Genomic DNA, 144,179 nt, shown 5'->3' on the forward strand with positions numbered 1-144,179 from the left:
TCTGCCAATTTTGACATTGGTGCACTATTAACTTAGCTTTCTGTATAAATTACTAACAGGAAATGCTCCTAAGTACCTTTTCCTATGCACACATTGCAGGGGCATGATGGAGCCAATCTTTGATTGCGCTTTCAGCCACGAAAATGCAAAGTTTATGAGCAACCTTTACTACATCTGTAATTAGAAAGCATGGACAAAAATATATACGATGCCTCACGTAACTTGAGCCAAACTTTAAAAATATGCAAATGCTACGTAGCTGGACAGAACCAATGTAATGTTTGCCGTCGCTTGGAGATACTCTGATTATTTTTTGCATTCCGTATAATTACATAATTAGTCTTAATTAATAAATCAACTTCTCAAATATCATAATTTAATTAAAAGTGTCAATGAGAAATATATAGAGCAACATGAAAAACTCCCGATACAGCTTTCTGTTGCTCAATACGTACTACATAAAAGTGTTTTTCTGAGCGTGAGAGAAGCCTGCGAATACACGCAAGAGTGCCGCGAGACTGGCCGCTCGAGGCACTACAATGTTGCTCTACAATTTTCTCACTGACACTTCTCACCTTCAAGACGAGCTCTTCGAGATGAGCTCTGTTACGAACTTAGTGCTTTGTCCAACTCAACTTTGGCATGCTGTAGAAAACAACAATACGCAAACGCAAAACTAAACGAAGCTAATGAAACCTACCAACAAGAGAAGGAAATCACAAGTTCAGGTGCCGAGCTTTTTGAAGTTACTGCACCAAGACAATGCCGTTATGAAATCATGATGGCAGGAACCTCAACCTCCAACTCAGTCATACGAAAAGTGTAAACTCAATTTAGCCTTACCTTGTGACGCACATGGCTGAAGCCTTTCGAAGCCTTTGTTTCTAGGTCCATAAGAAACTTGAAAAAAAAAAAAAAAGCTCGGAGCATGGTGACTCGGACGGCTCAGAATGCTGCAACACCAACAGCTGTCAAAGAAAGCCGGTGGACGAGCAGCAGCTTCGAGCGGCAATTGTGCTGGCGATGATGATGAGGGCGTCACAACTTGTACAAGCTTGAAGTTAATTCAAATGTATTAACGTAGTCACAACGTTTATTATTCCTTCATTTATTTTTAAGATGTATCTGTACATGTATATTTAATTTGTTAATACAATCACTTTAGGGAGCAGGCTCCTCTTTTTGTTTCTGATAGTGACGATGTGGTGACAACAAAACCAAAACTAGGCAGACCTGATGCCGCAATCACATTCTGTTAACTTCCACTAAAGCCTTAGTGCCATCACTTACTGGGGAGCTCTCATACGACGCTGCTATTCCAAGATGGGCCTTAAAATCAAAAATTAAAAAGGTACAGCGGGTACCAGGGCAAAGGGCGAGCTGAGATAGCTGCCCAGGCTTCATGCGCGCTGTATTCCCACATGCCTATTATTGGAGGCCGCGTAATCCGAATTTTGGAGACTTGGCACAGTTGAAATGGTGAAGCGAGAGGCAGCACGAAGCCAAAGCATTCTCTCCGTGCTGCCGACGACCATGCCAGCGTTGCGACGTGTGAAAGATCCAACTAAAGTCTTGATTTTGTATCAATGCCTTCTGCTCCATTCTGCGCCGCTCTCATCATCCACCGTTCACGGCCGGCTGATCCCATTGATAACGGGGCGCCGCTCTGACCACTGACGAAGTGCAAAAAAGAAGTGGCATTGCCATATAATCGTTACATTATCGCAGCCCTGTTCTTATTTACCTGTGCACACGTGACACCACGCTTATTTAATTATTTACTTTTTTACATAATATTGCTAGCCACCTATTGGCATCCAAAATGGCAAGGGTGGACCTCAAAAACAATAGTACATTTGTTTACAAAAAAAGAAGACGTAAAAGAAATCAAGTCGCAATGTGCGAGAAACCCGTGAATGTTTACAATTTATACAGCCTATAAAACTAATCATCAAATCTGTAATCGTCTAATGCTTTATTATCACAATCTATGCTACACATTTCGGGCAAAACGGCAACTTTCTTGGTAATTAGCTTTTTCAAGCTTCCGCTAATAGCAGCAAAGTTTGTCCGTTTCGCCTGGCAACTCCTATTGCAAAAATGCCATATTCGCCATGCTACAGCCTTTTTATAAAAAGTCTGTGTTGTCTTAAAAAAAATGCATCAGAACGCATCTCACAACGACTGTCGATGGTAATGCGTGTTAGCATTGAATCAATATAGTGACACAATGTATTTCCACTGTCGAAACAAGATATGAGGCATGTACTGCAGCGGGGCTGCTCTTTTATGCTTACCTCAGAACACACGGCACTATCAAGTGCTGCCGCCGCGAAGCGTGTGCATGGCCTCCGAAATGCATGGCACACTGGTGCATGCGAACGCTGAGAAATGCGCCATGCGGCAACCAAGCTCCTCTCTCGCGCTTCTTTCTAGACATGCTACGCTATCTAGTGGCACTGTCGAAAAGTCTGCGCATGGCCTCCGAGACAAGAAGCATGGTGCGCTGGTGCCGGCGAACACCGAGAATCGTTCCCTCACTTCCCCCACACTCAGTGGCACATAATCAGTGACCCAAATTGGCAAAAGGTTCATTGAATAGTGCCAGATACCCAGTGCATTCATGGCACAGCTTGATAAAGCATTGGCGTGAAAGGCGTTCATTGATAGCAGCACACCACCTCCTGGTATTTTACCTACAATTTCAGTGCCTGGTAATGCATCGGGGTGCTGTCCTTGAGGAACCCTTGTGATGGGGGTTCGATTCCGCTTAGCATCAGGGAAATTAAAGGGATCTTTTTCGTCATTGTAGAATGGCACATTCCCAGTGACACACACCTAGTTAACCATATTGGCGTCAAATATGTTCATTGAAGACCAGCACAGACCAAGTGGCACATGCCCCCACTTCCCCAGTGCTCCAAGTCGGCGTTTCTTCAAACAGCGGTGCCAACGCAGTCTTGCATCTACAGCGACCCATGTCGGTGAGAAAGAGGTTTGTTGAAGAGCAGCACATATGTGCACCATGGCACATACTCAGTGACCCATGTTCGTCCAATGGCTGGTTTTGAAGCCTATTACCTCAGCACAGCAGCCCAATGTGGTAACCATTCGACCATAGACTACCCAGTGACCCAAATTGACAGGAAAATGGTTAGATACGAACATACAGATAGAGAGACAGCTACCAGAAAGTGCATGGAGTACCCAAAGAATGCCAACAAATTTTTTAAAAACGTCTTGGCGCTCTATGGCCACATCTGGCCCTTGCACAAATAAACCGCAATAATCATCATAATTTAAAAAAGCACCTAGTATGAATATGTTCTTCACACCGCACGGCGTCAGTCAGATCACGCAGTTTATGTTGAGATTCTGTAGTAGGAGAAGATGCTGCAGCTAATATTAGCTGGAGCATCTCCTTCCACCACGAAATCTCAGCGTGAACTACTGTCATCCACAGGATTTATAAATAAATTAATGTGCCATTTTGAAGTCACACTTTATACAATAATTGCCAAGTTCACAGGTTCGTCTGCATTCAATAGTAAGCATGACATCATATGAGGTGGCCCGCAAGCCGGGAAGCAGCTCAGGATACACCCAGAATAATTCCAAAAACTGCAATCCACTCAATGCAAAGTAAAGGTTACTTAGAAACAATAGTGCAGTAGGAATGCGATAGCAGCACTTTCCTAGTTTTCTTCAGTTAATAATTCAGTATCGCTTTAAAGTCTTTTGCCCTCCTGGTATTTTACCTATGATTTCAATGCCTGCACATGCAAAAGTAAAGGTTATCAGCAGTGAGTCGACAAACAGCAAATACTATGCAATATAAAAAATTTATGTACACAGCATACACTTGGCAATTACAGAGGGGCACCCAAGAATGAAAAATTGAGGTAGAATGGCATACAGCGGTTGCAGAAAAAGTTTAGTAAGACTAAAACAGTAAAGTGGAAAAAAATTTTTTTATTTGTTAAGCCTAGTAAACTCTTTGTCCAGTGACTCTAAAATAGAACAGTCATTCAACCTCGTTCACAGATAACTTCTACAACCTGTGGAGGGAACAGAAAAGACAAAATGCCATTAGCTTACAGCATTCTTGTCTGGTCAAAGCTGAAGAAGTGCTACTCACACTGGGTTCCATCAGCATTGGGTCAAAGCAACGATGTATCGCACTGCCCATCAGTTCATCTAGCAGAACATGCACCAGGCTGTAGGGGAACACAGTTCATAAAGTCACTTCACCACTTTGCTAATAACCATCACAAATGAACTACTGTTTCTTTTTTTTTTCTAGAACAGTAAATAAAAACATTTCTTTGCAGTTCCTACCTTCAGTTCTACACAGTCTAACCTTGATATAATGAACATGGATATAAGTAAATCTTGAATGTTTCTCGCCGATATCAGGATGTAATGAATTTATGGTTACAACGAATATCGAATATGATTAAGGTATTTTGTGTCGGATAGGACTTCATTATAAAGAGGTACAACTGCACTACAGAATGTACCAAACATCAGGCTTACTTTTCATCATTGACAAACCGCCACAAATAGAGCTGGAGGTAGTGCGTGTCCACTTGAACTTGTTGCAACCCGTATCGACTAAAAGTCTTCAAGCGCACGCATTCCAGAAATGTCTGCACATAAGAGACAAGAATGAAGTAGAAAATCAATGAATCAATGAAGTAAAAAAGTGTTAAAATTTGACAACTAGTTCCTTGACAATGCAAAGCAAGGTAACAATTACTGTAGCACATTCTACCTATATCTTTTTTTCTTTTGACACTCAAGTGATGTTATGCCTTGTTCACGTGCTTCCAAAATTTGATTGCAGACTCCTTACACCACATTTCATGAATCTAATGCACATTTAAGCACAGGTTTATCAAAGAATTAGGGTTAAAAATTCCGCCTTTGTACTTCCGATTCTATTGATAACAGTTTAAAATAAAGCAATCATTATTGAACTGCTGCTAATATTCATTACAGTGCCGAACCAGAACCGTACAGTGCCTTCAGCTTGTCTGGGTTTTATTCTGTTGCCTCAGCAAGCTAGCAACACACAAAATAGGAGATGCCTGGACATGGAGCACTCATCAAGGGGTTTTTTTTCTTGAACAAAGTCTCTCATGAGTCCACGCAGGAGGCCAGCATCTGAGATGGAGTGACATTTCTGCAATCTAAGCAAACACCAGCTCACAAACTATTTTGTTATAGTGTGTATGAATGCAGGTTTTTTTGCGCATCCCTCCATGCCGGGGCATGGTTTTGAATTCATTCCCCAGAAATAAGTCGAGGTGCCATCCAGGCTCTGAAATGTACTCCGCAGGAGACTGAACTGAAAGGAGCTGATGCAAAGCTTTGCATGAACCTGTTGATAAGTGTGCTACTTGTGAAGATTGGTACCACAGTTTGTTTATTTTTGTGTTTTGTTTTTTAAAGCTACAGAGGTACAAACAAGGTATAAGTGCACTTCCTGTGAAAATGGAATGAAGCACAATTGCACTGAATTTCAGCGCTGTCAATAAAAATATAATGGTATCAACCAACCTCATTTGTGTAGTGTTACTTGACTTAAAGCTCACAACACCGATGAAATTGCCACCAATCTCCTCTCTTCGTGCATTTTACAAATAAACTAGAGCTATGTATCCTGGATATAGGCGCATTAGTGACGTTTACAACATATATATCCAAAATTAAAATTCACTTCAGTGTCCCTTAACAAGATGGGAAGGAGTATAATTTCAAGCTGCTATAAATAAAAAAATTAAATTAGCTGATCAAGAGACAAGCTTTTGACTTAATAAAGAGAAATTTAAGTGATATTTTAGTTCATCAATAACAGTTTCTTTTTTTTCTGCTAAAACAGTAATGTGAACACAATTTATGCGCCTGAAAAAAAAAAAAATGCCCCTAACTTGCACTGCACAAACGCGGCTTCAACAGTCAGAAATATGCAAGCAATGACAATGACAGGAAAAAAATGATGCTAGATATAACAAGTTTTGTCAACAGATTATGGATGTCACTGGTGATTTCAGTAAGGTGTAACAGGGGATGAAACAGGGCAAACAAGAGGAGACACACTGTGCCCTGTATGTCTTCTTAAAAGTTAGCAATGCTCCATCTTCAACAGCACCATTTATGACAGAGTCAAGCAAAAGAACACAGCACATGTGCCACAAGTGATCTTTTGCTTCTCCCTGTTGTATGGTGTTGAAGATGAATCATTACGAACTTGCCCAATTTGCAATCATTGGCCATGGTAGCTTAATGCTATGGTGTTGTGCTAGTGAGCTCGAGGTCATGAGTTCAATGCCGGCCACAGCGGCCGCATTTTGATGAGGGAAAAATGCAAAAACGCTTGTGTGCTTAGGTCTAGGTGCCCGTTCAAGAACCGAAGGTGGTCAAAATTATTCTTGAGTCTCACTATGGTGGGCCTCATAATCAGATCGTAGTGCCGGCACATAAAACCCCAGAATCCGCCTTTTGCATGTCCCGAGTACGCATGCGCTGTACCCTAGCGGCAAGTGCCGAAAACGTTTTGTATGGCGTCGTCGTTCGTGCAGCTGACGACGCACGCGTATGCAGCGTAGCCATCGAGCACGCAAACTATTTATTGTCGGCGCTGTGCTGGTCGACGACGCGGTATTTGCGCCGTATTTCGGTAGAAACTTCAGCTGTTCACAGCGATGTTCGGTTAACGTCCGGTACATCACAATATTGCCAACACGACACCGATGTCGGTCAGAAGTCGACCTCACGCCGGCGCCAACGCTCGGCCGGCTGTAGTTGTGATACTGTACCAGTGGGACATCTATATTGTCGTACAAGTATATGACGAAGAATGGACCGACGACGCGACCGACGACAGCGAGTGATCGTAGTGTGATAAGCTTTCGTGCCGACGACGCCGACAAAACCAGTGTGCTGATCGCCGTGCGAGCGGCCGCCGACTGACAACGTCGCACCGACAACGTGAATATCGCCGCAAATGCGCTCGTGTATGTATTTATTGACGCTCAAATTGAGTCGGAACGCGCTTCCGACGCTGATATGCACGATTTCCAGCCCTTTACAGCCCTACACATCAAGTTTGAGGTGGTGTCGATCTCGTTCAGGCAGCTTCATTAGGCCTAACACAGCCTACGAGTTCGTCCGCTACTGGCGGACCTGAAATATAGGATAAGCAAGTACGGCGAAGGAAACTGCTTATGTAGTTCGGTACTGACCTTACCGACTTGAAGTGAACCACTCTTAGCATAGTACGATGCGCACACAGAGAGTGGGAAGCGGCGACACGGCGCAGTGCTAATACCGCGGTACAGGCACCGTTCTTGAACGAAGGCTGTCGGTCGCAGTCGCCGGCGCTTCCATGAAAGGAGTGAAACTACGGAGAGTGTATTTTTATGCTGCCAGATTTAGTAGTTACCGAAAATACAGTTTGCCTCTTATGCTAAACAGGCAACAAGTGATGGCCCTTTCGATACTGCATCGTAAGCAACAACACCGCTCGTTGCCACGCGAGTACGGCGGGAATCGGCATTTTCGCGTGCCAGTGCGGCTATAGGTGGTCGTTGTCGCCGTTTTCGATGTGCCCGGGACGTTCATGCCTTCTCGTCTCCATGTGATCACTTCTGATAAGTGCAAGATAAGTGTTCATATATGCTTCGAACATTTCCTCATTATTTCGTGTGAGCGGTGCACGGTTTCTACTGTACTTGAAGCAAACAGCGAGCGGTGGCCGTACGCGTGCCGATGTAAACAAATACGCCGTTCTTGCGTTGCATAAATACTCTGGGCGCAGTGTCGCCCCTTCAAAGAGCTTTTGCCACTGTGGTCAAGACTCGGCTATAAAAGCACTTTTTATCAACCTATTAGCGTATGTTCAGTGCAGGTCTAACAGTGGCAAATGCGTGAACTCGGCTGCTATATACGATACGGCTAACCTCCGCTGAGCGGAATCGACTCCAGCTTAAACTTGACGTGGGCGGCTGGCGAGTGCTCACATTCGTACATTTCAACTTCCGAAGCAGGTGTGGACTCATATTCGGCACGAATAAATATGAATAATAGGAATACAAGCGTAGGCGCTGTGTCAATCGCGTTATGGTGCGATATATTCGTTCAGAGGCACATCGCACGGTGACTGGTTTTGTCGGCCTAGCTGCACGAAATCCCGTCATCATATTTCGACGACTTGCGGTTGTAAGTCACACCACAGTCATTGCCGACCTAGACATCCTGTCCAACAAGCGGTCACTCACACAAAACGAAAATTACAACGACTGACAAATGCACAAACCCATTTCAGCTCGCTTCTTGCCGCGTGCCACTGCGTCCCGCGGGGCCCCGACGCCGTACATATTGTTTCTCGCGGAGCCCGCTAAGGTGGCGCCACAGCGCAATGCAAAAGGCGGATTTCATTTAATTGTTCATTTGCAATCCTAATAATTTAGCAATGCTGTTTCTCTCCGTCTCAACCAGTACTGACACCAAGAAGCCAACGTAACAATCTCTAAATCAAACACTTTTGTTTCAGTTTCTTCCAAGCTGTTGGTTGGTTTTATATTTACGAGGAATAAAAAATAAAAAAAAGGAGGAAATGACAGCCCAAAGACTTTTACCAACTTTATCCAGTTTACTGTGCTTTAACCGTTTGACTGCTAAGTTTTTATGTGTTTTTTTTTTTGTTTGTTTTTTTCTTTTTTCCGACTGCGACACAGCCCCTGCTGTTTTTTTTTTTTTTTTTTTTGGTTCAGTTGGATATTTCATGCTAAATGGAAGCGGATTTTTCGCCGCCGTTCTTTCCCATTTCAGCACTTGTGAACAGTTCATAAATTTATTATTATACTGCAGCGTACACACAACAGAGGACAGAAGGAAAAGGTAACACACAAGTGCTGCAGTATCATAATGAATAACTACCAACTTGCCCAACTTTCAGTACTTTTACAGTTCATAAATTCCTTCATCTATCATAGTCCGGACAGACGGACATGCCACGTTAGAGATGGCCACGACTCCCCTTCCAATACTCAGTCCACGTTAGAGATGGCCAAGACTCCCCTTCCAATACTCAGTCCACGTTAGAGATGGCCAAGACTCCCCTTCTAATACTCAGTCCCGGCCGGGTTTCTCCTCTTGTTGGCTCATTGAACACTTAATGCTACATGGATACCGGTTCTGATAGACACTGAGCACTAAAACACTTGCTCCACCTGCAGTCAGAAATTTAACTTACAAGGTTTTTGTGTGTTTAGATGACTTCTCTATAGATGGCACAACAGGTACACAATGTTATTTTTTGCATGAGTGTCTTCTGGAGAGGCAGGGAAAGCGCTGAAAACATAAAACAGGTATACTCTGCAATGGCAGGGGCTGCACTGGGGTGGGTGCCCAAGTTATGTAAAGAGGGGCAGTCAAAGGGTTAAACATCTTTCGTTCCCCTCCAACTGCTAGGTGCAGCAATACACAACTACTAGAGCAACTTGAGTCTCAGATTACCAGCCTACAGAATCTGGAGGAAATGTAGCAACATAACAAAAATGGGACAAGATATGACTAAAGAAGTTCCGACACTCAGCAAAGTATGTTGTTAAAGCACAAAACAAGATGTGAGGATAGTCAATGAGCTTCAAAATATCATGAAGGAGCTTAATCTCTAAACAATACCTTGAGGCCAATCTTGATGATGCCTGTCATGACAGATACACGAGAGAACTCCACTGTGGTGAAGATGTCTATCTTTTCAGAAAAGAGCTTCTGAATATTGCTCAACAAGCTATGATCAACACTTGATGGCCATCGGGCACTCCAGTGGGCACGACCTGAGGCACTGTAGGGGTAGGTCCGACGGCTTGAGTCACTGCTCCGCTCATTGCGAGCCCCTTCCTCATACAGTTGGCCCACACGTACGTCCACAGCTGTCACATCTTCCACCACACGCTTCATCACAGCCCGCACATTACGAGGTTCAAGAGCATTCATCCAGTCCCTTGCTTCCACACTTTTCCGCAGCATCTGCATGAACAACCATCCAGATGTGAAACTGCCACTGCACAAAGTGCTGATGTGTTAGTCCACATTGCAGTTGGATAGCCAAACAAAAGATTGTTTGATAATGCACAACAAAGGTGCACTAAGTCAACATGCAGTGCTTAAATAAATAAGTCAGTTTGCACATGTAACATTCATATTTAATATATCTGCAAATATATCTGGTGAGATATTGACCAACCGACAGACTAACCGATAGAGGGACGGACGTGAAACTGTGATGGGCTAGGCAAAGAAAGCTTCACTTTAAAAGCAATGGTTCTGACTGATTTACGCTTGATGCTTAATTTCCTGCACATTATTGGAGACAGTTTAAAGAGTATATTTTTATTCAAAGGATGACTGGCTTTATGCTAACCAGTGTAGCTGGCACGCACCCTAAGGATGATTTGAGGCAGTTTTCCCAGCACTCTTTCCTTTCCTACAACAACCACTAGGCATTGGGAATATGCAAATATTCAATTTTCAAACAGCAAACTGAATACCTTACTATTTGCATTGGTCCTGACATCAGACAGTCACTATTTGTAATTTAAAATATCTTTTAAACAGTTATTGAATAATCAACACTAATATAGAAAATGACTGAAAAGTGAATTTTAACATGTTCGCTGCAATGAGAGTCACCAAATGGCTGTGGCAGTTATTCACCCTAAAGGGGTGTGAAGGCGCAGGCATTTCCTCTGGTGCAGAAGTGGTATCTTGGTGAAAAATCAACACAGGTGAAAAATGTTTCTTGCTTCTAAACGCAAGTACAGTAGAACCTCCCTATAGAGGTAGAGAAAGATGCAAAGGTGCATGACTCACTGACGGGTCACAGCACACCTGAGGAAAGCTCTGTGTGACCCAATAGTTGTGACACACGGGTACAGGGAACAAATTACAGTTAAACCTTGGTATAACGAATTACCACATACAACAAAGTAAAATCAAAATTTTTTTCACACTGATATTACCATGTAATGAATATATGCTTATAATGAATATCAGATACAATGAAGGTACTTTCATGTCAAATGCAACTTCTTTATACAGTATAGACCACTTATAACATAACCGCTTATAGTGCAGGACCGGATATAGTGCGGTCTTTTCAGACTCCCGTTAATTTTCCCATAGCACTCCATGTATACATGTATCGCTTATAGTGCAGTTCCGGGAAACGAAATACCGGTTACAGTGCGGCTGCCTGGGAGTATGGAAGTCAGCGGAGATGGCGAACGCTCCCCTCAAACGGTCGCCCCAAGGAGTGCTCGAGGAAGAAAGAGAGACGAAGTGGAGGAGAAGGGTACGTGGTGCGAACGAACAGCCTGCGAGGCTCAAACCAGAATCTAGAGTGCGAGTCGTGAAATATACGGCGCGCATTACGAGCGAGGGCCACGAAACTGCCAACGCCATCCAATGCTCGCTTCACGATAACAGCAGTAAACGAAACTTCGGGGAGCGGGCGGTGCCGGCACAGCACAGCGAAGGGCGCACGCGGAGACTGTGGAATGTGAGGGAGGAGGGCAGCAGGGAAGCGGATTTCGCCTCGGCAACTCCGCCGCTTCGGTGGCTCCCCTAGCCCTCCCTCGTAGCTCCCTCACTTTCGACTAGAGCACTGCACGGGCCCGGGCCGACCCGAAAGCCCGGGCCTGGCCCGGCCCGCGGGCCGGGTCGTCTGAAGCGTTTGTCAGCGGGCTCGGGCCGGGCCCGGGCTTAAAGCTGCGGGCCCGGGCCGGACTCGGCCGGGCCCAGGCCAGACTCGGGCCCGCTCATTAAAGGGCCTAAGTAGGCCTTAGAGCACACGCGACCGTTATGCATTGCATGGTTCAATGCATTCTGTGCCAAGCTGAAGTGACACGTGCTCGATGACTGTATATCTTATCAAAGAAAATAGTAAAACAGATGAAGTTCTCATTTTTAACATCGGAGCTGTTTCAGCCGGGCGTAATGTGTCTGCTGAATCCAAAAATGTGGGCCAATCCTGGCAGCAGCGCAGGAAGGGTCCAAGCGCAATGGCACATACACCTGTTAACTAGCGAAGCTGAGCCTGGATAAGTCTAGATAAGAATGGTGAGGACTACTTAAACTTAGGCATCGATAGGCAATTGATAGCCTATCAATAGCTAATCAATAATCAATAAATTCCAGAAAATGCTGGGGATGACTTGGTAGTGCTTAGCCTAGCCAAATAGGTGGCCAATATCTTGCGATAGACAATCGATAGCCAATCAATAGCTAATCAATAATTGATCAATAATAAATAAGTCATAAATAAATTCCGGGAAATGCTGGGGATGCCTTGGTAGTGCTTTGCCTAACCCAAAAGCCAGGACTAGTTAGGTGCCCATCAGCTCCGCTGTCTCTTTAGCATTGTGCTTAGCCTAACCCAAAAGCCAGGACTAGTTAGGTGCCCATCAGCTCCGCTGTCTCTTTAACATTGTGCCGCAGCTACGCTAATTTTTTCTTTTCCACAAAAACGAACATTGTTTCCGCGTAAGTAAAAATAAATTATACAAAGAACCGCTCCTCACACCATTTCCATGTTACCGCTTTTGCGATTGCACTATTACCAGTGTCGATACTATTGCATTATTTTAGCGCTAAGGCCAGTTACTTTGGTGCTTCAATGCATAAAACAGCGTTTTCCTCAAAAAGAAAACTGGAACGCCCATGCATTTCGCCGGACACTTGGAAAATTAATATCTTGAAACTGGTTCAGTTCTGAGAATTCGTTTCAAGTGCCTTGCGAACTGAGGGGCTATAATTTGTAGATTGAAAGCTGTGCCGTAAACTAATTAATTTAAAAGTTAATTAGCGTAATTACGTTAATTATTCAATTAGGCATTTTGACTATCCATTAAGCCATCCATGTCAGAATTAGCTTGGAACTACATAAAACAATTAGCCTCCTTAGAGCGTCGTCGCATTAATGCGAACACAAGAAATCCTGATATATGGTCAATTCCATACTTCAGAACACTCTATAAGCATCAGTTGTTAATACATAACCTACCATTCACTTTGAAGAAATACAAAAATGTCGATAATTTTAGAAAGAAAGAACTCAGCTTATACTTAGTTCGCTTGTAATGTATTTGATGATTATTATACTGCTTTTGTGTATAGTTCTGAGTATATAATGTACAACCTGTTTCGTTTTCTTAGCAAATGTTTATCTTGTAAAATTCAGTCTCATGCTATGTTGTATAGCTGGTGTTACGTTGTTTTGTTTAGCTAGTATTGCTAGTGTAGTGTTGTTTAAAACGAATTCTGTTAAACCTTTTTTCCAATTCTGTTAACTCGCCGTGACGGAAATATTCTTTGTTTTTCCGTTCATAGCTATTTCGTCCATGAGCAATTGCTGCGATAGCTGGAAATATATCTGAATTATTGTACATGTGCGCACACTGTTTGCTTTACTATTGCCTTGCCTGGTCGTTTGGGTCGTGCCAAGCTATGTATGTAGCTTTTAGTCCAAGATTACCGTCCAGCATGTAAACTGGAGAATAAATTAATTTGATTTGGTTAATTTCGTCAGACACATTGAAAATTAATATCTCTAAACTGGTTTAGTCCTGAGAATTCGTTCCAAGTAGATATGCCTTGCGAACTCAGCGGCTATAATTCATAGATTGAAAGATGTGCTGTAAAATAATTAATTTAAAAGTTAATTAGCATACTTAGGTTAATTCTTCAATTAGGCGTTTTGATTTCTCGTGGAAGTAATGGCTACCTCATCGAGTAGTTTAGATCAAGTATTATAATTGTGCATTCTGCTGCAGGCAATTTTTAAAATTTGGTTCAGCTAAAATGAAACACCTTGTATATTTGCATGCTAAATGTCATCATAGAACCATATCGTACAAATCAAGGTTAGTGCATGTGCACCAGCGGAAAAATAGCAGCACAGGCAATGGGCCGGATTACTGATGTTCCCGTGGAAGAAACAAAGATTTCGGTCTTTTATTGCTAATATACTGCAGCTGATTAAACCTCGAGAAGGTGAGGCTGACAGATACGGTACAATGTGTAAGTAAAAAAAAGATTTTTTTTTCTTACAGGCCGGGCCAGATCATGCACACGCGGGCCCTAGCTAAGCTTAGTAATGAACGCCCGGGTCCGGGCCGGGCCTGGGCTCAGTAACACGGGCTCGGGTCGGGCCCGGGCATAGAACCACAGGCCCGGGCCGGGCCCGGGCTGGTCTCGGTCATGTACGCCCGGGCCCGGGCCGGGCTCGGGCTTTGTATGACGGGTCCGGGCTGGGCTCGGGTCTCGTAAAGCGGGTCCGGGCTCGGCTCGAGCCTAAAACTCAGGCCCATGCAGTGCTCTACTTTCGACTGTCACCGTGCGCGCCCGCCGCCGTGCAGGCGCCGCCCCTCAAGCCGGCCCGGCTCCAGCTCCCCGAAGTTTCGTTTTCTGCCGTTATCGGGAAGCGGGCGTTTGCCGACGTGGGCAGTTTCGTTGGCCAGCCTGGGACAGCGCCGCTGCTTCCCTCTGCGCTGTAGCCCCAGCGCAAGGTAGAGTGTACTAGACAATTCTAGTACACTCTAGTGCAAGGTCAACACGTGACTAGAAAGTAGAGGAAGCATAAAGGAGAAAGAAGGGTTCATTGCCATTTTCTACGCATGGCTATGGTAGCGTGGTTCAGACGTCCGCACGTACACGCATGTTCCGGCGCAACGCAGAATCGGCGACCTTGCCATTTGAGAGAGGGTGAAATTTCCGCCGTGTTTTTTTTCTTTCCTTTTTTCCTTTTTTTTGTTTTGTTCGCGCCAAAACAATTGAGGCCATTGAGCCAATTGAGGCAAGCCACTGAGGGGTCTCTCCTAAGCTTTTGCGGTGCTGGAGCAATGGCGGTCGGAGGCGCCGCCGCGTAATTTGGTTCGAATTAACGAGATTCGACTATAAATTGAATGCAAATGTTCTAGCCGCATTCCTCGACTGTCACATACGCGTGGCGGCTCGGTGCACATGTTTTGCTTATGTGCGTGCCTTGAAAATTGTTGCTTTGGTTATAGTGCGGTACCGCTTCTAGTGCGGATATTCGAGACTCCGGCGACTTACGTTATAAGCAGTCTACACTGTACAGTCAAACCCGGATAAATCGAATCTAAAGGGGATCACAAAAAAGTTAAATACATACAGGTATTTCAATATATAAAATAAAAATCGTATACAAAAGTTTTCAAGGAGATCTTACTGCTGTTCGATATATCCGGGTTCGACTGTATTGAGGTTCGATTGTACGGCATCCCAAATAGAGCTGCAGTCAATCATAAACAGATTACCAGTGTGCTCGTCAGCTTGTGTGATGAGCATGCACACATTACACACTGTTCCACCTCTCAAAACATTTCTTTTTTTCATTTACAGCTCCTGTACCTTGAGGCTTGGGTCGGCTGCAATCTTAGAAACTTATCCAAGAGAAAAAAAAAAAAAAGATGTCAAATGGAAATAAATTGGCATATACTGTTCATATATCAGACTATCGCTACAGTATTTAACTAGTATTTATCAATCTCCTCTGAATCAGTACATCTAGGACAGTACACCTGTACTTTAATGAAAAGCTGATAGAAAAGTGGAGATTGAACCTGATGTTGTTGCCATCCACAGACTCCTATAAAAATGTACCACAGGGTGGCCACAACAATGCTCCTTCTTGGCTATGGAGTAGCTTCATGACCACCATCATGCCTCTTTCTTTCTATTGCTACACAGTTTTTCATTGCTCACTTTGAACAAAAAGGTGAGCTTTGCCATTGCTCTGAAATTTGCATGAGTCACTGCGAGTCATAAAGAAGAAATCATACATTATCTTAGAATATACAGCAAGAAAAGTATGGTTATACATACTTTACTACAGGTACAAGGTTTTCATACTTTTTTCGCTATATATGCTAAATTTAACAATGAATGGTTCATGGTTTATGGCTCACAGTGATTCATAACACAAATTTCAGAGCTATAGCAATATGCAAAGCTCACATTATGTTTAAAATGTGCAATGAGAAACTATGCAGCAAAAAAACTAAGGAGCATGTTAGAGCCCATGAACCTACTCCACAGACAGAAAAAGTGCTTGTGTGGCTACTTGCTGCATGGAAGTACCAACAGTAAATTCAGGGACAAGAGATATCATACTCACTTGAGAAATAAGTAGCCCCTGAACACGAACAAACTGGTCGATGAGGGTCTACAACAGTGGAAAAAATATATGTACGTAAAGAACCTGAATTTGGTCACAATGTTGCACTGAATTATATATTCACATCCCAAAAATGACCACTAAATTTTTTTCTCTGCTACCAGGAAGCACACAGAAAAAATTTTTAAAGCTGTCATGTTAGTTCAACTTCGAGGCCTCGAGGCACATGTCACTCTTCTTTGCAAAGACCCCAGAGTTCCTATAAAGTTACACAACTACGTTTAGGCCAAATATGCCAGAAGATGCAAATCTGCATCCCTCGACAGGCCTTATAGTACACAGTGACAAAGGTAAGCTATAGCGGTAAGTGCAAAAAAAAAAAAATTGTGACATATTCAAACCTATTTACAAGTCATAAGACAGGGGAAAAACAAAAACAGTAGGGAAAAGAGAGCAACACAAAGAGTAACTAAAATAATTCATTCAATCAAAATGTTAATAAATCTTGAGTGACCATTATGAGTTCCAGGGAAAATCTGTGGCATCAGCACAGAATCATGACCATGTGAATTACACCTGTGACTCACACTGTATTCTGGACTTCAGTTTACTGGACTTTAGTTAGACAGCATCTATGACCTAGCTGAAACATGGTGCCAAGAAACTCGCAACATATGCAGTGTAGTACTGAAATGTATCTTTGCACAGAGGCAAGTTATCAAAATAAAATTTTTGGCATCATCGTTATGAAGGTCACTTACATATGTTCATTGAAATAGTCACTGTACCTGGTGAGCCTTTTGTGATTAAATGCTATTTTTGGGCTCTACGTTGCGCAGCACTGCCACCACTATAGTAGGAAGCCTATTGTACTGGTGCGCATACCATAACAAAATCAATTAATTCACACCAGACATACCTCTACCACAGCAGCAAGGAAACATACAAGTACATAATGTGGGACAAAAGGAAGCATAGCCTACAAAACAAGAGACATAAAAGAAAGGAAGTAATGTTAACCCAAACTCAGCCTGCTTGGCTAACCCTACACTTGGGGAAACAGCAAGTGGAGAAAAATAAAAAAAAGATGAGATAGGACAGAGTTCAAGCACTCTATAGACACAGAACTGGAATGTTCAGCACTGCCTCATAAGCAGTCACTAAGTCTGGACTTAAGAAACTGCATCAGCATTCTTGTGGCTTTCTGCATCTGTGATGAGAGGCCATGCCACAAGACCTTGCTCTCAGAGAAAGTACTTTTGTTTAGCTGGCTAAGGACGGTGTACAGGAAAGCAAGTCTGATTTGCAAAGGAATGGCAGTCGCATAAGAGGTGTTAAATGGTCCTTTTGCAATCACAGGCGCAGCAAATCAGTGCTGTCTGCCATTCCAATCAAGGATGAATAAGTATTAATGAAGGCAATGCCCACACACATGACCAGTCATAAGTATTACTGAATAACCTGCCATGTTTTGCGCTGAGCAACAGCTGGTTAGAGTACCTCAGGGACGCAAGCGCTGAGAAACTCCTACGGAGAAACACCATGAACATGATAGTGTTCCAAACAGACATTGCAAACAGCCTGATCACTTGCAACAGAAATGCTCCAAAAAAATTGGCTGTAGCTTAGCTCAGTTATGCCTGGGAGTGCGTAGCGAGAGGTACGGTTAATCTTATTGTTTAGCTTGGTTCTCTCTATGGTTACATCTTTATCATTTAGCTTCGTACGTCTGAGTGTTTAGGTTTGGTTGTTACCTCTCATTAAGTTATGGTTACATTAAAGACCAAGAGGAAGGGGGAAGACAACAGCAGGACCCTCTGAAGCAGGGTGCCTCGCCGAGAGATGGGAAGCCGCCCTTCCTCAGCGAGGCACCCGAGGATCAGGAGTGGGCCGTCCAGTGGGCCAGGGCCATTGCCAAGGATCTCGGAAGATTTTTCTCTGGCGATGGACCCCTGGCAGCCTAGCCCCGGGCACCAACAGCCATAACCGCTGGACAAATAAAGTTTATTCCTATCCTATCCTACATTAAAGACTAGACATTTTTAAAGTGTAGCACATTTATTTTGAAAGACTTCATCCTGTTGTTTCTCAATTGCCACAAAGACAGCCCGATGGTCGGTGAGGCGGGAGGATAAGGGGCTGTCGTCCAGTCCAAAACACATTTCGGGTGCTATCCTCATCTGAATCCACTCGCCTGGCCGCTTCGTACTTACAACGCTTCTCGAGGCATGCAGCTCGTTCTTCCTCCGTCTCCTCAGCTCACTGCCTCCTCTTGGTTTCGTTTCCGACGACGAAGCCTGGCTTCTTTCAGTCTCCCTGACTCACTTTCCATATCTGCCGACGAATCCCACCGAGCCGCCCCTTCTATATATACGATGCAACGCCGGCTCCTCCTCTGTTGTTGCAACGCGGTTTCACCGGCTCCTTCTATGACGTCATGCCAAATGACGCAGAAAGCGACGCTACCAGCTCCGGCGGTTGCTAGGCAACAGCTTAGCTCGCGGTGCAGCCACTGGCCACAGCGGAACGGCGAGAATACGGCCAATGTAGCTCTCGCTACAAAAAGCGCGGTAGGCGAAGCAATGACAGCTCTAAGCCAGTTGTCAAGAAGGCCACACTGCAGTCACTTCTGACCACTGCCATTAGGTATGAGAGGTACAATCACTGGCCAGAGCATGTACACAAACCAAATGCACAGCAATGCCACCGTGAGGGATGCCCAGCGACGAGCCGAATTCACTGCTGAAAATGCCACGTGTTTTTGTGCCTGTCGGATCAGAATGATTGCTTTCATCTTTACCAGACAAAGTAGATTGCCAATGTTTAGATAATTTCGGAAGAATCCCAGGAAAAATGTTTTGCCCCACTTACCTAGCTAAGCGAACTAGAAAGTACAGTGCAACATTTTTTTCCGGGTTAAGGCGCCCGTCCACAAATGTGGACACCACGGAAAACTATGAAAAAAATAAAATTTATGTTTTCATCTTTTAATGACTCTTATTGAAGCATGGAGAGATGAAAATGATGTTAGGATAACTTTTTCCATTGCCAGATTTAGTTCGCGCCTGAAAGGAATATGGTACCATCACCACGTAACTAACAACATTGAATCCCTGCAACACCATGCTGCTTTATCTATCTTTTCCAACTACAGATGTTATTCATGCATAACAGCACTAAAAGTGTATCAAACTGGAGGACCTGTAATCAATCATCCTATTGCTACTTCATAAATTTTATTATTATTCATCACTTTATCAAGGTGACTTTCCAAAAACCATCAGTAATCTTATCTCGATGTGATCACACACGAAATAAAAATTTTAATGTGTCACTCACGCTACTCAGCTCAGTTTTTCATTTCACATAGCCACACTGGAATAACCTGCCATGTGTGCTATGTGCTTGTAAATAATAATGATTTTGTTCTTCACTATATGGCTATTTTCAGGGCACATGCCATTTGTATTGTTTGACGAAACTGCAGCTGTTTTAATTGTGCCTACCAACTGTTACTTTTCCTTGACCTGTAAATAACTACAGCCTGTATTCGATAGTGTTACCATGTATTTTTGTTTGCACTGATACTATCTAACTGCCCACGCATGCCTGTGTTGTTTCTTTGTTGTTTTAACCTTTTGAGGGTCACCGCCATACGTGTATGGTGGTGGAAACAAATCCCAAGTGGTCAAAGCCACACGTGTATGGCGGAGACCAAATATTTGGAAAAATACACCTTTTCAGAGTGAAATAGTGCCTAGCTTCGCTCTGCAGATGCCGTATCCTTCCGCGACTTAGAGAAAAATTTTTTTATTGTGCTGCCACCCCTCAACTTTCGCCAAAACTAATTTTTCGCCTCGCTCTATGGTGGTTGCCACCACGGTAATTTGGGAGTATTCCTGTCAAGCCTAGTCTACTGCCGTTTGCTAAAGCCCGCGCTCATGCACAATATAATTGGCATTCTCGCACGTGTCGTTTCAAGTTGCAGCCATCTGGAAAACTGATCTCTATCTCGTTTCCTATGGCTCAAGGCATTAACACGTGATGCTCGCCTGCACAGCTCTCCCATAGACCTGCAATTACTTTGTTTATAGGCAGGCGCTTGCAAACCGTTGTTACTGCCGCACAGACATCTTTTTTTGCGAGACTTGCGAAAAATGATCGAATCTCTTCTAGCAATCTAACAATTGATGACTGCAAGTTTCTCAGTCGCCTAGTTTTTCTGGTGGTGCGCACCACTGCGTTTGCTTGTGGGCATTCATGTGGCATGCCTCGCTTTCACTATGGCCGTGTGCCCTGGGGCCATATTCTCCAACAATTCACTTCTATTACCCTTCTTATGATCCACTGCTGTTGGTTTGGACATGGTTTGGAGGCCACCGCACTGCCATGTAAGACTCGCTGGGATCACACGCTCGGTGCAACATATGATAAATGTGGAAAATGAACTGGTATGTTTCAAAATAAGAGTCGTAGCTGCGTCAAACCTATTTAAGGGGAGAGGAGGGTCAAAAAACGGCGATTTTCATTAAAAAAACAGGTTTTGTGTTTTTAGTTGTTTCAGCAACATTGATCTCTCCTATTTCACATATGAAGAAATCAGAGCCAGAAATGATCGGGAAAAGTATAATAAACTCGATTAAAGCCCTCGAGGTGGCAAGAAAAGGCACAGATAAGACACATTTCTAAGCGCGCGATGCGTCAAACCGCGGTTTCACACGCCATTGGGCTCGTGCAAGGTGGTAGGCCAAAGCTTTTGCTCTCCAAGGTTAGCTTTGCCACATCACAATCTCCCTGAGAAGTAATAATGATAATTAACAGAAGTAAACAACCTTTAAAACTTTCAATCGCATTTTTCTCAACTTCATATTTTGGGCAAAAGAAGGCGTTTGTGCACAACATTTTATGTACTTATTGTGGTCCAATCAAGACCACACTTGATGGGCGTAATTTTTAGGATATGTAGAATGCACTTATCTAGGATTTAATGCAATCAAGTAATTTTTTTAAGGGTGAAAATTTTTAATGTACTCGGGCACCAGCCACTGAATATGAAGCACCAGATACGAAATTCTCTTAAAATGTTGCCTGTAAAGGGAATCACATTATCTTGCTTATTAGCACTCAGTGGAGTGTTAGGGACAAGAAAAATAATTTTGCACTGCTCTATCATGCTAACTGCTAAGTCCAGCAGCTGCACAAACATGCACTGTTTCTCACTTATGCATGTTACTTAGGACATGAAAGCATCGAGATATCCTAAAACTAAAAGTAGATTTCGAATGAAGAGATCAAGCTCTATAAGTGGTAAAATTTTCATTCGCCCAGCATTATTATTTAAAAAGAAATGTTTCTGAGCAGCATCTCCCCTTAAAACATAAAAATAGATTGTGAGAATATTACATTCGTAAAATATCAATTATGCTAGTTTAGTTAGGTATTCAACAATAAATCATGTATAAAACTGCAGATACATAAAAAACATTTATCAATTTATTGTCGGGTAAAAAATTATTTGTCTGTTTTGTCTCGGAATAAGTCACTCTAAAGAATTTAAATCTGCAATAAAAAAATGTGACCCTTACAGGGTTAATTTACTGTATGTATATGTGGAACTTAATTTTACTATGTCACCCCCCCCCCCTCCCCCTTCCCAACGTGCAATACCCTTGCAAGGGGGATTTTAGGGTTATTTTGAAACAAAATACACATAACAGTGCTTCTTTTAAAAGAAAAGGATTGCAGTGTTCACCTGCAATTAAACTAAGTTTTTTACTTAAAGAACTTATAGAAGATCTGGCTGTCCAGGTGCCCTGAACTTGATGTCAAGTGAGAAGCAGAAATGTCAATAACCTGGGCCACATCGCTGGTTTCTTGTATCAACTGTGATGCTGGTGTCAAACTTTTGGCATCCGGAATTCCAAACTGCTCATCAGCCATTCCAAGCTGCAACAAAAACAACAAAAAATGCAGATCAGTCGTGATACGTATGTCTAAGAAGCAACGTGGCTTGCTTACCAGCTGGCTTACAAGTGTGTTCTTCATCTCAACGCTGAATCGAGACAGCAGTAGCAACAAACTTGGAGGAGTACCACCACTCTTCTCTCCAGCAGTCTCACAGAACTCCTGCAATTGGTTTTCGTGTGCAAAAGTAGATGTAACTGTCAAATGACCTAAAATATTTGGAAGACATTGAGAAATATGAGTATAGTACTACTAGTTGAAGCACACTTATTTTCTTCCCTCTGTAGCGATCACAATATTACAATGAGTCAGTACATATCAAACAATTATGCTAGCTATTTAGTCCCTACAGTCTTACATAAGATTAAATACATAAATTTGCACAGTAAAGCAAACACAGCATCACTTCAAAGCATCAAATAATAGAAAGCCAAATGGACTCACAATCAGAAAAAGCAGGCGTAAAAAACACAGACACAAGAGAAACGAAAACAGCATTTGTATTTCATCTTCATTTTTCTTGTATCCGTTTCTTAAACCTGCTTCTTCAGATCACTTCAAAGCATGCATACCTGTGTCTGAAATGATAAGAAAACCTTTGCAGATACTATCACTTTTTTGGTTTTGCTGAAAGATTAAGAGCGTCTCTGTCATAGGTATTATGATTCCAAGACCTTTTAGTTGCAGTTTGTATCCTTATGTATAGTACAAAGAAATACAAACCACATCTTCTGACACATTTATTACATTGTCACCTCTATCACTAGATTAACAAAATCTGCCTGCTCATCATCACTTTCGACATGCTCTACTAATCTCATAAAAAGTAAAAACAATCATGCTTCAAACAAAATTACCCACAGATTAGATACTACTTAAAAAACATGGCTAGCAAGAATAGCTGCACTTACCAAGGCCATATTGTTTATTGCATGTATGAAAGCCACAACAATGCCTTCATGCACTTCCATGCAAAACATATCTTGAAAGTTGGCCCGCTTTGCAAATTCAACCTCAGCTTGAACAAAAGCCTGGAAATGAATGTCATACAGCTTCCTTAGGCAAAAAGTTTCCCACGTACGTGCTAATTACTGAGTCAAATTACTAGGTCCCAGGGTAGCTACGTGGTGTCAAAGAACAACAGAGACCATTCGGGTTCAGGTGCACGATGCACAAGAATTTGAGTAGACAGACAACTTCAGTCAACATATAATGACATTAAGTCACAAAATCTGATCATTATAACTAGAGACCAAAACTTTATGCAAATGCCTATTTTTTCTTTCCATCTTTATCATGCCCATTTTACATATAAGCATGAACTATGGGTCTAGAAACATTCTAGCGGCACCCTTATCGTGCCTACAAATGCCTATTTCGATGTTTGTGCCTATATTGGGTTTTCAGAACCTAAAAATGCCTTTTCCCTTGTTCTGTCCTAGCCTTACTTTGTTTATAATGTTATCATAACACCATCTTGGACCAGGAATAATTTTTCTTCAACTGCAAAGCTTTCTATCTGAGAAACCCGTATGGGTTTCCTTTGTAGCTTTATGCTACAGTCGGGTAGATGACAATTTTTCCCTTTCGCTACTGTTATCACCCACTGGTAATTTGGCCTAAGGCAGCTGATTAATACAATAAACACTTTGCCATAGTAAAGGCTGTTATTAATAGCATTGCAGCAGATGAGAGCATCGCTGTGAGAAGGGCTCAAACTGTGCAACGTGACGATGCACTTGAAGGTGAATTACCCCCCATATTCTAGCACACTTCTCCACACAACACTCTGCCTCAACTCAAGGAAGTAGACGGTAGTGCCACCCCTTGGCAGAAGTAGTTAGGGCAGTTCATTGACAGTGCCTCGCAGCTGTTGAGGAGCGTAGCGTCCTCGTTAGTTGAGGGGCGGTGCTTTGCTCAACTTGGGGGAGTGGAGGAAGAGCTTTGAGTCAAGGATGGTTTGAGAATAAGGGGGGTTAGCGTACTTGAGCATTCAAGTTTATCGATAAACTTGAATGCTCGAGGGCAACTCTGACCTGAAATATGGGGCTCATTTTGGACGTTCAAGAAAGGTTCTCCACCATCCCCAATAGACCTGCTGCTGATAGAGTTAGTTCGAAACTTCAATCTGTCTAAGACCAAAATCCCATGTCAGAATCTCATCAAAGGTTCTGACCAGTGAACATTCTGTATTTCCAGAGGCCATTGGATCATCTAATGTTCTGAAGTAAAAATATGTGCCACTATCATCAGTGGATGTTGAGTGTTCTATTTCTGCACACAAACCAATACTAAGCAAAAAAAAAGGCTCAACATGAAACCCGAAAAACTTTAGGCAAATGCCTATTTTTTCTTTACGTCCTTATCAAGATGGTGCTTGTTTGTCACTGCTCTCAGAATTTTTCTTGTGGTGTCTAGTCACACTAAATTTCAGATAAATCTTGTAACGTACGCAACTTGCCTAACTTCACTTTATAAAGAAAATAAAACTAATTTCACAAAAGAGGGGTTTAATGGGCAGTGTTCCTTACAAAATCATAATTTATTCTCAGATTCACAGAGGAAGCTGTTATTGAGACTATACATGCCTAAAGACAATATGCCTTAAATGACAGCTTTGCAATAACTTTTAATCAAGTTTCCTGCACCTAAATCAGCATTTTGAGGCGTCAAACTTAGTGTAGCATATATGATACATTGGGCATCACAGAGATAAAGTCTATCACAAGTTCAGAACAAAAACTAATTTTGATGGTTTGCTGTCCTTACAAAAATTTATTGCCAATAAAGAGTTTCCATAATTATGTATGCTCTTCCACAGGCAGCAAACATCGCCAGAGAACCTAAGGGACAAGCAAGGAGACCGAGACGATTGTAAGGATTGTCTTGGTCCCAACTGCTTGTCTCCCGTGTTCTCTGGTGCCATTTGTTGCCTTAATAAACCAACTAGACAGACAATATGTTTCGACCTCTTCCACATAACTTTTTTAAGGCTGATCCAAGCTATTGCCACATTGAATATGAGACACTGTTGTAGCGTTTTGCCAACAGCGGCTCAATGCCTGCAGAAATCGGCAACAAGTCTGTTGGCTGTAGTATTTATTTTCATTATCACACTTTTTCTTGTTATGAAAAAATAGTCTAATGAATCAACAATATTTCATGAATGTCTTGCTTTCAATGTTACTTAGTGGAATTAACAGCACTGCATTCATAAAGACCTTCATAAATTTCACAGGCCTTTTTAACCTATATGTTTGTTGGCTCAACTGATTATTTGATAGGCTGAAACTGGATTAACTTGTGTCAGTGGCGCACCGACGGGGGGGGGGGGGGGGATTCGGGGGTTGTAACCCCCCCCCCCTGAGGCCGACTTAAGCCCCCCTTTTGTTTAACCCCTTTTGTTTAACCCCTTTTCTTTCCTTACGCATTTGAGTGCTGCAACTAAGATGTAAGACGCGCAATCGTCTGCACACTTGCAAAAAGCGCATTTTTTTGACAATTTCCCGTTGAAAAAATCGAAATTAGTGCTGTTTAGATGGTATTGGCAAACTGTCAACCCCCCCCTGGCAGAGATCCTGGGTGCGCTACTGACTTGTGTAGTAGAGAGGCAGTAGCTACGACCAACAACCAGCTCAAATACTGTGTTACAATGCATATCCATGTTCAATGACAATTCGAATGCTAGGTCTAGGGCTACACTATTATAATATACCACAAGAAGTGCTGGTGCTCTGCATCAAATTAGATTAGCTTTGTTTCTAAATATCTACAAAGCAAATATTCAAATCTTGTCATTTTTGCAGTTTGCATCCAGTGCCACGACTCTAGCATCCCCACAAATGAAACACAAATCTGATAGCAATAGCTACTATAATCTGAATACAGAATGAGTTCACATACCTAATACATTTCTTTCCTTAAGGAGTTACAGAGATACCCAAAAAATAAGTGATGTGCTACTGTGTATACTTTCCCCACACCATCTTACCTTGTACAAGGATGCTTAAGCGGGTTGGTTCAGATATTATAAACGGTAATAGAGCATGAAAAACATTGACAAAAAGGGAAATGTACAGACACATACAAATGTCTCAGCGTCCATACGTCTACCTTCCTGTACATTTTCTTACTGACTCTGCATGTGCATTTGTCCATACATTTCCCCTTCAATACATTTTGCTCACAGTGCTTCGCTATTCTTTGTCCATGTCCCTACCAAACTATGCAAGAAATCTGAACAAATGGCTCTTTCACTAACGTTATATTAGGTGTAAGAGCCGATACTCGAATCATCCTTGTGTTGCAATCGTTCTTGCGTTTAAAGTTGGATCACATGAGATTTCTTTGCCTCAGCGAGAGCACGGCTGGTGATATTATACTGCGATTTAGAAAGTTTATTTTACTTTGATTTTTCATAAATGTTGCCTCTTGTTGTTGAATTGTACTGACTGCCATATTAGAACAGAAAAAGGTTTCTCAGGGCCTTCTGGGTACTGACTAATATGCTCATCATGGAATATGTGTCCAGCCAAAGCCGGGAGTTGTTTTGGTCAGATTGTTCACTTTGAATGCAGTGTCATGACATGGTCTATGCAAAAGTAAAATGGTCAGAGATTTTTTTCGACAGCCTGAATTTGCTAGATTCCTCCTTGAAATTTTGCTATCAGCAAGTTAACTTGTTGTAAAATATTGTGAGCGTTCAAGACACAGCCACATTAGAGTTGGTGTTGGCGTTTGCCGTAGTGAGGGGAAAAAAAAAAAGCATTTGACAAGTTTTTTTCATCAGCAGTGCAAATAAATATCTCCTTTATATATAAAGGAGATAAAATTACGTAAATTTTACAGTACAAAATAAAAATATTGACACCCTCCTAATCACTTCAAATTTTCACGCTCTTTTTTTTTAAGTGAATAGCTTTCCTCGGCTATTTCGTTTCTTTTTGCGGTCGGCGGTTGGAAGTTGTGAGTCAGAGGTAGTAACAATGGTGTCAATACAAAGGGCACAGGTGCTCGTGTAGAGGAGCACGTTCATTGCCGAACGCCAACTGTCATAGCTCTTTGAGACGCACGTGTTGTACACCTACACTACCGCTAGAAATGTACTGGTTAACGGTTCCCTTAACACTCTATGAAATTACTCAATAAAACAACAAACACTACCTAAATCCTGACTGCAACAAATATATGTCGTCAAGCTCACCATTCCTTTAAAAAGGCAAATAGCTTCCTTGAAGCATTCAGTTATTCACTTACTTTAACAATCATCATTGATGGTTCCTGCACAAATTTTTTTGTTCAGGTTTTACACAAACAACAGAAAATTACAGCAAGTTTTATAGTCTGTGTTATTGTGCACTGGGGCTCATGTGAACAAGACATGACTATGCGGCACGATAAGCTTATGCAGAAAATCAATAAAGGCGCATGCTGAACCCGGCGCCTTGAATTGTACAGGTGATAAAGTTTGAGAAAGCAGCTACAGAGATTTATCCACCAAATATATTGCTGGTAAGTTAAGTGAGGAAGATATCTACAGCATAAAGTTATGTAGATAATGGTGCCACATTTCATGATACGTAGACTGCCAGAGATAAGTCTGATTGAACCAAACGATGCGATACAGGCATGTACACACGGTGTGAAAGTGATAAAAGTAAAAAGAAGAGATGATAAAACATACCAACAAATCCTGAACATCTACAAAAAGATCCCTTCTCATGTTCAAACTAACTAAAGGCTGTACGTTTGTGAGATATGTCACTGTGTCACATGCATGACTGGCTGCATTAGTCGTGTATATCTCGCATCGCATATTCAAATGCTTCACACTTGTGAATAAAATTTGTTATTTCTTACATGTATATACGTGCTTTAAAATGTGCCACCAGAATTTAACGACCGTTGAGCATCTGTAGAAGCTACTGTGCTTTCTATTTCTGTGATAGTACGTAGAGAAAACCTGGGACATATTGGCACATAGAAACACACCGGATATTCTGATACAGCATATAAAACTTTAAAATCATAACAAAAGGAAGCGCTGTTGCATAAAACTACAATTAACTGAAATTCCATGGCAGTACAACGAAAAACAATGCACACAGTGCTGAAGCAGCCACTCCAGCACGTGATCCAACTTTACACGTCATTCAGGTGCTGGCAACAGGCGGTGACACAGTTGTGTCCTCGCGCCCAATATGCTAACTAAAGTAAAATTATTGCTTTGCTCTGAGAATCACTATTTCCAATGAGAACCAAAATTGTTTTACACTCCCATTTCCTAATACATTGTTACTACTTCATGATTAAGGCTAACTAGTAAAAGTTCTCAAGAGCACATTCAAGACTTGTCCTATGCCTTTTCTTGTACCCATGAATATGTGCTCGTCTGTTTTAGTTCAATCTAAATGCTTCATTTCAAGAAGACTCACCCTCAGACCCCTGAGCAATGACTGCACTTGGTCAAGGATCAGGTTATGCAAGCCAGCATGCAAGTCAGCCAGGCTGAGACTGTCCTGTCCCACGGTTCTCGGTAGGGCCAGGTTGTGCCTCACATCTGTCAGTCGCTCTGCAAAAAACTGCCTCAGTGTGTGCAGTGAAAATGCACACTGGTCTCGTGCTGCCCGCTCCACGATATGAACTGACTGCTGGCTGTAATCGGCAGCAGGCATCATTTTCGTCAATGCCTGCAGCTTCTGGCAGAACCGGTCTAGAGCCTTCACCAGCACACTGTTGTCGACACGCCGGCTCTGCACAACCCCACTAAGTAATTAGCAATAATAATCAGGCTTCTCAATTTGCACAAAAGTTCACATAATAGGAAATTTTAGAAATAGGGTAACCTAAGTGTCTTTGCGTACCTACAACCTGGCGCTCTGCTGGCATACTTTTGTATGCCCAGCAGTTTGCATCCCCTAGCTTTAGGTGTGCAAAATCTAAAACACCCTTATATAACCAATGGCTGACTGAAAATCATGCAACTTTCTCTAGAAGCTTTGATTTACAGATATATGGCCAGAATACACTAAAATTCCTTTCTTTTCTTTTTCTGATGGAACGCTACAAACTAGACAAGGATATTGTGGACCCACAAGTAGATGCATTATCATAAAATAGTACAATAGTGAAAGAACATTTACATAAAAGACATGAGGAAAAAGAACAGAAATAGTGTGTTTTATGCACACCTGGATGAAAAGTAAGCAACTCAAAATCTTAAATGCTGTTCTTCTTTTATCAGTGTCCAATGAGGAGCTACTTGCAGTCTATATACATGACATGAAATGTGTAGGTAGAGAAAGAAGTTATCCAAGCTTGGGAGCATCTACTGAACTTCACCAGTGCAATACCAAACAGCCCAGCAACCAGTATGTTGTTAACACTACACTTGGTACATCATTCCGTGCTTGCAGGGTGCCCGTACAACAGCTTTCACATGACATTTATTCATTCCTTAGAGTTGGTTATGATGACTGACAGTGCAGCAGCCATCACAACACACTTTATTAGTCATCATTTCAATGAGTCATGAAGTTTTGTTTGCTTCATGACAGACTAATCATCTGACAATTTTTCACTCAGCTCTGCAATGACTTAAACTCTTCTATCTCCTTCTATCTTCTGTTATTGCTGCTATAATAAGTAGACAATAATATTGTGCACCAGGGGCGGATCCAGGTTTTTTCTGAGGGGGGGGGGGGGGGGGGTCAGCTCCTGTCAATGATGATGATGATGACAGTAGTAGTCTTTCTTATTTACCGAAATTCGCCGTTTCTGCTCACAATAAACCCGCCTCTTATACGGCTAGTGCAACACCTGCAGCGAAGCCAGGTATCGGTTTCTCCGAACTCATAGGAAAAGGACATTGCCCAACACAGCCATGTGCTTGGAGGTTGTGCCTGATAATTTATCTAGAGAGAGAGAGAAGTTTAATGATACGAAATGCAGAGAGGTCGGCCTGAATTTATCTAAGTCTCTGAGTTTAGTTGGTTCATGTTCCTGAGTCTAAGACCTAGGAACAACATGGAACGTTTGCTTGATTTTCCATAGACTCAATGCAAAAAAAAAAAAGTCCGCTTAAGACGAACCACCTCAGACATACTCTTCGGTTAAGACAAACATTCGGAGTGACCGCCACCGCTACCGATCCTGGAGGCTAGCCTACTGGAGGCCTGCGGCGCACATCGTCGGTGGACGGAGGCGAAAACAAGAGAAAACAAAAAGGAAAAAAAAAAAAGAAAAAGCGGAGAAACTCTCCTGGCCAGTGCCGTTTCTCAGCAGGAGAATGTGACCTCGCGTCATCATACGGGTCCTACAGGCTATGACCTGTGAGGCAGCAGATGCCTATTTGAACTCCCTAGTGAACTTTTTCCAGCAGCACGAAAGCACAGAAGGATTTTTAAGGTCATTAGGTGAGATGACGTCGTTTGTGGCTGCTCGCCGATTTGCACAGAAGCGACAAACATCCATCACGGACTGAATAAAACCAAGCAAGAGTACCACTTGAAAACAGTTTTCAGCTAAAAAAATGCTCTTTATGTCATTTTCCTCCCGTTGTAAGTCTACTTCATTTACAGTTTTTAAGTAAGATATTTGGATGCACCTGGTCATGTTGCTAATTATTTTTTGGAGTGCGCTTCTGAACTTCCGATAAGACGAACAAATTTTCATGGTCCCTTCAAGTTCGTCTTAAGGGAGTCTACTGTACTTTATAAAGAGCTATCACCCGAACTATTGTTGAATCATTGGAATCGACGAGCACAGTAAAACATTTTTGAAGCAGGCAAACCTTTATGAACCGAGAAGGCAAACAAAAGACAGCAGTGTCAAATGCTGCAGACGTTTAGGGCATTTATCTGATTATAAATAAATCCAGTCACTTTCCTTCCAGCTGGACGGAAAGTGGTTGCTTTTAAATACGAATTATGCGAGCTGCTTGCTTCGCGACGACCCGAAGCGCGGAAGCAGACGATAGCAGACGACGAAAAAGCACCGCTCACAGCACTCACTGTGCCTGCGTGACACTTGTTGCTGCCGCCGGCCGGCGGTGGCGCCGAGCAAACGCCATGTGCACCGGTGTTCCCTTTAACAGTGCACCGCTCTGTACGTCACCAAGATGCTTTACTCCGAGGTGAAAGACCTGGATATTCCCTCTCCTTTTGCTCCTAACTCCTCTCCAACTAGATTTTTCTTTTTTGCGCATACACACTGGTTCCTGCGGAGGGCTCTCCTGGCCACGGACGGACGTTTTGCCTAGGCATATACAGCGTCACTGTAAAACATGTACAGCATGTGCGATTAAATCAAGCAGGCTAGGTGACTATTTTTGTCCCCGCCCCGTTTCAAAGGGTATGCCATTAAATCATCATCATCATCACCTGAAGTTTCTCTGGCGTGAGCAACTGCAGACGGTGACGTTCTTCCTTGGACTCATGGTCCTGCGACGCATTCTCCGCTTTTTCACGGTCCCGCTTTCGCTGTCTGTGTTCACATTGTCTGTATTCATGTTGCTGCTGTCGACGCCTCTCCGCTTTGTTAGCTTTTTCCTCCGGCGTGAACACGCTACGCCGCACCCCTGGCTTTTGCAAGTAACGGTAAGAGGCAACCGATGACCCCCCGAGGGAGATCTAAGTTAATCAGGCGCGAAGGCACTCGCGCAGAAGATGGGCATGCTTGACAAAAGAGACGTTCCCTCAATTAGCTCGACGCCACCGACGGGACGAGTAAGGCACGGCCGGCGCCAGGAGGTTCAAGGTGTTCATGAGAAAAGATAACTATGGCAACTTCGCGACACCACACCCCTACAGAAAACAGCTAAGCTTGTGAGCGAGCTAGCTTTACTTCTACATGGCTGCTACCAATGGTACTTGCGAAAAATACTTTTGAAGAATTCTGGTGGTCACATTTTTTGTGACAGGGCCAGCACCCTGTCAGCGAGGAGTGATGCAGAAATCTGAGGGGGGGGGGGGGGTCTGGACATCTGGACATCCCCTCTGGATCCGCGCCTGATTGTGCATGTCTTGATTACTGCTGACCTATTTTTCTGGTGTTCATAAAATTAATTTGTCTACTTTGTCCGTTCTAGCAGAGTTCCCAAATACGTCATTGTCAGCCATGCAATTTAATGCTTGTTTTCACCTCAAGCTTGTAACAGAAAGTAGCACTGTCATTATATCCTAATTACGCCACTGCAACATTTGCAGCCAATCCTAAATGTACATGATGCTGCTCTCGACCACCAGTAAGAAATGACAAGTTGAATGCCAGAAAGTAGCACTGTCATTAGCATTGTCATTGAGCAGAAAGTAGCCCTGTCATTATATCGTAATTACACCACTGCAAAATCTGCAGCCAATCCTAAATGCACATGATGCTACTCTCGACCACCAGTAACAAATGATAAGTAGAGTGCCAGCCATGCCAAATCACAGAAAACTTTGCCAGAAATGTGGCATGAAATAAAAATAAAAACGAGCTCATGACTCATTACAATGAAGTGAAGCAGGAGCACACCATGGCAGCTCTCAAGCATCACTTCATGCAAATCACCCAAAATACAAAATAGCTTCACCTAAAAGCCTCTGAGCAAGCTCCCAGCAGCCACTATATGAAAGCCAAGCATAGGCTTGACAGTGGAACCACTGGGTGTCGCAGTGCTGCAAATCAGTGAGTGCTTCATGTTCCACAAACTTTTATTTGTTTTATTAGACAAACCAAGTCACCGCGTGCAAAAAATGGGATTTGTCTTGTGGCTCCACACCAAGATTTACAACACCAGGAAGCACACAAAATCAGTCTAGCTGCACCCATTTTTGCCCAATTACTCTAGCCCTGGGGTATTACAGAACCTGCTGCAGCCACAACACATTTGCTACAGCCACAAAAGGCAAGAATATGTCCAACGCATGCATGCATAAATAATATAGAACATGCTGCTCAATACCTACCTTTACCCTAAACTAGGTGTAAAAAGGAGAGACAAGAATAAAATGAGTGCATGCATTATTAACACATGCAGGTGTAAGAGCAACGTAAACATCCAACGTACAGTTCCAAGACGTGCTCACCTCCGCAGCCACTCTCTGTTCCATCACATCCAGCAGCTGCAGCATGATCTCATCCAAGAATGCTTTCAACTTCTGCACAACAGCAGCATCTGTCTCACCACTGTAAATAGAGAAAGTGCAGTTCCCTACAAAGCAGCATACAGAATTAAGGGCTCACAACTACTCTCATGTTGCTGCTGCTAGTAGTTTTCTATAAAATTTCAAATTTCGCTTTATTTCAGGTCTTGCCTGAAGAGACAAAGGCTATAGGAGCCTTGTAGGGCTTCTTTTCTTTTTTTTTTTTTCAGTTCCCATCAATTGCAGAAATTCACACAAATATTAGAATATACAGAATTGGATATGTTGTACAATACAAAAAGTGTTGTTCCAAATTCATCTTCAAAAAAAGATGAAAACAAAAATTCTTAAAATGAGACATTCTACGCTCAGGTGCAAGTGTAATGCAACAGCCTCAATACTGTAGAAAATAGATGACTTCATCTATTGAATTCCTTACACAAAACATGTCAAAATCAAAAGGCAAGTTTGCAAGCAAATATATACATAACTAAACGTAGCAGCAAATTATAAAGCCATTTGCCCCGCTGTGTTGATCACGATGAAAATCTTCATTTTCACTATGACCCACAACAATACATAAAAAAAAAGGTAACCAGACTTTGCTTTTTTTTTTCTTTTTTTTTTTGTCAAGGGGAACACCTAACCAGTAATAAAACCAATTTACCTGGAACATTCCTTCACCTTTATTGCAAAGAAGTGACTGATATAATCAATGGGGCGCACATTCGACATAAAACATTCGTGCCTTTACTGCAGCGATAATCGATAGCAGAACACAAACTGATTGTTCCCTTTAACAGTAGATTATAGTGTACATGTAATTACTAAACATGGTGCTAGGCATTGTCAGCAGTCTTATGTGTCCCCCAGTCCAGTAAATGCCCTCTCCCCCCCCCCCTTCCACCCCCTTTCCCCTTCCCATGGTAAGTTGCATGCAACAAGCATAGTACACTGGATCCCCGCAGCTCAACGTCACGTCATTCAGAAAGAAGCAGACAAGATGCTTGCAAAGGACATCATTGAGCCCGCTTGCAGTTCTTAGGCTTTCCCTGGTGTCCTTGTAAAAAAAAGGAAAACACACGGCGCTTCTGCGTCAACTACCGCCACCTGAACAAGGTCTCTAAAAAAGAAATATATATCCTTTACGATGGATTGATGACCTGCTTGATCTTCTCCACGGCATGAAGTATTTATTCTCCATCGACCTCTGTTTGGGATATTAGAAAACTGCCGTGGGAGACAATGAGTGGGAGAAGACCACTTTCATAACACCAGATGATCTTTCTCAACTCGAAGTCATGCTGCTTGGTCTGTGCAATGCCCCAGCGACGTTCAAACGAATGACGAACTCCATTCTCCACAACATAAAATGGTCAACTTGCCTCTGTTACCTCAACGACATTGTTGTGTTCTCATCTACCTTTCCAAGTCAGTTGCAATGTCTTTTAGTGGTTCTCAATGTGTTCCAAAGAGCTGAGCTTCAGCTGAACCTGCCGCAAAATTACTGTCCTTGGCCACCTTGCTGAAGCTCTGTGTCAGACTTGATCCCAAGAAAGTTCGGGATGTTGTGGATTTCCGGATGCCGCAGTCTGTCCATGATGTTTGCAGTTTCATTTGCCTCTGCTTGAATTTTCGCCGATTTGTTAAGAACTTTGCTACTACCACCCAACCCCTTACCAACCTCCTTAAGAAGGATGTCTTTTTCTCCTGGGGTCCACCACAAGCTTCAGCTTTTACCAAGCTGATCACCCTGCTTATGACCCCACATAATCTGGCTCACTTGGATGACTACGCTCCCACGGAGGTCTGCACCAACGCCAGTGCCCATGGCATAGATGCTATTTTGCACAACATGAGCATGGACACAACAGAAAGGGACATTCTAAGAGAGCTTTGAGAGTTCAGGAGTACTTTTATTTTGTCGTCTGCAAGTATGGCCATGGACATAAGGATGCGGACTGTTTATCCCGTCACCTAGTGGTTCCACGTAAGTGTGAATCCAGTGACACTATACAGCCTGTAGTATTATGCAGATCTTGCATCTCAGTCATATCAGAAATGATCATAGGTGTGATGTCACCTTGTGCCAACTCATTGCCCGGCTAAACTCCTCGTCTCCTGATGCCAACCTTCGCATGTTTTTACTCCGGGATGGCATCTTGTACTGCCACAGTATGTTCCCTTACAGCTCAGAGCTCCTCCTTGCAATTCCAAAACATCTGCGACTGTAACTGCCCAACTTCCCAACACACCAACAGCGGTCCCCTCAGAGTTTCTCACATTTATGACCATATGTGCTGCAGCTTTTACCAGCCTACCATGTACCAGCCTGTGCACCAGTACGTCGATTCGTGGGACCTCTGTCAATGCCGGAACAAACCCTCTCTGCTTTCTAGTCATCCCCTTCAACTCCGGGACATGTCGCATGTGCCCTTCTTTCGCGTTGGCCTCGACTTGCTTGGCCTGTCCCCCTGTCTCATTCTGCCAACGAATGGGTCAATGCCACAACAGATTATGCCACATGCTACGTGATCACACGCTATCACACACAGACCTGCTGTGCTTCTGATGTCCCCCACTTTTTGTTACACAACGTCATTCTGCATCATCGTGCTCCTAAACAACGCCTTACAGTCAGGGGCCTGCAAATCCTCTCTAGAGTGGTCGCCAAGATGCTTGAATCGCGCGTGACCCGGCACAAGCTCACCATAGCTTACCACTCCAGTCTAACTGGCTAACAGAATGCTTGAATCACATGCTCACAGACATGTTGTCGATGCATGTTTCTTCCAACCACCGCTGTTCGGACATGAGCCTGCAATTCGTGACGTCCGTTTACAATTCATCATGCCATGATGTGGCCGGTTTTTCTGCGTTCTATTTGTTGTCTGGCCGTGATCTTGCCTTACCCATGAATACCCTGCTGCCTTCTGCTACACCTCCCAGCAGTGACTATGCCCATGGCACCACTGCCTGAGCTGATCATACTCGTCAGGTTGCCCATGAGGAATTAGCTACAATGCAAATACACCAGAAGACACTTCACGAGAGGCAGCACCGGCTTACTCGTTTTTTGCCAGGTTCCCTCGTAATCCTCTGGACTCCAACGCACCGAATCAGACTCTTGGAAAAGCTACTGTCACCTTACACTGCCCCTTACCATAACCTTTGCCAAGTCACCGACCTCGCCTACAAAATCGCAACTCTCTCACTGTTGTTGCTGTGGAATCCAATCTCCATAGCTTTCTTCAAGCTTTAGCCTCCAAGTACCACTGCCCTATGCAAGCAGTGGTTCCCTATTTTTTTTCTTTTCCAACATGGCCGCAAGTTCAAAATGTTAACAGCTGGAGCATTTTTACCTTCCAAAACCACCAAACATGACCACAATGGGAGTGGGCCATCTTTTGAATTTTTGAAAGTGACACTGTGTACAGGAGCTTGAGCGAACAATCTTTCGAAAGTAAGCATGCTTCCAAAACTTCATGCCTACATTTCTAAATTTCTCGTTACTTAGGATGAGATTTGAATATATCCTAGTTAAATTTATGATAATTTTCAAAAAATTTTCATGTGGGCCATCTTCAAAAGTTCACCATGCCTTAGCAACTTCAGTCAAGCAGAAAAATAATCTAGTGATTTAATTTTAAAATCAGGTAATGCAGTAATAAAAATACAGCAGCAAGGAAACTAAAAGCTCTCTCACCAGCAAACATTTCTCAAAGGGGTCCTGAACTACCCCTCAAGCTTGGCGAAAAAACAGCCTGCGGATAGCGTACGCTGCTGTGAACATCTCAGCCAAAGTATACAGTCATGTGCAGCACATGGAGCTTACAAGTGGAGCGCAAAGTCACCTTTTTCTCATACACACTCTTTTCAAACAAAGCCTTCTCTTCACTCTTTTTTGAAGCTGCCGGCGGCTACCATATTTCATCATTTAGCAGGTTCCCATAGACGGTTGCTATTGGCCAATAGCAGACATCAATCAAGAAGGGCATTTGGATCAGTGCGCTTCTTCTTTCTTTCCTTAAAGACCCCCCACAGGGGTATTACATAAGGGGTGGGATTACAACAATAGTTAAAACAATATTAGTTAAGGTGAGAGAATCGCTGACACTTCTTCCGTGAATGCAGATGAACTGGTGATGGCAGCGATGTCGTAAGGAAGGCCGTTCCAGTCTACAACTATGCGAGGGAAAAAAGAAGACAAAAAAGTGACAGTGCGCACTTTGGGGCAAGCGACACTTAATGAATGACCGGTGCGAAGTGATATTCGTACTGGTGGTGAAATGTATGGCAGAAGAGCGAGATGACTGTAAAAAAATTTCTGAAATAAAGATAGGCTGGCGATGCGACGGCGATACGAAAGAGATGCTTTTAACCAGTCTGCTTTTAAGGATGATACGCTGATGTCGTAAGAATATGCTGAGTGAATTAACCTAGTAGCGCGATTCTGTACGGCTTCAAGGGCGTTAGTGAGGTAAATTTCATGTGGGTACCAAATGGCAGAAGCGTATTCAAGTTTAGGCCTGATGAACGATTTGTATGCTAGTAGTTTTACGTGGGGAGGAGCATTTTGTAAGTGGCGTTTAAAAAAAACGAGCTTTTTTTGTTGGCAGATGATATAACGTTATTCACATGCGAACACCAGTCAAGGTCGTAAGAAAAAGTGATGCCTAGGTATTTGAAGGATTTAACTGGTTCAATAGGCTTGTTATATATTACATAAGAGAATTTGAGGGTATTTCGACAGCGGGTCATTGACATTACTTTGCATTTAGAAGGATTTAGTAGGATTAGCCAGTCATCACACCCATTTTGGATATTGTTTAGGTCGTTCTGAAGCAATATTTGAATTGAATTATGGGGTTTTACGTGCCAAAACCAGTTCTGATTATGAGGCACGCCGTAGTGGGGGACTCCGGAAATTTAGACCACCTGGGGTTCTTTAACGTGCACCTAAATCTAAGTACACGGGTGTTTTCGCATTTCGCCCCCATCAAAATGCAGCCGCCGTGGCCGGGATTCGATCCCGCGACCTCGTGCTCAGCAGCCCAACACCATAGCCACTGAGCAACCATGGCGGGTTGAAGCAATATTTGCTTACTGATGTTAAAGTACTGTAGAGAACACAATCGTCAGCAAATACGCGGATATGACTAGAGACACTAAGTGGAAGATCATTAGTTTATATTATGAACAGAAGGTGTCCTAGCACAGAACCCTGTGCAACGCCTGATGCTACGAGAAGCGGATAAGAGACATGGTTATTTATTTGCACTAACTGTGAACGATTAGTAAGAAATTCTTTTATCCATCTTAGTACCTTAGGGTGAATATGCAACTGTGAAAGTTTAAGAAGCAGGAGTTGATGAGCTACTTTGTCAAAGGCTTTTGCGAAATCAAGGAAAATTGCGTCGGTCTGTGTATTAGTATCGAGGTTTGAATGTAGATCATGAAGAAAGATGGCCAACTGGGTTTCACAAGACAGTCCCTTACGGAAACCGTGCTGTGATGAATGAAAGAAATCGTTTGAGTCAAGAAAGTCCATTGAGTGAGAGAAAATGACATGTTCCATGATTTTGCAAGGGACGCTTGTTACGAAAATTGGGCGGTAGTTTAGTGGTGAGTCTCTATTACCCGATTTGTAGACCGGAACGACCTTGCCCACTTTCCATTCAATCGGTAGGTTACCTGTGGTTAATGACTGGGAAAACAGCAAGATTAAATAAGAAGCAGAAATGATTTTGGTGTTTTTTAGCAGTTTTGAAGTAATTTTGTCATGGCGAGCAGATGATGACATCTTGAGGTTTTCTATTACGCTGCACATACCGTTTAATGAAAAAATGATGGCAGGCATTTCTGACATGGCAGGAGCAGAAATGCTTTGAATGGGCGTATTGGATTCTATAGTGAAAACAGACGAAAATGTTGTGTTAAAAACATTAGCGCAGTCAACGTCTGATAGAGGATTACCCATATTGTTCGGAATAGTGATAGTGCAAGTTGTCTGGGGATTAATGATGTGCCAAAATTTTTTGGGGTTATTAGCTATCATGCGATGAAGGTCATTATGATAAAACAAGTGTTTAGTTCTGCGGATAGCATCCAAGTAGGCATGCTCCGACTCGTACTATCTTTCCCAGGCGCCGCGGTTAGGTTTTATTTTAATGGATAGAAAAAGACGGGGTTTTTTTTTGTTTTTTTTACGAGAGAGAGTTCTAACTGCTGGCTGATGTCGGTTAGCGTGAACCGACATCGTTGGAATGTTGGAATGAACTTGTCTGCTAGTGTGTGTTAAGTTTATTCTGAAAGAGAGACCAGTTATTTTCCACAGATTGCAAACGAAAACTTCAGTCGAATATTTCATAAAAGTCGTGTAGTTCTTGATTTATTGCAGCGTAGTTGCCTTTGTCATAGAGGCGGATGACTTTTTTGTAAGAACGGCGTAAACTGGGAGTAAAGGTGAAGGTGGCATGGATTACTTTACGATCACTAATTATGATCCTGTTGTTACTGTGTATATCTATTGACACAGTTTACCAAACAGGGTGAAGTAAGCGAAAATCTGCATTTTGAATTTGAGTAAGAATTACGTACTTCCGGAAGAAGCCTACTATCATTTGCTCATGTTCAGCTGCGGCCGCGCGCGTAGGCATCAACCTTTGGCCACACTGCTTATCGGTGTTGTGGCCGTCGGGTCTTGCTAATTTCAATTTTGAAGACTAAACTAGCCTCAAACCACGCAAAACTTCAGGTCAGACCCCATGTACGCGTGCCAGTGAGAGCTCACTTCTGGCTGCTCCTGGCTAGACGCCTTGACAGACATCGCTTCGTATTGAGCCATTGAGAGTGCTTCAAAATGCATAATTTGGATGTGGCTACTATCCGTCAGTCACGCTGATGCAGGAAAAAGCCGGTCCGCACCACATAGCATGGCCAGACTGGAGCACATGAGCGTGAGTGTGCACTCCAGACCTTCCGTGGACATAGCAAACGTTGCTACTACAGCTTGCAAGTAGATGTGTCTGCTGCGCAGCGTAGATACCGCGGCTGCCGCGGGGTGGCGTGACAAGCCCACTCACTGCAGTTCTCTGAGGACAACCACGTGCTTTGATCAATCTCTGTGGGTGACTGGCTCCAGGTGCATTGCGAACCAGCCCGAGCACCAGCATCCGGCTGGAACAGTCTGCTTCCCAAGTTTCAGGCCTTCGAGCTGTGTCGCAACCATAGTGGAAGCTCATTACATTAGCAATCCTTTCAACACAAGTCCGCAGTGCGGCAACCACTGCTTACCCAATGTGGGCACTGCCGACGTACTCGCACGAGCGAATGTAAAGCTGATGTTTCGTCCAACCCTCGAAAATTGTGCGAATGCCATAGAGGTAAGTGCGAAAGGAAATGTGCCACTGGTCACTCAATGCAAGAAAACACAGCCACGCATAGCTATCTAGTACACTGTAGTACAGCAAAGGGATGAGACACCATGAACTTAACCGTAAGTTGAGGGATAGCCTTCAAGTTTGGTGCGTCGTAGCCTAATCCGTAGTGGCATCTTCATGAGCATTTAAAATAAAATGTGAACTGCGGGTCACAATGACGTTCAGTAGGCGGAGCGTTGTGGGCACGCCCTGGTGCGCCGCGAAGGGGTTCAAAGGCGATCTTTGATTGCCAATATCTCCACTTCTGCTGAACACACTGAAGTATCTTTTGCTGTAAAGTATTTCTGAAATAGTCTATTTTAATTTCAAATGCATTTCTCAACAGGTCAGGTAACCAATAAAAAATAACACACATAGGCAACGAAGTCTTTAACCCAGGAGATGCTTAAGTTTTATAGCGCATATAGAGCTTGCAGGTTTCATCTCGTCTTTAGTTCTGAAAATCTGGATTTGTGTGATGCAGCGTATTTGAATATATCATGCAAAGCAATAGCGTTTTCTTTTACCTACCTCACATCAACAGCAGCAAATGTATCTACAGCTACATCAAGTTAGGAGTGACATGGAATAAATGTTTGGACACTAAAATTTCCAACCCAGCTTGAAACCAAGACCCTGTACTGAACACTCTACTCTGAATGAAAAAATGTGCAAGCAAATGACCATGGTGCAACCCTTTTAACCCCACAGGATCTAATGCACCCTTTCTGATACACAGAGTTTGATACCTCAAAATGAAAGAGAAAGTTGTCATCCACCCGAATGTACCACAGCACTATAGCACATGGCCCATACGGGCTTCTCAGAAAGAAAGCTTCGCAGTTAAGGAAAAATTCGTCCTGGTCCGGGATTCGAACCTCTAACCAACACCTTTCAGGTAAAGTCCCTAGATATTCTGCTCTTTTTAATGTAGCGACATCTACCTCCGTCGGCCGCCATGTTCTTTCTAACCTCCAGAAGCGGCGTATCTGTGTAGATAGCATCCGACCATAAATGGCCGCTGCTGCACCACACAAGTGCAATATACGCTTCAGGCATGGGGCCAGACAACCAAATACGAACCCAAAAGCGGCTTAGTACTGCGCTGTTGAGGCCGAACATGAAATTTGTCTTTACGGTGACACCTGCCGCGTTTCGAGCTGCGGTCGCGCCGACCGCAGAAAGTCCTTCGCACAAGGAAAAGACAAAGAGATAAACACGCACAGATACATAATGCGTCCTTAGCCTGCCCTCAAGTTTGCTCGCAGCAGCATGCAAGTGACTGCGGGGAACAGCGTTAGGAAGAACATGGCCGCCGAAATGAGCGCCGACCAATGAGATTCGTCGGCGGTGCTTCAAAGCTTGTCGCTACTTAAAGAAAGCAAAAAAATATCTCGGGACTTTACTTTCAGGGGCGGTCACTCTACCATCTGAGCTAACCAGGAGGCTAGCAGATTGCAGCATGAGGGTGAATTAATTGACAACCCAAAGCACTTAGACAATGAATATGGCAAATCAGTGTTGTGGAATTCCGCCTTTCTGGAGCAACCGCCACAGAAAGGCGTTGGTTCAAGGTTCGAATTCCAGACCCAGGACGAATTTTTCCTCAACTGCAAAGCTTTCTTTCTGAGAAACCGGCATGGTTTCCCTTTGCATACTTCGTGCTAGATTAGAGTGGATGACAATTTTCCCTTTCATGAACCTTCTTCCACCTTGTAGGATTCCACAGAACTGATTTGCCATACCTCAAAATGTTGATTTAAGCGTGAGAAGTTTAACACAAAACACATAGGTAGCAGCATTTTTGACACGAAGTGAATTTGCAGCAGTAAATATCTCACCAAGCCTATTACTAATTAATTACTAATTCATTCAAATAACATTTCACTGTTCTTACGGTACGAATGAACTCTCCATAGCCATAATTGCAGGTGAATAAGTTGTTTTTATTTTATTTTGGGTGAAATAGTGTTTGGGCTTTGTGGGATTAATGTATGAATTGTAGAGCTCAACATACGTCAATAGATTCCCTCTTAATAAAACTTTCTTCCTTGGTACCAGTCACTCACTAAGCTGCTACTACAATAAGATTTTGAACTTTTACAACTCCTAGTGTGCAGTAATGTGATCATGTGCGTGCTAGGAGAGGGGAGACGTAGGTTAGTGGTAATGTGACCAAGCACATGGTAGGGGTCTCCTTCTTGCTCCTTTCAAGCCGGATGGGAAAGGAGGGTGCACACTGCTATGCTTGCTCTGGTTTGGTTTCGGCTCCCCGTGCGTCTTTCTTCATCATTTTTACGGCATGCGACATTACGGTTGGTAGCGTCGCATCGAACCTGAGCCAAAGATGGAGGTTTGTTTGAAAAGCAGTCAATGGGAGTGAGAAATTTTGTTCAAAATATCGTTGCACCGTTTTTGGAGTCCAAATTTGCAGTTTGTCTCTATTCAAATACATAGGACTTTGCCAGGACTAATAGAGCAGTTCAAGTCAACCATCAATTCGAATTAAGAGATTTTGAATTATGGGGATTTCCCAGTATTCATTCAAGTTTTTTTACATTGCTTCTTTTACCTACATTGCTTCTTTTACCACTGATTCCTAGGGCTCAATTACACCTTCAATTTGGCTTTGGTAGCGTCTGTATGCTCGGATCAGCTAGCGTACTTTGATGTTGGCCAGCACTTCCACAATAACTGGCATTAAGCAATTTTTTAGCATTGTGTGGTTGTTCATTAATCTCCCTCTCTTTGATGCCCAGCACACATAGCAGGTTAATATACTGGACTAGTATGCCACATTGAGGGTAGCGTGTTTGCAGAATTTCAAACCCACCCACTCATGGATCTCTCAGGCATTGAAGGGGGAAGCAAATTCATTACTTAGAAATAGCACCTAATAACCTCGTGCACAGACAGCCAGACTGTTGGCTCAGCACCCTGAAGCTGCGCTGCAATGGCCATCATTGGCTTTTCAGAGTTCACTCATCATGTCCTCTACCTGTTTGAAAAACTCAACTGCCTGAGTGATGTCTGACAACTGGAAGTGCTTGTTTTTCTTTGTCACAGATGGCAATTAGCCATAAGCTCCAGTTTCAACCAGAGAACAAAGGATTTAGTCATATTCAAGAAGGTGGTGGTCTCCAAGTCAATGCGGTTGGCAGGTAAGATGACTACAACAGAGTTTCATCTCCTGCGTGTCAGATTGGAAGTGGCTACCCTGAAATATCCCCTTCAGTCATGAATTCTGATCGACTGTCGATAAATGCATGAAATTGACATAACTTTATGCAAAGGTGCTGCAGACTCCATCAAGAGCAAGTCAAGGTGGTATAAATGAACCTTTCTGCATTTTATGATGAGTCACCATAATTACAGAGTGATTAGGTATCTAATAATTGTGCACTCCGTAATGATATGTTTCTTCATAAAAAGAATTGAATCCCTAGGGCAAATTACAACCAATTAATTATTGGTTGCAAGCATTACTAGAAAGAAAAAATATTCTTTCGCAATTGCTACAGAAATGTTCCATGACACACCTCCTGTCAGACACTGTAGTGTCTTCTCCAAAGCGATCTTTGGTAGTGATATATTTCCCTCAGAAGTAAAATGAAGGTAGTTGAGGTAAGCAGAATGTTCAATTTACCCTAAGCTTAATCTTTTGTCGTCTGCACAACTGCACAGAAATGGCAAAAATTAGTTGCGTCCACAAATGTGTACACCGTGACTGAAGGGGATAATGCCCTAGATAGGCGACAGAAGAGTTGGTGCAATTAAGCACCTAGAGAGACAGAATGACAATGTTAATGTCTATGGCAATTCGAAGCCTTGTCCTCAAATACCTCTTGCATCCTGTAGTTTGTAATTTCTTGTTCAGATTTCATTTGTCCATGGCTTTACAGTTGCCACATGTTAAAAAGAAAAACAAAGAGCTCTTTTCCTACATATCTTGGAAACCCCGTGGAGGATAGGCCCATGTGCCAAGGTGAATATTTTCATTGAGAAGAGGACACCGCTGTCCTTATAGACAAGTTTTATGGCTTGAAGCTCCTGCAATAGTGCACCCATATGAAAAATTCTAATTTGTGAATGCGCCTTCGTAGCAATTAGACTTGCTAGTACAACCCACTAAATGTGGTGCAGGGACCCCGAGAAAAGCAACAATACATGAAACAACAGAATGTTTTCTGCATTCGTAATTTACTAAACGGCTTTTGTACATACTTTTCATAGTATTCCAGAGGCAACCGGTTGATGAATAAGTCGGTGTAGGATTCAATAATGTTGCACAATCCAGTGATGATGCAGTTGCATGCCATATTTGTGAATTCCAGTATATGCTGAAAGGAAGAAAAAAAGGCTGTTATTTTATTACCTACACCAGTTCCAATTTTGACAACACACCTGCTGAGCTTCTCAGCTCCTTGCTGTTTATAAATGTCATAAAGAAATATGTACTTAGCTCTTAAATTTATTCCTTAAAAAGCTTAAGAAACTACTTAAAAATATGCTCTCCAAACAACTTCTCACCAGTGCTGTGTCCCACAATTTTTAAGTAAGCTGTAGAGCAATCTTCTAGGGAATGCTGTTATATTATTTTTGCATATAACTCTTACAAACATGCATCCATATTGACCCCTATAGCTTGTTTTCATGTCCCCTTCTTTCACAAACTATGGTGGATAGCTGGTAAACATGTTGTTGCATAAATTTATGCCAAATTGGTGCAGACTACTGAAAAAAAAAAAAAAAACATTTCGTTAGAATAATCGTTTACACTATTTCTAGTCTGTTCTTCTAATTACAGAATAATTAAATCTCAATTTAGTGTAAAGTCAGTCATGCCACCTTTTTTCATTAAAAGAGCTGAATCCTCATTTAAAAGCCTGTGCACAAATTAATTACTTGCTGCCAGGTATTGCGAGAATGAAAAAACAAATCCCTTCACCAAAGCTGATGGAATGTAGGTAGCATGTAAAATGTCCCATCAAACATGGCGGTGCATTCAGTAAAGCTTTCATGAGCAGCAATACTTTGCACACTGAAATGCAACATAGCCTCAGTAGTAAGCAGACAAGCAGAAGCCATGCTTTGACTGTCGCAAGGATCAGCCACTCCATCAATGGATGATGAAATGGAGGAACAGTATTGGAAGAAAGGAACCCTTACAAAAGACCCTGGTATTGCACTTGAAACAAGGCATCATGGCCTGCCAAAGTACAGTTCTGCAGAACTTATTGACCCTTTTCGCAGCGATACCGCGGGCGCTGCCATGTTTGATCATGTGGTGACGCGTCCATTGCTTGCCTCAACTGCCTCCAATGCCTCCTTGTTTACAATGGAAGTGTATGACGCCTGGCGCGGCTTAGAAAACCTCTGTTTTCGGAGATATCGTAGACGGTGACTAGGTGGACGACACGAAGCTTTGATCACAGCTTCAGAGAACATGCAAAAGCACTTTCGGAGCCGATTAAGCTATGTCCAAACAGCGCAAGCAGCGTATATGGTGCTTGTTCTAAAAGCGGGACAAAATATGTATTCCAAGCTATCCAAACATTCCGCTCATGAATTCAGTCAGGATTAGTGTGTTTTGCTCTTTGGTCTTTATTCGGCAAATATTTTGAAGCAGTGGCTTGTCAGTTTCTGACTCAGTGAAGTTCCTCTGTGCGGCCACTATCTGATTATTTTCTGCCTAATCGCTCGCGAGTGTGCTCAGTTCCGATAGCGTTGTTCTTGCTGCGCACAAGGCTTGAAACGTAGCTGTTTTGTACATTGTAATACCTTGTAGCAAATATATATTACAGCTCGTAAGTCGCTTACTCTTGTGGAGCGTCACGAACCATTCAGCTTCGGCCATTCGTGCGCCATCGGTGTAGTTTGTCATTTATTGTGCGTATACAGTGCGCATATATTCAAGTGTGCGCCCATTCACTTATTCTTGATATGTCGGCGATAGAGTGGGCGTAAGTTTTCCTGCCATTTGGGACATATGTGTATAGATAACGTGCACGAAACTTACTATGACAGGAAGCGGCGCTACTCCCTTTGCCATTGTTTAACGAGTGGTACTAACTCTTGCTGATGTTCTGGGGATCAAGCCCTTTTTTGAATGTTAGCGATACAAGGCTGGTGGATGAGCAAATTTCTGTATCCTCGAGGAAAGCCGTACATCTCGAATGCCGGTAAGAGGTTCGGACAGTTGCAGCAGCGGTCCGCGAACTTGGCCACACAGATTCATTCAACTATTTTTGCAGCCAACTACTGCACACGTCTTCAATCCACATGATTCAATCTAGCATGATTGGAGCACAATGTGTTAGCGAAAACTCAGTTGCATTTGCGACAGCTGATTGCACAGAAGCAAGGTAGAAGCGGTAATTGTTTCGTATTCATGTGCGGTCGCTGAGGAGACGTATGGCGCGCTGCCGTGAGCGCCATCTCGTTTCTCTAAAACAAACTGCTCCGCGAAAAGGGTCAATAGAACAACTTTGTACAAAGCACATTACTGATTGGTTGTCAACACACAAAAGCTATGACAGAAATGGCAGCAAGTGCAATATACTTCAAGCAGTCTGGAATCTTTTGAGACTACATTGTTAGCGCTTGCTCATCCAGAGAAACCTCAAAGGCTGCGGCTAAATTTACTGAATTTGCATCACACCTGCACGATACAGACCTTGCATGATGCAGTTCTTGCAAGATGTAGCCTCGTTACTTTGTGCATTTTATAAATGCAAGCTTTCAATGTAGTGAAGTGGGCAACATGGAAAACTTTCTTCTAATGGGTAAGCAAGAAATATGACTATCACAAATAATCCTTCAAGCCTTAGCAATCTGAGGCAGATTGCTGCAACAGAATGCCAAGCATCTGGAGTTAAACTACACAACAAACAATTTTTTTTTCTCATGTGATACCATGACTCACCATGGGGAGATCAAGCACTGCATCTTTTCCATTTCGTTCGACTGTTCCTTGGGTGGTAGGGTCTACCAGCATTTGCACCTGACGTTGCAATTCTTTCATGTCCCTGTCCAATGGGCGACGTGCACTGCAAATGTTGTTCTGTCAGAATGGACGATAATCTAGTGAATTGAACAAAAGCTTTGTGATGAGAAAGCATACTTCAGGAGGTAGTCAGTGCACAGAGAGTTTGTTGGCTCACGCAGCTGAAATAAAAGTTCCACAACACCAGCCAATTCTCTGCTGGTAACCTGCAAAGGAACCATTAGGTCAAAATTTTCCCTCAGCTATTCCACTGAATGTAGTTACCTCTGGTTGGTGGAACTTCTTTCGCAGACGCTCCCTGAGCACTTCTACAATAGCAGCACAGTCATCATGTATTCCAGAAAATGACGGCATGTGCTTGTACTGCTTAAGCACTTTCTGAGCTTTTGTGTAGTACCTGTAAAGAAAACAATTCATGCCTGCATGCATTGGCATACCGCTACAAGACCCTTTCCACAAGCATACGTTACTGCCTCCTCATAGGATTCATTTTCAATACAGGCTTTGAGTCGTGGTGGTAGTTCAAACAGCAGCTGAAGCTGAAATTGACACAAAAGTATATATAAAAGGACCGAATGCTTCATACTTTGAGGAAAACAAACTTCGTTAACTACCTTCTTCAGAAGAGAATGGGTGCTCGAGAGCTTGATCATTTGCTCTCTTCTTCCTTGCAATGTTCCAGCAATACTGCTGCTGAATTTTGAAATTGTTGCCATATTCGATGACAGGTGATCCATTTCTTCTTCCATCCTCTTAAAATCATTTTTCATCTGTTAAAACGAAATAAGTGGCTATCTAAGGCATGCAATTGGGTAAAGTTAAATTCAAATATTTTAGAAATTTTGTTGTTACCTTGCGAATGGTGTCTGTAGCGCTAATGAATTTGTTGTAGTTCTCGTACACGAGTGTCTGCATTTCCCCGTCCAGTGCTTGAATCTGCTTGTAAATCTCTTGCTCTTTATCCATCAAATCGGTCAGTGTACACTCTTTCAACAGCTACCGAGAGAAACAAACCTACGTACAGCTCATGCGCGGAAAGTGACGTCCATATATATAGTTCTATCATACTGCAGTAAAATTAGCAACGCATGTTGAAGGTGTTACCTTGTTAAGGTACAAGTCAGGGTTGAAATCTGATCCGTTGATGTCGTACGGATTAAATCCAGCATCTGCAGCTTCTGCTGAGCCCTGGTAAAACTGTTTTAACATTTTTCTCTGATTTTTCTTCCGCAGCATTTCTTTTTCGTCCCCTGAAATATTGACGACGTACGGAACTCGTACAAACAGTAGCCACACACAACAGATCAAAATCGCACTATCGATTACAAAGTTGTATTCGCTCAGTAGAGGTTTCCATGGAAAGAACTATCGTCTGCATTCGTGTTCAAGCTGACAATATATTTTGATTTGCAAAGAAACAAATAAACGACCGAATAATTGAAAAACATCGCACCGTAAGACAAGAAAGTTAGGCGCTCATTACAACTATGACAATGAGTCGGTAGGATCGTATAAATTGACATGTTAGCTCGAAAAATTAGCTCGAAACCACACCTGTCAACTCCTTCGCCATTGTTGTGATCACATGGTCATGGCATCGCGCGCGCGGCGCGCCACTCCGCCACCACTCAAATTACACGTCTACACTTCGAGTAACTCTCAAAAATATTACGAGTGCAGTGCACCTGAACCAGATAAAAGTCAGTTTCATGGTTTAAAATAAAAAGCATTTGACAGTTCTATGACTTGAGCCGAGATATGGCACGCGGATCCGTTCCCATACAGGCGACAGGGACGTGCATATTTGACTAAAATTCTTCGAAAAAAAGTTTTTGCCCTTACCGCTGCATTGTTCTTGCTCAAGTTTCGCAGAAAGATAGCACTCTGGAGTCTACGTCAGAAAAATGCAAAGTTGCCCACACTTTAGCCTCCACGCCGACTACCGATCCCAGAGGCAGTGTATTGAAAGGCGTGGTTCGGACGATCTTGATAACCCATGGAGGAAGGAAAAATGCTTCTTCCTCCCTCCATGTGCCCCCTCCCACCCCTGAAATCCCCGATCAAATGACCCCCCTCCCCCCACCCCGCAAAAAAAAAAAAAAAAAAAAAAAAAAAAAAAAAAAGTTGTAGCTACGGAACTGCGAGTGTCACATGGCCACTTTCGATCGCGATCGAGCCCTATCCGGATCGAAGTTCTCCACCGCAATTGGCTCCCTCCTGCAGCTTGCTAAAAGGAGTCAATTGCGACCCAGCATTTTAACCCCAATCAGGTTCAATCGCGATCGAAAAAGTGACCATGTGACACTGGCAGTGGGCGTAGTCAGAAATCTTTCTCGAGGGCTGGGTGCATTTGATCGAGGAGGGGAAGAAAAGGGGGGAGGGGGCTGGGCACAAATTTAATCCCGATCGGCTTAGGTGCTTCTAGGGTGATAACGAGACACAATATGCATCCTCGCCAGGGTTTTAATGTGATGGCTTAGGTTTTATACTGACAGATCAAAACGGCCTTCCACGTCGCTGAGAGTTACAGCGACTTTGAGAGGAGGTCCTGGGGCAAGAGCGACTATGCTATGGTAGCCGCAGCTGTGGCGGAGTGTGACATAGAGAAAGACGTGGTAGGTTCAGCGGCGGTTGTGTGGCCAGATGCGCGGCATTGCATAATGCTTTCCTTTACCCATTGTTGTTTGAAAGCGGTTGTAATAAAGCAATACCTGTGCTTAGCACATTATATGTGTTTACATGGCCATACAGTGTGTTTAAACTAATTTGTGCAAGGGCACTAAAGAGCGGCACAAAATAAGTTTACACTGGTTGAGTGTTCCTTTCAATTTTCCTTTTAAATAAGTTTTACAGAAAACAGGGGAATAAAATTAAGGAAGTACTTTACTTTAAAAATGTCATGCCAGGACCTTGGCACCAGCATATATCAGTGCAACGTCACAGGTTTCCAAGTATTTCCTCATTGTAGGGCCGTTCTAGCGGAGAAAGAAAGCCGTCAATGTGTGGTCACTGAAAGACTCAAAGATTGAGTCTTTTGTTTCTTCAGAATGCAATGTAGGCCTTATTTACTGGTCAACATTTAAATTGACCCAAGTAGACAAAGCTGTTTAAATTCATGTCGCAGTGACTTGGTGCAAGAACTGTTGTACCTCAAGTCTGTTTTTGCGTTGGTTTTGGCTTACGAAGCCTCTTTATGGAATTAGTGGTCATTATGCTATCGAAAAAACCTTAATCTAGCAGCGTACCTGAATGCTCTCATACATACACATAATGAGTCGCAAAATTTTTTTATTGTTCCAATATTCACCTGCACTCCGGAAAATAAAGTAAAACACTAATTGCTCTGCATTTTTAAAGGGCAAGTCACCAGGTCCCATTGTAAATTTTGGTGATACACTGGAAAGTGTAAAGCGCCATCTAATAAGCGTTTTACCAAAATAATTTTTCAGATCAGTTCATTATTGGAGGAGACAGAAGAAATTAACTGACCTGTTACCATTCCGCCAAGAGGCGAGTGTCACTGCCAATAGAAACAATCTCCCTGTGCCTCTAGTAGCGTTCCGAAATGGTGTTCGTTTGCTGTCTTGTCCCTTACCAGAGCTGATACCACAGCATCGAGCCTTGCCTCCTTCCTTGCTGCGTTGCACCTTCCACATTGGATGATTAATAATGGTGAATGATGAAACACGTTCTCGGAAAAGGCATGTGTGCGTGTGACCGTGACTCTGTGCCTGGGAGCGGGCTGCCCCGAAAGTGAAGGAACACGGTGTTTGGTTTCAAATTTTAGCTGTTTTAGCACCGCGCAAGCGCCGTTATACTTTGCAGACACAATCATCAACGCGTCACGTATACACTACGCTGTTTTCTTAAAGATGGCCAAACCTGAAGGGCCTTTTAAGACACAAATTGAAAGAACTAAATCACCAACTTTTAAAGTATTGATTTAAAGACTAAACCTTCCCACTTTGTGGATTGGCTGAAGCTGTCTTGCCGATTATACAACTTGGGCCACTGAGTATGTCTCCAAATAACTTTGGCCATTGGATATATGCAAATGAACATGAGCCACTGAACATGTCTGAATAGACAATTTGGGCCACTGGTTATATGCAACTGGGCATGCAGTATTACTGTATTGAATAGATTCTTGGCCAATCCTCAAGAATGGGGACATGCCACTGGTCAGGTGCCTGAGTAGACAAGCATAACAAGAGGAAAGTGAAGAAGTAGGCAAAAAAGAAATTTAAGTTGGCTACAGAGAAGTGAAGAAGGAGGATGGTGGTGCTGCAACGGGTGGACCTAGCCTTGTAAAGGCATGTCAGCAATTACTTCACCTGAGCATCTCCTTTTAACGTGCGGAGATACACAGGTATGGGGACAACAGATCACCGTAGCATACAGATGTAGAACGCTACCACTCGCCCAAGTTAACCCTGTATCCAATGAGACTATCAACTGCATTTACCGACTGGTGACGTTTATCATTACTTGCTAAACTTCACCATTCGTTAAATATGCCGGTACCTTAAGAAAAATCAGTGAGACGCCTCTCTCCAGAAAATGCAGTTTCCTTACGAAAGATGAATTCCTCCACGGCAGCACACAGAGCCACCTTTTGGTTTAGTCTGTCAATAAGAACCTTGCGCTCTTCCACTAATACTGAGGATTCTAGTAAGTAATGCTTTATATCATATGATATTGCTTAGTGGAATACCAGCAAACAAGAAGGAAACTAGAAAAAAAAAAAAAACATGGGCAAAACACAAACAATGGAGCAGGAAAGGTGCTATATATACAGGGTCTTCAAAGTTAAATTAACAGTAATTTTAATAAACACGCTATGCTAACTATGCAAAATCTGCTTGCACAGGTGGTTTATGTGCTTTGGCAGATGCAATTTTCACAAGAAATTAGTCACAAACACAATGACAAAAAAAAACTTCATTCATTTGCTATTACGATTATGGCATATGCAGTAGAACCTCGCTGATACATTCCCGCTTATTACGATTTCCCGGCTCCTACGTTCGCAATCGCGAAAAATAAACATAACCCCATAGAGGAATATGTTAATACATTCCGGTTAATACGTTCACGGAAAATACGATTATTCGGCAGCAACGTTCAGCATTGCGGCAAACTGCGGTCGTATGATACGTTCTGCAGCGAAAAATTATCATTCAGGTGTGCAAAAAGACCACTCTCATGTGCTTGTGAGGTGCTAAGCGACAGACAGCCAGCGGCCGCGCGGCTTCTCTGCAGTGCTCAATCCCCCCCCCCCTCCACAGCGACTTATCTGCGTTGCTCGTTCGCCCGAAGTGACGAAGCGCGGCAGCAGCGGCGAGCGAATTGACCTTTGCGCTGCCTCGCTTCAACGCGAACTACTAAGCGGCGAAAACAGGTGGACGCCGCACGCGCGCGGCGCTATGACTCGCCAAGATCGTAGCGGAGGTGGTGGTGGACGAGGCGCCTGAAGACAGCGGCGAGAACGAAGGCTTGCTGCGCCCACCGGCTACCTTCGCCGAAGCCCTTGCTGGCCTGGAAGCCTTACAAAGCATCTTTCGCACGAAAGACAACGAAAATGCGGACAAGGGTTTGCAATGTGTGCGAAAGGAGTTGTTCCTGTCGAAGGGTGTGACGCACCAGCAGAAAATACGGTAGAATCTCGATAATTCGAACTCGAAGGGGCCCGAAAATTCGCTCGAATTAAAAGGACTTATTTTTGACGTAATTGTGCACCACAGCGCTACGTACGAACGGTGCGAGTCGTGAAATATCGCGGCGCGCAAGCAAGGGCCACGAAACTGCCCACGCGGCCAACGCTCGCATCCCGATAGCGCCTCTTCCTCTTCACAACCACAATCTCTCTCTCTCGCATCCCGATAACGGCAGCGCCGGCACGGCGACGCGCGCGCGTGGAGACCGTGGAAGGTGAGGGAGGAGGGCGGCGGGGAAGCGCATTTGGCCTCGGCAACCCCATCGCTTCGGTGGCTCCTCTCGCCCCTCTCAACTCCCTCGTAGATCCCTCACCTTCGACTGTCTCCGTGCGCGCCCGCCGGCCCGGCGCCAGCTTAGCCCGCTCCCCGAAGTTTCGTTTTCTGCCGTTTAAGCAAGCGTTGGCCGGCGTGGGCAGTTTCGTCGGCCAGACTGGGCCTCTGCGTTGGGTCCCTCTGCGCCGTAGCCGCAGCGTTGGCTGAGACGTCGGCACGTATACACGTGTTTCAAGTTTCAAGTTTATTTGTTCAAGTTCAAGCGTGTTCCGGCGCCACGCTGAAACGGAGACCTTAATATTAGAGAGAGGAAATTTTTGCCGCGGGATTTTTTTTTCTTTTTTATTTCTCCACGCGGTGTTGAGGGGTCTCTCCTAAGCTTTTGCTTTATGGTGGTGTCGGAGCGTTGTCAGTCGGAGGCGCCGCCACGTGATTTGGCGTGCTGCTGAGAGCATTGTCGATGCGCGGTTATGTTCGAATTAACCGTCGCAAATGCTTTCGCGTTCGAATTACCGAGCGTTCTCGCCCATTGGAATACACATAACTTTGACGTGACCACAGCGTCAGTTCGAATTAATGAGATTCGACTAACTGTTTTGCAAGAAATAAATGTTTTCTGCCCTTTTACCTCAATATGGGCTTGTCAGCTTCAATTTTTACTGGATTCGGATCTTACGTTTTCCCGGATCGTACTTTTATTTTTCGCGTATTTTTTGAAAACGTATGAACGAGGTTCTACTGTGTTTAAATTTGAAACGTTAAGACAATATTGGAAGACAACTTCCTGGAGCGTTTCTGTTCCAAGATATTCATAATCAAATTTGACACTCAGTCGGCAAATTTCACATTCTGTTACAGACACATGAAGCTAAATCTCGTCAAGTGTATTTTCTCTAGTTTTATGACAATAAAAATCAAAGCTGAATTTAAACTTGAAACAAGTTAATACCACACTTAAGAGCACAAAGTGGCTGTTAAAGCCCGAAAGTGTGCTATTTTCTAGCACCCTGCGGCTAACACAGCGTGGCCGCTCGCTATTGTGGATCACGTGTGGAGTTCAGCCAAGCTGCATTCTCGAAATAACCATGGTTGCCAGGGCTACCACGGAGCAAGAAAAAATTTCAAAAGCATGTCTCTGCCGCATTTTCCAAGCACTGCATGTGGGTTTTAAACTGAAATTTGCATTTCTCAAAATGCAATTTTTGGCAACTTTTTTGAATTTGCCCATCTTGTTTTTGGTACTTCTGATACTCTGATATGGATGAAATTTTACCCGTATTTTATTTAAGATGCGAGGAGTGCTGTTATCTGCTTTGCAACTACTCAATATCACTTATATATTTTAGACTTACCAGGTTCTAATTTTTCACCTTTACTAACATATTTTGTATGCACTTCCTAAATAGTTTTCAGCATTCTAGAGTTGATGTGGAGGAATATGAGCCATCAATGGCCCGTAATTATGGAAGTTTAGTGATAGAAAAAGTGGAGGGAAAAAGGCCTACATTTTAGCACTGTCATGGACAGAACAAAAACTATGCTAATCACTATTCATCATCATCATCATTTATTTTCCCTTAAGGACCCCTGTCGGGGTATTACATAAGGGGGTGGGGGTTACAGGAGGTAAGAATAGGAATATAGACATGGTTACAATTTCCTACAGCCTGTGGATTTCGTTTGAAAACAACTAAAAAGAAAAGGAACACAAAAAAAAGGAGGAAAAACTTCGCGGCACACCGAATACAATGCAAAATCAAATCAGCAAAAAAAGTCCCAATCGGCAATTGCGAAGGAAGGAAAACACAGTACGGTCATTATAAAGTTAGAGTTTAAGGTAATCAGTAAGCAGCTGTTTAAAGATAATGTGGTTACGCTCGCTGAAAACTGTATCTGGTAATTTGTTCCACTCTGTGATAGCGCTAGGCAAAAACGATTGATTAAAGAAAGATGTTGAACCATGCAAGCACTGGATGCTGCAAGAGTTAAAAGGGCGACGAGATGTACGGGTTGGTGGAATAAGAAGCTTTCCATGCAGGTGTGGGAAATTATAATATAGTCGATGGAAAAGGCACAGCTTTGCAATTTTCCGACGCAACAACAATGGTTCGAGTCCTAAGGATGATTTAATCTTACTGACGCTTTCTTGGCGGCTGTACCTGGAAGAGATGAATCTAGCGGCACGATTCTGTATTGATTCTAAAGTGTTGATCAAGTAAGCTTTGTGCTCCAAATAGCTGAGGCGTATTCAAGTTTACTTCGAATGAAAGTTTCATAGGCTAGTTTTCGTGTCGATGGGGGGCACAGGGCAAGGTTGCGTCTGACGTAACCAAGTAATTTAGTAGTGTCGGTAGCCAATTTTGTGATGTGGTCTGTCCAGGTCAACTTGCTGTTAATGGTGATACCGAGATAACAATATGATTCAACGGTGGATAGGGTTGTCGAGTTTAAAGAATATTGGTATTCCTTGTTAGAGTGCTTACGGGAGATCCGCGTAACTTTACATTTGGAGATGTTAAGTTTCATAAGAGAATTGGAACACCAGGTTTCTATTAAATGTAAGTCTTGAAGTATTGCATGGTCGGTTTGGTCCTTGATGCGACGATAAAGTACGCAGTCGTCTGCGAAAAGTCTGATAGAGGATGAAAACAGATTACATTTGAAATCAGCATAAAAAACTACATAAGCAGCCAGAATTTCATTGCTTGCTCTAGGTTATATATTTAAAAAAAAAAAACAAATATCTTCGATTAGCATCTTTCCTCAAAAACTATTTATAAACCTCCCGATAGTTACACTGAATGAATTGGACTTTGGCAGCCAGGTCCTAACAAATGCCGCGCAGTAATTTTTAAGCATGCAGACAGAAGAGATTAGGTAAGAATGTTGAAAAATTGCAGCAACCTAAAAAGTAGCAACTATAGCATCTCTGAAGATTTCTCACTGCATGTGCAGGCGATCTGGAAGAAACTGGGTGAACAAAGGAGAATAGAGATATGGGTAACAAGGCTGGATTGACTTTTGACAGACTTAAACTCAATGGAAAAATATATGGGATGGTGCACATGGCACTAAGGTGCCATTAAATCTCTAATGATCTGTGTTTCCCAATAACTGCAATACAATGTCCCCATTGGTTGTCTCCACGTCCCAAAGCCCCACGTTACCCTAAAACCATTTTCTGTGATGAGCATTAATGCAGGAAGCCTTCTACACAAAGCCGATGATCTCGAGCATCTTTTTCGTGTGTATAACTCAAACATAACTGCTCTTTAAAAAACAAAATGCTTTGCGACAGCATTTCCAATGAAGCTGCGCCAATTAGCATAATTTGATTCATCACAACCGGAGTTTGAGGGGTGTTGCATTGCATTTGTACTGAAAAGGGCATTGAGCACACCGTGATACCCTACCATACTTAAGTGAAATGTGGTGAATCCATGTTCACCTATTATAATACAGACCCTCAAATGCTGGCCTTCTAGAAGCATTACACGACTTCTTGCACGAATACTGCAGAGTGCGATGCTTATACCACAATTCGCAGTGATTCTATCCTGCCCAAACTAAACTGGGACTTGCTTAGTGTTCAATCACCTTGTCAGCATTCTGAGGAGCTGCTCGGCATCGCTTTTTCCTTTCGTCTGATACAGCTGGTGATGAATAAACCCACGCCCGCTTGTATGCCTATTTGTAGTTCTTTACTACATCTTGTTTGTTTCCAATAACATTTGTGAGCTTGGCTACTCAATAACTACATTCCCCTGGATATAGGATCACGAAGTATTTTTCACGAACCATGTGGCGAAAAAAAAAAAAAAAAACTGAGAAGCTGTATAAACATTTCCTGACTGCAATTGCACCCAAGATGAGAATATTAGACATTCCAGAACAGGACTGATATTTTCATTCAAGAATATGCTGCGGGCACTTTGCCTGTAAATGACTTGTACATTCAGTTCGACACCACTGTTGGCGATTGCATTCGCAAATATGTATAAACAGACGAAAAAAGGAAACACTAAGAAGTCCTAGATCTCACGCAAGACACTGCATTTGAAATGTTGCGTAAAATGCTTGTCGCATTCTACTGCTCACAAGGGCCCTGTTTCACTGTAGTTGCTTCATGATGAATTGCACTTAAGAATAGTTGTCCAAGTCCACTTCCTACATCAGGATGTATAATTTTCCTATAAATGATCCCCAAAAGTTTCGGCTGCATTGAACATTAGAAAAAAGATCCTGTCAGCAAACTAAAGTTCGAGGATGCTATCGTTACTGACGGCAACCGTATGGCCAAAGCATTCACCGAGCACTTTTCATCTGCATTTCTTAGTTCCACCAGTCGGGTCACATTCGTTCAGCAAAGCTGTCTTGATATCCCAAATCTAGTCATAGATCAAAAAAGCATTTGTTTGGCTCTGCTTGAGTTAGACAATAAGAAATCAAGCAGCCCAGATGGCATACCGAACATGTTTCTTCACAGATACGTAGAACGGTGTAGAAAGTATCTGTTAATTAAAGGGAAAATGAGGCATCCACTGAATTGTAGCAATTGCCACAAAGGAAACCCATATGGGTTCCTCAAAAGACTAGCCCCGCATTTGAAAAAAAATTCGTCCTGGTCTGGGACTCGAACCCGGGACCACTGCCTTTCTCGGGCGGCCGCTCTACCATCTGAGCTAACCAGGAGGCTAGCAGATGGCATGGCGAAGTCGAATTTATTCACAACTCGAAACAAAGGCAAATGTTTTGACGTATAGTGTAGACTGCTTATAACGTAAGTCGCGGGAGTCGCAAATATCCACACTATACGCGGTACCGCACTATAACCAAAACAACTATTTTATTCCTATAATGGACACTCCAGGTGCATTTCTGCCGTTGCTGCCACCGTGCTCTAGGTTCCATATTCGCTTACTAAATAAACACGCACGGCGTCACGCACGCACAAGCAAACATGAACACATCTCGCTCATTGACCACGAAAACAAACTGTCAAAACGCTCGAGTGACGAAGCGTGGCGAGCGAATTGACCTTCGTGCTATCATGCCTCTCGCTTCAACGTGACCTATAAGCGGCGAAAACACGGCGCGCAGCGGACTTTCCCCATCGCAGACTGCTTTCAAGATAGGGCCAAGGTGATTGTATCGCCAAAATGGATCGTCGCAGATTACGTCCGGCTTCGGTCCACTGAAACCGTTCCGCATTGCATTGCAGGCGAAAATCCTCTCCTTCTGTTTGCGCCAGTCCTGAACGCAAGTTTCAGATTCTCCGAAGAACCGTGACGCGGCCCGATTTCCGTCCGTCTCCACACACTTTCCTTTTAAATGCAGCATCAAGATGAACTCAGTACTTCATGCTGATTGAGCAGACGCAGAGAACGTGAAGACAGACGGTAGACTATTGCCTAAACACGTGTACTGCAGCACATAGAGAGAGTAGCTAGGCTCAACGCGCGTGCGAGGCGGCCATTTTGAAATGCCGACAGCTACAGTATAGACCACTTATAACGTAACCGCTTATAGTGCAGGACCGGATATAGTGCGGTCTTTTCAGACTCCCATTAATTTTCCCATAGCACTCCATGTATACACGTATCGCTTATAGTGCAGTTGCGGGAAACAAAATACCGGTTACAGTGCGGCTGCCTGGGAGTACGGAAGTCAGCGGAGACGGCGAACGCTCCCCTCAAACGGGCGCCCCAAGGAGTGCTCGAGGAAGAAAGAGAGACGAAGTGGAGGAGAAGGGCACGTGGTGCGAACGAACAGCCAGTGAGGCTGAAACCAAAATCTTGAGTGTGAGTCGTGAAATATCACGGCGCGCATAGCGAGCGAGGGCCACGAAACTGCCAACGCCGGCCAAGGCTCGCTGCACGATAACGGCAGTAAACGAAACTTGAGGGAGGGAACGGGCGGCGCCGACACGGCACGGCGAAGGGCGCACGCGGAGACCGTGGAATGTAAGGGAGGAGGGCAGCAGGGAAGCGGTTTTCGCCTCGGCAACTCCGTTTCGGTGGCTCCCCTCGCCCTCCCTCGTAGCTCCCTCACTTTCGACTGTCACCGTGCGCGCCCGCAGGCACCGCCGCTCCAGCCGGCCCGGCGCCAGCTCTCCGAAGTTTTGTTTTCTGCCGTTATCGGGAAGCAGGCGTTTGCTGGCATGGGCAGCTTCATTGGCTGGCTTGGGACAGCGCCGCTGCTTCCCTCTGCGCCGTAGCCGCAGCGTGCAAGGTCAACACGTGACTAAAAAGTAGAGGAAGCATAAAGGAGAAAGAAGGGTTCACTGCCAATTTTTACGCGTGGCTACGGTAGCGTGACTGAGACGTCGGCACGTACACGCATGTTCCTGCGCAACCCAGAATCGGCGACCTTGCCATTTGAGAGAGGGTGAAATTTCCGCTGCATTTTTATTTATTTATTTTTGTTCGCACACGACATTGGGGGGTCTCTCCTAAGCTTTTACTCTATGGCGGTGCTGGTGCAATGCTGGTCGGAGGCGCCGCCGCGTGATTTGGTTCAAATTAACGAGATTCGACTAAATTGAATGCAAACGTTCTAGCCGCATTCCTCGACTGTCGCATACGCATGGCGGCTCGGTGCACGTTTTGTATATGTGCAGGCCTTGAAAATTGTTGCTTTGGTTATAGTGCGGATATTCGCGACTCCGGCGACTTACGTTATAAGCGGTCTACACTGTATATGATAACGCAGATTTAGGGTCGTACTCGATTCTGACGCGCACGCTATTTTCGGACCTGTTTTATCAGAAAACAAGTGCGCGTTAGATTCGAGTAAATACTGTATTTATGGCTTGAGGGGAGCGTTTGCCGTCTAGGTTGACTGCCGAACTTCCAGGCAGCCGCACCGTAACCGGTATTTCGTGTTCCACAACTGTACTATGAGCGATACGCGTATACATCGGGTGCTATGGGAAAATTAACGGGAGTCTGAAAAGACCGCATTATATCCGGTCCTGCACTATAAGCGGTTACATTATAAGTGGTCTATACTGTAATAATTCAGCAGAAAGCCGCTAGGTGGAGAAAAGTAATTGAAAGGAAAAATGAGGCATCCACCTAACCTTAGCAATTGCTACAAAGGAAACCTATACGGGTTCCTCGAAAGAAAAGCCTCGCAGAAAAACTGCAAGGCTTTTCAGTTTTATTTCCCCTTTCTTAATTATTTTCTACATTTCAATTTCAATTGCAGTTAATTTCCCCCATGCTTTCCTTGGCTTCATCGTCTGTTGGCTTTATATGGTTCTGATAAACAAAAAATCTAGCACTTTGGTTTCCTTTCTCTTGTTTGACGAAGGCTGTACATTTTTGCTGGAGTTGTTCCTGACTCGCGCAATTGACAGGCTCGAGAACTACAAATGTCACCATGTCACTGATGGCCAGAACTGCCACTTGGGACAAGTTTGCCTGCTTACAGGGGCACAAAGTGACAATAGTTACCGAGTTGTACACAGTGGTGTTCAATTGAAGACTAATCGTGAGCAGCAACTATATACATTCATTCAGTTGCATGACTCAGGTTGTTAGGTCATGTGAAGGGGTACATTGTAGTGGACTTGCTTAGCACAGTAATTGACTCAGGACTCTGGAGTCTGTCTTTTTATTGCGATAGGAATTACAGTGGCAAATTTTCACCGTCATCATCGCCATGATATTTCGCATAAAGTCCAAGTGCAATAAGATCCTATCGCGCCGCATGTGTTGTATGCTGTGGGTGGGAGGGAAAAACGTGTGACAACGATCCAAGAAGGAAGGTGGCTTGACGAGTGCCTTCTTTCGTGTGCACAATATTGGAGGTCACAGGATCAAGCGCACTTAAGTGCATGTCTCCTCCACTAGCCCTGCCGTGTCTATGCATGACTGTCCACACTGCCCACGCGCCCTGCCCTATCTTGGAGATATTATCTTGTGGGTGCAAAGGTTGCACGTTTCCCACGCCTAGTGCTGCAGATTGCGTAATCTCAAGTTTCAGTCATTGAAGAGAGAGGCAGCACAAAGTGTTTGCTCCTTTCTGTTTATGCTCTTCCTCACGCCAGCGTTGTTACAGCATGTGTTCGCTGTTATTGAGCGAGATCTGTTCACGGTTGCCTGTGCGCGCGTGACATCATGCTTATTAATTTGATTAGTAAACGAATGTTTACTGCTATTTATATGGCCGATAAAACTATGAACACTGCTTCATGCAGTCGTCTAATACTTTGCTAATGCTTCCCAGCAGGTTATTGTTTTTGCTGCCAGGTATACTGATGTAAACTTTCAATGAGATGGTGACATTAGCAATGTGGACATAGACAACCATTCAAATATGTACAATGCATAGCGTCCACATGCAGAAGTATGCCAGTTTTCATGATCTACATGGTGCACCTACTTGAAAATTATGAGAATTTCAAGTAACACTACAAAGTGTTATGTATGATACGTTTATGATGACAAAATTGTGCTGAAATTGCATTTTAGAATACATTTGGAGCCTTGACACACTTTCGGGAATGAAACAGGCCGTCATCTTATTTTTGCATGGCTCTAAATGACAAAGTTAAAAAACTCTCGAGCAACAAAGACAGCACATAGACATTTTTTAAACTATCTTAAGTCAGCTGTGTCATGCAATCAATGACAGCTGAGTTTCATGATCGAGATAGAGATAGCCAAAATTCAAGAACAACCGCATTTATTTCGCTGAGGAAACAAGCACGTAAGTGCGCGTTCCGAGACTACTGCACATATACACAAAAGAAAACAAACTTAAGGAAACCTAATTTCTTGTCGACACTCACTCATGCAACAGAGTTGGGTGTAAACAAAATATCAGGATCCCTATTGCCAACAGAAGTAAATAGCCTCTTACACAATGCATGCACTTGTCTTTTCTTTCTAAAAAGGAAAGGTTGTTCTAAAAATAATTTAAAATTCACACAAAATGAAAATAACCGTAAAGACACAAATCAGTGACAATGGGACAGCGCTCAGCAATTCATCAAAGGCTCTCCAGCCTACCAACAACAAAAGCACCTAGGTGCCTGAGGAAGCACAACAATACGCATGAGAGAAGTTGCACATCTCCCATGCCCAAAAACACTCTCCTCAGGTGGCAAAATTAAATGAGCACTATAACAGCAGCTTAAATCGTCCTGAAATATTTACAGTGCAGGTGAAGTACTGTACAGATGAGATAACAGAAACAAAATATGCCATTACATAAAAGGAGACGATGATCATTGTCACAAGGTGGTCAGTGCTGACAATGGATGGTGCACGAAGGTCCCAGGCAACAGGCATCACTTATCCACTCTGCTGCGCGCACTGGTGCGCTCACCCCCACGTGCCCCAACAGGTTCGGGTTCAAACGATGCACAGATTGCTGAAAAACACAAAGCAGAGATTGATCTGGGTTTAAACTCTACTATACTTCTGAAGATCCACGTTGCATAATGCTAACAGTTTCAGAGTTGCAGTGCACTTACACATGTATGCACAATTTATCAATACTGCAGAAAAGGAGAAAAGCCCTAACGCAACTCCATCAAATGCTCCCTGCTTTCAATTTTTTACAATATTATAATGGTAAGTACACATTTTGTACTTTTTTTTTTTTTTTTTGAGGCAGCTGAAAACAAATATTTACTGAGGCCTCACGGAAATGTGGAGACTGCAGCCGGCAATTTCACTATAGGCCCATTCGATGCACCTGTACTGTTTGAGCTAGTTCAGAAGGTGCTGCACCTGGCTATTTGTTTCACCAGTGCAACATGGCATTGTCCAGTGCTTAAAGTCAGGGAGAACTCAAGGGGAGAGGGCCTTTGGCAGCTTAACTATAGCACTGCGGCACCCATTCGACACGTGCTGGAAGTAATTTATTACCAGTAGTGCCTTGTGTAGGGCAATTCTTCCTAAATTTTGAACTAATGGTTTTTGGATATTAAACGCTTGATATACAGGGTGTTCCAGCAAACACTTTCAAAATTTATTTGAGGTTGCCTGCGGCAGATAGCTCAATTCTAGTTAATGAGCTAATCTACTCGAAGAGGCGAACATTACTTGCACAAAAAATTGAAATGCATAATCGACTAATTAACAAAAAATTAATAATTAAGTTTTTATCTAATTACCTGATGGCCTATATTGCAATTTACAAATTGTAGCCGTGGAGTTCGCAAGACTCCACGCAGGGACCAGGGAGCAGATTAATTCTCAGGATGACACCAGTTTTGAGATATTAATTCCCTAACTTTGCGGAGAAATGCATTGGCGTTCCAGTTAATTTTGTGCTTCAATGCAAAAAGCTACGTTTAGTTAAGAACCTAACTGGAACGCCAATGCATCGCAGAATCGTACCAACGAGGTTCCACTGTATACTGCATTTTTGAAGAATTCTGCAGAATACTAGTGAGCCACTCATTTTGAAAAATGATGCATCTTCGTGTGGTGGTGGTGCAGTACTTTAACACCACATTAATAGAGAAAAATGACCAGTAAGGTTCCAATCATGCACACTTTTGCATGAGAAGCAGAATTATTTGCAAACCAAATGGGAGGCACTAGCGTATCACACTCTGAGTTACCACTTCACCCATATTACTGACCATACGCTGTTGCTGCACCTTTGCAGTTTAGAAAAGCCACTGCTTAGTGTATGCTTGTACCATATCAAATTCAAGTCTGGAAAGCCCCAATTGCTAGGGGTGTTTTCAGTTGCCTTCAAGCACAACGGTCACATGATAAGTACTGATAACGATGAACACAAGTATGCGCTCTTCACTAGCCATCTCGACAGCTAGTGACATTGTCATTTAGCCATCATGTCTAGAAGTGATGATACATTAATACAAGTCACCAATTACAATCATGATAGCCTAGTATTGCAATATGTTCCCAGAGTGCAAACATGTTTACTAAAGACTGTTTTGGTTGCTGCCGCTAGTCACACTTCAGCAGGGTGTATGGTGTCACAAGATCGGACAATAGATTTCTAAGCATTTGCACTCGTATGCAATCCACAAGGTATACAACTGTGGTGCTGTGGTATGAAGTGCAATCTTCCCCAGAAGTTCACAATTAGTAGTCTCAGATGCCAGACTACTACCATCTCTGGCACATACAGTAAACCTCAATATACAGTTAAACTTGCTTATAACGAACCTCCATATAACGAATTCCTGGATATAACGAAGTTTTTCTATATTCCCCGCCATTACTCCATAGAAGAAGATGTATTTGAGACCTCCACGTAATGAAGTGGCAGCGGGAGACGCCCTCGATATAATGAACCTAGAGATTTCGCCCCAAATTTTGGCATTTTTGCGCGAGCAGCAACCGGAAGCACTTTCTCAGCTACGACGGAATGCAAAACGAGTGCACGTGTGCGTGTGTGCGAGCGTGTGCGAGGTGGACCTGCATCCCTCGACCCGGCGATCTTGCCGCCGCGGGCGTGACCTTTCCCCCTCCCTTCATTCAAACCTGATCCTGCTGCTTGCTGCAACTGGCCTAGCCTGCCAAGCCGGTACTCTTTTTTTCCAGTTGATGTTGCCGACGCGCTGGCAGACGCTGTGACACATCACACTCGATGAGCGCGGACACGCGCTGTCAAACGCTGGCGGCGTGTGGATGCGCTGCTGCAGAAGCGAGCGAAGTGACCTCCGTGCTTTTGTCTATCCGACTCTATCGCTTCAACGCAAACTGAGCGCCGAGAACACACAGCACGCACAAAGCTACGAGCCGCCGACGCATCCTACACTGCCTAGACTCGGCCCCAACGCAGATCGCTTTCAAGATATGGCCCATGCGACCGCGCGCCGCCGCGCAGTACACAGTTAATGCCAGAGTACAGTACAACGCCGCCCCGCTATCCCTCCCCCCTCGCTACAATGCCGCCCCGCTATCCCTCCCCCCTCGCTGGTGCCTTGAGCGCAACGGAAGAAGGCGCGCTTCCTCCTTGCTTTTCTTTCGCGCGCGTGCGAGATTTAAACGCGGTGGCCGGCTCCCCTCGCACGTTTTCACTTGCACATACAGCATACGGCGCGCGGCGACTGCGTTATCGCCCTTGGATTTTATACGGGACATCTATGAGCCAAAACCAATTTTAGGGCCACAACGTGTCATAGACACCATCTTTAAATAGCAAATACGGATCTCAAGGGCCATAGTTTTGCTGGCTGAAACCGAAAATACGTCATAGTTGTCGCCCCCGGCACTTTGGGCGGCCAATGCCATCGTCAAGCCACCAAGCCAAGCGACACGAAAAGTCAAAATGGCGGCTCGGGCCGGCGCGGAGTGGCAGTTCGCAACGTACGGTGCGGGAACGGTCCCACAGTTGTGACGCAACAGCGGGGTTACCAATGCATTGGGTTCTATGGGAGCTGTGCCGGGACCGGCCGAAAACGACGTAACAGTGGGGTTCTACTGTAACACTATACGACGCTACAACGCCATCGTGACGCTCGCCCTTGGTTTCCGATGCCTCGCGCTTGTGCAAAACGACACACGTCCACGCATCCAGTACCTGGTGTGACATTCCAAGCATGAGTGCTTCAACGAAAACGGAAAACGGGTGCGCGTTACAATCGAGGGTGCGTTAGAATCGAGTAAATACGGTAAGCGTTTCTTTTTCAAATTTTCGTGCCGAACCTGCATATAACGAAATCCTCTTTATAACGGAGTTTTTCGGGAATTTGTCAATTTTGTTATATCCAGGTTTAACTGTACCTAATACAGACATAACAAATCATTGGATAAAATAAAGTACAGTCAACATCCAATTTCTTGGACTCCCTAGTGGCAGCGAAAATGTCTGAAAAATGAATGCATGCTCTTTACAGCCCCCAAGGGCTCAAATCGCCACAGGCACATCCCAAATAGCTCTAAAGGCCTGCCAGTACACTTATTAGGTGTATTGGTGTTGATACTGTGATAGGAGAGCACAGTGTGATAGCTTGCTAGACTAGTCGGCAAGATCCCCACTGTCTCCCCCGCCATGGGGGGTTGTTTTGAACTGGCGCAGCAAAACGTCTTCCATCAACCAGCATTGCCTACGTCAGCATATTGGTCTCGAAAAGGCGTGACATTTTCATCACGTGATGCGTACCCTTCGCTGCAAAGTGAGGGATTTCTCCCCCATGTGAATACCACTTTAAATAATAGTCACAGACTGATTCTGCCAACACAGAAGGAACTGCAAAAATGTCCGAGTAATTAACAATACAAAACAAACATGCTTCCAGACAAAGTTACCTTCACAGTTTACAAGGCCCGCAATACAAAACACTTGTTTACCGACTGTTTCTCAGCACTGTTGCTTCACTGAATTATCCAATTAAAATTTTCTGTTAGTTGAGGTCGCATGTTTCGTGTTTGCCCATCATGCAGCCTGATGCGCGTCACACATCATCCCAACATTCTGAAGAGCAGATGCCTCGTGCTGCCTTGACTCATGACACAAAAATTTTGAGCTTGAATTATGTGTGGCATGTTAAAACGTACACATCCCACAGCAAGCTGTCAAAATTTGAGTGCATTCAGTGCAGTAGAAAACTTGTATTTGAATTTTTTTATGTCGCAGTTGAACTGTACGGCAATCTGGCAACACTGAATGGTGACAAAATGAATTGGCACCCCCAAAAACGGTGCCCTGGATAACAGAAGCCAACCTCGAAGGCCATCCTTTTGTGTACTACAAACACTAAAAATAGCTGGAAATATGTCATGGTCGCCAAGCGTCATTTTTTTTAAATGAACGTCTCAGCAGTAGCAGTTTGCTGCTGCTGAAGCCAAGGAATTGCGTGCACAATGCCACCTCTCTCACCATAATGTTGGAAAAATTATCGATGACGCGCCCTGGGCAGCCAATCGAATAGCTCGCACTACTGAGATCATATGGTCAAATCGCGTCACCTGGTCAGGGGCAGCTGAAAACTCAGCCGATTGGCGTGCTGCAATCGGTAGCAATGTGCCTTTTTAAAACATTATAATAAATTACAGCTTTATGCAGAGCACTCAGATGCGTCAATTAATGATCAGAAGGACCTAGCCTAACGACTCGGTACGTCTGTACAGAATCGTTTCAGGGTCCTTTTAAGCACCAAGCATGCTGCACTCAGCACACATTTGGAACTGGTTGATTAAGAATATATAACTAATTATTTTTTTCACACTGCATGAATTCAAGCTTCATACCATTATCACTTAAAGAAAGAAGAGTGAGAATATGTCAATGCCAATACTCCTTGTGTAGGTTTGAAGGAGGCTTAACCACGTCTTTTTTGCAATGTTGATACGAACGGCAATTTTGACAGCTTCTAAACTACTCTGACACAAAGGAACCAAGTCCTTCGACCAAAAGCTAAAAAAAAAAAAAAAAATAAAAGAAAGAAAGAAAAAGGAAAAAAGAAGTAGTCTCACCTGCACCATGCTTTTCAACATACTGCAGCGCCTTCAATAACCGAAGTGTCTCGTCCACTGATCTGTACAAGTTCACATCATTGATTGTAACCTGACGAATCATGCCCTTGGGGTCAATAATAAAAGATGCCCTGCAAGAAAAGCACATACTAAGTATGAACATAATTTTTCATAAGCTGTCAAATCTGTCAACACAGAAGCCCCAAAATAAGCTATATTTGGTAGGTATGTAAAATGACAAATACCTTCAACAGCACTTGAAATAAACAGCCTTCCTGGCAGGCTCACAAGGCAGTGAAATTTGTAAGGGTGAGAGACACACTTGAGGAAGGAACATCACCATTCTAGTTTGCCAGACATTAAGCGATGCTCCCAGGTAGATTCTCAAAAGTTTTTTCACAGCAGTTATTGGCACCCTCCCATGGCCACGTGGGTTGGACATCCATTTCACATTCTGCAGGCCAGCATCCAGTTCCCATTATCCCAGGACCTTCTTTATTCAAGAAGTTGCCGGAGATCACCCTCGTGGCTACATTTAAGTGGGGCACAGTTAATAGCCAAGAAAGTTTGTGACTGCAGGTCTTTACATAATAGAAATACAATCATCTTATTTCAACTTCTGTGTATGCAAGAGACCCACCTCAATGCAGTCCCGGAATCTTCAAGCAGTACATTGTAGTCCTTTGAGATCTTCTTTGTGAAGTCTGACATCAAGGGGACATTGACCTTGCCAAGCCCACCAAGCTGAAAAATTCCAAGCATCATTTTGATAAACAATTATTGCTTCACATCAAATGCCTTCCCACAGTCACTGCCCCACCTTAGCAAGAGTCAGGGATATGCAGAATGAAGCCAAGGTGGCTCAAAACCCACGATTCCACCTTCGTTTTTTTTCCAAAGGATCCCAAACAAGGCCCAAAAATTGCCCAGGTTTTGATGCCACATTTTCTGGCGTTTCTTCCTCCTGTACCTGGGGAAATTGCGCAGAGAAGTTACCAGCTAAAGAAGATGCATTCATGTTCATTACTATTGTTTCATGCCCACTAACAGTTTGTCACCTTCCTAGCGTCAAAGCTTAGAAGACTCATTTTATAAGTAAAACGCATAACAGCAAGCAGCAGTTTTGGAAAAGGTGGTTTCACTGCAGCTGTGTTGTTATTCTAAAACTCAAATAATACATGGTTTGACCCACACTGCATTATGCAATACACAAAAGATATAGGCGAGATATTTGAGTCGCATACAATGACGGCTACACAGAAATTGGAGGTAAAACTCAATTTTTTTTCCTTCAGAACAGGCAATCAGGGTATTTACTCTCACGGTTAGTAATGTTGACAAGCCCTTAAGCTTCGCTGAAAAGGAGTGAAAATTTGTTCCACGGTGAAGAGACTAGGGCTAAAATATGGCGCAGTAGACATACTATCACATGCACCTGCTTTGCAGTGGCTTGCGACAGCTACATTTAACTTATCATTAGAAGTGTGTTAGCAAGAACACAGAAGGTCGGTGCGAAAAGTTTATGCAGAGAGTCAGCAAAAAAATGGGACAGGGTGTAGTGGCGACACTCTCTCCAATTGCAAAGACCCAGCTGATCTCTGGTACGAACAGGACTGCTTTATGACAAGGCACAATTTTATGCATGCACATTTTGTGCAACCATTTCTAGTCTTCGTCGAAACGGAGATTGGCGAATAGGCGGAACAAAAGTTCAATACCAAATTTCTTGTGAAATTTGGCAAGAATGGTGCAGCAATTAATCAAATGGTGCAATAGACCTAAGCAGAGGATGCCCTAAAGCAGTGGTTCTTAATTAGGGTTCCGCGAAGCCCCCGCATCAAATTCAAAAGCAGAGTGTGCCGCGCGTCACACCTTTCGCAACACTATGCAAATTAAAGGAAGTCACTATTACCATCGCTACTGCTGCTACTACGAAGCCATACGAACCGGCCATAAAGCACTCGGCGCCTTCTAAAGTTTTTTTTTTTTTTTTTTTTTGTTCTGCATGGATTTAGTTGGGATATGTGTGTGGGAGTGTGCACTGATGGTGCCCGCAGAATGGTTGGCCAATCAGCAGATTTGCTAGGCCTTGTCAAGCAAGTGACTAGTTCAGTAGTATTTATACATTGTATGCTTCACAGGGAGGCATTGGCATCAAAGGAACTCAGCCAAGAGCTAGCGAGTAGTGATGCAGAATGTTCTCAAAATTGTGAACAGCATCAAAGCAAGGCTTAAGGCCAGTCGCCTTTTCAAAGTGCTACCCAGCGTTTTTGAGTTCCAGGAGGATGAGAGCATTTTGCCTTTCAAAGACACTTCATTACTCACTAAGCTTGCCTATCTATGTGTCACATGTTTGTGCAGCTAACTCCAGCATGCAAGGGGTTGGGAGTAATGTTGTATCGTGTGGTGACAAAGTGAAGGGCTTCTGTAGGAATCATCAAAGTTGGCCGTGTCATGTGAGAAGAGATGATCATTCTCCGTTTAAGTTGCTGAGTGACTTTGCAACAACTGAGACAGTATCCGCAGCTGACAAGGAGACAGTAGTGACACATGGCTTGTGGCCCTTTTTAGGCAAGTGTAACTTTCTTGCTTCACTCATGAAAGTGCTGATGCTGAAATGAGCTGATGGAGCTTAATTTGCAACCGTGGATGTCAAAACAGTTTGGCTTGAAACAGCTGAAATGCTTCCGCTATTCTAAGCAGCAGCAGCAGCACAACTGGCTTAACATCAGTGCAGACATGCAGCTATACTTAAGAACAACCATGCCACAAATTGACCAGCTAGCAAAAGCAAAGTAAAGAGGGTCTTTCGATGTATTACTTGTACACGCCAATAATTAGTGTCCAATTCATGTTTGTGAATACGTATTCACATTATTTGCTGCAATATCGTACACAATGTGTTGTTTGTGCAATCAATAATTTTATGTTGCAAAGGCTTCCATTTTTTGTCGCAACATCATACAGGAGCTAACCCCCCCCCCCCCCCCGCCCCCCGGTCCCCTACTACTCGGGTCAGCCCAAAAGGGGTTCCCCACACACGCATGGTTGAGCACCATTGCCCTAAAAGAAAAAAATGGGTTCAAGTGGGCCCAGCATTTTCAGGAAGGCCATGAAGAACCCAAGGACAAAGCAGAACCTGTAGCAGTATTCTCAGGCGACAACTTTCGGAGATAGTTTCATGTGTCAAAGTATATGGCCGACAGTCATTTGGCATTGTGCAAAGATAGCGAGCTTCGCACCGAGCCAGAAATGTCAGCCCCTTGTACATGGATGCGTCCGGTGCCGAGTCACACAAAATCTCATGAAAATAAAACTACCTCTGAAAGTGATTGCTCGAGAATACCGCCCCAAAACGTCCCACCACTTCATGTGAAAATGAAAACATAGATTGTGTGCATTCTTGAGTGCTCCATGCTTCCTGAGAAGCGCTTTGCTAAGGAAAGTCATCCGTTCATCGGATTTTGACCTAAAACTTGGATGTGAAAAAAGTTTGCGCCAAGATGAATCCGATAATGCCGACTCCCGAGCAAAAGTCACGATTAAAAGAATGTTGCATTGAATGGAAAACTTCAGGCAACAGTGATGAATCAGAACCTGCGGTCGTCATCGGTGACAAAACTTTACCAATACTACATCAAGCTAAAGTCACAGAGCAAGGAGTGGGAAAAAAAAAAAAAAAAAGCTGAGCAAAGGCCAAAACAAAGCGTGGAAGAATGAACCAAAATCAATGTCATGTTGAGTGTTTTTTGACTGCCATGTAATTGTGCACCACAAATTTGTACCTCAAGGAGACTTTCAGTGCAGCTTTCTACGCAGAGAACCTGAAGCATGATGATGATGATTTCTATTGGCATCCCCTTCGAAAGAAAGCGACGACTCGTCACCTCGCCTGATTGAGCTACTCGGGTGTTATATACATGCACAGCAATCTAGAATTTTGCATACAGTATCTCCTTGATCTTTTTTCTCTTCATTAAAACCTCTATCTCTATTATTGCACAGTAACTAATGCCTGTTATGACACCGGATCTGTCTATCTCCTTGCTGCATTTTTTCCACCTTCTAAACGTCTCTTGCTTATGTCAACTGCTGACCAGTCACGCTTCCACATGAGAGATAGTGTGTGCTGGATGGACAAAATTTGTCAAAAGAGGGGCACTGGATTCTGCACAACGATTATGCCTCTGTGCACTATGCATTTATAGCGTACAAGCTTTTGGCATGTAATTCCATCACTGAGCTACAACACCCTCCCTACTCCCCTTGCAACTTCTTTTTGTCCCCCAAATGTAAACTGGTGCTCCGGGGGCAGCATTTCGGGTATGTGATGAGAATTCAAAAGGAAAATGGCATCGCTGCTGAAGCACTTAACAGAAGAGGACTTTCAAGGGTGCTTCCAGCAATGGAAGAAGAGGTGGAACAAGTGTCTAGTGCCTAATCAAGAGTATTTTAAAGGTGACCATGTTGATGTATCTGAAAGTTTGTGAAATTAATTTTTTTAAACATATTGCACAAACATTTAGGGCAGAACATTTACACTACTTCAGGAGCAGCACAAGTGCCTGCATGGAGGGTACAAGACACCCCTCTATCTTTTAAAGCGCAGCTCTTATGTGCCCATTCCTGCGCTGAGCGTCGGCGTTGTCCCTTACCATAACTGAGCAAATAAGCACAGCAAAGAATGAAAGAGCGACCGCAGAGTGCAGCAGGAGATGGAAGACTGCAATAGCAAAGAGAGCGCGTGGAGAAAAGCGGAGGAGGAGGGTATGTCTCTCGCGATCTTCCGATAAGCGAGGCAGTCGCACGAGACTTTACTCCGTTTGCAATGTGCCGCACGAGATAGATTGTCTGGGGCAGCCAATATATCACAAAATAAAAACACCACGTATAGCACTGCGCTCAAATTTCGCATTAGGGAGTATCATAATCGCCGGTGAATTTTTTCCCCTTGAGAACAGCCTGCACTGCCATGGTGAGAGAGCTCATATTTATTAGTTCAACCACAACAATGCAATGGTCGACTGACATGCGCGCAGAATGGGAGGTGGTCTACAAGGTACAAGGTAGTTGCCCACAATTACTGGTGACCCAACATGGAACATAAGGGGGCTTTGGATCCATGGGACACTGTAGAGGCAACTACCTCCACCAACACTAATGCATACGCTCACTCTAGACCTCCCGCAAATGTTGTTGTTGCTACAGCTCACATCACACTACCATAGTGGTGGATCCGAGACCTGGCATTATGGTTTGTGCAGACTGATAACAAGTTCTAACTTCATCATACCCCGTCCGGATCACCAGTAACCGCACTTTTCTTTCAGAAATGCAACTTTTATATTCAGTCTTTCTTCTGACACTCCACCTCAAAGCAAAAAAAAAAACAAAATCTTATTTTTCATTGCATGTTGAATAAATACTTTATCCCATAAAAGACATGAGGGGCTGCTCATTTCAGCCTTTTATTATGAAAGACATCCTCTCACACTCATCATCCTACTTCCCTGAAGACTACCTTCCTGCTGAAGTGATGGAAGAGTTTAGTCTTTTATGTGCAGGAACGATAATCGTGTATCATAAGCACAACATAAGACGCCAGGCTTTCTTTCCTAACTGCCAAAACCACTGGGAAATGACAAAACTGTATTCCCGTTGTTGTGCCGTGCATACGTGCCTATCATTGAGGCGACAGGAACTCCGATCTATCCGCGTCGAGTGGATTCGTCACGAGTAATTGCAAGCAGCCCCGGCCTATCATCGCCACCCGTCCCTCTGGGTCCTGTCGACGAGTCGCCAAGGGGACGCGACGACACAATACGATGCGGTTGACATCAGCAACCGCCCCGTCTGGGTCCTGTGGACAAGGAGTCGCCGCCAAGGGGATTTAAGGCAGGACTGGCCTTTTGTGGCCAGAGAGAGTCGCCAGCGGCAGCCCCGTCGGTCTGGTGCGTTCTTACTGCTTTTTACCAGCTATTACCAGCTAATGGCAGCTATCACCAGTTATTACCTGCTATATCTGTATATATTTGTACATATTGTATAAAGATTTCGTCTCATCTTTGTCTGCTTCAAGACTCTGTCTCTCATTTCCGACCCTGAGTCACAATACCGTCCAGAGCAGGCTGAACCAGAAATGAGGGACACAAGGCAGCACTGTGTCACCCCCCCCCCCCCCCCCCCATTTTTTTTTCCTGATTCGCTGTGCCCTCCTTTTTCTGGTTCACAGTTTTTCTAGCTTACTCACATAAAATTGCAAAACAATTTGCCAATGTGCCTAGTCTGCTGGTGTGCTATACCCTGATAATGTGCTTGACTATTACAGCAGTATGTACATATCATGCGTCAATAATTGCATAAATAATTTAGCAACTTCTTTTGGCAACTTGACCTTGAATGTACCTATTTTAGAATTCATTTTACTCATTTTCATTTGGAAACACAGCTTTTAGGTAGAAGCCAATGCTTTGTTTGTTCATTAACACAGGGCCAAATTGAACTTGCATGCTACTATTAAAGGCACTGACTGAAGAATACAAGAGAGTGGACCTTATGGCCACTTGGCCATTTCTAAGAGCACAACAACAATAACAGTCCGATGCATCAGTATCGAAGTCCTATCTCAACACTTGCAATCCAGCACTGCTAGACAAAGTTGCTCATTTGCCTAGAGTGCACCAATGCACAGATAGCATAAAATGCAATAAAAGCTAATGCATTCTCAAACTAACAAATTACACACTTCAGTGTAATCACCAAAGCTTCAAGCCAGCACACATTTACCCTTACATTTAGCTCAGAAAACACATCATACTGCAGATCAGCCAGTGGAGCAAACCACAAGTGACTTTCAAGGCCTGTGGTTTTGATTTTTACACAAGCACACAAATGACCTGAAGTACCCAAAAAAACTGTCGGTGCCATCTGCTTTCAGTCGCATGAACTACTTGGTGTGAAGTGTCTATAGATGATCAAAACTATGAGATTAGTCCAGCACAGGTGCCCTCAGTGTCAATTTTCTTGGAACATAGTATAAATAGCCATCTACAAAATCCAGCTATAATCAAGTGGTTTACATTCTGGAAGTCGAATGTGAAGGCACATCTAAAATGATGTGTAAGGCAAGCCGTTTCTTGAGCCCCCCTTTGACTGTTGACACAGTATACCCCCCCCCTTATATATATATATATATATATATATATATATATATATATATATATGCACACAGACTCACACACACACACCCTGAATGCTTTATGGGCTACACTCGTCTACTCGTCTCTCCCTCTGAATACACTGCACTTAGTGCTGCTCTCTGCTTTCTCAAACAGGCCCAAACTCCTCATTCAGCAAGAAAAAATAAAGCTTTTAGGTACACCTTTGCACCCTGATTTCACAGAGATAAAAATCTGATTAGACATTCGATCAGCACCAGAAAACTTCTACGACTTGGAAAGTGACAAGAGCATGCCAGGCACATGGATTCTCAATTTTGTACTTGACTATACAAATAAAATGTGTACAGCTATTCTCTGGTCTCGAGCACAGCTCTAATGAGCAAGTTCAACAGACTGTCTTCTGTAGCGTTACTATATGAGATAAATTGCGAAGGGTGACTGAAAAGTTCGGAGTCTAACACAGAAAGAGAGCAGCAACATCCAAATTATATTAAAAAAATAATAATAATACGCCACCTTTTGCTAACATGTGTAGTGTGCACATTTGTGGGTCACTTAGTTTTACTTTTTTGAGGCCTTTTAAAATGCATAAACTGCAATATCCCAATTTCAACTTCATCTAAAACGTATATCACCATATGAAATGCACAAAGATGTACCACATGCATTACATGAAAATGCTCCATAAACGCTGGGTACAAGTTTCAGTTGTGGTAGAGTCATAATGAAGAAGAGTTGAGATCAGCAAGACCATCAACTGCTGAGACCAGAAAAAAAAAATGCCAGCTCTCCTAAATATGATCATGCATCATTGCCTAATGCCAATGCACCATGGCTTAAAAGAAAAACTGTGCACACAGAAACTGCTTTTGATTTATGCTGCACTAACTTTTGACCAAATGAAGTTCAATCAGGTGTGAAAATAGCGACCATCTTCTTTTCTTCATTTTTATGCCACATCCAAGAAAAAAGTCTCCAGGTAGTAAACGCCACTCTTTTTACAGGAAAGTTAACGAAACTGTAACCCACTTCCAATGCATTATTTCAGAACTGGACTGGTGACATGTCTTTAACCCTTAGCGGTCCGTTGTCGGGCAGGGCCCAACAACGCAACACGGCCGTAGCGGTCCGCTGTCGGGCACCGCCCGACACGGGTGTTCGTGGGTTAAATTTCGCGGTTTTTCTCACTGCGATTCGTGCGCATTCTTTGTATACATGATGTGCCATCTCTTGAGGGATAAATAAACTTTGTTTGTTGAAGTTTACTTCTCTTTGCACTAGGGTGCAGTACATTGTTCAGCACAGCTTCTGGATACCAGAGCGTTCTCACTTGCGAGCGGAACAGCACGTTCGCGCGGTTCGCGGAGAAGCAAGACCACTTTTTCATCGCGTGCGTTTTACGGTGGCGCATTTAGTGAAAGCTTCTAGAGGTTTCCATTGTCAATAGCTTTATTTTGAGGCGCACACAGCTGCAGAATCATGCTCAGAAAGAACAGCGACACCTGCAGTCCCATCGCAACCTCTTTCAATAGCTGGTGGGTGGCGTGAGGCCTAGAGCCAAAAAACGGGGCCCGTCTGCGCGGAAGGATTGCGAAGAAAGGCTAGATGGGAAGAGCCATTTCATCTACAAGCTCCCAGGCCAAAATAGCAAAGACCGTGCTGTTTGTAGCGATCGAAAAACAAACGCAGGCAGGAGGGAAACTGTGTTTTTCTGCAAAACCTATAGTAACAACCCTGGCCTACACCCAGAAAAATGCTTCGAGCGGTATCACACGCTGCTCAAATATCGGTAGAGGAGTTGCCAGCAGAATGCAAAAGAAAAAATAAATATCCGATGAGTTTTTCATGCACAGTTTGTGGTTTACATCGTGGCGCCATAAACTGTCAAAATAGTTTCGGACCGGGAAAGCCGGAAAGTGGGTAAAAGTGTCGGACTGCAAAGGGTTAATGAAGAGGAGCCCAGTCACTCTTATGATATTTTCGAAGAGAAATTGATTGAAAATAATATACTTCAGCATCTTATCTACGACTGTAAAAATAGGAAAATCTGAGAGAAAGAAGACAGAACTATTAATGAGATAATTGGGCTTGTCCCTTGGTGGGTACATGTAAAGGAGGCTGCTTATTTATTTATATTTTATGCCTACCTTGTGTTGCTATACCCTGTGTTTTTCAGCTACCTTGTGTTGTTATACCCTGTGTTTTTCTACCCAAAGTTTTAGCTAGTGCCTCTTAACCTCCGTTATGCAGTTGTTTTTTTTTTTTTTTTTTTTCTCTCCTATGTTGGGCGTCATTGTGCTCCCTCAGATACCTGCCATGAGAGTGGCTTTAAGCTTTGTTTTTCTTTATTACCATATATTGATTGTTGTTTTTGTTTTGTTATTATGCCAGCAAGTGTTGACACATATGCTACGTTGCTGATGTATTGATTTACTTTTTTTGTTTTTTTTGTAACCGCTCCGAGTGCAACATGCCTACCATGGGGATGAGGCCCTCGTCAGGCATTCTACCTTTTGGCCCCCTTCCAGGAGTGTATTCACTTCAAATAAAGAATAACAATTGTTATGTACCAATGTTGGGAATCTTGTTGGAAATTACGAACTGCCTCTGAGAAAAAAATCGAAAGCGCGGCCAGGAACGCTAGACAGGGCAGTTCTCTATCACCGCAACAAATAACATTATAGCCCAAACATCAGCACCTGCTGTTCAAACATGGTCCTTAACCATCCTATTTGTCAGATCATTCCATCTTTTACATTCACGAAGAAAGCCATTGCAAGGTGGTCTATGCATCACCAAAGGACGGTGACATCAATGCCACAGAGGTGTTCCTAAGGGAGGGCATTAAAATAACCTGCTTTTAAAAACTGAAGTAAGGGTGCTGCAATGCCCCTGGAATACGTGTAGACGCATAGAACTTTTCAGTCACCCATCATATTAGCATTCGAGCAAACCTGTCTACACAATATAAGATATTTATTTATAACAAAGTAAAGTCCTTTGGCTAAGTGTAGACACCAAATTTACCTTTCTAGGGGTGTTAGTCCAGGCGAGGTGTGTGCAGTAGGAGTCAGTAGATATCGCCAAGATTTCTGTGTTAAGGCTCCGAAACTCAGCTGCACGATCACTGTATTCAACAAGCTCACTGGGACAAGCGAGAGAGCTGCGAAGAAACAAAAACACAGAATTTTTAAGTTTCACTCAACAAGAAACACAGCACAAACCATTTATTCAATATTAAGCAGCAACTTTCAGAGATTCCACCTATCATGAACGGAAGAAATGAATTTGAGAGAGGCCACGACGTCACTTTTCAGAAACTGGACGTGAGGGCTCCGTCAACTTGATGGAGCCACGTTTGTTGTCCTCGTCTGGCTACACTTTCTGCAAAGCCCTCTTATATGGGCCCACCGGCTTACCTTGCCTCTGTTGTGCTGTTGCCATGTGTTAATAACGGTAGCGTTTACACTGTCATTGTCCACGACACACTGACAAAGCAAAACCTTTGTATGCAATGACTGATGTGGTGGCACAAACGTAGCTGCTACGACAACATTGCCACTGGGGCCTCCCTGTCCCTGCCCATTTCATTTTTCAAGCCTTTATTTAATCTGGAATGGTACTCATATTGCCTAGATCCTACCTGCAATATCCAGTGAAGCACCTCTACCACGAACAGCTTTACAACGAAAAAATCTGTATAACAAAGGAAGAATTCTGTCCAGGTTCTATTGTGAGCTGTGCAGTGTGCAACCTTTACAACGTAGTGACCTGTATAACAAATTTTTTTGGAGGCCCCAAGCACTTTGTTATAAAGGCATTCGACAGTACAATGCTTTTTTAACATGTAACAAAATATCAGGAGAAAATTTGCCACAACATTAAGCTCTGCTATAGTGTGTTCCATGTCATGTCGCGTCTAGAGCCCCTTCATAAGCCTACGCTTTTTTTAAGCAGTGCCAACCTTTGAGAAGCCTAGTTCCAGTTTCGCAACTGCTTATTTCTGGTTCCGCTGCTTCCGGTGAAGTTTCTCCATTGCTTTCATCCGCTGTGGTCTTTCATGCTGTTTCAGCACTCACCGAGAACATGCACGCTCAAGCAATCTGTACGCATCCGTGTATCCAAAGCGTGAGTACATTCGTAGGCTGTTGCTGAGTCCCAAAGGAGCAAATAAGTTTCGCTTGATGCTTTTGCAAGGTGGCGCACATACCGTCCATCATTTTCATTTTGCACGCAGTGTCCATTCATTCCCTACATGTAGCGTGAACTTAACTCACACAATGCACACCTCTAGTACCATCAGGGCACGACAAAGCTTCATCGAAGCAAGATCAAAAAATTAAAATTAATTAAATTATGGGGTTTAATGTGCCAAAACCACGATCTGATTATGAGGCACGCCGTAGTGGGGGACTCCGGAAATTTGGACCACCTGGGGTTCTTTAACGTGCACCTAAATTTAAGTACACGGGCGTTTTTGCATTTCGCCCCCATCGAAATGCGGCCGCCGTGGCCGGGATTCGATCCCGCGACCTCGTGCTCAGCAGCCCAACACCATGAAGCAAGATCACAACCACTCCTCATATTATGTGCGTGCAACCATCGGTATGGTCGCGGAGAAAGTGGCAGTGACGCAGCCATAGGTGCATCGGCGGAAAGGCTAGCAGAAACATCATGGCAGCACTTCCGCTTCCATCGGGTGGAAAAGAGTCGGAAAAGGAGAGCAGGTTAGCGCTATTTAACTGACAGTCGTAGTAGTATGGAGGGGCTTTAGTCTCGTCTTTTAACTAGCCCTCCATGACAAGAATTACTCTTGGCACTGCAACATCATTGAGAAGTACGTAAAGAATTCAGTGAGGCCAAGAACATTACGCATTATTCAATATGCGTGCTACTCTCTTAATCCTAACTATGTGGTACACTACAAATATTTCTTTTAAAGTGAGTCAACTGCAGCAAAATACTGATTATAACAAGTTTTATTGCAACCTGCAGTTGACATTTCTAGATTGGCCGTTCCAAGCAGCTGCCAGAGACAACACTGAAGCTGGGTCCTAGCAAATGCTAATGGTAGCGTTGTGTCATGTCTCACACGCAGGTAAGTGGCGATCATGGACTACAAAAGTATGACTACATGTGCAGCTATGCTCCCTTTAAAGGCCTATCATCAGGCCCCGTTAGAAATAAGTTATAACCTGGAAGTTGTAAGGCACCGTCTGGCGAGTGTTTTTGCAAACATTTTTCGAACTGGTTCTTTATTAGAACAGATAGGCGGAGCTGAAATCATGTCGCCATGCTGCAAAGCGGCGAGCTTCACTGCCAACAGGGACACTCTCCCTCTTAGCCTAGACCAAGTAGTGGCATTAAAGTAGTAGGCAAGCAACATTCTTTCCATGCCTATCCAATTTCAATGCAGGACGTGCGGTACTGCACGCCCTGCATTAGATGATTTACCGAAGTCACACACCATAATTGGCTACATTGCAGGCAGTGCGTCTTACGTAGAGTTATTTGTGTGTGTGACCTTGACTCTTGGGCTGGAAGCAGGGTTCCCTTGTGAGGAAGGGTGCATAGGCTTTTGTTTGAAATTTAAGCTGGTTTCGTGCAGTGAAGTAGTTTGATATTATGGAGACACGATTTCCACTATATGATCTATGTGCCACACTTGTTTTGTCTGTTTTCAATGGCAAAACCTGGTGCTGGGCCCTCGAGTACTTGGGGTGCAATGCTGTGGAAGCTACAGCTACTTTGTGCAGTGCTTGTATTTATAGACAAAAAATTGTAGCAGAACCCATCTCACGATGACTGTTGACAGTAATACATTAGCACTGAATTAATATAGTGACAACATATTTCCACCGTCAAAATGAGTTACGTATGAGGCGTGTACTACAGAACCCATCTCACGATGACTGTTGACAATAATACATTAGCACTGAATTAATATAGTGACACAACATATTTCCACCATTAAAATGAGTTACGTACGAGACGTGTACTGCAATACACGCCTCATACGTAACTTCCCGGAGAACACTCGGGGCCATCTAGCACTGCCGCTGCAAAACCTGCGCGTGGCCTCCAAAATGCATGGCACTGAGGAACGTGTCATGCGGCTACCGAGCTCCTCTCTCGTGCTTATTTCTAGGAGCACTGCCGAGAAGTTCACGCGTGGCCTCCGAGACCAGAAGCACGGCACGACAGTGCCTGCGAACGCTGAGAAATGTTCCCTCGCTTACTGCATGCTCAGTGCCACATACTCAGTGACCAGAGTTGGCGAGAGGTTCACTGACGAGTGGCACATACCCAGTGCACTCATGGCGCGGCACAGCTCGCTAAAGCATTGGTGCGAAAGGCATTCACTGAAAAGCGGCACATACCCAGTGAAGTTGTGGCGCAGCCTGCTAATGTGTTGGGTTGCTGTCCTTGAGGAACTCTTGTGACGTGGCTTCGATTCCACTCAGCATAGGAGAAATTTAAGAGCTCGTTCTCATCATTGTAGAGCAGCACATTCCCAGTAGCACATACCTTTAGTCGGGCACAACTTTAGAAGGCAGGAGAAGCCCTGCCCAGAGGACCGAAGCACGGCAGCCGATTGCCTCCGCGACTAACTGACGCAACTCAATGGCTTTTAAATAAAATTAAACAAACCTGAATGATGACGAAAGATGCAACACAAGGCACTGGGAGGTGCATGAATGGAAACAGAATTGACTGTGGTCAAAATGCAAAAAATCAAACTGTCCATTGTAACAACATACCATATACATTCAAGTAAAGTCTGCACTCATGCAAGAGCCATAAGCTAAATTATTTGGCGGCCCAAATTGGGGGGAAAAAAAAGAGAGCTAGAAAAAGGTGGGAAAAAATTAGCGTCGCTGGACTGATTCTGTGAGCGTGGCTTGAGGAGTCTTCGAACATTATGAAAAGCTTTGAAGTCACAGGCATATTTAATGCCATGGATGCCACACAGGAAAACTATCCATGAGTGTGCTGCCGAACTAAGCCCGAGAAGCAGCAACAACGATAGCATAGTGAGGACTAGACAGGCACCAGTTATGCAAGGTGCATGTCAGCATCATCACCTATTAGTGTTCACAGCAGGACAAAGCCCTCTCAAAGCAATCTCCAATTACCCCTGTCTTGCGCCAGCTGACGCCCTCTTATGCCTGTGAATTTCCTAATTTCATCACACCATGTAATTCTCTGCCATCCTCAACTGCGCTTCCCTTCTCTTGGCACTCACTCTGTAACTCTAATAGACCACTGCTTGTACTGCCCAGCTCTTCCTTTCAACTGTACCAGAATATCGGCTACCCCTATTTGCTTTCTAATCCATACCACTGTTTCTGTCTCTTAAAGGAGTACCAAAATTTGAAGTCGAGAACTTATAAGGTCGATTAAGGTGGCCACACACACATCGTCTATAAAGTATCAGCGGCGAATATAGCTTAGAACATATTTAAAATCAATTTTGAAGTATGTGTGCGCAACCAACCGCATTGCGCAGCACTTCGCGACATTGACATCAAGCAGGGATTGTAAACAACTGAGAAAACGCTACGTCACGAGTTTGCACTGCCGTTGAGGTGGGGCCGGCGAGCAAGTTTCTTGCCGCTCCGATCGTTCCAGTGCTTTTTTTACTTCCTGGTCAATACGCTGGCCTCTTTCGCTGCTGACGGCGGCAGAAAAATCAGCTTAAATTGTTTCTGACACGAGATAACTCTTAGAGTAAAGTGATCTCGAAAGTGTGCATGTTATAAAACGTTGTGTGATATAGTAAATCGTTGGAGTGATTTTGGCTCCCAAGTGGTCTGTGCAGCTACTGCAGCAATCGTCTCTATGAAGCGGCTCGCCTTGCCAACGTGTTTTCTCATCGTTACGAATGGCGTCGGCAAAACTAATTGTACTGTCAGTTATGAGCGACATAAATTTGCAGACGTTGACTGTCTTGAGTAATATAGGTGCTTTATTACGAGCTGCGAACAGGTCACAAGGGCCGTCGGCACCAGATCAGACGGCCAGCGAGCTAGGCCTATACCGTTTCCCAGCGATCGCCAGCTAGTCTAGCATTCTCGTTAGCAACTTACAGTACAATTAGTTTTGCCGACACCATTGGTAGTGATGAGAAAAACGTTAGCAAGACGAGCCACTTCACGGAGACGATTGCTGCTGCGGCTGCGCTGACCACTTAAGAGCCAAAATCACACCAACGATATACTACATCGCATGTTTTATAACATGCACACTTTCGAGGTCACTTTACTGTAAAAGTTATCTCGTGTCAGATACAAATTAACCCGATTTTTGTGCCACAGTCAGCGGCGAAAGAGGCCAGCATCTCGACCAGGGAGAAAAAAAAAGCACCGGGACGATCGGAGTGGCGAGAAACTTGCTTGCCAACCCCGCCCCGATCGGCAGCGCAAACTCGTGATGTAGCGTTTTCTCGGTTGTTTACAATCCCTGCTTGATGTCAATGTCGCGAGGTGCTGCGCATTGCGGCTGGCTGCGCACACATACTTTAAAATTGATTTTAATTAAGTTCTAAGCTATATTTGCCGCTGGTATTTTGTAGACAATGTGTGTGTGTCCATTTAAATCTATCTCACGAGTTATCTCGACTTCAAATTTTTGTGTCAATACTCCTTTAATCTTATTTATGCAGAGTAGTGTTTGTCTATCGAATCGTAACACTGCGCACTGGGGCTAAAAGAAATAAAACGCAATCCCAACGTGATAAATATGTCTGCATGATGCATGCAATAGCTATAATAATGTTAGAACAATTGTTTGTGAAAAGTACTGCTCTGTGGAGCCGTACTCACAAATTAGAAATCCGAAGGTTCTCGTAAATCCAAACAAATGTTTGCACAGCTTCGACCACACAAATACATCTCCGTCACTGCCAGCACACTGACGCAGAATCAAGGAGACAGTGCAGCAATTTTCACCTGACACACAATACAAGCACATCTAGACACGCACAGGCAGAAAATTTGATGAAAAGCATCTCAACTAAGACGCTGTACGAAGCTGGATGACCACACAGCAAATCAAGATCCTAGAGCGAGTTCGATAGATGGTTCCCCCCCCCCCCCTTGTATATTGAACTTTTCGAATATCACGGGAACTATTGATACAGAATCGGCAAGAGCTAGTCATGCCACAGAACATTATAAGGGTGTTTGCAGTGAAATATGTAAGCGCAGGGCCTCGCGTAACTACCACATGACAGAAAATGACCCGAACTCCGTAGCATTCCTGCCGGCGAAGGAAGGAAGCGCAAACAGTCGCAGTCAGCCTGCTTTGCAGACAGGCGGCATCGTTAAGATACCTGTCTATTCTTCCACCGTGCTCAAAGGCGATACAAGATTCTGTGGGTACGCAGCAAAGGTGTCACCGGCTGTCACCTGTTCGTCGTTCCGTACGGATCAAATATACAAAAATACACTTAACAGTAGTTCACTAAAACAAAGTTCAAAAGAAAAACAAACGATGTCATATGCGTGGCCGGGCAGCAAAAGCAAGTCCATAAACCCTGAAGGCGGCGCGCAAAGCTTTCCCGAAGAATGCTGGCGAGCCAATCTTGTTGAGGTGGATGCGACTGCTGGGCTGGGTTTCCCAGGAGTCTAGATCTGACGGCTTCCCTCAAGCAGATTGAGCTAACTTGAGGCGAAATACCACAAGCTTCGTTGCAGACGTTGGTTTGTCGTCTCGCACGTCAACTAGTAGTAGTTGCGATGCGGCTAGGCGGCCCAGGCGATACTGGACGGCTCTAGCCCCCCGACGGCTTCTCAGCAGCTCATTGGTTCAGCTTCTAGACTGATTAGCAGGGCCTAAAACCTGCGCTTAAATAGCCTCTCCTTTCCTTAGTTCCCTATGTCAGGGAACTGTAGGTATGCAGAGTTCACTTCATTATTTCATGACTCCTCCTAAAAGTCCTAGCCGCGCCCCTTTTAATCAGGGGCGAGGAAACAGTTGATTCTCCCCCGCTGTCCAGGGACGTGCCCCTGCACTGAACCACACGGACGCACACGCACACACTTGGTTCCGTTAATCGGCGTGTCGCTATCTCGAAACTATATGCAGCACCGTGGGACCACGACGTTTTTGACGGCCGTTAAACGGCGTGTCGATGACTTGAAAATATGACGCTCCGTCACAAAAGGTGTTGCGTGTAATCTCACAAATCTCAATTGTTATGCCCAAGAGCTACCATGGAAAGTTAACTTAAAGAAAATATTCAAGTCATTACCCATTAAAAATAATAGAGAGAGAAAGAAAAGTTATCTATGCAAGCTGTCCAAACCATGCCGTTTCAATTGAGAGTTGGTTGTCTAAAGCACCTGACCACAAAGCACATGGAGTGATATATTTTGATGGCCAAACTCCTTGTGTAGTTTTAACAGCGTTACAAGTTTAGTATGAAACGGAGTATAGTCTTGCTGGTATTAGCACAGCATGACCAGTGAGGGTTTACTTGAAAGGAAACAACTCATAAATCTCTGTTGTCAAGTGTGGCTACATGCAAGGGGACCTTTCTTTGAAATTCCTGCAAAATGTGTGCTTTGTGAAGAATGCTTTACTCATACTCACAAGTCCTGAGGGTAGAAGAACAGCAACAGGAATTTCCCTTCATAGTCGCTCAGTTGGATTTGCCGGACCTGGCTGTCCACCACAGCTATCCCTTTGAAATCAGGTGCGTGACACTGCACTTGGGGTAAGATGCCCAAAGGCGGCAAGTGACACCGGACAGCTGGTACTGAAGCCACTGCTAAAGAAAAAATGACGAGAGCAGGAATGATTAGTGTCATGGTCAACATGACTCAATTAAAAAAAAAAATAAGTGAGCTCTTATTTTCAGTAACCTTATTTATAATTAGCAAGAAAAAAGCCTCAGTAATGCGATAATGCCTGCAATAATGCAATAAGGGGCGACGTGCATGACAAGTCCAAGTGTGGCACTCGTGGCCAAGCCAAGCAGAAATGAGAAACTCACCAGATGGTGGGGATGATATTTTTCTTGAAGCCACTGCTAAGAAAAAAAAAAAAAAAGCAGAAATGAGTAGTGTCATGGTCACCATGACTCAATTAAAAAAAAAGTGAGCTCTTATTTTCAGTCACCTTATTTAGAATTAGCAAGAAAAAGCCTCAGTAATGCGATAATACCTGCAATAATGCTATAAGGGGTTAAGGGGTGACATGCATGACAAATCCAAGTGCGACACTCGTGGCCAAGCCAAGGAGAGAGAGAGAGAAACTTTATTGAATAAAATGAAATTTGAGGCCCCGTGGTTGGGGCCCCTAGTCCAGGGCTCCACTGGCAAGAGCGGCTCGCTGGGCTTGGCCCAGGAGAGCCAGTTAGCTGTCCTGGTCCTTGTCCGTAATCCGCGCCTCCCACTGCCTGTTAAAATCTTGTGTTCTTAGTAGTGTGGAGTTTATATGTGTCGGTCTGTTTGGGCATATCCACGTGATGCGCGGTAACGTTGGCGTGTCTCCGCACCACGGGCATTTGTCAGTGTATCGTGCTTGGTGAATACGGCTAAGTGTATGTAGGTTTGGGTATGGATGTGTTTGAAGTCGGCGCCAATTCCTCGTCTGTTGACTGATTAACTTTGGGTGAGGGCATCAATATTGCCTCCGCTCCTGTCTTTGGTGTTCGAGGATGTCGCGCGGTGTAGAGGGAGGCTCGTCACTGGATCGGTCCGCAGCTCGAATGCTTAGTACGCGAGCTAGCCAGTCCGCCCTTGTGTTGCCCTCCATGCCCTCGTGTGCAGGGCACCAAGTGAGGTTGTGGAATCCAGTAATTTGACTCCCTAGAATTTTTAGTACTAAGCGCGGCGCCGTCCCGGAGAGATACAGGCAACAGGTGGTTTGTGAGTCCGTGAGTATGGCAGCAGATATGTCCTTATTCTCTGCGTCCCTAATTGCAAGTGCAATCGCTGCGGCTTCTGCTGTGCTGGCAGATTTTGCCCTGACCGATGCAGCTATCACACGATTTTGGTTCGTGGCTACCACCGTATACTTCCGGCGCCCTGCATGATATCTCGGACTCATATTCTTCGGAATTGGGGACACCATTATGTGCCGCCTGACTTCCTGGGTCATCTGCACCGTCTCTCCTGCACTGAACTGGGGGCGGAGTGCAAAGCCGAGTTTGGTTAACATGGCCCGACCCTGCGTTGATGCGCACAGCCGTTCCTTTTGCGCGATGAGGGTGGCCGTCGCATATTCCTCGAAGGTATTGTGGATTCCTAATTTGTCGAAACGTTCTGTACTGGTATTTTTCGGGAGCCCTAGAGCAGCTTTAAATGCCCGCCGAATGACGACTTCAAGCTGTTTGAGCTCCTGCTTGGTAATGCTTTGGAAGGGGAGTGCATACGTAATCCTACTGATGACAAAGGCGTGTACCAGTCCGATCGTTTCTTCTTCCGAGAAGCCCTCGCAGGTTCGCGTAACCCTAAGGATCATCTTAGCTACGTTTTGTGTAGTACCTTTGAGGAGACGGAGCGTGTGCGCTACTCCAGCCCGTTTGTTGGATCCATAATCCCCAGGACGCGGAGTTTATCCACCTCTCTTACACGTCCCCCACCCAAGAAAAGTTCGAAACTCGGACGATTTGCTCGTCTCGCGTACTTCACTTCTCTTCGCGTACTTCGTTTCTCTTCGCGTCTATTCGGACTTCTCTGGGGCACACGTCATGCCGGCCCCTTGCGTGAAGGTCTCGACCTGTTGGATGGCCCACTGGAGAAGCTCCTGCTTATCCCCGTAGGATCCTTAATTTGCCCATAGCGTAATATCGTCAGCGTAAATGGCGCTCCCTAGGGCTTGCTTCGCATCCAGTTCCAGTGCGAGTTTACGCATTACCAGATTAAATAGGAGAGGGGAGAGTATGGACCCTTGTGGGGTTCCTTGATCGGGAACTGCAAAGGGTTTCAACCTAGTTGAGCCCAGGCCGATGGTGGCCGTACGGTTTCTCGGAAAGCTACGTACATGCTGGTAAATGTGCGTCCGGCAACCTACTGCTTCTAGTCCTTCCAATATTGCATCGTGGGAAATCGTATCGAATGCCTTTTTTTCGTCGAGAGCAAGCACAATGCTGTCTTCAGAACCCCTTACCGTGTGCAGAACATCCTGCTGAAGCATCAGAAAAACGTCCTGTGCCGAAACATCTGGGCGGAATCCGAACATGTTTGTGGGAAAAAGATTGTTGCTTTCTATGTGCGCGATAACCGGGTCTGTATCACCTTTTCAAAGAGCTCTCCGGCACACGACGTTAGCAATATAGGTCATGCGTTTCGAAATTTCTTGGGGCTTGCCCGGTTTTGGAATAAGGATGATTTTTGCTTCCCGCCATTCAGCCGGTAGTTCTCCCTGATCCATCCATACATTCTCGTTAAAGTATTCAGTTAACTGCTCTATGGTTTCGTTGCTCAAGTTTCGAATCATGGCGTTAGTAATGTGATCGGGACCTGGCACCGTGTTTCTTTTGAAGGACTGCACCACGACATAAACCTCCACCGTGGTTATCGATGCGACCAGATTCGGTTGTTCCGGCCCCGTCTAACTACCGCACCGGTTCGCATCTTCGGAATTCGTACATATATAAATATGCTTTTAGTGATCAATGAGTTCCTCGTCGTTGCCCTTGAATTCATTTTCCAGTAGCTTGAGCGCCGTGTGCGCTGCCGTCTTGGTTTCTCCGGGATTCATCATGCTGCGGAGAATGTGCCATGTCTTTTTGGTACTGAGGGTCCCCCTAAAGGAATCGCAGAGCTGGCGCTAGTTATCGTCGCATAATTCCTGCGCGTACGTGTTCGCCTCCTGAGCTAACTAAGCAATGCGGATTTTAAGCTTCCTGTTTAACCTCTGCCTTTTCCATCTCTTGGTGAGGCTACGGCTGGCCTCCCATAAATGTAGCAGGTGCCTGTCCACTACCGGGCCGTCTCGCGTTGTGTCTACAACCTTCATCACCCCCGCCAGTGTGTTGGGAAGCTGCTGCGCCCAGATTCTGACGTTTGTTATCGGATCTGTGCTGCCCTGGCGATCGCGATATTTCGTCCAATCTGTCAGTGTGGCCTGCGCAACCTTGCGTCTTATACGGGATGAGTTTACCGAAAGACTGAGCATATAGTGGTCACTTCCAAGGTTGTCCCCTAGGTTCGTCCACGTTATCGCATCCGCTTGGTTCGTAAAGGTTAAATCGGGCGAGGTATCTTTCGAGACGCTTTTACCGACTCTGGTGGGTTCATCAAGACGAGTTAACAGGCTTAAATCGTACCTCTCCGTCAAATCCAGCAAAAGTTTACTTTTCGGAGAGTCTGCCGCGTATCTCCATTCGGAGTGTTGCGCATTGAAGTCCCCTAAAACCAAGACTCTGTCCCACCTAGACGCTAAACGCATTGCTGCGGAAACTACATCCTCAAAGTCCGCCAGTCTGTCTCTGGGAGGGCTATATATGTTTACAATCACTGTTTTCGGCTTGCCGCGCTGATGTGGCCATATCGTGACTATTTGATGTATAATCTCCCCATGGATGTATTCTACACTTAGCGCGACACCCTTTTTGGCGAAAGTGGCGACCTGTGGGTAATCGGGATGGGTGTACAAGTCGTACCCTTAAAGATTCCTCTTGTGCTTTCCTATTTCTTGCAAACAAATCATATTCGGAGGAATGGGCACCGACTCCATATATTGTATGAAATTAGCGTGTTCAGTACGAAACGTGCAGCAGTTCCACTGCCACACCTCAAGACTTTCTGCGACACGTGTTCCTAGTTTAGCCATGGATGGTACTATCGCTGTCAGTCGTTTCCATAGCTTTTGGTCCCCGCTTCGGCGCTTGCGGTGTCCCGCACGAACTGAGGCAATAGAGTCATCGACATGTCGTTTGAGCGTGTGAATCTCAGCGAATAGCCTCTGTACATTTTGGGCTATCTGGTCTAGCGTCGTCGTCGGCGAGCTAGTTTCAGCCTGTGTGTGCACTGTCCCTGTGATCACCTGCCTGTGTCGGCCTGTGTGCGTCCATTTACATCGTCGTGAGCAACCGATCTACGAAATGCCTCAAACTCGGCTCTTAGTTCCACCAAGCTACTTTTGAGGGCACGGTTCTCCTCCACTATTTTGAGATATTCGGGGTTCTGAACGGGCGTCGGCGTCGTTTTGGGAGAGTTTGGTTTGGCAGTGTGGCAAGGAGAAATGAGAAACTCACCAGGTGGTGGGGATGATATTCTTCTCCTCCGTGGCAGGAGTGCAGTCATAGGCCGCGACAGTTCTTCCTCCTGCACCTGGAACGAATTGTTAGACTGCACTAGAGCGTTAGCCTGCCTAGACCACGGGAATCTCTACAAGTAATAACAGCCCGGCAGTGAACTGAAGACCCACCTGATCAGCTGACTGCATGTCGGGCGCTACCTCCGGCAGCGCCTGCGCTCCGGCTTGGTTGGCGAAGCCCAGCAAGGCCTTCACGTCCTCAACCGCCTTGACAGTATCACGGTGGTGCTTGGTGCGCGCGTGCTTCTCCAGTTCGCTCTTGCCTGCCCTAAGGTCGGCGTTGCACAGTTTGCACCTGGCACGGTACGGATCGTGTGGCACACAAACCAGCCAGTTTTTGAAGCGCTCGTCCTGCAGCCAGGAGTCTCTAAACTTCTGCTTGTACCACTTGATACTTGAGGTTGTTTTAGAGCTTTCATCCGACTTGCGCTTAACGGTCCTTGTCTCGGCCGTGACCTCAGCAACTTGGTTGCTGTGCAGCGGCGAGAGCGCTGTCACTTGTTCCTCCATGGATTCTGCAAAGAAGTAGCAGCGACCCATCAGCTTAGTCGAAAAAAACACAAATCGGAACGTAAAGGTAATTGAAAACGAATTCATCCGGCCCAGTAACGACGCACGCTGAACATGCGTCCGATGCGTGGGCTCGAAGGCTGCCGACGTCCGACGCTTGAAGCGGAGAACGAACGGTGCACGGCCTCACAGACGCCATATTTAGTGCAACGCTACTAACAGTTTCCCAGCAGCTGACCGACGTTTGAACAAGGAAGACGTGCAGCTACAGCACGATGAAGACAGCACATGTACTGGGACACGTTTTGTGACAACATAGAACATGCGTGCAGCTAAATTCGCCAGCAATTCCCTACAAAGCTCCCGTAAAGCAACTTTTTCCCTAGCTCCTCGCAGTCGGGATCAATCCGTCCAGTCGCAACATAGTAAACGGAAGGGCAGAAAACGGTTGACTTACACGATTAGTGGCAGTTTTTGCGGCTCTCCGTGTCATCACAAGGCATTCATAGCACACCCGTCCACACGCAAAAAATTATAATAAGCTATTATAATAGCTAAGCGATTTCATAACTCCCTAGGGCACACGACGCCCGGAAAGACGGTAACAAGCAAAACAAAATGGCGCCTACACGTGCCCAATGTGGCTAGACCAGGCTAGACCGAGTTGCAGAGTCTCAAACGTCAAATCGCTGCAGCGCCACCGTTCAACGACAGTTTCGCAGTGAAGACAAACGTCGTCTGCTATGTATGCAACCGCGGTTACTCCGCGGTGTGCTTGATCTGGTACCGAAAATTTATAAATACTGACATAGATAGAAATATCACAGCGGGCATATGAACTTGAATAGGTACTGAAAATGCTCTCCAATAACACAAACATCCAGTGGCGATCACTGGTGTTTCATACACCATGCTTTGCAGCAGCCGGTCAGCTTAGCTACATACTATGACTATCCACCACTTGCTGTAAAATAAAACCATGAACATCTTTAGATAGAAATTTGATTAATATAGGTAAATCGTCACAGAAAAACGCTTATCATGAATTACTTCAGAGGAACTTTTACACAATTGGATTTTCGTGACATGCCGGTATTTGTTAACGGACAGCCCGGCTGTACGTGGATATCCACCGCTAGCTCGCAAAATGTCGAGAATCTACAGAACGTCGATGTAACGTTACGATTATCTCGACAAGGACCATAAAAGGCGGTAAACATCACAGATAAAAAATAAGCATGAACTGCTTTAAAGGCGCTTGGGCAGCAACAGTGCCGTCTTCATGTACCTGCATTTGTTAGTAGCATGACTATAGAACAAATTCACAGTCAAGAGCCTAACAACTACGCTTCCCTGACACACGCGTCGCCACAGTTTGATAATGAACTTTCTGACATTTGAACGTACGACCGAAACTCGTAGAAATAATCTAACACTACACAAAGGCGCAATTAACAGCCTCTCAATATAACTAGACACAAATCGTCAAGCCGTTAGCCTAACGATTGCTTAAAGCGTGCTCACTAGCTGCGTGTAAATATATTTTCGCAAATGGCGCAGAGTACAAGCACTCCAATGCACGAAAAACCAAGCGCACACATGTAAAGCCGTATTTCGTAACGATCTATTTAATTTCACCAATTGTTATCGCCCTTCGTAATAGACCTCGGCCATAACAGCGGCGCGGTAGCACCCTAGCCAACGACGAAGGGCGAGAATAGAAAATGCAACGAACCATTAAAAATTATGGCCTCAGTTTACTTAACAAATCAAGTTATATGCGCGTGTTTCTGTAGGTTAAAGAAATAAAAACTGCATATATCAAGCGTATCCAGCGCGTTTTGTTGACAAATGAGCGTTCACCACGGACAACACCATGGAGCTGCGAACGTATGGCACGAACGGTCACCGTAGTAGTGCTTACACATAGCGTTCTCGCACAACCACCATATCCTTGTCCTAGCATTACTGTTTCCCACTCAGAATGTGACAAACCGAATGGTAACACAACACGTACATTACTCCATGAAGCAAGTTAATTCTACATCACCGTGTCACCAAGCTTAGCTCAAATTATAAAGGGGAAAAGTTTTGCCGGTTTAACAGGTAGAACTTATCGTTCGCTAATCGCGGCTAATCCATATCATGGCGCCGAATTTTTCTATGCTCCAGTTGAGCGGATGAGCCTGTACAAATGAAAATTTGCAAGCAGATGACAGCATGTTTCTCACACAATGATTGAAGTATAAAGGAACACTGGAAACGGAAAGCGACCTTAGGCGTCTAGCCATCGTTAGCGGGTATGTCAACTTGTCTCTAAATTTTCCATTGCCGCAGAGCAACACCGCGTAAATAAAGGACAGTCCTGACTTAATAGGGTATAACAAGGTATAAACAAGGTATAAGAGGGTAGCAAAAATGAATAAAATAGAAGCAAGCAAAAAAAGAAAGAAAGGCACGCCAAAAATTTAACTCTCTCACCTACCTTATAGCTATTCAGCGCTGAAGATTGAGTCGTAAATCAGGCAACTCAAACCAACAAAGAGGGATTTTCACTACAAAGTAAAAAGAGAAAAAAAAATAGATATGATATAAAGTATTTAAAACGTCGTAAGGGTGACGTACGTCACGAGCGACGCTGAAACACTACATGAAATAAGTTGAAGAAAGTTGCATTACTCAGTTGAACAGAACAATGAAGTTAACGATAACAGTGGTTTTATCACAGGCTCATTATGTTCTATCACCGCCAACGTTCACTCTGAACTGTATTTCGTTTAGAGTGGACGCTTAAAACGGTGTAGAACCATTGAAACATCATTACAGAACACTATCAATGCACGAAAAAAGAAAACATCATGAACACAGGAACACCATGAGCCCTAGCGCGCTAGCACGTTGTAGCCGCCTCGGACCATTTCACGTAAAGCAACGAAAATCCGAGGTCGGCAAGACACACCCGATCCCGCTCCCATCTAACAAGTTCCACTGATAAGCGCTGCTGGATTATTGTCTACAAATGTTTAAACATACCGCGTCGTAAACTAAAAACGTGATTATATTGATTCAGCGACAGAATTCACCGATTTTGACCTAGCACTAGCTCAACGACGCGGACAAAGCGACGGACGAATACAGTTAGGGAAACGGATGTTCCCCAGACAGCTATTCAATATGGCGGTATAGGGGACATTGCGCAGTACAACTTTACCAGTACACCATGTAACTCGTTGTTGACAAATAAACACTGTAGTAGTAAAAAAAATAAAGGGATCAGCTTTATCGGTGAACTTTTTACCTAAAAAATCGCTTCCTCCATCGAGCGAAAGCCATTTTCACCCGCGAGGAACCTCGCATGAAAATCCCTGTTGCTGATCGGTACATTCGAGCCTCGTATTCTCAGCCCAGCTATTCGTTTTAGGGAAATCTAAGAATGAGACAAATATTCCGTGTTTATCATTTGCAAGCTAGGCTGTGTGTTCAGATATGGGTGTTCGCAGCTCGTTAAAACGGGCGTTCATTTGTTTAGAATGCCCACGCTTGACGCCTGGATAGCCATTGGAGGCCCGCGACACAGAGGAAGCCGCCATTTCTGCGTAGAGCGCTTCAGGGCGAGCAGAGTGCGCTAGGGCTACGAGGGCAACATAGCTTTGTTTACGCGCAGTCAATGGTGTTTATTTCTCGGTACCAGGTCGCATTTGATGCTGCTATTCAAGCTACTTCAGTCGATGTAACTGTGGTGTGCTTCAAGTGCGACCTAGTATGCGTATATGATGAAAAGCGCATTTTTCTCCTGTCACTCTTAACACGAATACAGTTATCAAATGAGTCATGTCTAGGCCTCCCCGTGGGCTAGTTATGCTCAAGCGCGGTTTTTACTTCACTGCCGTGTTTTTTTATTTGTCACTTGATTATAGTATACGCCTTGTTCGACTTGATACTGCATGAACTGTCATTTTGCACTTCAGCGTTAACTGAAGTGTACGAATGACCTTGCAAAATATGTCAAACGTTGTGCTGCTTCCCGCCTTATTGTGATGTATAAAGGGGGGGGATCAGCAAACTTGTTCTAAACACGTTTCACGTATTTGTGAATGTGCTGCGTTCATGAAGCAGAAAAGCGAAAGTTATTAGCCATCTTGACTGATTCGTGAGTATTGTTAAGCCTACAAGCTCAGTGAGAAAAGAGGTCAAATTGTGATCTGTAATACTTAACTGTTCAATTCAGCTGCCTAGGAAAGGTAAGACGCGCTCTTTTTCCTTGCTATCGAGAAAACCAATGATCGGTTTTGTTGCTTCGTATACAACACAAGCGACAGAAGCTCATATGAAGCCATTGGCAAAATTTTTGTATGTAAACTGGCCTTTTCTTCAAGCCTTTTTTTTTTTTTTTTTTTCCGGGTTGCCACTTAATGTGGTTCAAATAGTGGTGTTGTGAGTAGGTGTTCCTTCGTCAGTTGAAACTGTTAAAATAAAAACTACATTGTACGCCTCGAGCTACAAATAAGAAATAGCCCAAAAAAGTGATTTTCGAGAAGGTTTACGGAAAATGCGTTCCGCTGGCTTGCCTTACGTCCAGTCACATCTGATTCACCACCCACATAGCGCAACGTTTTTAAGATGTTTTCGTGCACTTGTAACTACAGTGCGAAAAAGAAAACTTTCTTGTAGACGCGGTGGTTCAAATGAAAGACGCTCAAGCAAGGGCACCTACAAGCGTTTCAAGCGAGTTGCATTCACTGCTGCTAGTTTCGATTAAAAAAAGATAGACAGAGAGAGATTCTCGAAACTTTCAAAAAGTTGTCGCTTTTAAAAACGATCGAATGTACGACACGGATGTTCTGCTAAGCGTCTTGATTCTTGGTTCATAGTGCCACGGAGAACTTGAAATCCGCGTTAGTGGCGAAATCGCACGATTCTAATTAGAAAGTATGAAACCAGATACAAGAAATTGATATTCCAAAGCGATTGGAAGACGTATCAAGACACATTATGCGGCAGTATATGTGCAATAAATGCAAAGACGCACGTGAGACAACTTTGGTAAACCTTTCATCATATATACAGAACACCAAAGAGTCGGTAAATCTGCTATTGCGTGTTGTCAAGGGTCAACTTTTCTGTGTCCGAGAATTGCTATGAACTCAAGTTTTGGCTTCCGTGGTCACTGTCTGGGGGGGAATCTAGGTACAGCGTAGGAAGGTTGGGGCTCGCCGGGCCTCGTCACTGCGTTTCGATCTAAAGTCGAATGGGAGCAGCAATAAAGCCCGGCAATTCGCCTCAAGGGAGAAACCTTTCGCAGCCATAAGTTGGGGACATTTTGACGTGTCTACAGCTGACACTCTCGGAACTCACCTCTTTCCAGGAGACGAGAAACGTAACAGCTCTAAAGGTCGGGCTGGGCTGTAGGGGTGCGTATCCCACGTGCTGGACTTTTGCGATCCAAGAACCAAAGCGACACCTTGGGCCGAGGCGGGTCTAGCGTCTGGGGAAAGGGCTCGCCAGGAAAAGAGGGCGTTAGGTTTCTAGAGACGTCACTGGCTCGGGAGCGCCTACACACAGCATGTCATGAAAGTACATATGCTATGTGACTATATAAATAAATTGGAACGAAATGGCGATCTGTTTCGAAGAGCAGCTATAGTTGTAGAATTTGGCGGGAGTGCGGCAAATACTGAACGACAATGAATCTAAAAAAGGGTACAAGATGGGATCTAAACTTTCTGGCTGCGTTCGGTGGCATCAACGCGCGAGAGGAGCTTGTATTCAAATGCACAGTGCAGCAGTCGTTCTGTTTAGGAATATCGTCGCGGTTGTCACTGTCATTAATAGAATAGCTCACTGAACAATGCCAAGAAACAAAACCAGACGTTTCTCTATGCTTTAGTGACGACCGCGCCATTAATGAGAAATTCTGGCCGCTTAACTTCGTAGCTGAAATAGAAGCATGGTTTAATAAATGCTATTTGATTTTCTCGGGCCAGTTTAAGTGCCCGCAGTTCGATTTGTGACTGTAAACGAACGGCACAAGTGTTAACAACAAATAAGTATTCTAATTTGATATCCACTCTTGTTACATGCACTCACGTACCCATAGCTACAGCCTACGTTCTCGTTTTAGCAAATCTGCGATACATACACTCTAGTTTTGTGTATGTTTCTTCCACGCTATATGTACTGTACTATTTATGTGTCGATTACGCAGGCTTAAGTCAGTGTGGGACAATGGTATGCAGGCATGGTTTCCAGGTGCGAAGTTTTTATGCCGCATACGCCGTCAAAATTTTCTAAACCTGCAGGGTGCTTATCGGAGACTTACTTTCTGATGGTACTAATCATGACTGTTAGGCTGAGTCCGTCAGCAAAACACGGTAAATCGTGGCAATTGCTTCCCAGTATAGTAAGAATGTGGACTGCTGAATACGCGTGTCATACAAAGGCACTCGGCCTGAACAGGGAATTTGCCAATTTCTCGGTACTGTATAGTATATATTTGTAATGTTTGGAGCATGTAAAAAAGCTCGAGGGGTCGTATATACTGTTTGACACGAAGTGCTGTAACTGCAACGACTATGGCGTTAAAAAAAAAAAAATCTGGGGTTTTACGTGCCAAAACCACGATATGATTACAAGGCACGCCGTAATGGGGGACTCCTGATTACTTTTTTTTTTTTTTTCGCCTGGGGTCCTTTAACATGCACCTACATCTAAGTGCATGATCGCCTTAGCATTTCGCCCGCATCTAAATGCGGCCAGAATCGAACCCCTAACCTCGAGCTAAGCAGCACGACGCCATAGCCACTAATTAAGCTACCGCCGCGGGTAACTATGAGGTTGGCCATGTACGCCGACTAGTGAAGTGTTGGAAGTCCCGGACAGAACTGAAGGGAACATGTTTCGTGTAATCACCCGTATTTATATAGCAACGAACACGCAGCCGCAACTAAATAACCGTTAGGGACGATGACGTGTATGCGATCGAGAGAGAGCGAAAATGAAAGGCAGGTATGCGACTTAACGTTGTGCCATGCATCAGGAAAAGAGACCGGACGAGCGAAGAACGTGGCCATATGGTCATCCGTGCCAAAATATTGCCATGACAACTGACACTACACTGCAACTATAAGTACCCTGACCAGGCTAGGCATGTCCATTCACCGTAAGGTGAACCGCTGTGTTAATCCTGCAGTGTATATACACGCATATAAATGTCACTGTACGAGCAGACATATATTTACTATCTTCATTATAGAACTTCACTTATCGGAACTGTTTTCAGGTTCCCTCTTGTTCTGTTGTGGACAGACCTCATTAATTGCACTTTCCTCTATGGAGGATTGGTCAAGAAGAAGGCAGTAAGAAAATTTTAATAAATATAAAGATTAAGATGATTAAAATTGAAAAAAAATATTAATCACTATATACAAACCACAATATTGAAGAAAAGCGGCACGTTAGTGAAACTTTCAGAGGAAAATATTCAATACATCAGTAGAAGAATTGCGAGGCAAAATTTCAGTAGTAATTTGAAATGAAGCATTTTGTTAATTTAACATGAAAGCAGCTTGATGTCACGGAGAAAGTTATAAAAGCATAACTACAAGCGCTCCTGCGGCTAAGGCTCATTAAAGAGTATGCTCTAGTAGTATAGCTTTTCAGGAAAACTCCGGCGCAACTAAATAACCGTTAGAGGCGGTAACGTCTACGTAAAAGAAATGAATAACAGTAAAAACTTTACCGTTTCTCAGTAAAGAGGGCCAAAGAGAAAGGATAACGCATGCAACTTGGTGCAAACGCAAGCTGGTGAAACGGGGATTCTGGAGATATTTTTTTTTTTTTTTTTTTGTACTGATGACTGATTAGATAGAAAACTAATGCGCAAGGAACGGGGACTTATGTTAGAATTGCTCGTAAGAGCACATGTCAGGCAATCGTGATGTCGCTAAAGGCGGGATCACCAGCCAATGCCGGTCGTATTATTATCGAAGGCAGGCGGCCAACAGGAATGGCCGGTGTGTATACTCTTACGAACAAATCTGGCGTAAGACAGTTTTATGGAGACGGGTCCAGAAGTATGCGAAGCCGCTGCCACAGCATTTGAAAAAAAAAAAAAAAAACGCGATCGGTTCCTTGATAAATACGTATCACGATGATCACTGCAAAGGTTCATACATCTTTTAAAATGTCTGAACCGTGAGGACACGCGTGTCAGTGCAAGCGAGCGTGCTTTCTGAAACGAAAGGTTGTTCGCCAAAAGAGAGCACACGGCATAATTGATTCTCTCTCTAAAGGCACGCGAAGATCAATTTTATAAGTTGAGCCATGCCGAAAATAGAACACAGCCACATTCCAGTGTGAGCTCAACATATACATCTGGTATACTTTATCGCCTGTGGCAGATAGCACTATTCTAATCATTGAGCCCCATTGATAAAAAATGTGAACATTACTTGCACATAAAAAATGAAATGACTAATTACAAAATGTCCACTAATAAACTCGTATCTAATTAAAATATAGGGTACATATTGCAATTTACGAATTAAAGTCAGTATGCTTTCAAGTGCATCTATTTGGAGCGAATTTAGAAACAATTAAGCACCAGTTTTGAGATAAGCGCCGTCAACTGGTGTTACACTTTCTTAACAAAACGCCTTTTATGCATTGCAGGACAAAAATACCTGGAACACCAATGCATTTAGTCGCACGCTCGGCGAACGCACTTCCTTCCAAATCGATATGCCTAACGAACGGTGTCGTGTAAGTCGTAAATTTCAATGTGCCTAATGGTAATTAGCTAAAACGTTAGTGGTATATATATATATATATATATATATATATATATATATATATATATTCAATTTAGTCGCTTATGCATTTCGATATCAAATCAGGTAATGCAGCTGCCGGAGTAGAATTGTGCCACCTGTCACAGGCGATCTTTAAAAAAGAATTCTGTTAACTCCAAAAAAAAAAAAAAAAAAAAAAAGGACACGCTGTCTTGTTTGTTTGACTACGCAAGCAGAGTATGCTTGCGTAGTCCCCCCCCCCCCCTCCCCCCACTACGGCATGCCTCATAATCATATCGCGGTTTTGGCAGGTAAAATCCGAGAACTTATTCTACCTCTTTTTTTACAATTTTTTTTTTAAATCGCACTACAGGCATGCTACCCGCGCCAGCCACCTAGCTGTAATAGAAATCGCGTGCGACGATTTCAAAGGACGCCAGAGAAGCGGTCGCGTTAATAGCGACGAGGAAGGCCCATGTACCAGAGGAGAGAGCGAAACGTTTATTTCATTTTGACCCACTGTGCGGGACTACTGGATATTGGGAGGTGGTGAGAGGCGGCGGTAGACGGGGTTGAGGGCGCAATGTTGATGGCGTCGACTCTTGGTCCGTTTCTTCTGGTATGGTGAGTCCAAGGGTCATGGTAAGCTCCGTCGACGCATTAGCTGGTGTTGGGTCAGTCAGCTACTCCTCAAGTGTATGAGGTCTGTAGATTGAAGTGCGTGTTGACGGAGAGCGGTCACCTCTTCGAGCATTCAGAGAGAGCGAGCTGCGCTTGATCCCGGCAGGATGAACCTTCGGGAGGAAGCACGTTCCGAGCGCCACAATCACGCTGGGTCGCTTCGCCAGTAGCTTCAACAGTTGATGATGATGATGTATAGTGTTTACTGGCGCAAGGGCCAAGTATGGCCAAAGAGCGCCAAGAAATTGCTTCAACAGTTCGTGAAGTTACTACATGCAGAAATTTGCGTGAAGTGTTCAACTTTTTTCGATTTTTTGTCTGTTTATACATTTCTTGCAATAAAATTCATATGGTCTAGGTGTTGTATGGCCATATCGACAACCTCACTTCTCACTGACCTGATATTTATTCAATAAAATTTACTTGTTGAAAAGCACTTAAGCTTTTGTTACTTATTTATTGCTTACGCTGGCGACAATTAAGGCAGCAGTAGTACTCAACACATGTTCTTTCGGCTGCAGTTTACTACTAAGTAGTAGTAGTAATAGTAGTAGTAGTAGTAATCGGTTCAAAATAAATGAAGGAAAAGGAAGGGAAGAAAATTACCACTGACCGCACTGTAACTGTCTAGCTCAAAATACATTAGTAAGCAAACTGATCTGTGAAATAAGTTTGTATCCTGCAATCAAGAAAAATATCTTGATTACCATGGACCACCTTAGTGTGCACATCACGGTTCAATACGCAGCACGAACCATGTGCAGTGCCAAAAGTCTCCCTGTGCGCGAGGGAGAGCTCCCTTACACACACGGCCTGCTCTTTGTATGTATGTATGTATGTATGTATGTATGTATGTATGTATGTATGTATGTATGTATGTATGTATGTGTGTGTGTGTGTGTGTGTGTGTGTGTGTGTGTGTGTCTGTGTATGTATGTGTATGTATGTATGTATGTATGTATGTGTATGTGTGTATGTGTTTATGTGGGCAAACGAAATAACAAATAAGCTAATCCGAAATAGTGGCCAATTAATCCGCAGTTAGCAGTACAGATCATCGCTCTTTCACATACAGTCGTTCCTTGTATAGGTTCACTTCGCTCTCTACAGAAACGGCTCATTTTGCATGGCGAGAAGCGGGGAAGGGAGAATAAATTTTGGTGCTCCTCCTGACTTTAAGCCCTGAACTGCGATCATTGAGCGTCGTGACGTTTCTTGATTCCAAGATGACCTAAGAAACTTGGGAAACCGATTCAGTTCCGTATTTTCCTTGGAACATATAACCGAGCATGTAAGTAAATAAACACGCATGGAGGAGGTCAGATATAAAAACAGAACCTTATAATCCATTTCCAAGGTAAATTTTGAAGCAACATGTTGTAAAGAAACTTTTTTTACAATTACTTCTCCTACACAATGTCTTGCCCTCGAGTGTAAAAGTAGAAAGGCGCTGCCACCGCGAAAAATGTGTCGTACAAGAAAATTCAGTGGCAATTACCGGTAAATGCGAGATAAATGCGTTAGCATTACGTCGCACTTCTTTGAGGTCCAGAATCCATGATTTAAATCGCGTTCACCACATTGCGAAGTGTTGATCAGGAGCTTCGACACACATCGAGGAGCGAAGTGCAACTGACGGTGGTCCGGAGCCGTCAGTCGCACTATACAGGGTGTCCCAACCATCATGCACCAAGATTTTAAAATATGCAAATGCCACGTAGCTGGACAGAACCGAGGTAATGTTGTTTGCCGTCGCTTGGAGATACTCAGATTATTTTTTTGTATTCCGCCTAATTACGTAATTAGTCTTAATTAATTAATCAACTTCTCAAATGTTATAACTAGATGAAAAGTGTCAGTGAGGAAATTGTAGAGCAACATGATAAACTCCCGATACAGCTTTCTGTTGCTCAATACGTTCTACATAGAAGTGTTCTTCCGAGCGTGAAAGAAGCCCGCGAATGCACGCACAATTACCAGACGACTGGCCGCTCGAGGCACTTTGCGTGTATTTGCGGGCTCCTTTCACGCTCGAAATGAATGAATGAATAAACCTCTATTTGAAACAGTGACTTGTCAGTCGAGGTGGGAGGGGTCCCTTACTCCAGAAACCCTCTGGCTTGGATCGCCCGCCGGGCTCGGGCGACGAGTTCTCGCTGGTCCATCAGGTCCGGCTTCGAGGTCGCAGCCTCCCACGTTCCAGTGAGGAGGTTTGGGTATGCATCTGCTGCTACTGGTTGTGTCGCTGTGATGTTTTTGCTCGAGTGTTCTTGCATTGCAGTAGGAGGTGCGCCAGGGTGTCTGGCACGTTGCAGTGTGGACAGGTGTAGCTGTATAGCGTCGGTTGGGAATGATGCAGTAAGGTTCCGTGGGTGAAGGTATTGCTCTGGAGTCGCCTGTAGTCGGTGCCTTCGTTTCTCGTTAGTTTTGGATGTGGTGGAGGGTATACCCTGGGTCCAAGCCGATAGTGCTGCAGTAGCGCTTGGTAATTTAGTTCGGAAAAACACTTCTATGTAGCACGTATTGAGCAACAGAAAGCTGTATCGGGAGTTTTTCATGTTGCTCTACAATTTCTTCACTGACACTTTTCATCTAGTTATAATATTTGAGAAGTTGATTAATTAATTAAGACTAATTACGTAATTAGGCGGAATACAAAAAAATAATCTGAGTATCTCCAAGCGACGGCAAACAACATTATCTTGGTTCTGTCCAGCTACGCGGCATTTGCATATTTTTAAATCTTGGTGCATGATAGTTGGACCCGCCGTGGTTGCTCAGTGGTTATGGTGCTGGGCTGCTGAGCACGAGGTCGCCGGATCGAATCCCGGCCACGGCGGCCGCATTTCGACGGGTGCGAAATGCAGAAAACACCCGCGTACCTAGATTTAGGTGCACGTTAAAGAACCCCAGTTGGTCCAAATTAAACCGGAGTACCCCACTATGGCGTGCCTCATAATCATATGATGAGTAACACGAGAACAAGGTGAGGGCAGGAGCCAACGTTTCGACAAGTGGACTTGTCTTCTTCTTCGACAAGTGGACTTGCCTTGAAGAAGACAAGTCCACTTGTCGAAACGTTGGCTCCTGCCCTCACCTTGTTCTCGTGTTACTCATCGCCTTGAATCGCCATCTCCCGCATTCCCCTTGTTTTCTCATAATCATATGGTGGTTTTGGCACGTAAAACCCCAATATTTATTTTAATTTAAATGATAGTTGGGGCACCCTGAGTGTGTGTGCATGCATATACATAACACATCTTTCCACTTTGTCACTGTTATATGATCACAAAATAGAGTTTTCTTAAATGCATATCTGGGGAGGGGAGTAATTTTTTTTTCTTAGTGGAGTAACTATATTCGTATATTTATACAGGATGATTTTTAAGATTTATTTATGAAAAAGGCTGTGAGTGTAGCAAACGTGGTGTTATTGCAGAGGTGTACCTAGGCGAGGTGGACATATATACTTGGCCGTTAATAAGGTGACATTCAGAAGAATGCCAGGAAAATACAAAAAAAAAAAAAGATTACTTTTTCTAGTAGAATCTTAGGGGGGGGGGGGGGGGGGGGCATTTGTTTACACGGCAAATTTGGAGGCAGCCAATTTTTAATGCCGTATCACTATTTGCCGCGACATGCCATCCTTCAAACTTCGTCACACGTTTTGTCACAGGATGTTTTCGTCTGACGCAGCCGGTTTCGATATTGCCTGCGTTGAGTATTGGAAGTCTATTATGAATATCTCGAATTAGGTGCTAGTTTCACGATTAAAAAAATGGGGGGGGGGGGGTGCATTAGAATGTGACTGCCTTCAAAATAGCCATATAAACAACTACCACCAATGCTCTAATAAAAACTTTATTAAGAAAGTTTTGTTAATTAGACTTTTGAAACTCACGTTCTTAGTGGCAAAGTACGTCAGCCTCGCCGAGGAACTGTTCGCTTCGCTCAAAGCCTTCTTAATTAAAAAAAAAATATGCAGTCTAAATCTAAATTTCACGTGCGTGTGCGTGCGTGCGCGAATATAGTAAACAAATCGAACTGCGTTGATTTGGCCATTGGTATATCCCACATTTTATACCGGAATATTCACATTCTTTTCTTATTGGAATGGCTAACGGCCTTGCCTGTTACACCTATGGCTCTTGTGAGGCAATCGCGCACCGTCTTTTTGTGTGTAAATGTTGCACAGAAGAGAGGCAAGCGATGTATACCGCGCTTCAAAGATTCGACGAAAAAAGTCGCAGTCTCGCGCGAAAGGCGAAGCATCGATTGCCATTAGCAAATTAGCAGACGGCTATACGAAGTAAGGATAGTAGTTTTATCGACCGTATAAACTCGTAACCATTCGCTTACTAACTAAACAAGAATGGCGTCACGCACGCACACTCAAGCATGAACACATCTCACTCGATAGCCGCGGACACCCATTGTCAGAACGCTGGCGTGAAAAGAGCGACAGCAGCAGCGTGCGAATTGCCCTTCGCGCTGCCTCTCGCCTCAACGCGAACTAAGCGGCGAGAACACGGGGCTGGGATTTTGTAGCGGTGCCTTTCCGGTGCTAATGCCTTTTCGTGCATATCGCGCTTTGTCAGTGGTCAGAGCGACGATCCGCTCGCGTTATCAACGGGATAAGCCGGCCGTGAGCGGTGGATGATAAGACTAGTATAGAATAAGTCATAAGGCATCGCTACAAAATACCGGCCCTGGCGCACACGCAGCTACCAGCCCTCGGCGCACCTAAAGCCCCTATATATATATAGGCGCGCATATCGCTTACAAGATAGCGCTCCCGCGGCCGCGCTAAGCTACGTCATACGCAGCCGCCACCGGAGTAGAATCCCTCCCGTGCCTTGCGTGCGGTCTTCCTCTGTCGAGCGCGCGAGATCAAGCCACCATCCTCGGCTCACCCACGCACGCTTTCACTCGCACCTACAGCACACGGCGCGTGGCCACGGTGTTATCGCACTTGGACTTCATACGGAACATCACGGCGACACCGACGGCGGACATGCGTCTGGAGTGTCCATATAATACTTATCGCAATAAAAGAAACGACAACGATCTCAACGGACGTCTGTGCTATAAATGTACACCGATTCGCTTTTGTGCGATGTGCCTGCAAGATAGGTTGTGATAGTGCTGATTGACAGCTCTCGTTCGTGTGCGCGATTTACATTCGTCTGGCTTCTTCTGTGTCCCCTTTCCGTCGATACAATAACCCTCCCTGTGCAGTGTATATAGCAGACCGGATCCATAATCTCTTGCTGCGTTGCCTTAACGATCCCTTTTCTCGCCCTATCTCTCGCGCGATAACTCGTAGCGATTTAACAGAGGACGACTCATTCCCCGAATGTCCGCAGATTGATAACCAGCTGCGGGCCGCCTAGAATTGACGCGAATCTGGTCGTGCTCGGTCCCTTTGACAAGTTCATGGCTACGCATATTGTGCATGGTGACCTCTACTTTTACTGTAAACGGCATTTAACGTTTTACGCAGTACACTGCCGCTTTGTTAACCCATTAGCCCCCGTCGGCTATTCAGTGCCGGGAAAACTTAACGATTCCATTCCAATTATTTTGCTTTTCGCACATCGTCAGTGGTCAGAGCTAGCGGCGCTCCGCACATACGCTATCGCCAGAATTTCTTTATTTTCTTACCTACACTGCAGTTTAGGCAAGAAAAGAAAAGAAATAGAATTTTATTTGGCATTCGAAGCTAGTTCTTTTCGAAGATGGTTTTGATTCGAAAGTCTCAGAATGCTAACATATCAACTCGCCCGCGAAAGAGACGTACTATCGGCGTCTAATGAAACGCGAACAGCGGAGCGCGTGGCCTACGCATAACCGAAGGTATAGTGCTCGCCGTCTAGCCATCACGATTGACATCCGGTTTGACAGTACTGCGTGGTCATGCTCCCCCTATGCTGCGATATTTTCGTTTCTGTTGTGGTTCTCTTTTATTTGAAAGCGAGAAAATAAAAATAAAACAACACAGAAGCTAAAATATCACAGTATTACGGCATAGTGCTGAGAAACCGTAAAGGCTAGATCGGCGTCAAATGAAACGCGAACAGTGGTGCGCGAAGTACAATTTGCTCCGTCATAATTACTGCGCAGTCATCTTTCATCACTTCCAAATAAAAGAGAACCAGAACAGAAACAAACTCATAGCATTATATGCGGAACATCATCGTGTAGTGTGGTCAAACCGGATGTGTGCGCCTGTTAAGGGTGTGACTGGACGGCGCGCACTATACCTTTAGCTATGCTTCGGCCACGAGCTCCGCTGTTCGCGTTTCATTAGACGCCGATAGTACAGGCCTTTCCCGATGGAAGAACTATTTGAATATTGTGGGATGTCCTGGTAGAAAAACATGACGTTGTTCCAATGCCATCTGTTTCTCTTGAAAGAAAGAGTCGGCACCACTAAAATATAAAGAATCAGCGTAAAAAAAAAGGGGGGGGGGGGGCATATAATGATGATGATATATGTTGTTTTATGGCGCAAGGGCCAGCTATGGCCAAAGAGCGCCAAGGCGTGATGTACTGAGTGAGCAATGGTGTGAATGATAGTGGGTAGGTGTGGGGTGGCTGTAAAGGGGCCTAAAATCCTGCGCACTAAGGGTACGGCCACGCTAGCGACAAAAACGCGCGTTTTTGCCGCTAGCGTGGCCCTACCCTAAAGGTGCGTAAAAGACAAAATTGATAAGATCATGACATTGACGTGATTGGGGCGCAATGAATATAATTATGTAACATAACATAGTATAAAAAGTTATAGGCGATACAATTGAGGCACTACTGCCTCACAGAGACCCTTAGAAGCAAGGGCCTGGAGGAGAGCGCATTCCAAATATGCTGTCGCAGCAGCGTCCTCTGGAAGAGGATGCCGCTACGAATCTCTCGGGCGAAGAACTTGCAAAATGTCGACGCCGTTTAAAAAGGCTAAAACTGAATCGTGCTGAAAAACCGGGTGATTATGTAAAAACATCGCTGGGTGAAGGGGTATGTTCTCTCTATAGGCTTGAACAAAGTGCTTTTTTTCTTTCAGGTTCTATTAGTGGACACTGTACTAGGATATGAAGTACAGTAAGTGCCTCCCCACATCTAGTACAGGTCGGGGGTTCGCCTCCAGACAACAGGTAATTGTGTGTGCCGTAAGTGTGTCCTATTCTGAGCCTACAGAATAGGACATCATTTCTTCTAGATTTCGTGGTCGATGGCCAGTTCCCTAAGCGAGTCCTAAATGAAGTTTGTTATGAGTCTGGGCGTCCCACAAACGTTGCCAGTGAGCTCGAAGTCTCTTGCGTAGATATGGCTTCATATCGGGAACAGGGACGGGCATAGATGTGTTTCCAGCTTTTGCGTCGATGGATGTGGCAAGCTGGTCTGCCAGTACATTTCCCTCGATGTCTCGGTGTCCTGGCACCCAGCACACCACAACATGCTGCCCAGACGCATAAATATTGCATACGATCGAGTGAATAAAGCGATACTATTATAGGATTTTTGTGCCTTTTAAGAGATTTTAAAGCTTTTACTACGCTCAGCGAGTCTGTGTAGATGATTGCTTTTGGTATTTTCGATTCTTTGATGTGTTTAAGAGCAGACAGTATTGCATAAGCCTCTGCTGTGAAAATGCTCGTTTGGGGGTGCAGGACGTCGGCATCCGAAAATGATGGGCCAACCGCTGCATAACAGACGCCAGCATGAGACTTTGATGCATCGGTGTAAAATTCCGGACTGTATGGTGCATAAGGTGCCAGCCTACATTTTCAGGCAACACAAGGACTATTTTCTGACTAACGTTCAGCTAGGATATTCTTCGGCATCACGAAACTTAGAACTCAAGAAAGAAAAAGAAAATAATAGAGGGAGAAGGGGAGGTGGGTGGAAACTAAAACGCTTTTTTTACGACCACCTGCGGCGCCGGAATACGGCCGACGCCAGCATGTACGGCCGATCCGCCGCGATCGCCAACGACGCCTTCCTCCATGGCTGACCCGTCCATGAAATGAACTTGCCCGCTACCGCCGCGAAGCCGAACTTCTGGCCTATCCGACGGAACGTGTACACATTGGTGTCTGAGCATCACCGATTTAAAGGCTTTCCCGCTCAGCCGATGTCACAGCCGATGCTGCTTTCAGCCAGGTATAGATGGCGCACTAAGTTCGTCCAGCTTAGAATTACTGTACAGGGTGTCCCAGCACGATCACGCAGCACGTTAAAAAAAAAGAAAAAAGAGGAACGGCGTTACGCGAAGCAAACCTAGTGCGTATTGTTTCCAGTGCGGTGGAGTAGCCGCCAGTAATTTTCTCGTTAATGAGAGTTAATTAATTATTTGTAATTAATTATCTAACTCGAGAAGTACTGTCCTAATTTTCAAAGTGTCAATGAGAAAGTTGTAGAGCAACATGAAAAACTCCCGATACAGCTTTCTGTTGCTCAATACGTGCTACATAAATGTGTTTTTCCGAGCGTGAAAGAAACCCGCGAATACACGCAAAGTGCCTCGAGCGGCCAGCCGCGCAGCAATTCTGCGTGTATTCGCGGGCTCCTTTCACACTCGGAAAAACACATTTATGTAGCACGTATTGAGCAACAGAAAGCTGCATCGGGAGTTTTTCATGTTGCTCTACAACTTTCTCATTGACACTTTGATAATTAGGACAGTACTTCTCGGGTTAGATAATTAATTACAAATAATTAATTAACTCTCATTAACTAGAAAATTACTGGCGGTTACTCCACCGCACTGGAAACAATACGCACTAGGTTTGCTTCGCGTAACGCCGTTCCTCTTTTTTAAAACCGTGCTGCGTGATAGCTGACCGATGTCAGCGAATCCATTGTTATTCTTGCTTGATGTGTGGTAAAACTGAGAGTCCGTGCACTGGCCACGTGAACCAGAAAGCAAAGTACCTGCGGTGAACCGATGGCGCCGGCCGAATCAGTTGAGGTTGGAATGTGATATGTTGCGCAAAGCTATAGGTGATCAAAATAAACATAATTTCGCGTCGTGTCCCACTGCTACAGCATTATAGTTGCGGAAAGACGCCTAAGTCAAATTTTCCAAATATGGGGCCGAATTCACAGAGGATTAGGTCGTAAGCGCTATTTGTCGTTGGTCGACCGCATTCGCTAAGATGTCCCTGCCTCGCCCACAGCTTGGGCTCTTGGGGGATGCGCATATCACGCGTATACGGGGCGAGGAAGGCACGGAATTGTTTGGACAGCAGGGCAGCGATTTCGTAGCGATGCATTTCCCAATGCTATCACTTCTCCCGCTTCGTCAGTTGATAACAAGACGTTGATAACACGACGCTCCGCACGTGCTATCAATGGGATCAGACGGCCGTGAACGGTGGAAAAGCCATATAATCTAGCGGAAGGCATAGCTACATACAAAGCTTAAGCATTCAAAGATCCCCGACTGCTTCTAACGCTTCCCGGAAACTGCAGCTTATGTAACCGCAATGTTTACCGGGAAACGCTGGCGGCGAATTCTATGCGCGCTATGCACGAAGGCGAGCTTTCTGGTAGAAACGCGGCCCCTTGCGTGGGCTGATCCCGGATGTAGTACACAGCCGCGCCACAGAAGTTACATAATTTTCGCGTTTCCGTTATTGTATAATTCGCACTTTTAATATTTCATTCTGAGAAGATTTAACATAAAAGGTATGCGCTGCATGTGGAGGTTTTGTTCCATGACATTTTTTTGTGAGCTGTCATTCTCAAAATTCCGAGGAATAACTTTGTAACGAATGTAAGACAAGGTATGTGAGCAACTTTAGTGATAGAATGGTGTGGCAATATAACCTGCATATAGCGCGTTAAAATCGCGGCGCAGGTAAGCCCAGGCTGAGTGGCGCCGCTGAATATTTGGCTACGGCATAATTTTCTCCTTACACACAGTAAACAGGAATAAATCGGAATGGCAGCAGATTGCTTTTATATAGAGCAAGGGTCGGCAACCTGTGGCACGCGAGCAAGCTTCAGGCCGAGAGGAAATGCGGCCGTGACGCCTGCATTTACATCTAATACACTTTAGCATTCCTAGCACGAAGACAGCTGAGATGCTACATTCCGCTACAGGCCCCGTTACTATTTCTATAGATGAAATGCACAGCGGATACATTTTCTCGAATAAGAAGACTCGGTTCCATCCGCAGCCTAAGCAGGGCCCGTATTCACAAAAAAAGTTCTTACGCCATAACTGTTCATAAAAGCAGATGCCAGCCAATCCTGATGCTGGACATTATTAACAAAGGCTGCTGGCCAACGAGGAAGAGCACTTCCGAACAAAAAACTTTGTGCATTCGATCCCTGGTATAGTCGCTCCTGCAAAGTCCATCACTAAATTCCTGAACAAAAAGGGGGAGCCTGCAAATTTCTGGGATCTCACTCTATCCCCATAGTTCACGTTTGCGGGAAAAGATGTAACCCCTTGCTTTTCCCGCCGAGACGTGGTATTGAGGCACCCACCTCGTCACCCTCGTGAGGGACACTGACCGGTTCTCGGGGAGAGGAGGTCCGGATGGGACTGCCCGAAGTACAGTGTACCCATAGGTTCCGGGGAGGCGACTGCGGGAGTCCGAGCGAGCGGAAGCGGCTGGATCGGCAGCTTCCAAAGCGGACTACGACAGAACACCGAGCGACGACGGAGGCCGCAGCATTAGGCCCCGATTAATAAGCTTCTTGCTTGCCTGCCTCCTGCCTGCTCATCAAGCGTCTTGGAAGCCGGTCGCAGCGGGTCTTGCTGGGAAGACGCAATAAAGCGTTTGATTTGTTTAATCACTGTGTGTGTGTGTCGTGTTTCTGTCCGCAAGCCGGTGTGCTACCGAGATCGGCAGCACCCAGGGCCGCGATTTTGTAGCGAGGCATTATGACTTATTCTACTCTAGTCTTATCATCCACCGCTCACGGATGGTGGATGCCGTTGACAACGCGAGCGGACCGTCGCTCCGACCACTGACAAAGCGCGATAAGCGCGAAAAGGCATTATTACTTTAAAGGCATCGCTACAAAATACCGGCCCAGGTGCGTATGTGCGCTGGGAAGCATACAGTGTCCGTAGCGCCTAAGTAAGAGCTAGACTGGTAGACCCGCTAACGCGCTCTGTGCTGCTCAGAAATTCAGGAATCGTCGCTGTCATATATCTCTCGCCCAAGCCGTACTTGGCCAAGAATCATCGCCGCTTTGACCTAGAACGCCAGGACCAGAACCAGCGTATTCAGCACCGGTCGATGGCATTTCTAATTCCTGCTGCTTTTCTGTTAGCGATTTCAGTCGGGATCGGTGAGCGACCACGGAGCGCCGTGGTCATTGGCCGAGCCACCACGGACGAGCTGATATGCGTAAAGCCCCTATATATAAAAAGTAGCGCTATCCACTTCTCTCCTCCTCCGTTCCACTATCGCGCTCGGCGCGACCAGCGCGATCGAGGCGCGATACCTGATGGCAGAGGCCTGCTGCGTCGCCTCCAGTCCCGGCCTTCCTCAAGGATGGGTCAGCTGTGCCGCCTCTACGAGGAGGTGGTTGGCAACCCACCGCCGAATGCGGTACAGCTGCCCCCACCGCAGAGGCCTCCTGTCCCCATCGCCACGGAGCTGCCCGGGATTTCGAAGAGGCGCTCGCCCGCTTGCGCCCTGCAGCAGACGGCCGCCTGCCTCCTGGACGAGACCCTCGGAGACCACCTCCTGGTGTACGTCGACGGTTCGGTGGTACCGGACACCGGCTCTGCCACGGCGGCCTGCACGCCACCAGCCCTGCAGAAGAGCAGGCAGTGTCGACTGCCCAGACACGCCAGCTCGACTGCAGCGGAGGTGGCAGGCCTCCACCTGGCCGTCGACCTACTCTCCGAGGAGCTTCCTGGGGTACCAGCGGCCATCCTCTGCGACTCCAAGGCAGCCCTCCTCGGCCTGCAGAGGCCAGAAAGCGCCAGCCTTGGAGTCGCACTGCTGTCCACCCGGCTGACAGCGCTGCAGGACGTAGGCCACCCGGTGTCCCTGCACTGGATCCCCGCCCACGTAGGGATCCCGGGCAACGAGGCAGCCGACACCCTGGCGAAGGACGCCCACCACACCACTGTGCCCCTCAGTCGGGCCGTGACGGAGGGCGACTTCACAGGACTGAGGCTGCGGCGACACCTGGCGACCCACCACCCAGACAAACGGGTGGCACTGGGATGCCCCCCACGACCACTCCCCCAGCGAGGCCTGGCTCGCAGGGAGACCTCGCTCCTTCTCCGGCTCCGCATCGGCTGCAGTTGGACGGCAGCACGCAGCTACCGACTGGGACGAGCGACGTCCCCGGCCTGCAGCTCCTGCGGGGAGCCGGAGACGATCGAACATCTCCTGCTGGCCTGCCCGGCGTACCTCCAGCAGCGGGGCCCACTCCTGCAGGAGTTCCGCCACCTGGGCCTCCCCTCTGGCAAGGAGGAAGATCTCCTCTTCCCCGGCCGACACCACCTTTCTGCACTTCGAGGCGTCGTGGAGTTCCTTGACTCGTCAGGGCTCTCCGCACGCCTCTAAGGACATTTCTACAAGCGGGAAGGCCTCACGGCCTCCCACCCCACCCCGGGCCTGACCGGCCTGGCACAACACCCCTGCAGACTCTGCAGCACACCAAGGCCTTCCATCTCGGCCTGATACGTGCCGCCTATGCCTGCCGGTTTTGCTTCGCCCAGCCATGGCGACTCCACTCTATCCCTTCTTTCGCTCCCACTTACCCCTCCCCGTTGGCGCTGAGCCGTGCTCCCTCAAGGGCTGCAGAAGATAGCGCCAACCTTTCCCTTTCCCTCAAGAACCACTTATCATCAGGCGCGATATCGACAGTGGCGCTGCCTGCGTCGGGCCTGCCGTGGCAGACGACAGCTAACGCGCTATCAGAGGAAATCCGAGGAAAACTTCGATCGCGCCCTGCGGAGAAGTTTTTGAGGCGTGATTTTGCTTCGTCAGTCAGTAACTGGTCTTAATAATGCCGTTTTGGAAGTAGCAACGCGACGATGCGAGACGGCGCAAACACCAAGTGTGCAGCAAGCGTTTGCGCACGCCGGATGGTAAACAAAAAAAGCCTTTTGCCCTCGCCTTGTCGGTTGCGGCAACTTAAGGCGCAGCAGCATGCCATCACAACGAAGTTCTTGTCCCTAACACGTTTGATCCGTTTGTGCGTACAGCACTTTCGTCGCACAGGCCCGAGAATGGCAGTCGGAGCGCGCTGGAAAGAAAAAAATATACAAAAGCGCAACGCGTGCTTCCATGTGACACGGATTGGCCAATGGGGGAGCGGAGGAGGCTGGGGCGACAGGAGGCGGCGAGGAGGAAACGCCGGGGTGAGCGCGGTGGCGGCAAGATCTAAGAATGGCGCTGCTTTTTATATATAGGGGCCTTTAGATATGCGAGGGCCGACGCGCCGGGTGCGGGAATTTCTTACGGCGTACGACGAGGATGAGATGGGCAGGTATTTTGTAGCGATGCCTTATGCCTTATTATATACTAGCCTTATCATCCACCGCTCACGGCCGGCTGATCCCGTTGATAACGTGAGCGGACCGTCGCGCGAAAAGCACGAAAAGGCATTAGCATCGGAAAGGCATCGCTACAAAATACCGGCCATGGTTGCTATAGAGAAGCAGCTCAGTGTTTACCATAGTTTCAAGTAGCACCAGTATAGCACGTAGGCTGTGGCTTCCAATAGCCGTAGCAAGCGTATGACGTAGGACCAATAAATGCAATTTATAGTATCCCACGCATAGGCCATTCGCGCGCCAGACTGCCGCTGAGGGATCACGGAGCTTAGGATTCGCGCGCATAATCCCACTCCCAGCCAAACATCGAGCCGCGTCGTACGTATTAACGTATAAATCATGACTCAAGAACCAGTGCTGGGGCTGAATGAAACGATAATGATTTAAGCGAAGCTTTATTTCCCTGGTTTGAACTGCTAGCTCATATTCGCAGAACATACGGACCGCTCGATAAATAAATTACACCGCACGCACGCACACGCACGCACGCACACGCACGCACGCACGCACACACACACACACACACACACACACACACACACACACACACACACACACACACACACACACACACACACACACACACACACACACACACAAAATATATATTTACAATACTGTGCAGATCCTGACGGCCGTAATTTTATACATTTACAGCGAAAGCTTTAATGTTGGAATAATGAGGCAACAGGGATCCCGAAGTGCCTGTTGCTCACCTTCTGCGGCACGATGCCTTCGGTTTGCACATCTGTCCCCTATACAGTTCGATACCATAAATGGACGGTATAATCTGAGGATTTCTTTCACCTGATTATATGCCTTCCTTATCATTCAGATGTTGCTTTAGCGTCCGCCGACCAACGAATAATGACACGTTCTTACTGCCAGTCTTTTTTTTTTTTTTTTGCAATATGTCTGTCTATTGGGAGGTTATACAACATACGAACGTTCATGTTCATGGCTCAAAGCGGGCCCTCCTGGATCGTATATAGACAACCTTCAATGTCGATCCACATAGGTCGCGAAGCTTCGGGCGAAAAGCGGTTCAGAACGAATTGTCACCGAAATCAGCAAGGGTGGTTATGGGAGCAGCGATTGAAGCGCTACTATGTTTGGAGGGAATAAGCACTGGGAAAGAAAAAAACGTTTTTTAATTAAAGCGAGACGCAGTTAGATTCATTCAACGAAAATAAAATTCCTACGCAATTTTATATACGCATGGCGATAAAAGAAGAGACACCTCTATTTTTACTTGATCATTATCAATAAGTATCTTTTTTCAGCGCCTACCGTAAGAGCGCCCATCGATAGCGGCAGGCGTTGACGCCGCTTGTAGTTTCATTGTTACTTAACCTGTGCAGTCAGAAGTAGTGAGTTGCGACCGTCAGATACTTGTTTACTTTAGTTGTTTTTGTGCGACAGCGCTAGCCGACGCGCTTGGCGTCCGACAAAAGGACGAGCACTCTGCACCCAAAGCGTTCGTCGGCCTCCAAATAAAGTATGTTCTGTGCAGGGATGCGATTTCGACACCTGTACGGCTGACCTCTTCCTGCATCGCTTTCCGCGCTGAAAGCTCAGAACGCCCGTCAAGTCGAATGGCGGGTCATTTGAATATACAGCTGTAATGGCAGGCCTCCGAAAACAAATTTCGCGCCTTTTAGAACAAAATTACGTCACTTCTGTTTTAACGAATATGACGTCACATGATTTTTTCTTCCGCCTGAAGTGTTCCCTCCTCACACAGATGGCGCTAAGCCCCGTGAACCGCCGATGAACCGCCATGTTTTGAACGTATGGACTTCTATGGAAACTTCGCTACCAGGTATATTTACCTTGCAACCTTTCACGTCCCATCACACGCCTGCATGGGGACGTGTTCTCCGGCGGTTAAATTCGGAGATATCACTATCAGTGCGCGCTGATTGGCTGGTTGAGCAAAACCGCTAGAATCCTATATAACACAGTCTACTATACGTGACACGATAGTGATAATCCGGATAAACGAAGCAAGGGTACCAACTTTGGTTGGCCGCCCATAGGTACAATGTTAACAAACTTCGCTTAAATGAAACGCTTTTTTTTTTTAAACTCCGGTTAAACGGAACTGGAATCCAAACTTCCACTCGTAGACCCAACTACAAAAGCTTACGGACCACGGGATTTCAGAAAACGTTCAATTCCAGAGAAGCCTGTAGCAGTAGCCAGTAAAACTGCATACGACAATGTTTTTAGCATATTCTAGTCGCGAGGCCCAAAATACAAATACTAGGTTGCGTTGTGAGGCTGCGGAGACATTCAGATTTTTCTCAGATTTCATGGTCCGTAATATTTTGTGGTTGGGCGTACTTTGTCGGCCGTTACATCGCTTACACAACGTGGACAGACCGACAAGCATGTAAAATGGTGATGCTAAACAATCAAGAACGTCCAACCCATCAAACAGCTGCGGTTCTGTGGCCACAAAGGCTGCTATGCGGCGTTCACTATGCATAGTTTTCACGTCCCGTGCCTCGTGAGCATGGCAGTGACTAGGTCTGTCCCAACCAAGGGCCAAAATGCCGCAATTGCGAGGGTAAACACCGTGCAACGGCTCGAGACTGCCCCCAACGCATAAACACCAGTAAACAGCTGCGCGTGAAATCAAAACGCCCTCTGAAGCGAAGCCAGAAGTCCACGGACTCACAGTCGCAAATTCAAGAGCGCCCTAAAAAGACAGTGACCATGAGACACAGCTTTTACACTGGACCTCCCCGCGCCCCATCAACTCCAGCGATGCCGCCGGAAAATGAACCGCATTTCGACCATGGTAAACATACATTCGCTAATGTCGTCAAGATGGCTAACAGCGAAGCGTCAGAACAAGCGAAATCGAGTCACGACAAAATTAAAGGTCAGTCTGTTCCCGTTTCACTCATAGCAAATGAGGGCGCACATATTAACCGACAAGTCCACGGAACCACATCTCGACCCCTGAGTGTCGGTGCACCCAAGCAAAGCCAGAATAAGCTGCGAGAAACGCAGCTAAAGCCACAAATCCTACCTGATTACGAGGCCATCTTCTTTGCGCGCTTGGCACAAATGGAACACAACATCATGTTAAGGGTACAAATGATGATAGAACGAGCTATCGAAACATGCATTCGCACCGTCATGGAGCGCCTAAAGCTCAATGGAACGCTCTCCTTCGGAGGTATTGCAACCGCCTCATCAGTTCATTCGGTCCCTTTGCTGTCTGTGCAGACAGCACCGATGCAGATGACCAACACACAACATGGCTCAGCTCCACACTCAAGTTAATGTTCGCAGTTACGGTCGGGATGTGGGGGGAGCCATCCCGACCGTGTTTCAGTGGAACTGCCGCTATCTCAAGAAGAAAAAAGCAGACATAATTTTACGCCGGAGGCTATCGCATAACAGTGTCAAACCCGCCGTCCTGGCATTGCAGGAGGTGAACTGCTTCATACCACGCCTACCAGGCTACGAGGACTAGAGCTTCCCCGAAGACACCGACACACCTGCCCGCACAGCTGTGTATGTGGATCGAAGACACACACACAAAGCTCGACACGGAGCCCTGGTGTTCTAATTGTGCTAATGTTACTGGATGCCGGATTCAACTCACGCCCGAAAGAACAATAATTGTTTTTCCCGTGTATATACATCCAGAAAACGCACGAAAGAAAACTAAGCGCGCCTTGGTATACACTTCAGCTACATACAACATTTCCGGAATATCTATCCCAAGGGTACAATGATAACCTGTGGAGACTTCAATGCTCAACACGTAGCGTGGAACTATAAGAAGTGCAGCCCACGCGGTCGTCGCATAATGGAAGAGTTTGACCGTTATGGACTAGAGCTTATCAATCTGCCGCAATCCCATAGGAGGCTCGGACAGGACACAAGGCAAGCAGACACAACGCCTGACCTAACATGGTCCTCGAGACCCTCTTCTTCTAGAAGACCCTCTTGGCAGTGACCATCTTCCAATTGCCATCACAGTGAGAACAAATGGTGCCTCGCGCCGCCCGTCGCCTTACAAGCGAGACTGTACGATTACACATTGGGACAAATATCGGATGATGCTAGAAGAAAACGGCCCCGTTACTCCTTAACACAGGCTATGACACGTGCCAAGCGCACAGCAACTAAGACGCTGCGTGTTTCTCCGGACCAACCAGATCCGGATATACACCTCCTGCATCTATGGAACCGAAGGCTCAGACTTTTGTCGTCTTATCGAGCGAAGGGGCGCCTCCGGACACTAAGAACAAAACTACGCTCTCTACAAGAAGAAATCGAGAAGAATATGGGAGAGCTATAGCTTCCGAGCATTGGATGCAGGTGTGCGAACAAATCAATGGATCAATCAATTCAAGCAGGGCGTGGGCTATATTGAGCTCTCCTTGGGCATCGTAAAACCTCGGATGGCGCAGCTCGTGTTGCCCTGAAAGAAGGCATCACCAATGCCGAACTCGCAGAAAAAGCGGCCGACATCTTTTCCCCCCAACCAAATACTACCATAAATAGAACCTATGCGAGGGACGATAGCCAAGACGGACACGGCTATCTAAACCAACCCTTCACGGCTAGCGAGCTCGAATATTCCATAAGCAGAATGAACACCCGTGGCGCGCCACGGGTTGATGGAATCACGGCAGCGCATATCAAAAACCTTACCGAGGGATGCAAAATAGCTCTCCTGGCGGAATTTAACCACATATGGAAAGAAGGAACTCTCCCACAAGAATGACGCCATTCGATTGTCAAGCCTATTCCGAAACCGAACAAGCCACCAAACTGCCTGGACAACTTAAGACCAGTTTCTCTCACGTCATGTCTGTGCAAACTTTTGGAGAGCATGGTGAACGCAAGATTAATATGGTGGCTGGAGGAAAATTGTCTTCTGCCTCACGCTCAGTACGGATTTCGGCCTGGTCTTATACTCAGGATATTATGCTCCGCCTTAAAGGGGACGTGCTCGATACCTCGCCCTCGTGTCCTCGCATAGTTGTTGGGTTGGACCTCTGGAAGGCTTTCGATAGTCTTCCCCATACCTCCATCATGCAAGCCATACAAGAAATGGGCATTAAAGGCAACATGCGCAACTTTATTGCCGCGTTCCTGCAGGATAGAACGTTTCAAGTTCAAGTTGGTAGTGAGGTCAGCTCCTATCAACATAAGGGATTGCAGTCCCACAAGGAGCCGTGATCTCCCCAACATTATTTAACACCGTGTTAGCAGCTCTTCCTGCAAAACTAAACGAAGTCATAAGCATTGAGCACGCTATTTACGCAAACGATGTGACGCTCTGGACTACGCGAGGTTCCCTGGGAGAACAAGAGGAGGCCCTGCAGATGGCGTTGAATAACATCAAGAGCTTCACGAGGGAGATAGGGCTTACGCGCTAGCGCCGGAGAAGACCGAGTTTGTCGTTATCCATGGCGGGAAAAGGTCAAAGTCGAAGGACGAGGAAAAAGCCGGCGTCCATCTCTCAATCGGACAGACACCCATTCTCAGGAAGCGGGTCATCCGCATACTCGGAATCTATTTGGACGAGCAGTGTATATCCACAACGTGGTTCAACCAAACAGTAAAGGTCACCAAGCAGGCCACCCAAATCCTCCGCTGAATTGCCAAGCGTACGAGGGGCGTCAAAGAAAAAGAAATGAGACACTTTGTGCAGGCTTTCCTACATTTTCGCATCCTGTACGGCGCCCCTTTTCACCCGATCACTCGAACACAGCTACGTGCCCTGGAACGCCTCAACAACGAGGTAAGGATAGTAATGACAGGACTGCCAAAGTACACGCCACTCCCTGCGCTCAAAAGCTGCTGTACTTTGGGGGACAACGCTGATCTTATTTCAACGCACGAGCTTACTCATGTGGCACGCCTCAAGTCCACAAACGCAGGAAAGGCCACTTTGGCTAAAATTGGACATGACATCTCTAACCTTCCTGCGCTTCCACGCATATCTCCCCTTGGAAGCACATACCAATTGCGGACCCCAAGCCACTGCCGAGGAACATGGGACAAAATCAACCAGCAAGGAGACAGGCTCATGCCAAACGCCATGAGAAATATACGCACCAACTACGCGAGGGCAACGACCACTCTGGCAGGTGTCATATAGTCTATGTGGATGCTTCTATCGGGTAAACAGAGGAGGAGCCAATGTTCACAACGGCGTGGACAAATATAGCAGCAACCGAACGGGGCAGTAAACTCCACCTCACGAGACATGTCGTTTACAGCTCTACGGCAGAACTGTATGCCATCCTTGATTTTACCAAGCATGTTGAATACACTGCTAACACATTTTCAAGAGATGCTAAGCACCACTACAGAGTGTTTACGGACTCTCAAGATGCCTTTAGAGCTTGTACGAACACTCGCACAACCACTGCTGTGATCCAACAACTCCGCTTTCACGTGCGTCGTCTGCGTGACCAAGGCCACGATTTTCAGTTACTTTGGATCCCAGGGCACACAGGCATAATAGGAAATGAACGGGCCCACCGACTAGCGCGCGTTATGCTACTATCCGTGCAGTCGAAACCGCCCGAACAATTACTGAACAACGTATCTGAAGACACGGAAATGCACAGTCAGTGGTATAGGATCCCATGGAAGCAATAGCCGAAGCCAAACGACACCGGCGCGGCTATCTCCTCACCTACATCCATTCCCATAAAAATTCCTCCCCTTCCCTTCCTGGCTGCTACTCGTCAGCAGCAGGTTCTGCTCCGGAAGGTACAGACTGGAACCCTTTTTTCTTCCTTCCTCGTGCAGCGTTTTCGCAGAAAGGAAGACCCGCGTGGCCTGACACGTTCGCATGCGGGCACGTTCGCATGCAGGCAAAGGGCCTTCAATTGCTTCGCTGAAAGCGGGATGGCAACCGACCTCCCTCCAAACCTGGGCACTATACCGAGGCACAGCAGCGCTGCGACGGCCAACAAGCTATGGCGGTCCCTGTATGAATTCTTGGATGATCCTGAGGCTCCAGCCACTGGGACCAGGCTTCGTCATCTCGGGCGTACCAGCGGAAGCTTCAGACCCCATGATGCAGATAATTAAGTCATCTTCGATAATTAAGACTAATTAAGATAATTATCTAATATTAGTAATTAGGATAATTAGGACAACTCTTCGGGCATTATAGACTCTCCCTCAACCGAGTACTGACATATTCAGCCTCACAAAGGCCCACAACCAACAAGCACGGCCCCGAAGCCCGGCGTCGCCGGCGTCGGCTCGGCCCATCTTGGAGCCACGGGGTTGAGTGGAAAAACCGGGGAAAGACGCCTAAAAAGAGGGTAACGTTGCCGAGCTTTGGTGTCCGCAGGTGCAGGGCAACTTCCTGAAGATGAGTGCACCAAAAGCAAGTGCAAAGTAGAGCACGTTCCGCCGAAAAACGGTCGCAAGGCGGGAGCCTATGCGAAGCACGTCCGCAGTGTCTCACCACACAGCGCGTTCTTCATTTGAGTTGTCTTAAAGTATCATTCTTATGGACGGACGCAGGATACCTACACCACGGAAAAAGAACATAGGCACCTAACGCGGCAAAGAAATAAAAAAATGCTGCAGTTTCACCCGAAAGGCGAAGCATCAATTGCGATAGCAAATTAGTAGAGAGCTATATACAGAGTAAGGATAGTAGTTTTATCCGATGTATAAACTTGGACATGCAGCAGCACCAGCAACGCGCAGAACTGTTGTTGACACCGTCGGCGTTTTGCCCGCGTTCGCACCGAACGCGCGCGGCGTTGGTGACTGTTGCCGGTGCCTCTGGGGGCGGCTCGGAGGTTTTCGACGAGATCAAAACGGGACACTCGTCGAGCAGCGTCGGGCGTCTTTACCACCTACTCGCCTCGCAACGTTTTTATATAAATACGCATTAGGTGCCGCAGCTAAACGTCGCCTCCCCTCCCGCCCGTCTCCCAACGGCCTTTCGCGCGTCGGAAGACGTCGCGTTTGCTCTCCGCCGTGCGTTCGCTCCCCGTGAAAGCGCGCGTCTCTCGCGCACATACAGCATACCGGGGCGCGGAGACTATTTCATCGCCGTTGGACTCTATACGGAACATCAAGGCGACGGCGACGCCAGACATCCGCTTGGAGTGTCCATGTAATTGCTATCGCAATAAAACGCAGAAAGGCTTATAAACAATTCGCCTTTGTAAGACTCCCCCCTCCCTTTCCATCTTTCTCATTGTGTGATTAGCGCTCCAGCAACTTATTCAGTATAGTTCCCAGCTAACCTAAACGTATCAAATTTCTTGCTATAGTTTTGAATTGGTATGATCCGCTTACAGAGCAAAATATATTAGAAACGGTGATTTAAGAAAAGGTAGGCGCCTGATTTTGTCACACGATAACACTAATTATCATCGCTGGACGAATTTAGCCCGGGGAATGTGCACGCTACCCACGGTAAGAGCAAGGAACCAAATTAATGGTTACGCTGAGCCGATTAACATGCAGGAGCGAGCTGTGTCACGGTGGAAGCAATCCATTTTAATTAAAAATTATGTGAAGGTGAGTACTGGAGCACAAGACTACGTAATTTTGTTTTGCCCATTAATTTTGTCCACCCTTGTAGCAGACGTTCCAGACCACATTTTGCTGCAATGCCGCTAACGTACCGCAGTGGCCACCTAGTTTCTTGAGAATGGCATCAAACTTCTTTCGTGATATGCTTAATACGTTGGGCAGCAACAAAATCTGACTGAACACGCAGCAAGCGCTGAACAGACAAATACACTATTACAGCGCAGGTACCACAGCTGAAGGCTAAATGCCGCAGTTCATTGTCAAAAAAGGGCCGACAAATCATTATGGGTGCGCCATGAAAACGGAAAAGCTAGCAATGGCGAGAAGCCAACGCCGTACACGCACGTATATACACTGATTACTAGCAGACGACGCCAGGAGCAATGCACACTGAGCGTGGCGACGACTACTCGGCTCGATTTCGCAGGGAATAGTGCCCTGGAACATTCCGTACATACTGGTCGAAAAACCTGAAGACTCGCTTTTTAAAAACTCGACCAGAGCAGGGCGGTCGACAGCTTCCAAGTTGCCTTCACGTAGCGGGCGCGCGCGCGGCGCGGCAGCGGAGTCCCCTCATTGACGTCACACGCGAGAGGGCGCCACTCAAAGATCTCGGGGCGAATACACTATAGCCGCTATAGCTGCCAAAACGAACGTCACGAAAGACGTGAAGTGCGGCGATTTTTCGTATTCCAAAGTCCTCGTTGAGATGTATAATGAAAGACAAGGAGAAAATCACGCTGCTCCGAACGGCAGCTTTTTGAAGGACCAGATGCGAATGCGCTACATCTCAATGCGAACAAATGGAAAAGGTACATACTGCTGTTCCTGTGTTTGAAAGAGAAGGCAGCAGAGCTTTCCTCTGCTGCCTTCTCGGCAGCATTGTTGGCTTACGCGTGAGCGATGATATTCGAAGCAGAGCGCAATGGTCGGTTTGTTCACCGCAGTAAAATTTAAACACCCGAAGTTTTTCAAATAAAACAATCTTTATTTTTTTAAGTCATTCACTGAAACGAAACTTTGATAAAAAGAAGCTTTTTTTTTTTTTTTCGTCCCTTCGAGTCCCAGTTTAAGTGGATATAGTTTCACCGAAAGTTCCATCCGAATATACGTCCCCTGGGCCGGTATTTTGTAGCGATGCCTTTCTGGTAATAATGCCTTTTCGCGCTTATCGCGCTTTGTCAGTGGTCGGAGCGACGGTCCGCTCGCGTTATCAACGGGATCAGCCGGCCGTGAGTGGTGGATGATAAGACTAGAGTAGAATAAGTCATAATGCCTCGATACAAAATCGCGGCCTGATATATAGTGCAATGATGCTGCTGCAGCCAATCCGGTTAAACCTTGCGTATTTGCGCGATCTCTGCCAGCCAAGGGTATTCACATGCAGAGCGTCGATATTGACCGGCATCCGTGCGCTAGGTCGTGATTTTGTAGCCATGCCTATTCCGATGGTATATTCCTTTTGCTTCGTCACTGGTCAGAGCGACGCTACGCCCGCGTTTTCAACGCGATCAGTCAGCATTGAACAGCGGATAAGAGTGGAAGCGAGCGGAAGGCATCGCTGCGAGCCCGCGGCCCCGGTCAACCACGAAGGCCCAGAAGCGGCTAATGGCGACCTGCTCCAACGCACGAACGGCGATGTGACTTCGGATCCCGTCTGGCTGACCTTCTTGCAGTTCCAAAGCACTGCGAGGGTTGAGTGAGACAAAGTGCAGTGGCAATTTCGCTTCATTTCGTGCCCGAGCACGGGACGGCTTCCCTCCATTCCCGCGGAATCGTTTCGGCAACTGCAGCAGGTCCGCCAACGGCGGACAGCGTCCTGGCCAGTGACGGTGCGAGCTCGAAATCGGGGCTTGTCGCGTCCAATTGAGGCCGTATTCAGGCCCTGATTGGCGACAACGAGCCACGCCGCGGCCAAGATTGCGCGCCGGATGACACGGCTAGACGACATGACGCGCATGTGCCCGCGCCGCCCTCCGGAAAGGCCCGGGCACCGCTCGCCCATTTCACTCGACGGGCGCTGCTATCTTGTATACGCTGGTGTTCGTTCATGCTTTTCTCTTTCTCCAACCCCCCCCCCCCCCCCCCTTTTTTTTTTCTTTCTTTTTTTGGCATCGGGCGTTGCCGGCCTAACTAGTTCTGCAGCATCGAACACGATTAAATGACTCTCTTGCCACGAGAAAATTGTTCCTACACGAGCAACGCACGTTGAAGTTGGCGCGACGTACTCCTAGGACCGCCAACTTCCATACATGTACAGCCTCCCGCATTTTTAGCTATATCGCGCGAGAACACTATGTCCTGGAGGGAACATCGCATTAGCCGACTCTTGCACAGGAGCGTGCTCAGTGCACTTGAGAGTACTTCTGCCGGTTTCGCTGGTTATCGCCGCTTAAAGGCGCTAAAATGACGCGTGATGGACGCTCGCGCGATATGGCTAAAAATGCGGGAGGCTGTACATACATACTACGATGTATGTAATCCGTGATCAGGTATTCCAATAAAACACCAACCACAGGCACCACCTGAGAACTCAATGTTATTTGCCTTAGTGGTTCCTGCAATCAGCGACAGCAGGGAGCATTTTTCGGGAGCAGGATGAATCATCGAACCAGCGAGCGATCCAGGGCCGTTCGTACGAGCATGTCACATTTGCGCGGGTGAATTACCGGACAACGGAAAAACACTCGAATGATTATGCCACCCCAATTACCTCTCTCACTGAAGTCGCCGTCATCCACAATACCAAGCCGCGGTACGTCACTGTTTACAGAACGGACGCGCGAGGTTTGTCATAATTGAGATCAATCAAATTTAAGGCGTTAGCTATGAGTCATGTGGTCAAGTGCGGTTCTGATTACGTATCGCGTTTTACCGGGCTGAAGGTGAATCGATGTATGTTTCGCACATGAGCAAGTCAACAGTTAGGTGAAAGGATAAAAATATAAGACGAGTAAAAGAAGATAATGCGCTAAAGAAAAAAAAAGGGGGGGGTATAGGGGAGGGAAACTGTGATAATTGCACCAAATTCCCTCTGACGAACACCTGCCCCATATGCATGCAAGATACGTGTTAATACGAATTATGAGAAAACTTGAACGACCGCGGAGGATATACAGCACCGTTTCACGTGTGAGCCGCTGTTCTTAAAGTACAGCTAAAAGGAAATACATTTGGGTAAGTGAGAGGAAAATAAATGAGACTTGTATTCATCAATGCATTTTAGCAGGAAGCAGCGGAGGAATGAAACTGCCGGGGAATAATTCCCGAAACCCCGATGGGCTATTAGCGTGGCTGGCAGTAAGACACAATCGTGTATAATGACGCTGAGGTTTACATGTTAGCAGCCTAGTTCTCGATTATGCACTGCGAACGAGGGATTTCGCTGCCGAAATCTCCGACCGTGGTCTTGTGTCAATCGCAGCGGCCTTATAAGGCACGCGGAAGCTCCTTCAGAACACGTGGCACATATGGGTCTATACAACGGGGACTATTTTCCCAAGGTCATGTGTTTTGCACCTTGATAAAAACGATTTTGGGGTGTATAACCGCATTGTTTGTGTGCGGCATTAGACGTCATGCAGGAACTGTGCACAGTAAAAAGGGTCTTTAAAAAAAGCGACTTTATTATTATTATTATTATTATTATTATTATTATTATTATTATTATTATTATTAAATTTAGTATGCATATTCTGGCGGCGGTATCGCTTGGGCGAACCACACCAAAACTCTCCTTCCACTGGTGCCGTCGGTGTAAATGAGCTAGCACGTGTAATGTGTTCACTGTATAGAAGGGGTCAAGAGCCGGCATCTATACAACACCGCCGATCGTGTCTTTCTCCCGGTCAGAAACAACAGCCCAGCGACCGTAACGTCCACACAACACACCACTTCTCGAAACCTTCTTGACTTAGCATTTTAAATGCGATAGTATGTGTTTGCCCCATGATTTCCGTTTTGAGTACACATATTTAGTCGGAAATATGGTGCTTGTGCGAAGAAGCAGTTTTGAAGAAGCGGTAGCGCGTATTGAAGCAGGGTGAAAAAAAGCGACCGGCGGGGGAATACGAAGCGTTGTCACCGAGACGGTGGTCAGCACAGATGAAAGTATCGAATGTGCGAAACGTTATGTCAACGATTACGTGATTGAATTCGATTCACATGAACTACTTAATGTGAAAGTGTTTGCCTCTGAGGCAAAAACACAAGAAAAATTTTGCGTAAGACTGTCGACAATGAAATGAGGTGAATAGAAAAGGTTGACGCTGGTTTCTCAGTCGTTCCGGAAGATGACAGAATGTTGTGCATAATAATGTCATCACGTGGTTGTGCGATTAACGCTACAGTACTGGCCGCGCACCGCCTAAGTAGAAATACGTTATTCTGAAATAGGATATCGAAGGCAAAGGCCGGCTCATAGAGGTTCGTCGTTAGCAGTGTTGACTCATCCCGAACCGAGAAACAGCTATACGGCACTGTCACAGGTGCGAGTGATAGTTCCTGAATGGTGCGAAGTGAAATGAAACATTTGATTTAGACTTCGCAAAAGGTGTCGGATACTCAAGGGTCTTGAAGGGCATACACTTGCCACCTCCTCCCGTCCAAATGAGATTGCTGTTGTCTTTGTGTTTTGGTTCCGAGACAGAGCTTAAGTCCTGGTCGAAGATAAGTGCGACAAAATGTCTATGAACTGATATTTCCGAGCGGTAATGCGATCTACCGGCGAATCAAACATTAGTAGGTGTAACCGTTCACCACCGGCGCATATGAAATATATGTAAGAGAGTTTCGAGGCTATCGTTAAAAAATACAATTAAGAAGAAGCGAGTTCACAACGGAGGCAGTGGTTGCGGGGCGAATAAGTTGGCGACGATGATGGCAACTGATCCACGGTAGGCGCGAAAGTTTGCTTCTCCTCACGAGGCCTGTCATCACGGGAAGGCGACAGCACCTTGGTTCACTGGCGTTGTTCCGTAGCACCGAAAGAGGAGCACGAGTTGTCCCGACGGTCTGTAAACAATGGCGGGGCCACGGTGGCGTGCAGCGGTTGAAGACCGCGCGCTGACACCATGTCCACGCGAGGGAGGCGCGCCCCTCTTGCGACACCATGGGGTGCCACAGGCATCCTCATTACCCCTCCCAGCCCTGTTGACGGGGAAGCGCCCATCGAGAGCTATGACGTGCCGGCTCAATTGAGCGCCGCCCGACCAATGGGCGCCCTGATTGAATCGGCCCTCGTAGAGAGCTCAATTGGGTAATGAGAGTATAAGAGGCGCCAGCGGCCCTCGGCGCTCGCTCTGGCGCGGCACCCGGAGGACGGGGCCTCTTTGTTCCGCGCGCCCGGGCGGATACTGCACCGCGCGTTTGTGCTCCGGCCTTTGTCCGCCGCCATCGCGGAAGGCGTCTACGCCTCGGGTAAGTGGGCGGACTGCGCTGCAGCCACACCGGTCACCCTGAAGACGTGCACGCTTCCTGTGTTTCGGCCGACGGAGACGATTCTTCGTTGAGTACTTGTACGCGAGCACTGCGCTGTGTGCGACGGTGCCACCTGTGGCAGTGTCTTGTGGGAGCGGTCTGCCGCGCGTCCCTTCACGACTGCTTCGGCTCCAGTCACTTCGTTTGGCTACAGGTATGAGCGCTTTACCGAGGAACTTCTTTTCCTCCTCGTGGTATTATCGAGTGATCGTGATGATAAGATGGCTATGACCAGCCCTGTAAACGAATCACGTGTGGACTGTTCGGGAATCATTCTAATGGCATTCACAGCGCACGAAAATGTTGCAGAAAACAAGGGATAGACAGACAATGAAAGAGCGCTGACTTCCAACTTCATTATCTGACTGTCTCTTATTATTATTATTTTTTTTTTTTGTAACCTTTCGTGCGCTGTGAATGCTATCTCAATGAACTACTACCTGCTCGTGCAAGCTTCCACACTTGTACATGCATGATACGTACAGAGAGACGCTCAAGTCTCGAGAGAAAATTTCGAGCCTTGTGCTTTAACGGCTCTGTAGTATATACTCCCTCATCCTGGGCAGCTGTCAAAACGCGACTACAAGCATTGTCTTTATTTTATTTCCAGCGGACGAAAGGTTACAGAAAACAAGGGATAGACAGATAGATCGCTTTCGTATATACAACGTCGCCTTTAGATTCCAAGGCTTTATTAGTAAGCGAACATCTCTACAAAAACGTAATAAGCTATATCTTCGTCTCTCTCTCTCTAACAAAATTTTCTGCGCGGGATATCACGCCCGCAATGACGTCAAAGCGCGTCTTTCGCGCAATGGATTACTACGGATATGACGTCACGGAAAGAAAAAGGGAGGGAGTGGTTAACGGATATTTAGACATCGAATTAAATCAGCCACTTGCTAACGACGTCGAATAAGACTTGGGCACATCTATCGTGGGTGTGCACTCGTGTCAAGCCGACTTCAAGTAAGAGCCATTGTTTCGCTTGTGTTATCAGAGATGCAGGCAATCAAGGCTTATAGCCCTACTCCTCACTTGCCATGGCAATGACCATTTCAGATGTCACATATGTTCCGTATACAGAGACACTATGATTTTTTATTAGTGGATGAAACAAACTTAAACGCTCACACACGGCGCGAGAAGCGCCTTCAGATATATTTTTATTTCCTCGTCGCAACAAAGACGCAGCTGCAATAAATTCGGATAATTCAGGATTCCTCTTAATTAAAACATATCAACAAAATATGCTTGGTCCCCAATATTGTAAATGCATATATAAAGTCCTTATTTTCAACGAAAGAGAGAGATATATATATCAACCCTTTTGGTATATTTCGTGCCTTCTCCCCCGTATTATGCCCACTCTTGCCTCCTCACCTACCTCACGCGAGGCGGACCGCCCCAATGCTCAACTATTTGAACTTTGAAGTGGGACACCCTCCTCTGTTCCACAAGGCGCAAGGTGGCTGAGGAGGCAGAGGGCTTCTGCCTGAAAATGGTGGCCGAAAGACGGGCACATTGGCACGGGAAAACGGCGCTAACAGTACAGTATAATAGTCAATGCATACTTACCGACGTTTGATGTTATGGCGTTTGCAGTTTTGATATTCCAGAAGTGTGTTCTGCACAAGTGACATCCAGGATATCATGAGAACTCCCCCGCCCTTCTGTCCGCCATGACGCAGGGAAATGGGCGGCCCCTATAACTATAGCGCTTTGTTAATTTTCGGACACTGTCGAAAACGCAGCACAGGCGCAAGGAGACGTACAATTGCACAGACAGGGTGTTTCATTTTAGCTGCACCAAATTTTAAAACTGCCTGTGGCAGATATCACAATTATAATCCTTGATCTAAACTACTCGATTAGGCGGCCATTACTTCCACGAGAAATCAAAACGCCTAATTGAATAATTAACATAATCACGCTAATTAACTTTTAATTGGTGATTTTACGGTACATCTTTCAATCTACGAATTATAGCCGCTGAGTTCGCAAGGCGTATCCACTTGGAACAAATTCTCAGGACTGAACCAGTTTCGAGATATTAATTTTCAAAGTGTCCAACGAAATACATGGGCGTTCCAGTGAACTGTGTGCTTCAATGCATAAAACAGCGTTTTTCTCAAAAAGTTAACTGGAACGCCCATGCATTTCGTCGGACACTTTGAAAATTAATATCTCGAAACTGGTTCAGTCCTGAGAATTTGTTCCAAGTGGATACGCCTTGCGAACTCAGCGGCTATAATTCGTAGATTGAAATATGTGCCGTAAAATTACCAATTAAAAGTTAATTAGCGTAATTATGTTAATTATTCAATTAGGCGTTTTGATTTCTCGTGGAAGTAATGGCCACCTAATCGAGTAGTTTAGATCAAGGATTATAATTGTGATATCTGCTACAGGCAGTTTTTAAAATTTGGTGCAGCTAAAATGAAACACCCTGTATATTTATACCTGTGCAATATCTTACATTTTTCTTTCTAATATATTTTATAGGGGTGTGCGAATAGTGCCACACGCGAATCGAACATCGAATACTAGCTCTTTGAATAATGAACAGCCATTATCAAAATTAACATAAATCAATGTTCCCATTCAAGTTTCTTCAGGTTAGCCAGTTTATGTCGTTATATAGTATGCTATGATGCGTTGTTTATTAAAAGCACAAATGGAGCACAAAGAATAAACAAGTAGTTTCTTCGCACGCACAGGGCGCTTCAGAGTGTGCGAACTAGTGCCCTACAGACTGTAAAGTATGGCTATACCTAAGTGACGTAGCCTGCTCCACTATGCAAGTTCTCATGATTTATGTCTATACTATGCCAGCAGCGGTGAAAGCTTGCCGTACTTTTGCTCCAATTTTACGTTTATTTGGGCGCAGATGACGTTTAGCAATATTCGAAAAGTATTCTAAAAATATGCGCATTTACGAATAGTGATCACTCGATTCGAAGACCGAATCGAATAGGACAATATTCGATTCGTTATTCGAAAGCTTCCAATACTCGCACACCCCTAATATTTTATTGAATTTCGAGTAATACAAGCAAAGGTCTGTGGTCTCTACAAGAGCATCAATTAATGCGTGCGTGCCTTCAAGTAAACAATTAGAGGTAATTAATGGAATTTCATTTGCATGTGGCGATTTCGTGCAACGAATGTCCGCCGTTGCAACTTAACCAGCCGAAGTGCAGAAACGGCTCTACAGGAGGCGGCCGACCCCCCAATATTTTCTTCTGCCCCCCCCCCCCCCCCCGCCCTCATCTCTATCCCATTACCCTTCTCCAATATGCAGTGCCAAGTAACAGTGATGCATCCCCAACGAAAATGCAGAATCATGCTCTGCCCCACAAGAGAGAAATCCTGGCGCCTCCCCTGCTGCAGTGACGGACGTCCTTCATCTATCAGAGGCAATGTCTTCCACGAAATACACTAACGTTTTACGCCTCTTTTATATTGCCCTGTATACGTAAAGAAGCGTGTGTTTGTACAAGTGTCACCTTACTTCGAATTAAGAGTGAACTGTTGTCCTGGCGCTGCACACAGTGCATGTGATTGAATTAGTGAAATGACCCGAGTAAGGAAAAAAAAAAAAAAAGCCTACTTCAGTACAGACGTAGGCACAGCACCACAGGGATTTCGCCAACTAACCACGGTAAACATTCTTTACCCTGCATGTAGCAATACGTTGCAGGGGGAAAGAAAAGTGCATGTTACAGATAACATACCTGTTATGGATTGCATGGATATGTTAAGTTTATAAATACATAAATGTTACTGATTCCACAGGCCAGTGCTTTCCATAAAAGGAACTCGGTAATAAAACCAGCACCAGGCTGCAGTTTTCGTTGCATGCGGTTTGGAACACCGCGATGACTTAACCCTTCTCAAAAGTGCCACGCTCACTTTTACGCAATGCACAATTGCCGGTCAACATGCCGCAATTATGGATATTACTGAGCAGCAAGGAATGACGGAAAGGGGGAGGAACAGCGCCTACCTGCGTTCAAGAGAGGTGCGGCGAGGGAGAACAGAAAACAGACGACATGCCGAAGACTAGACCGGCCAGAGCATATTAAAAGAAAAACACGTGAGAACGCTTACAAAGGTATCAAAAAGCGTCCAAGCTATCCCGTAAAAAAAAAAAAAAAAAAAAAAAAAAAAAAAAAAAAAAATCATTAATAGAACTTGAAACGCCGAATATCAAGCATGAATAGGAGGCTCGAAGCAAGTTAATTAGTTTATAATTAGGATTTAACGTTTTCGGTAGAAACAGAAAAAAATTCAGAGCCCTTCCACTATGTGAAGATGGAAGACCAGCGAAGCTGTTGGTTTTGTTTAAATATATATATTTTTAATTTGGTGGTTATGTTAAATGGTTGAAAAGACACAACACATCGTTGTTTACTTTTGACTTCTTTTTTTTTTCCATTCACTTGGTCACCATACTGATCATTGCCCTATGGTCGCTATGGTAAACTGCAGTTGGTTGCACATCGATTCTAGACACAGTCTTGCTAAAAGTGAGATCAACGCACGATCTGTTGCGTGTTGTTGTTGCATATCCACTTCATTGCAACACTTTAAGCCGAAACGTTCCAACACGAACGATGAGATCGACCTTCTGTCGGGTCTGCCGATGTCAACGTTAGAGTCCCCCACGACGACGATGGATGTCTTGTTGTCGAGAGAAACCCAACCGAACACGTCAGTCAGAAAGACTTCGATCTCTCTCTCTTTGACGTTGCGGGAGGGGTGTATACCACCGAAACAACTGTGCCACCTTCTAGCCTAACGGCACAAACGTCCGCACAATCCGAGATGGTGGCATCATTTATGACTGGCATACAGGGTGTTTCAGCTAACTTCGGTCGAGTATTAAAAATAAAAACATATACGCTACGCGTGTCGTATTCGCGCAGTATTGTTCTGCGCCGTATGGAGCACGTCTTCATATTTTCTTTCCAATTCACCTTGCTGGGTAATTCACACACAAAGATTACCTAATTAACTTTTTAATTATTAACTCAAGCGCAAAATCTTCAATACAGAAGTTGTACCGCTTGTTCAGAAACATCGGATTATTTCATATCTGCTAAGATAATTGCCCTGATTAATTGCTGTTTAAGTCAGCCGTAATTTCTGGTGCGTATCAAAAAACGACCAAGAAAGAGAAGAATATAAACTTTCTAGCCGGAGCAGGATTCGAACCGGCGTTACTCACCCCCGCTCTCAAAGCGAGCGTCGTAACCACTAGGTTATACAACCCCCCCCCCCCCCCCTTTTTTTTTTTCTTTATTTCCAACTTGGCCACAAGCCTGAATAGGATTTTGTCCGATCACACTCGTTTTATATGTGCTAAAGCATCCAACATTGATATCACACTTCATCACAGTCAGTCGTTTTGTACACATCACGTACTTTCACAACTATTTCCACAAAATATTCATGCACAGATCGGCCTTTAACATCACAGTGTCTATATGCTAGCAGACTACGCCAGACTGTGTGCAGCCCGAGTAAAAAGATAACGTCCAATTTTGCCTCCCCGTAAGTAAGATCACACAAAACAAAAACGAAGTAGCTTGTAACCGTTTCGACAACAATGCCAATTGAATTTTTAACAAACTAGGTTATACAACCACGCTCGCAGAGCATGCATTTATGCAAACCATATGATGGCGTTCGAGCGTCGTCTTCGTCCACAGCTGGCGCGTTCGTGCGCTCGTGCTCTGCGAGGTGAAGAGGTTTTGCGCACTATGAGAGAGAGAAAGAGAGAGACGCATTCACGGAGCGGGTCTCCCGGAACGCGGTGTCGGTGTTGGAAGCGAGCGCTACGCAACGCGCAGTGACGGCCGTAAGTCCGAGACGCGCGAAAATAAATTATTATCATCATCATGAGTAATAAGATGAAAAGTTCGCGCGCACTTCAGGAAAATGCTGGGCTACGATCACCCTGCTTTGCTGTTTCAAGCGTGGCGCGGCCGAGTGCAAGGTGAAGCGTTTCTTTTTTTTTTTTTTTTTTTTCGAGCGTTTCTTTAAAGTGGGCGAAATTTAAAAAAATACCGCGTGACTGTCGGCTAACGCGTCGCGCTTTCAGTGCCCTCAAGTGTAAGTTGAACGAATTAGCAAAGGCTGCTCCGCGCACAGAGGTCGATTGAACAGGCTGTCAGTGACTGCGATCGTGTTTTTTTTTTTTATCTCCGTCCTTCATCGCACTGCCACCTTCTTCCTCTCCATCGTGTTTCACTGGTCCGAAAAAAAAAGAGAGAAGATGCCTGCGTTTCCGGTCCCGCATCGCAGTCGCACGCGGGGGCCGCTTTATCGTAGAATTTTTTTCTTAAAACGGTACACCCCTTTTGTCACTTAACGTCCATCGCAGTCACCAACAGCCTGTTCAAATCGACCTCTGTGTGCGGAGCAGCCTTTGCTAATTCGTTCCACTTACATTTGAGGGCACTAAAAGCGCGGCGCGTTAGACACGTGGTATTTTTTTAAATTTCGCGTGCTTTAATGAAACGCTGGAAAAACATTAAACAGTGCAGTTATCATAGCACAGATTAAATAATCCGGTGTTTCTGAACAAGTGCTACAACTTTTGGATTGAAGGTCTTTCGCTAGAGTTAATAATTAAAAAGTTAAGTAATCTTTGTTAATTACCCAGCTTGGCGGATTGTAAAAAAAAAAAAAAAATATCATGACGTGCTCCATACGGCTCAGAACAATAGTGTGCCAATACGACACGCGTAGCGCCTATGTTCGTATTTTTAATACTTGGCCCAAGTTAGCTGAAACACCCAGTATAGTAGGTCAAGAGAGAATGAGACACAGCTATTGGTTCGTAGACTATTACGTTTTATCACTGACGTTTCGACACGCATCGTCATAGACTAGCATTTGGGCAACGGCATTCATCGCTCCGGCGCATTGTTTTTGTCTCTTTGGGTCCCACGTGTGACAAGGGTAGTTCAAGGGCGGGTTACAGGTGCCCGAGCCTACAGGGGTATACGCCATTGAGTTTAGACCCTTTCTGCACTATCACGAGGATCGGTCCACACGATTATATTTTTTTTTTTTTTGTCAACATCTGGGACACATTTTTTTTTTCCAGATCCTAGCCATAGGCAGCTTCGCTGTAAGATGCAGCTGAATGTAGAAAAGCACTTAAAAATTAAGACACACGAGAAAGTTAAAAATAACGAGCGGGATCTTCAGAAGGAATGCGCGCACGCAAACGCGCAAACGGACACACACACAGCGCGCGTGTTTGTAGAGTTCTCTAAAGGGGACCGAATTTCTGCCAGAAGGCTGGTTTCGTGAAAATTCATCATGGCTTTACCCTACGTACATCCCTAAGCGCGAAAGTATACAAACCACCGACTTGCAGGAAAAAAAAAAAAAAAAAAAAGGAATTTATTCTTATATATTCCAACGCACAAACCGAAATTGACGACTGCACTGGAAAGTTCGCAACGTCACGCTTGGACTGCAGTCCTCAATTTCAAGTTATACGGTCAAGCTAATAATAGGCGTAGAAGACAATCGGCTTTATCGCAAAATCCCTGATTCGTATACTTTAGCTTAGAGAAGTACGTGAGGATTGAATTTTGCTGTACCAGTAAAAGGTCAGTATTGTTTTACAGTATAATGCCGTTGCTGAGCTTTCAAGCACGTTTATATATATATATATATATATATATATATATATATATATATATATATATATATATATACACGCGAAGAAAGGGAACCGAGGGGCCCGATTATTATCAATCATATCATGAGAAGCCAACAATGACACCAAGGACAACAAAGGGGAAATTACTTGTACTTAATGATTCAATTAAAGAAATTACAAATTAATGGACATGAAAATGGATGCAAAAAAAAAAAAACAACTGTCCGCAGGTGGGGAACGATGCATCCCACGTCTTCGCATTACGCGTGCGATGCTCTTACCATTGAGCTACCGCGGAGCCGTATTTCCGTCCACTTTCTGGGGTATTTATGTTTTACAACTAGAACTAAACTAACCCTGGGAGTGTTATCAGTTCTTTAATTAAATTAGTGAGTACAAGTCATTTCCCCTATATTGTTCTTGGTGTCATTTGTTGGCTTCTTATGATTATATATATATATATATATATATATATATATATATATATATATATATATATATATATATATATGGGTGATGCGCTAAGAAAGCCATGATTTGCATATACCCGCCGCGGTGGCCCAGTGGCTATAACTCGCTGCTGAGCTCGAGGACGCGGGTGCGATCCCGGCCGCGGCGGCCTAATTTCGATGGGGGCTAAATGTAAAAACGCTCGTGTACTTACGTTTTAGGCACACGTTAGAGAACCGCAGGTGGTCAAAATTAATCAGGAGTCCCCCACTACAGCGTGCCTCATAATCAGACCGTAATTATGGCAAGTGGAACCCCAGAATTAATTTTTTTTTTAACCATGCTTCTTTCAACAGATGCGGCCGGTCAGGACTGAGGATGGTAGCACAAGAGGTTCGGCAGCCGACGGACGTGTGACACCCCGGGCTAAGTACTAGCGCCGTAGGAGTGGGATTTCGGGCTACTCCTGCAGCCTTGGTGCTTACCCCGGGGGCGTCACGGGCCAGCACTACCGTCGCAACACCCACCTCCCCCTCGGGAGGGCACATCATCGTTTCTCTAATAAAATTCAGTAAACACATCCTGCCTGATTTCCTAACACGTCTTATAATGCCTGCCCGAAGATGGATAGACAGCTGGACATTTTATTACAACTGTCTTAAGTGCCACCGTGAACTGTCCCCTCGCAAAACTTTCGCGAAAAGAAAGAAAGAAAAAAGAAAAAAAGGGGGGGGGGGGAAGGAGAGGAAGATTATGAAATCCTGTCCAATATGCGCAAACTTTGACAGCGATTAGGTGAACATATGCTTTATCATACGCCGACTTTACGTACAGAACAGCTGTCATTGCTTTACGCTGGGCGACTTCGATGAAAGCGCCGATTCCGACAGGCGCAGTGCTATGAGATGCCTCGGCCCAGGATCCGGTCATTCCAGTGGCGCACCGACGGGGGGGGATTCGGGGGTTGTAACAGCCCCCCCCCCCCCCCCTGAGGCCGACTTAACCCCCCCCCCCCCCCTTTTGTTTAACCCCTTTTCTTTCCTTACGCATTTGAGTACCGCAACTAAGATGTAAGACGCGCAACTGTCTGCACACTCGCAAAAAGCGCATTTTTTTTGACAATTTCCCGTGAAGATATCGAAATTAGTGCTGTTTAGATGGTATTGACAAACTGTCAACCCCCCCCCCCCCCCCTGGCAGAGATCCTGGCTGCGCTACTAGGTCATTCAATGGGATCGGAAAATCCCGCACCAGGTAACTACCGTATTTGTACGAATATAACGTCAATCATTTGACGATAACCGGTAAATCGCTTAGCAGTTGCGCGTCCCGACGCTACGTATCAATAGCCGCGTAGCAGACGACTGAGCGACCTGCAGCAAGTGCCACAACACGACGATACACGACTGCCTTCTTTATCATGATTTAAAAGAAAAACTTAAAATCTAGTGACTGTTGGTTTCGAATTTTCGATATCACAATTCTGTGAATTGCATCTAATAGTAGATCTAAATCGTACAAACTTGATATATTACACATGAATCTAATATATATATATATATATATATATATATATATAGTAATATGGAAATAGAGCTTTTGCAGAACCCTTGTACACAACGTAACACATTAACGTAAGATACAAATTGACAGATCGAATTTGTCCGCTTTGAATGATCTAATTGATGCCGTTTACAGAACCGCGATATCTGTTCTAGACGCCGAGCTACGAGTTTGTAAACTTCGTGCTTCTATTTTTATTGAACTTTCGAATCTTAGAAAATACTTTACAAAATTCAGGCCCTAAATCCAAATTCTGCTTCCAACTGTCACTAGAATTTAACTTTCTCTCTCCAATACAACAATCTTCATTAAAATCAGTCCAGGGGTTATCTCAGAAAAGCGTCTCTGCGTTTTACATGCATTTAAATAGGCCGCGTCAGAGTTGGGCCCGAGCTAAAGCTTCCTCTTAAAGGGACACTAAAGATCAAAATGATTTAAGTAGTATTGTTAAATTACCCTTTCATAATACGAAAAAGCCTATTACCTAAAGAAAATGCTTGGAAACCAGAAAAGACACAAAAACGTAAGACGGGTGGTGACGCTGCCTTGAAATTCCCGCACGAGCTCGCCGTGACGTCATGGATTTTGACGCCGTCTGCTCAGGCATTGTTAAATTTTTATCGGTAAAAAATGGGCTATATGATATTCTCAAAGAGCCAGACTGAACTAAGGAAGTTTCAAGAACTTTTATTGAACCATAACGGCCAAATTGAAAACAAAAAAAAAAAAAAGGGGGGGGGGGGGGAATGGAATTTGTGACGTCTCACTGACGTACCAGCGCTGGCGTTCCGGCGCGAAATTAAAAAAATGCAATTTTGACGGTCATTTTCTCTTGTAATAATCGACCCATTACCACGAAATCCATGACAGAAGAGTTCTTCAAGAATATTTTATCAATCTAAACTAATTCATTGTTTAGATTGATAAGAAATCTGTTCCTTTTCCTTTTCGACTTCTCCCCCTCCCTCCTCCTCGTTCTATGTTTATTCAACCTACTGTGGAGTGGGAAGTGAAATAGCAACACACTGGGCATTTGTCTGAGTAACGAGCACACACGCCCGGCCTCTGCTTATCCAAGGACAGAGTGAACTGACAACGCCTAACCTCTCCCTGATTTCATAACAAGATAAAGGTTGGCCGTCCCATGTTCTGATTATGAACAATGAGCTGCATCACTTAAACCTAAATGAGCACACACTAAAGTATTGTCATATAACTTAAGGCAAGCCATGGATGAAAGCTACATACGGAGAAGCATTTATATGAACTCAACTTAGTTGGAACGAGTCAATTCGCCATGTCCAGTAACCGAACTGCAGTGGGAGGAAGCCAAGTATTAGTATGCCCCTGACACACACACCGGAACGAAACAGCCTCAGCATTTTTCTACCATTTTTAATGCAGTTGCTGAAAATTGCCTTGTATGGGTGCATGTGAAATGCAGCATAGCACAGGTGACAGTACCATGAAGGGCATGAACAAGTGCTAAACGCTACCTCATGTTCTGTGATTATCAGTGTTAGGACAGTAGTTGGAAGTGTAGTAAAATTTTGGTCATTCTGGGAGAGCAAGCATATTTATGCTTTTAAGAGCATCCAGTAAGAGCATAAATTCCAAGTGATATTTTGGAAATTCAGTTACCTAGGTCATAAAAATGTATCCAGGAAATCAAGTGCTGGTGTTGACACATAGTGATGGTGTAGTCAACCACCGTGCACAAGAATGTTCTTAAGTTGGGTGACTCTTTGCAAAAACGAAACACATTTTTTAACTCCATAGACTACCGGTTATCTCCTCTATGCATTACATGGATTGTCCAACTCCGTCATTTCCTGTTAATGTCAACTAGAATCTCGGCTAGCCACTTAAGGGCCGTGCAGGCTGAGTGCAAGGATACGAAGTCATCATGTAGAACTGGGGGATACTCTGTAAGTGTCCAGTCACTGGACTGGGGTAAGTGTGAGAAGAAAACAGGCGCCCCCAGCCAATCAGCACTTCAGTAGCAGACGAAATGGACATGTTCACTAGGTTCTTTTGACTCTGCCAGAAGAAGGGGCTTGGCAATGGCCATCATTGATTGTCCAGGGTTATTGCTCGCCACGGTTTACACCTGCTAAACCACAAGCACAATGTCTAATACCTGCCTATGCTTCTTTGCCACAGATGACATGTCACCGTCAAAAGTCATAAGATCTTTGCTTACCTTAAAAACAAAGGACCTTGTCACGTTCAGGAAGGCAGCAATCTCCAAGTTGCTGTGGTTGGCGGCTAAGGCAGCTAGGAGTGCACATATTTTCAACTTCTACCCCACACCTAACCATCCCAAGCACCATGCTGAGATTACAGTGCCTTAGCTAGGACTGTTCCATGATCTAGGACCATGGTCTAGCCTAACCATGTGTTACAATGTACACTGTAAGCGAAGATACTACCATAGGCATGAAATAGTTGAGTATGGTGAATTCAATCTATTCACACCATCGCACTAGCAAAGATTTGACATAAAATATCTAATTCACAATCATAAAAGCCATTTATATTAACCATATACATTTTCAGCAGTTCACATGTCACACTTTTATGTCGCAACTGTCACTTCTTGCTCCCTGGGGCTTTACGGAGACGTTTGCTTTTTGGTTTTGCGGTACCAGACTTCGGTGCTGAACAGCTGCCTGTGGATGCCACGCTTGCGTTGTCCTCATCCTGGGACAGACATCACGCGGACTCGAGTAACTTTTCTCAATACCAGATGTATGCCACTGCAACACCGCTGTACACTGTCACAGTACTCTGAGCAGTTTCTTGGTTATAGTTTTCTGGTGCAATAACAAGCGTTGGCGAGCTAGTGGTACACGACTTTGAAAGCAGAACAGAATGCAGAACCGATGAAAGTGTTAGGCGAATGAATCCGTGGCTTCATTCTGACACTAGATGAACACAAGTGCCTATTTATTACCTTAATTATACCCCGTATCCACACAGTTCACCTACTACTGTCCATGCAAAGGGCACAATTTTCACCCATATGACTACATAAGGACTAGCTTTTTGTCCTTTTTTATGAAGCACTACAGGAAATCAATAAAAACAATCAATTATTTTTCAAGAATATTAAAAAGCTGAATTCAGTAATATTGGACGAGCAGTAAGATTCAGTTTATCATTTGAAATCAACTAATTTTTCAAGACTTATCCTCTATTCGAGAAGGTTAATGAAAGTACAGGCAGAGGTGGCAAATTTAATGCCCAAATATGTCCTCCAGTATGTGTGGTGCTGCTCATTTTTCCAATGATGGAAGCACAAAGACTGAGTAGATGATGTAATAATAATGCCTCACAACAGAATCCTCAAACTTCAGCAGATGTTAAGCATCTGCTGAAGTTTGAGGATTAAGGAAGGGATTTGAGGATGAAGTTAAGCATCTGTTAAGCAGAGCACTAGGCAGTTGTCTATGGCTGAAGGGTTAATCGGACCCTTCAAAGTTACTTGCCTAATGCTTTGTTCTTTCACTGAAGTGCATAAGTCATCAACAGTGCATAAGTCAATATCTTATGAGGCATACTGGAGAAAGCAACCTGGAATTCATCGAAAATCACCGAATTGTAGGAAGAAGTGGTTAACGGAAAGATATACAAACACAAGCGCTGCTAATTTTCTTTCCGCTAACCACTTCTTCCACACTTCAGTGCTTTGGGCTGCATTCACGCCCAGGAACTTCAGGCTCATTCACACCAGTGATCGAGCAGCGAGAGACTAACTTAAAACAGTCACTTTTCAATCAAAGCGACCATTTGCAGCCATATATACGATCGGTGGTTTTGTGACCAACTTGGTTGCGCGACCTCTGCGAGTTGCCAATGTGAATGAGCCCTTAGGCCAACTAGCCCAAATCGCCAGCCTGGAATTGCGGAGCTCACTAACATTGCGGAGTTTGCTTTTAGAGAGCAGCAGAATCAAGAGATTGTCACTTTTCTTTATAAAAAGAGCACCTGTTCCATAGCTATATTCAATGCATCACACACCGCCCCCTTTTTATGGGGTGTCTACTACTCTACCTGGCATGTGCATCATGGCCAACTTCATGACCAACCACAAACAGTCTTTAACTCCAATCTAACTTCCAGGAGCTGAAACCTTGGGCATACAAAAAAATTTAAAGGACACTAAAGGAAAATATTCAGCCGAGTTAGATCGATTAAATTGTTCCATTAGAAGTTTATCACTCTTTTCTACACGCCAATAGATGGCTTTATTGTGTAGAAAATTGCTGCTGAGGGTTCTGCTGCTGCTTCTCAATTTGGATCGCAACGTCAAAATGGACAAGCTGGCATAATCCCTATAATCTCTCTCTGCGACTCTCTCTGAATCAGGCAGTTCTGAGCGTCACAGGGGAAGTACCATAGTCCTAAATAGGTTGTGCCGCTCCGATTTTTCAATTTTCGTTATTTTCTTGCTTGTAAAAGCTCTGTTCTTGCTACAAATGACCCATTTTTATTACGAAAGCCTAATCTTTCAATCTAGTTCGACTTAATATTTTCCTTTGCGTTCCCTAAGAAAATGTTTTCAGTGGACACTTAAGCACCTTTCATTAAAGGTCAACAACTAACGGAATAAAAAGCTGAGCTAATTGGTTCTTGTCAGATTGTCACTACTGGCTATAAACTAAGTGGAATCTCGATGATACGATCACGGCTAATACGAATTTCCGGATGATACGAATTTTTCTGTGGTCCCGGCCGAGCCCCATTACTTTGCAACGCACTAGAGAACGGTTGTTACGAATCGATTTCCGGCCCGCGTCGGTTGATACGAATAAACGCCGCCCCACCGACGGCCACGAAAAAAAAACAGCGCGCAGTCACGCGCTTTCTCCCTTTCTCTTTTGGCGCGGAGGTGCGGACACGGCGCCAGCGCGCGTTCCTCCTCGCACTCCGGACCGGTTCTGTCTAGCCCGCCGAGCGCAAGCATCGCCTCCGCGAGGCCCCCTCGCCCCTCTGCCAGGACTGCCGCGCTTCTGAAACGCTGCAGCACCTACTCTGTGAGTGCCCTGCCTTCTCGACGGCGCGCGCCACCCTCGCCCGCATCTACCGCGCGCACGGCTTGCCCTGTTCGACAACAGAGGAAATCTTGCACCCCTCGGGCTGCACGTCAAGTCACGCGAAGCTATTCCGTGCGCTACTGAGCTTCGCTGACGACACCGGCCTGACTGATCGAGTGTAAATCTTGACCCTCCCCCTTTGCACGCCTCCGCAGTATGTCAGAGCTGTGCCGTGTGGAGATTGCTTTCAAGATACGGTGCGCGCGACAACACCGACAGCCGGCACAGGCGCAAAGCACAAGAACGCATTTGTTGGCAGAGTAAAAGCCGCCCTCCCTCCCGCGCTGCCTTCCGGCTTTGCTCCTTTCGCGTGGGAGATTGTCTCGCCAGTTACCCTTGCCGCCGGTTGCAAGATACGCGTTTGGTGCCGCAGCACAGCGTCGCCCCCCCCCCTTCCCCTCCCTCCCATACCCCCACGGCCTTTCGCGCGACGGTAGTCGCGTTTGCTCTTCGCTGTGTGTTCGCTCTTCGCGAAGGCGCACGTCCCCCGCGCGCTTTCACTCACACATACGGTGCGCGGCGACGATTTTATCACCCTTGGAGTCATGCTCCACGTCTAATGCTCCTCCTCCGCATCGCCCTCGTTGATCTCCTCTCCCATCGGTGGGCGCACCTCGTTGAGAAGCGTGCTCGCTACCGCCCTCGTCGGCGAGATTTTCCCGCGGAAGCCACATTATAAACCGGTATTTTGTCTCATGCGGCTGCCCTGTAAGCGGTTTGCGTATACATGGAGTTCTATGGGAGGGTAAACGGGAGCCGGAAAAGGCCGCGTTGTAGCCAGTTTTTCACTATAAACGGTTACGTTATAAGTGGTCTATACTGTAAATGCTTTTTACATATGTGGGCCTGAGTGAGTTCACCTCTGACTCTTTTTTAGCTAGTTTTGTGTACCGACGATACGAATTTCGGCTAATACGAATATTTTTCGTGACCCCGTGAGATTCGTATCATCGAGATTTCACTGTACATGCATACAGAAGGACACCAAGTAAACAAGTACACTGTTGGCAGGAGTGTGCTCATTTATATAGGGTCTTTCTGTCACTGCAATAGCATCCCACATTCTTTTTGGCAATATGATTTACAGAAGTATCAGTACATGCTTTACAATTGGGAAAACACACACAAGCACACACACAAACAACTAAAAGACCAGTACAGCCGACTTCCATTAATTTGACCCTGGAGGAACTGGCGAAATTGATCAAATTATCTGGCGGGTTAAATTAAATAAGTTCAGCTGATTCATTTGG

General features: G+C 45.1%; 3 protein-coding genes across 17 annotated transcripts in view; all 3 read right to left on the reverse strand.

The window, feature by feature from the left end:
- Window positions 1-3,962: 3,962 nt before the first annotated feature.
- On the reverse strand, window positions 3,963-49,415 carry LOC119459501 (vacuolar protein sorting-associated protein 51 homolog). Of its 2 annotated transcripts, none has more exons than XM_037721249.2 (19): window positions 49,279-49,415; window positions 48,829-48,974; window positions 48,577-48,720; window positions 48,339-48,494; window positions 48,190-48,263; window positions 47,989-48,121; window positions 47,842-47,930; window positions 47,644-47,767; window positions 44,943-45,058; window positions 33,241-33,340; window positions 28,606-28,923; window positions 23,083-23,202; window positions 22,226-22,333; window positions 22,061-22,153; window positions 16,208-16,255; window positions 9,691-10,038; window positions 4,537-4,649; window positions 4,139-4,217; window positions 3,963-4,058 (listed from the first exon to the last, which is right to left on the reverse strand). In XM_037721249.2, the coding sequence occupies exons 1-19, from the start codon at window positions 49,295-49,297 to the stop codon at window positions 4,029-4,031; spliced, it is 2,358 nt and encodes a 785-aa protein (XP_037577177.1). In that variant the 5' UTR covers window positions 49,298-49,415; the 3' UTR covers window positions 3,963-4,028. The 2 variants fall into 2 exon arrangements, with proteins under 2 accessions (XP_037577177.1, XP_049522280.1); XM_049666323.1 differs by lacking the exon at window positions 49,279-49,415 and adding an exon at window positions 49,178-49,202.
- Window positions 49,416-55,265: 5,850 nt separating this feature from the next.
- Window positions 55,266-96,594, reverse strand: LOC119459530 (probable peroxiredoxin prdx-3). Of its 14 annotated transcripts, none has more exons than XM_037721308.2 (10): window positions 96,448-96,578; window positions 93,578-93,647; window positions 90,694-91,097; window positions 90,521-90,614; window positions 86,309-86,344; window positions 85,906-86,083; window positions 78,337-78,472; window positions 68,769-68,872; window positions 68,129-68,259; window positions 55,266-63,095 (listed from the first exon to the last, which is right to left on the reverse strand). In XM_037721308.2, exons 3-10 carry the CDS (start codon window positions 91,090-91,092, stop codon window positions 63,013-63,015), a joined length of 1,161 nt encoding a protein of 386 aa, XP_037577236.1. In that variant the 5' UTR covers window positions 91,093-91,097; window positions 93,578-93,647; window positions 96,448-96,578; the 3' UTR covers window positions 55,266-63,012. The 14 variants fall into 14 exon arrangements, 13 of the variants coding, with proteins under 13 accessions (XP_037577236.1, XP_049522291.1, XP_037577233.1 ...); XM_049666334.1 differs by lacking the exon at window positions 96,448-96,578 and adding an exon at window positions 94,126-94,214; XM_037721305.2 differs by lacking the exon at window positions 93,578-93,647 and having other exon boundaries at window positions 96,448-96,594.
- Window positions 96,595-140,341: 43,747 nt separating this feature from the next.
- Window positions 140,342-144,179, reverse strand: part of LOC119459658 (Fanconi anemia group I protein-like) — an 82,870-nt gene continuing 79,032 nt past the window's right edge. Inside the window, exon 31 of the mRNA XM_049666316.1 lies at window positions 140,342-140,530. Within this exon, the coding sequence (XP_049522273.1) occupies window positions 140,420-140,530 (111 nt within the window). The 3' untranslated portion in view covers window positions 140,342-140,419. The remainder of the gene's footprint in view (window positions 140,531-144,179) is intronic.

This window comes from Dermacentor silvarum, chromosome 1 (genome assembly GCF_013339745.2).
Source record: "Dermacentor silvarum isolate Dsil-2018 chromosome 1, BIME_Dsil_1.4, whole genome shotgun sequence".
NCBI classification, from domain to species: Eukaryota; Metazoa; Arthropoda; class Arachnida; order Ixodida; family Ixodidae; genus Dermacentor; species Dermacentor silvarum.

Bases quoted from the DNA above. Each gene is read 5' to 3' on its own strand.
- LOC119459501 (XM_037721249.2), bottom strand. The intron at 22,334-23,082 runs GTAAGTGCAGCT...AACCAATTGCAG, and splicing joins CAATAAACAATATGGCCTTG to GAGTTCTGTGAGACTGCTGG. The intron at 16,256-22,060 runs GTTATTGACATT...CCACTGTTGTAG, and splicing joins AAACCAGCGATGTGGCCCAG to ACCCTCATCGACCAGTTTGT.
- LOC119459530 (XM_037721305.2), bottom strand. From the start codon at position 91,092: ATGGAGGAACAAGTGACAGCGCTCTCGCCGCTGCACAGCAACCAAGTT. The intron at 68,260-68,768 runs GTGGGTCTCTTG...CTTTTCTTGCAG, and splicing joins GATTCCGGGACTGCATTGAG to GGCATCTTTTATTATTGACC. The intron at 63,096-68,128 runs GTGAGACTACTT...TGTGTTTTTCAG, and splicing joins TGTTGAAAAGCATGGTGCAG to CAATCTGTGCATCGTTTGAA.